Below are 131,483 nucleotides of genomic sequence, written 5' to 3' on the forward strand. Positions count from 1 at the left end.
TTTCCAATTCACCTCATAACCCCTGAGGATGCTCACCATAGATGTGGGCGAAACATCAGGAGATAATGCTTCTGGAACATGGCCATGGTTATGAATAATAGCAGATCTTAAGAATATGTTATAGTGACTACCCCAAGCACATCTGTAGGGATCACAGAAATCTCTGAAGAGAGTTGAGCCCTATTGAAGCCCTTCATTATTGGTTTGAGCCCAATTTTAACAAGATCCATTTGAGAAACATGGTTTAGTGGTTTAAGCATTGCAGGGTGACCACCCTGGCAAGGAAACACAGTATGCCCTTGGGCAAGCCACATACTTTTGATCTTAGACCCGGCATGGGCAAGCTTTTTGGACTTCAGCTCCCACAATTCCTAACAGCCTACCAATCAGAATCCCTGACCATTGGTCAAGGAAGATGAGGCCTCTGGAAGTCTTGGAGGACTCGAGCTTGGAAGTCACTCATCCCAAGTTTGATTCCCAATGATCTTCAATGACACTCTAGTCCTCAAGTTGTTTTGGGCTTCAGCTCCCATCATCCTTGGTCATTGGCCAAAGCAGCTGAGGCTTCTGCGAGCTGAAGTACAAAACCCTTCCAATTATTGGGAATCACTGATCTAAAGTTTGATTCCCAGCAATGATTCCCAATCTAACTTTCCATATTTTGGGCATCAGTTCCCAGAAGCTTCAACTTATTTGGTCATTTATTTTGGGAGCTGAAGCCCAAAACACCTGGAAGTGTGGACCTTGGGAATTACTGCTGTGCAGTTTGACTCCCAATAAATCTCTAGTCCTCCAGGTGTTTTTGGTTCCCAGAATCTTTGACCATTGGCCAAGGCAGCTGAGGCTTATGAGATTTGGAGTCCAAAACCCCTGGAGGGAGGGCTGAAGTGTGGAGGCTGCTGTGAGTTTTCTGGACTGGGTTGTTGTATGTTTTCCAGGCTGTATGGCCATGTTTTAGAAGTATTCTCTCCTGATGTTTTGCCCACATCTATGGCAGGCATCCTCAGAGGTTGTGAGTCACCAAAATATCACGATACAGTAGAGTCTCACTTATCCAAGCCTCTGGATTATCCAAGCCATTTTTGTAGTCAATGTTCTCAATATATCGTGATATTTTGGTGCTAAATTCGTAAATACAGTAATTACAACATAACATTACTGCATATTGAACTACTTTTTTCTGTCAAATTTGTTGTATAACATGATGTTTTCGTGCTGAATTTGTAAAATCATAACCTAATATGATGTTTCCTTAATCCCTCCTTATTATCCAAGATATTTGCTTATCCAAGCTTCTGCCTGCCTGTTTATGTTGGATAAGTGAGACTCTACTGTACTGTATTTACGAATTTTGCACCAAAATATCACAATATATTGAAAACATTGACTACAAAAATGCATTGGAAAATCCAGAACCTTGGATAAGTGAGACTCTAATGTATTATTATTATTATTTTATTATGACACAGCAAATAAGATAGACATGCTGGATTTCGTATCACAAAATCACAAGTCGAACACTTCCCAAGTGTCTAGGACTGTGTGATGTATTTTCGGATGATGCGTGCAGATCCCAGTAGGATGGCCTTTTGCAGTTGTTGTTGTTGTTATTATTATTATTATTATTAAAATCAGGTCACTAAATTGAGAGCAACACTCAGAAAACTGGGGAATTCCAGACAGGAAACAATCAGGGCCAGCTAACACCTCCCAACAAAGGATTTCCCCCATGCAGGAAGCAGCCAGGCGTTGAAGCGGCAAGGCTTTTCGATGTTAATCAAGGTGGCTAATTGCAACATTCACACTTGCCTCCAACAGATAGACAAGGACATTCCACAGATATATATATATATATACAGTAGAGTCTCACTTATCCAAGCTAAACGGGCCAGCAGAAGCTTGGATAAGTGAATATCTTGGATAATAAGGAGGGATTAAGGAAAGGCCTATTAAACATCAAATTAGGTTATGATTTTACAAATTAAGCACCAAAACATCATGTTAGACAACAAATTTGACAGAAAAAGTAGTTCAATACGCATTAATGTTATGTAGTAATTACGGTATTTACGAATTTAGCACCAAAATATCACGATGTATTGAAAACATTGACTACAAAAATGGCTTGGATAATCCAGAGGCTTGGATAAGCGAGGCTTGGATAAGTGAGACTCTACTGTGTGTGTGTGTGTGTATATATATAATAATAATAATAATAATAATAATAATAATAATAATAAAACTTTATTTATACCCCGCCACTATCTCCCCAACGGGGACTCGGGGCGGCTAACATGGGGCCACGCCCAGAGCAATACAATATAATAACATATAAAAACAACATATCATAACATAATTAAAAGCAATACAATAGATTATAATAGACATTACATCAAGAAATCCCAAAAAAAAACCAACAGTTAAACAAGGGCAGGCCGCATGGACACAAGGATAAAACTCGGAGTGAGGGGTACTCCATTGTGGGCACAAGAAAGTAGGGCAGTCTAGAAAATAAATGCTGAGGGGGGAGTAACACAGACATATATAGCAAATATATATACACATACATACATATACACAGCCCACTTGCCTAGTTTCCAACAGAGCTCACGACCTCTGAGGATGCCTGTCATAGGTGTGGGCGAAACGTCAGGAGAGAATGCTTCTGGAGCATGGCGACAGCAGCAACGCGGCGCTTTGCTGTCTCCGTGGGCGCGCCCCCTGGTGGCGGCGGGGGGCGTCCGCCTCGCCTTGCGCCTGGCCGGCTTCCCTCTGGCGCCCCCTGCCGCCCAGGCGCAGTCTCCCTCCTCCGCCCAGAAGAGCGGCGCTGCTGCCGCGGCTGCGGCTGGGAAGCGGGGTGGGGTTGGCCAGGCCGAGCCTCTTCCTGCCGCCGCGTCGCGCTCCCCTTCCCCTTCCTCCCGGGCGCCGGGCCTCCATGGATTTCCCTGGGCCATGGCCGTGCCCACGGAGAGCCCTCCCGACGTGGCCTCGGCGTCCAGCTCCTCGCTCTTCCGCCTCCGGCACCTCCGCCTCGGGCTGCACCTCCGCCCCGAAGCCCGGGCTCTGGCCGGCTGCTTGGTGCTGGAGCTGTGCGCCAGGGAGGAAGGCGGCGGCGACGAGGAGGACGACGAGGAGGAGGAGGAGGAGGAGAGGACGAAGCCCGACCCGCTCCGGGCCCTGGTCCTGGACACTCACCCCGCCTTGAGGGTGGCCTCGGTGGGCTTCAGGCCTTCCCCGGTGGGCGAGAAGCGCTGCGGGTTCCTCTTCCCCTCCGCAGAGGCCCCCAAGGCGGACCCCAGCTCGCCCCCAGCCCCTTCCCACTCCCCAAGTCGGGGGGGCGCCATGGGGGACCCGCACCCCCGTGGCACCCTCGATGTGCTCTCCGCCTTGGCCTCAGGACCCTTGGCCGAGACCACCTCGAACTCCGACCCCTTGACCCCCCAAAGGGCGCTCTTGGACCCCCACGCCCAACATTCCTCGCCGACCCTTTCTTCCACGCGCTCGGATTGTCCGAGCTGCCCCTCCTCGGACCCCCGATCCTTCCACGACCCCTGCAAGGCTGTGTCGGACCCCCATTCTTCTTCTGGTCAAGCTTGCCCCTTGGGTGACCACCACACCACCTTGGCCTCTTCCTCCGACCACCCCAATTGCCCCAAATGCTCCTCTGGACTTTCCGATGCCCACCATGCCGCCTTGTCCTTCTCCGACCACCCCAGTTGTCCCAACTGCTCTTCAGGACCCTCCGATGCCCACCACGTCGCCTTGTCCTCCTCCAACCACCCCAGTTGTCCCGACTTCTCAGGGCCCTCCGATGCCCACCACACCGCCTTGTTCTCCTCCTCCGCCCACCCCAGTTGTCCCAACTTCTCCTCAGGACCCTCCAATGCCCACCACGTCGCCCTGTCCTCCTCTGCTCACCCCAGTTGCCCCAACTTCTCCTCGGGACCCTCTGATGCCCACCACACCGCCTTGGCCTCCTCCTCTGCCCACAACAACTGTCCCGACTGTCTTCACGACGACAACCCCGCCGTAGACCTCAAGGCCTTCCCGTTCTCGGATTGCTCCCTCTTCTCCGAGGCGCCCCCTCCGCCCGTGCCCACCTTCCCGGACCCCCCGGCGCTGTCCTCCTCCCCGCCTCCTCGCCCGCTCTTCTTCAGGGTGGACCCCTTCACCGACTACGGCTCGGCGCTCACCATCTCGTTGCCTTCTTCACTGGAGCCGCACCAGCCCTTCCAGGTCATCATACGCTACACCACCATCGATGCGCCAGCTGTAAGTTGACATGTTGAGTATGCCTCTACATATAGTTGTGGTTCCCAACCTTTGGGCCTCCAGGTGTTGTGGACTTCAACTCCCAGAAATCCCAGCTCTTAGGACCTGTGGGAGCTGAAGGCCACCAAAACACCTTGAAGCCCAGAGGTTGGAAACCACTGACATACAAGCATGGTCTAACTTTGGTCCTCCCTCCAGGTGGACTTCCAACTCCCAAAATTCCTGGTAAGGCTCTTGAGTATAGTGTCTAGACCGGGCATCTGCCAACTTTAGACCTTCCTCCAGGTGTTTTGGACTTCCAACTTTCATAATTCCTAACAACTGGTAAGGCTGTTGAGTATAGTGTCTAGACCGGGCATGGGCCAACTTTGGACCTTTCTCCAGGTGTTTTGGACTTCCAACTCCCACAATTCCTAATAACTGATAAGGCTGTTGAGTATAGTGTCTAGACCGGGCATGGGCCAACTTTGGATCCTTCTCCAGGTGTTTTGGATTTCCAACTCCCACAATTCCTAACAACTGGTAAAGCTGTTGAGTATAGAGAGCCCAGCCTCTTTGGTGACATGTCGGTGGTGGGCATGGACCTTTGCTTTCAGATCTGCTATGTGATGGTGGCCCGGGTAGGGGGCATTGAGACCATCGCCAAGGAATACAGAGACCGCTGCACCCCGTCATGTGCCTTTGGACCTAAGAATCGTTCAGTTGGCATGGGCCAACTTTGGACCTCTAGGTGTTTTGGAATTCCAACTTCCATCATTCCTAATAGCCGGTAGGCCCTTTAGTATAGTGTTTAGGCCATGCATGGGCCAACTTTGGACTTCCCTCCAGGTGTTTTGGACTTCCAACTTGCATAATTCCTAACAGGCGGTAGGCTCTTGAGTACGGTATCTAGACCAGGCATGGGCCAACTTTGGACCTCCAGCTGTTTTGGACTTCCAACTTGCATAATTCCTAACAGGCGGTAGGCTCTTGAGTACAGTATCTAGACCAGTCATGGGCCAACTTTGGACCTCCAGCTGTTTCGGATTTCCAACTTGCATAATTCCTAACAGGTGGTAGCCTCTTGAGTACAGTATCTAGACCAGACATGGGACAACTTTGGACCTCCAGCTGTTTTGGACTTCCAACTTCTATAATTCCTAACAGCCAGTAGGCTCTTGAGTAAAGTGTCTAGACCAGGCGTGGGCCAACTTTGGAGCTCCTTCCAGGTGTTTTGGACTTCCATAATTCCTAACAGCCAGTAGGCTCTTCAGTATATTGTCTAGACCAGGCATGGGCCAACTTGGGACCTTCCTCCAGGTGTTTTGGCTTCAACTCCCACAGTTCCTAACAGGAATTGTGGGAGTTGAAGTCCAAAACACCTGGAGGGAGGGCCCAAGTTGGCCCATGCCTGGTGTATGGCCATAATTATAGCATTTGCGAGTTTCATACAACCGTGTCAATAATACCTACGGCCCATCATGTTTCCCAATATGGCCTGATTTCCAGATGGTCTTTGGATAAACAGACGCCTTCTTGTTCTGCAAAGTAATGATTCAGTTTTGGTTCAGTTCGGTGCCTGGAGCTCTTTTCTTCAAACGGAATAACAGATGAAAGTTGTCTCGTCCTTAAAGCCTCTTCCACAGCTCAAAGAAAACTGGCTATTCTTTTGCAACAAACACTATTTGTGTTACATGTTTTTGATGGTGGTGGTGGTGGCCGACATGCTAATGCTGCTGGTCGTGGTGGTGATGATGTTGAGTGGAGTATTATTAATATTATAATATTTATTTATACCCCGCTTTATCTCTCCTGCAGGAGACTCAAAGTGGCTTGTATTGTTTTTGAGTATGGAAGAACAGGCTCCTGACACAAGGAGCTTATGGTCTAAAACACATAGTGAAACAGCTAAGGAATATGCGGGAAATAGATGAACATGTAAAGGAATGCAAGAACACATGTGTTGATTTTGCACCTAGTGTCCCTCCAGTTAACCATTTATGTTTACATGTTTCAACTTTTTCAGATTTGGTTATTTGCAGTTTAGATTAATACCGTAATCTGCATAATCAGGGAAGCCTCATCCTGGGCTTCTGTGCATGTTCACTTGCACAGGTGGAAGCACCTCGATGGTTTATTTATTGTGTCAGAAGCGAATTGAGAGACAGTTATAATGTATTTAAAAACACATTAAAACTTGGCATTAAGCTAAATGTCCTTTGACCAGAAGCTGGCCACTTGGAGTGCCTCTGGTGTTGCTATAAGAAGATCCTCCATTGTGCATGTGGCAAGGCTCAGGTTGCATTGCAGTATGTGGTCTGTGGTTTGCTCTTCTCCACGCTCGCATGTCGTGGACTCCACTTTGTAGCCTCATTTCTTAAGGTTGGTTGTGCACCTCGTGGTCCGAGAGTGCAGGCTGTTCAGTGCCTTCCAAGTCATGCAGTCTTCTGTGTGCCCAGGAGGGAGTTTCTCATCCGGTATCAGCCACTGATTGAGTTTCTGGGTTTTCTCCTGCCACTTTTGGACTCTCGCTTGCTGAGGTATTCCTGCAAGTATCTCTAGATTTTAGGAAGCTATTTCTTGATTTAAAGCATTGGCATGCTGGCTGATATCCGGACAGAGGCTGCTACTTCCCGACAGATGTCGGGTAGTTCAGTATTAGCTAAACAGTATAATTTCTCCAGCGATGTTGGGCATAGACATCCTGTGATGATGCATCATGTCTCATTGAGAGCCATATCCACTATTCCACACTGGGCATGTGTACTCAGCAGCAGAGTAGTCAAGCGCAAGGGCAGATGTCTTCACTGTGTCTGGTTGTGATTCCCAGTTAGTGCCAGTCAGTTTTTGTACGATATTATTTCTAGCACCCACTTTTTTTGCTTGATATTCAAGCAGTGCTTCTTATAAGAGTACAGTCCAGGGTAACTTCCAGGTATGTTGGTGTGCTGCGATGCTCCAGTGGGATTCCTTCCCAGATAATCCCCAGAACCCGAGATTGCATGTCTGGTCTTAAGATGAGAACCTGGATGATGAAGTACTATATATACTCAAGTATAAGTCTAGTTTTTCAGTCCTCTTTTTAAGACTGAAAAAGCCCCCCTCGGCTTATACTCGGGTGAGGGTCTTGGTTGGCTTATATTTGGGTCAGCTTATACTCGAGAATATATGGTACATTTATTATTTTTCTCTATTATTATTGGTATTATTACATTTATTATTTTTCTATATTATTGTTGCTACTATTACATTTATTTTACTCTATTTTTATTATTATTAATGCATTTATTATTTCACTCTGATCTTATTATTATTATTATTGCATTTATTATTTAACTCTATTTATTATTACATGTATTGTTTTCCTGTATCTATTATTATTATTATTACGTGTATTATTTTAGTCTATTATTATTAAAAGGATACATAAGCACATTTACATTGAAGAAGATGAGAATAATTATTTGATCAGAGTTGGACAGTCTTATCGTACATTTGAGATTTATGTAAATATTCAAAAACATTTAACATACTGATGCTTCAATTCATGTAATTTTATTGGTATCTATTTTTATTTCTGAAATTTACCACTCTCAGCTTATACTGGAGTCAATGTTTTCCCAGTTTTTTTGTGGTAAAATTAGGTGTCTCGGCTTGTATTCGGGTCGGCTGATACTCAAGTGTATACGATATGTTGATCAAGCCAAACATAATCATATGGCAACCTCTACATAAGTTGAAAGGAACCAACCCATTTGGGCCCTTCCACACAGCCATATAACCCAGAATATCAAGGGAGATAATCCACAATATATACTTTGAATTGGATTATCTGAGTCCACACTGCCATATAATCTAATTCAATGTGGATTTTGCACAGCTGTGTGGAAGGGGCCTTAGAAACCCTTTTTGAGCTTGTAGATTCTGCTAGATAAAGCACACAACTATGCTATTGTATGTATTGCCTTTCCCCCTTCAGCAATAATTTCTAAACAGGATTAGTGGAAGAATATGCTGTTATCTTCATTGAATATGTTCCGGCTTAGTTGCAGACATAGGTGTAATAGAACATCCACATAGGATTGGATTATTAAGGTCTTATCATTTTCATTGTAGAATGGACTGCAGCACACCCGTTTCTGCTTTGTTAGGTTTATTGTACATTATATCTGGCCTATTTGGGACAAATGATAATAATATAAAATCAATGAACAGGCTGAGTATTCCTTATTCAAAATGCTCAGGACCAGAAGTGTTCTTGAATTTTTTGAATATTTGCATATACTATACATAATGAGATATTATCTTGGAGATGTGACCCAAGTGTAAACAGGAAATTAATTTATGTTTCAAATTGTACACCTTATACACATAGTCTGGAGGGTATTTTAGACACAATAAAATTAACTGCTTTGAGTCTCCTTTGAGATAGAAAGAGCAAGCTATAAGAAGTACTACTACGAGTAGTAAAGGTAAAGGTTTTCCCCTGACATTGTCTAATTGTGTCCAACTCTGGGGATTGGTGCTCATCTCCATTTCTAACCCGAAGAGCCGGCATTGTCCGTAGACACCTCCAAAGTCATGTGGCCAGCATGACTACATGGAGTGCCATTACCTTCCCGCTGGAGCAGTACCTATTGATCTACTCACATTTGCATGTTTTCAAACTGCCAGGTTGGCAGAAGCTGGAGCTAACAGCGGGCGCTCACTCCGCTCCCCAGATTTGAACCGCCGACCTTTCGGTCAGCAAGTTCAGCAGCTCAGTGGTTTAATCCGCTACGCCACCGAGGGCTCCTACTACTACTATTACTTTAAAAATAGTTTTGTGCATGAAGCAAAGTTTGTGTACATCGAACTATCAGAAAGCAAAAATATCCTTATCTCAGCCACCCAATTTTTTAATTATTATTATTTTGGATTCCCGGATGCAGGAAGTTCAACCTGTATATGTTGGTAGAGCAGAAATAAGGTCCACATTCCTTGTGGATGTTTGAAACAAACAAATAATCCTGTGCCTCAGAATAAATTTCACGATCTCACATATGGAGACTCTCTGCTTTACAGTGTACAAAAATGCTCTCCATTCAAAACTGATTTTTCCACAAACCTATGTAATATATGATGATCTCAGGAGTTCAGAAATCAAACTTTGGTTTGTGAAAATAAACCAAACCCACTTAATATGATGAAAGGCATGTGAAAGAAGCTTGAACCCAATTCAGTAGTAAAGGTAGTTTCCCCTTGGCATTAAGTCTAGTCGAGTCTGACTCTGGGGTGTGGTGCTCATCTCCATTTCTAAACCGAAGAGCCGGTGTTGTCCATAGACACCTCCTAGGCCATGTGGCCGGCATGACTGCATAGAGCACTGTTACCTTCCCATCTGAGTGGTACCTATTGATCTACTTACATGTTTTTGAACTGCTAGGTTGGCAGAAGCTGGGGCTAGCTACAGGAGCTCACTCTGCTCCACGGATTCGAACTGCCAACCTTTCAGTCAGCAAGTTCAACTGCGCCACTGCAACCCCAGTTCAATAATGGACAGCATATATATGGATTATACCATATTGTAATGAGTCCAGGAGTAGAAACTTCTCATGTCTTCTACCCAAAATGTTAAAGAAACATAGATTTATGAGTTGTACTTCTCTTACCATTTACAGCCAATTATTGCTTGCATTTCCCTTTCATTTGATTTTTAGGCTATTTTAGTAGGGGAAGTCTTTCCGAAGCAGGTAACATCTCTGTATAGCTATTTTTATAGACATTGACACAAGAAGGATGCTACCTAGTTTTTTATTGCAGAGTTTGCAACTGTGCTCTGAAAAATATACGTAGTAGGATATTAAAAATAGGAAGCACTTGAGATTTTAATTTGAATGAAAATCAGGTTCTCCTGCCTCTGTCTGACGTGAATGTTTCATCGGGCTGCAAAAGGATTTCAACAATTAATAATTAAAAACAAAGGTGTTGTTGTGTGCCTTCAAGTAGTTTGTGATTTATGGCAACCCCGAGGTGTTTTCTTAGCAAGATTTGTTTGGAGCTGAGAAAATAAACCTGCCTTTGGACAGATTCTCTCGCAGTTGGCGGAATGTGATGTCGCCCATCTTTTTCCCTTGTTTGTGTTAACCCAGCAAAGATTTGAAAGCGTTATTGCTGTTTACTTTTTTTTTTAAAGAAACAACAACTCCAGTTTAATTTTCCGAATGACTAACTTGGAATGGAACCCTCTTTGTCTTTGCTGATGTGTTCTTTTCTCGACAAGAGGACAAACCACGCTTGTCCATCATGTTATAAAAAGCGGTGGTGGAATGCCCTTTTCTCTGCGCTCTGCCTTTGGAAAGCTGCCCTTGGCCAGGACAGCTGGAGACCTCTGTGCCATTTCGCTCGAGCTGTTGACTAGGCTCCGGATTAATTTCCTTCTGTTTCTGGACTCCTCCCTGCTGCTCTTCCCAATGACTCAGGCACATGGTTATGCCGGTTTCGTTTCTTCTCATGCTGTTTTTGCAGCAGAGCCAGGATTCCTGGGGGGCAGAAAGAGCTTTTATGGAGAAACTCAACTGTATGGCAACTTAGTTGACACTGCTGAGTTCAGAAGGTTGAATATGGGAAAACTGTACGTCATAAACTATGGCATGTTCTTGGTGGTCTGGGGAGACCAAGTCACCTTGTCTGTCTCCTGAGAAATCTGTATAAAGACCAAGTAGCCACAGTAAGAACAGACCACGGAACAACAGACTGGTTCAAGATTGGGAAAGGAGTACGGACATCAGGGCTGCATACTCTCACCCTCCCTATTCAACTTGTACGTAGAACACATCATGCGACGTGCGGGGCTTGAGGAATCCAAGGCCGGAGTTAAAATTGCTGGAAGAAACATTAACAACCTTAGGTATGCAGATGATACCACTCTGATGGCCGAAAGTGAGGAGGAGCTGAGGAGCCTTATCACCAAGGTGAAAGAAGAAAGTGCAAAAGCTGGTCAAGAAAACCAAGATCATGGCAACTACACCTATTGATAACTGGCAAATAGAGGGAGAAAACGTGGAGGCAGTGACAAACTTTATATTTCTAGGTGCGAAGATCACTGCAGATGCAGACTGCAGCCAGGAAATCAGAAGACGTTTCCTTCTTGGGAGGAGAGCAATGGCCAACCTTGACAAAATAGTGAAGAGCAGAGACATCACACTGGCAACGAAGGTCTGCATACTGAAAGCAATAGTATTCCCCATAGTAACCTATGGATGTGAGAGCTGGACCATAAGGAAGGCTGAGCGAAGGAAGAGAGACGCTTTTGAACTCTGGTGCTGGAGGAAAATCCTGAGAGTGCCTTGGACCTTGGCAAGAAGATCCAACCGGTCCATCCTCTAGGAAATAATGCCCGGCTGCTCACTGGAGGGAAGGAGATGAGAGGCAAAGTTGAAGTATTTTGGCCACATCATGAGAAGACAGGAAAGCTTGGAGAAGATCATGATGCTGGGGAAAATGGAAGGAAAAGAGAAGCCGACCCAGGGCAAGATGGATGGACGGTATCCTTGAAGTGATTGGCTTGACCTTGAAGGAACTGGGGGCGGTGACGGCCGACAGGGAGCTCTGGCCTGGCCTGGTCCATGGGGTCACGAAGAGTCGGAGACGACTAAACGACTGAGCAGCAGCAGTATGTCATGATACCCAGCAGGGTGTAGTACAGCGTTTCTCAACCTGGAATCACTGGGTTGCTGTGAGCTTTCTGGGCTTTATTATTTACAGTAGAGTCTCACTTATCCAAGCCTCGCTTATCCAAGCCTCTGGATTATCCAAGCCATTTTTGTAGTAAATGTTTTCAATATATTGTGATATTTTGGTGCTAAATTCGTAAATACAGTCATTACAACATAACATTACTGCGTATTGAACTACTTTTTTCTGTCAAATTTGTTGTATAACATGATGTTTTGGTGCTTAATTTGTAAAATCATAACCTAATTTGATGTTTAATTGACTTTTTCTTAATCTCTCCTTATTATCCAACATATTCGCTTATCCAATGTTCTGTCGGCCCGTTTACGTTGGATAAGTGAGACTCTACTGTAGTACCTAAATTTCCTATGCAACTATCCTTCAGGTTGCTTAGGTCAGCAACGAGCAGGAGCTATATTTTATTTTTAATTTTAATTTGGATTTCAACTCCCACAATTCCTAAAAGTCCAAAACACCTGGAGGGCCCAGGTTTGCCCATATTTGAGTTAACATGAGCAGTTTTTCTGGTCCATCTGTCTTGTCAAATCATCAATTCAGCGCTACTAAATCAGACAACTGTGACTTACCTAGGACCAATGTCTGCAGGCACAAGGTCCCCTGCCACCAGTGCCACCAGATAAGCAGGGATTGGGTATTCCATATAATCCCTCTTTATTATCCAAGATATTCGCTTATCCAAGCTTCTGCCGGCCCGTTTAGCTTGGATAAGTGAGACTCTACTGTATTTATTTCTATCCCGCTTTTCTCCCGTCGGTGGGATTCAGGGCAGTGTACAACATATAAAAGTCATACAAATAAATCCGACCGCAATACATAATCAGATTAAAACACCATATCCTAATATAAAAAACCAAATTAGCATATCAAATAAAATAATTTTAAAAACTTGCAGCAAGCACCATATTCATAACCTCTGGCCACTGAAGTTATTTGTCAGGTATTATCAAATTATTTATCAGACTGACAGTGCCTATTATCATTCGTCTGTGAAGGCTTTAATTTGCAAACGAAAGGCCAATAAGGAGGGGGCCAATCGTGCCTCATTAGGGAGGGAGTTCCAGATCCACGGGGCCACCATAGAAAATGCTCTCTCTCTCTCTCTCTCTCTCTCTCTCTCTCTCTCTCTCTCTCTCTCTCTCTCGTTCCCACAAACACGTCTGCAATGGTGGTGGGACCAAGAGAAGTGCCTCTCCTGAGGATCTCAGGGCTTGAGAGGGTTGGTAGAAGGAGATATGGTCCCTCAAGTAGACTGTATGGCCAAGTTCCAGAGGTTGTGGATGCCTCTGAGGATGCCTGCCATAGATGTGGGCGAAATGTCAGGAGAGATTGCTTCCGGAACATGGCCATACAGCCCGGAAAACTGACAGCAACCCAATAATATCTTTGCCTGGAAATTGAAACCATCTGGGCAACTCTCTCAGCCTCAGAGGAAGGCAATAACCAACTCTCTCCAAACAAATCTTGCCAGAAAAACCCCATGATAGCTTTGCCATTTGTCAGAAATGACTTGAAGACATAGAACAACAGCAATATGCACACAGGTGTATTGACCTAGTGAGAGAGGACTGTTTGAATTCTGATATTTGACTAACATGCTTTGTTTTGAACTTGGAGATTTCAAAACTTGGGAGAAAGGATTGGTTAGGTGGTGGCCGATGTCCAAATTATCCAAAATAGAATAAAGGTAAAAGCTTTCCCCCGACATTAAGTCTAGTCGTGTCTGACTCTTAGGGTTGATGCTCATCTCCATTTCTAAACCAAAGAGCTGGCGTTGTCCTTAGACACCTCCAAGGTTATGTGGCTGGCATAACTTCATGGAGCACCGTTACCTTCCCGCCGGAGCGGTATCTATTGACCTACTCACATTTAAATGTTTTCGAACTGCTAGGTTGGCAGAAGCTGGGGCTAACAGCGGGAGTTCACCCCGATCCCCAGATTCGAACTGCTGACCTTTTGGGGATCCTTAGAATAGAATAAGAGGAAGAAAACTGTTTGATAAAGAGGTATCTGTTTACAAGATGCTTGAGCTGAACACAACACAAAGATAGGTTTTGGTGAAAACGCAAAGATAAATACTTGAATCAGAAAAATCATTGTAACTATGCAGATACAGTAGAGTCTCACTTATCCAACACTCGCTTATCCAACATTCTGGATTATCCAACACATTTTTGTAGTTAATGTTTTTAATACATCGTGATATTTTGGTGCTAAATTTGTAAATACAGTAATTACTACATAGCATTCCTGCGTATTGAACTACTTTTTCTGTCAAATTCATTGTATAACATGATGTTTTGGTACTTAATTTGTAAAATCATAACCTAATTTGATGTGTAATAGGCTTTTCCTTAATCCCTCCTTATTATCCAACATATTCACTTATCCAACATTCTGCCGGCCCGTTTATGTTGGATAAGTGAGACTGTACTGTATTCACTTTACACTTGGCTTCTTGGTGGAAACAGATTTGCCAAGATTGTGAAGCATCAACGTGATTAGCATCATTGTATCTCTCAAAGAATGTGGAAATTCACTTTATTGTTAAGTGTGATGCTAATGTATCAGGACATCGAAAAGATGCTTGTCTGCGGCATCATGCTAAATAAGCCATTTAACAATAACATGTTATTCGAGTGTTCTTTTGTACATTTGGATGGTTCATGAGCTGAAACTTTTCTGCTGCGAACAATCCTGACATTTGGAATGGCAAAAACAATATTTAAAAAAGGAGTAAATAGAGAATTGCATGTGCCATTTATCCATATTCCCTAGAATCCTACTAGCATGTTATACATGTCTCAGTTCCCATACAAAAGTGGTTGGGCATTTATTTCTAGTATAGAATCACCATATTCAGTTCAATATTGCAAAAACAGAGATAAGCCTATGCTCATATTTGGTCCTATATTGTGCATATTTGTGCTTTGTACATTACACAGTGATGTGCATTGAACATTGGGTGGTGCAGTGTCAGAATTCATTAACAAGGCCGCATGTTTTAACTGCGACACATCTCTGTGTTTATTTACACTTTGTCCCCTGAAGCAAGATCTAGGCCATGATGTCCCAGTGTTAGTCAGTGTAGCCTTCCATCTGAATCTGTGTTCTTGGCTCATTGATGAAAGTGCTTGTTTGTTTGGCTACACTGGGTGTCCAGTCCATTAGGGCACACAGCTGTTTCTTTAGAAATACGTTGTTGTTAAGTGGGGAAATTAAGACTGTTCTAGTAGATTAAGCTCAAAAGCAGCATAACAGTGCGGGTGCCTAGAGGTGCTTCTAGATGGAAAACTCATAATTCTGTTCTCCAAAGATGCTTCTCAGCTATTTGGTATTTTTTGCTTAACAATTTGTGTGTGTGTGTGGAAAGGACTTAGGAGATGGTAAGGAAACAAGGGGCATTTGATGATGTCTGGAATACCCATAATTTTTCATGATGGAGGCTGGGTAATTAATTGGATTAGAAAAGAACCCAGGGTTGATGGTCTACCACTTTCAAATGATGTCTTGATCATCTGGATTTTCCTAATTCTTCTGACCTTCTGAAAGCAGACAAGAAACCCCCAAATCTTTGTGCTCACCTTTGCTATTTCAGAGAATGAAGAGAAGGAGAAAAGTGTTGTAATTCAGCCCTTGACTGTGCCTGCTCCTAATGTCAATGAGGAAGTGGATGATGATTTTTCTGGGCCTGCGAGTCAGCAGGAGATTTTAAGTCCTGAAGCCAAGCAGTCTGTGTTTCCAGCTAGTGAAGGCCACATTCCAGAGAGGGTCCCAGATGCTGATGCAAAGTCTTTCTCTAGAGAATCAAGGTCAGAGGCTGAAAGGAGTTCAAAGGATGAAATCCCAGGTGGAGAGGATAATGAGCTGATAGGTAGGGGATTTACTTATCATAAACTTCGGGCTGCTCAGCAGAATCTTCGAAGGTCACAGTGCTTGTTAGAGAAGAAGACATTATCAGGTAGTCAGGGAAAGCGGCATGATTTCATGGGTATGTTAGAGAGACCAAAGATATTCTCCAGCAGTCTGGTCAACGTTGGTTATTGGGGCAACATCTCTTGTCAAGTCCTAGTCAAGCCTGCTAAGGGAGTTCTAGTTCCATGTCTTCTTTCGTTCATGTTTTATGCTTTCAAGTTTGAAGGATTGTTCCTGGATTTTTGTATTGGACTTTATTCTGCCTTGTGTATCTTGGTTCTTTTGTTCTAGATGCCCTGTTCTGGGTTTTTTTAAACTACTCATGTGTCTTGAATCTTGTGGACTATTTCATACATTTAGATTTTGACTTTTTTTTACTATTTCTGCTGAATTGCTTTTTATATAATCTTCAATAAACTGCTTTGCTGATTTAACCTGGACTGGAGTGTGGTGGTTAAATACAGAGGTCAAAAAGCAGGTCATGAAAGAAGCACTACCGTCCTCTGCTCTTCATGCCAAGCTACAGCAGAGAAGGTCAGTGCTTAATTATGATCTACTTGTCTCTTTCTTTCTTTTCTGAAACAGTAGAGGTGATGAGGAAGATTTGGGGAGTGCTATCAAAGTGTGTCTCTCCAATTTGAGTTGCTGTTTTCCTGGCCACCACCAACACGTGGGGTTCCAGGGTCAGCAATGAGTTCAGGTTCCCTGTGGTGTGAACTTTGTGTTTCTCTTGGTTTTGTTTCCTCACGCATCTCTTCTTCTTCCATCAGATCTGGTGGCTGGATCCTGAGCTGACGTACGGGAACTCTAAGCCCTTTGTCTTCACCCAAGGCCATTCCGTGTGCAACCGCTCCTTCTTCCCCTGCTTTGACACACCGGCGGTCAAATGCACCTACTCTGCTATCGTCAAGGTCAGGACAATTGCTTCCTTAATGTAGAATCATAGATTTATAGAGTTGGAAGAGGCCACAAGGGCCATCCGGTCAAACCCTCAACAGATAGCCAGCCAGCCTCTGCTTAAAAGCCTCCAGAGGCGTGAGGGTGAAAACGGTGTATCTTGGATGTTCATTAACCAGCCTGTATTCTCCTTGATCTATTGAACAGCCCTGACAGCCTATTTGTGTTGTTTTCCAGGCTCCTGCAGGTATGCAGGTTTTGATGAGTGCTACCCAAAGTTCCTATGAAGAACAAGAAGGCATATACCAATTCTATATGGAATACCCAATCCCTGCTTATCTGGTGGCACTGGTGGCAGGGGACCTTGTGCCTGCAGACATTGGTCCTAGGTAAGTCACAGTTGTCTGATTTAGTAGCGCTGAATTGATGATTTGACAAGACAGATGGACCAGAAAAACTGCTCATGTTAACTCAAATATGGGCAAACCTGGGCCCTCCAGGTGTTTTGGACTTTTAGGAATTGTGGGAGTTGAAATCCAAATTAAAATTAAAAATAAAATATAGCCCCTGCTCGTTGCTGACCTAAGCAACCTGAAGGATAGTTGCATAGGAAATTTAGGTACTACAGTAGAGTCTCACTTATCCAACGTAAACGGGCCGACAGAACATTGGATAAGCGAATATGTTGGATAATAAGGAGAGATTAAGAAAAAGCCTATTAAACATCAAATTAGGTTCTGATTTTACAAATTAAGCACCAGAACATCATGTTATACAACAAATTTGACAGAAAAAGTAGTTCAATATGCAGTAATGCTATATAGTAATTACTGTATTTACGAATTTAGCACCAAAATATCACAATATATTGAAAACATTGACTACAAAAATGTGTTGGATAATCCAGAATGTTGGATAAGCGAGTGTTGGATAAGTGAGACTCATAGAATCATAGAATCATAGAATAGTAGAGTTGGAAGAGACCACATGGGCCATCTAGTCCAACCCCCTGCTAAGAAGCAGGAAATCGCATTCAAAGCACCCCCGACAGATGATACTCTACTGTACTTATATGTGGGGGGGGGCTAATTTACAACACCATAAAAATCATCCAGCCGCCGTTGGAATGAGGAAGTTTCCATCGCAGTGTATGATGAAGCAGCTGCTCCCCCTGTGGCTGGAATCGAGCATACCTTCAGGAAGCTGGAGAAGGTTTAAATTGCCTCTGCGTCTGTCTCTGTCTCTGTTCTATGTTATATGGCATTGAATGTTTGCCTTATATGTGTACAATGTGATCCGCCCTGAGTCCCTTTCGGGGTGAGAAGGGTGGAATATAAATACTGTAAATAAAATAAATAAATTTTGTTTTGCAACAGGAGCAAAGTGTGGGCAGAGCCGTGCCTCCTGTCAACAGCAATTGGCAAACTCTCTGGAAGAGTTGAACGCTGGCTCAATGCAGCAGAAAGCCTCTATGGCCCTTACATCTGGGGCAGGTAAGCTTGTGGGGTGGGGGGGGTGCTTTAAATATCAGCTGTTCAGGGTTTGTTTGGAATTCACAAATTCTCAGTGAGTTACCTTCAAGGGTAACGAGCGTGGGGAAAGTGTGATCATGGAAACAGTAATTAGCAGTGCCGTGAGTGACATAACGCCACAACACATGATAACAACAAATTACTTTTCAAATGTTAATAATGGTGTTTGGATTCTGTGAATATCCTTGTTCACATGTGTGTGTTACATTACATATTTAAAGATCTGTATATCTGGAAAATATAGGAATTTTCTGCGTTATCTAGAAAACATAGGAATATTTTGCAAAATCATAGTGCAGACATAGCAGGCCATGTCTTGTATATCACAAACTGAGGGAAATTAGTTCATTGGTTCTGATTGCAAGATAATTTGTTTGTTTAATTAACTTTTCAGAAAAATGGAAGCTAGTATACCAGTTTCCTAGCATTAGATTACTAGACTATTTGGGCTAGAAATAATAGAGCAAAATGGAGATATCAAATGCACATTAATTGCTTAAGGATTGGTGGGGGAGCTGTGGAAACAGTAAGGCATGTATAACAGGAATTTACTTTAATTTTGTGGGCCACATGAGAGCCCAAATTCAGTCCCCTTAGCTCAATATTGGGGTCCCAAATAATTTGGCAACCATAGAAGTTTTCTGAATATCACTTAGAAACTATTTTAGACCTTGACACAGATGTGTTGTGCAGTGTTTACAGTGGACTCTGCAGAAAATGCTTCAGCTGTACTTCATTCAAAGGAAAATCAGCCTGTTTATCAAGCCTTGCAAATGCTGATTTATTATCAGTTAATATTTAGTGTTTATATCTATTTTGTATCCCTATATACCTAGGGTCATATAAAGATTTATTGGGCTAAAAGAGATCACAAGAGGAAACATTTTAAGAAGCCCTTCCTTAGAACCTGGATGGACAACTAAGGCTAGCCAGCTGTTCTTTGGACATGAACTTCCACCATTCGTAGCCAGCATAGCTAGCGGCATTCAGAAAACATCTGGAGAGCCATAGACGCCCATTTCTACCATAGAATCTCAGGCCCCTTACCAAAAGAGCAAGGCACTTAATTCACTGTACATCCCAAAGAGACCAGATGAATGTCAGTGGCTGTGTGATTGAGCTAGAACAGTTCCATATTGTTGCTTGTAATGCTCAGACATAAAGTACCCTTCCTCTTCTCTGAAATCTTGTCGCACCTCAGGATAGCTCCACCTTACTATATACACCATACTGCACACAGGTTAAAGTCTTTTCAGTTTATTAGAAAATAGAAGATAAAAAGCTCTTAAAAACAAAAGTAAAGTTCCAAAAGTTCATTACAAAATAAAGCCTTAGAGAATAATTCAAGAAATCACAAGGAATAAACAAAGTCCCATTAGAGCATGACAAAGTCCCAGGAACATGAACACATAGACTGCAAGATAATCCAGGAAAACGATAGCTTGCTTCTTGGTTGAACGAAAGTTGTTTTGAAAAAGGTTTGTCTCCAAACATATTGCTTTAATACCCGTTGCAAAACATGAAAGCATTTCTCTGGCCTCTAACCTCCCTCTTGTTTGCGATTCTCACACTCCTCTGAACCCTGAATTCCATACAGTCAGCTTGATCTAAGGAGCCCGTTTCATCAAGGTCAGCCTGTTCGTTAGTTTGCTGAGCCTCGTTATCATACTGAGAACTGTCTTCCTTTTCTAAGTCAATTTGCACCTGGCTAGTTTCAGTATCATCAACGTCATTCCTTGCTGTGGGAAAATGAACTTGCACTCCCTGTTCCTCATCTTCTACAACAGGGACATTTCGAGCCTGACTTTGAACCTGAATCCCATTATCCTCATCAGAGTCAATCTGAGGTTCCAGCTGTCACACCTCAGAATAGTTCACCTTGCTATAGACACCAATCACACATGGGAGATTGTCTTTTGTAGTTTTATTGAGCAAAAGCAGATATAAATCAAAGCAGGCAGTAAAAAAAGTCAATAGAAATCCAATAGTTCGTAAGCCATAATAATCCACAAGTCCATTATCCAAAACAGTAAACGTTAGATCCCAAAGAACAAAGGCACAAGGTTTCAAAGATCCAGGAACAGAAATCTTCTCTAGGCATGAAGCAGAAAACATCCACACAGATGAAGCGAGAATTTGCTTTGACAAAATTCTATTCCCCAACACACACTTTTAAAAGCACCCTAGAAAGGCATTTCTCTTTCCTGTGGAGGTCTCTCGCTTACTCGCCAATCTCACACTCCTACAAGGGTGAACTCCTTTCCATAACAGCCGGTCCGCCCTAGATAATTCAAGGTCTTCATTATCTAGCTTGAGACATCTTTTGCTCATTAATTCCCATGGGAATGTCATGCAGGCCGTTATCTATGGTCTGTGGGGTCAACAGTTCATTCTGCTTAAGCTGCAGTTCTCGAGCCTCTGAATCAGCCTGTATGATTCCCATGCCATCCTCCTGAAATTCATCCTGCATCCCCTCATCTAGCTCTTGTATCTGAAACCCAGAATCCCCTTCTTCATCCTCACTCTGGCTATGCTGTGGCTGAGTCACAACACCAGCTGAGTCACAACAAATCTCTCCTTTTGCATATGCTTTTAGCATTAGGGCTCCATTTTCCTAACAACGGGGTTGGTTCTCTCTCCTTCCCTTCCGCCCCTCCCAGGTACGACATCGTTTTCCTTCCCCCCTCGTTCCCGATGGTCGCCATGGAGAACCCATGCCTGACCTTCATTATCTCTTCCATCCTGGAGAGCGATGAGTTCCTCATCATTGACGTCATCCACGAAGTGGCCCACAGCTGGTTTGGCAACGCGGTCACCAACGCCACCTGGGAGGAGATGTGGCTGAGCGAGGGGCTGGCCACTTACGCTCAGCGCCGGATCACCACTGAGACATATGGTGAGCTGCTTGCTTTCTCTTAGGGTGAGCAGGGCTTTTGGGACCCCCCAACTCTTCCGGCCATTGCCTAGGACACTCAAGTACTTACCATATATACTTGAGTATAAGCCAAGTTTTTCAGCCCTCATACTGAAATGAGAGTCCTAGCTGGCTTATATTCAGGCCAGCTTATACTCGAATATATATATTATTTTTCTCTGTTGTTATTGTTATTATTACCTTTATTATTTTACTCTGTTATTATTTGAAAGAAACATAAGCACATTTACATTGAAGAAGGTTAGAATAACGATTTAAGCAGAGTTGGACAGTCTTGTCTTAAATTTAAATTATATGTAAATATTCAAAAACATTTAAACTACTGATGCCTTAATTAATTTAATTTCATTGGTATCTATTTTTATTTTTTTATTTTTGAAATTTATCAGTAGCTGCTGTATTTCCCACTCTCAGCTTATACTCGAGTCAGTTTTTTGTGGTAAATTAGGTGCCTCGGCTTATATTCGGGTTGGCCTATACTTGAGTATATACGGTATATATTTAATGTAATGAGAGAACTTATTCTAGCAAGTGAAATGCATTCTTAATTGAGTTCAAGTTGTGCCCATTTGCAAGACACTAGATAGCTACATAGCTGCAGTTCTGATGTTGATCTATACCAGACACAGGCAGACTTCAGCCCTCCAGGTGTTTTGGACTCCAACTCCCACAATTCCTAACAAAACACCTGGAGGGCCGAAGTTTGTCTACGCCTGATCTGAAGTTTGCCCATACCTGATCTAAAGAGGTGCATTTATGTTTGGACAGGTGCTGCTTTTACCTGCCTAGAGACTGCCTTCCGCCTTGATGCCCTCCACAGACAAATGAAGCTCCTTGGTGAGGACAACCCTGTTAGCAAACTTCAGGTTAAGCTGGAGCCAGGTACATCTGGGATTGGACAATGTTTTGCTTTTATAAAACAGGAGCCAGAGTAGTTCTGGCCGACAGTGTCAGAACCTTTTCATCTTTTATTGTAGTCTCTTTTCTCTCTTCCTGAACACATTTTGGCCAGTTCCACTGAATAAACTTAACGTCTCAGTCTTCTCTTCTCCAACCTACACATATTTATTTACATCATTTATTTATTTATTTACATCATTTCTACCCCGCCCTTCTCACCCGTAGGGACTCAGGGCGGCTCAGGGACATACCTTTCTCATAAGCTTTAGATTCCAGAGTCTTGATCATCTTGGTTGTCTTTCTCTGAACACGTTCCAGCTTGTCCGTATCCTTCATGAATTGGAAACAGTATTCCTGGTGAGGTCTAACCAAAGCAGGAGAGAATGGCACTGCTTTTCCCTTGATCTGGACACTTTATTTATTTATTTACAGTATTTATATTCCGCCCTTCTCACCCCGAAGGGGACTCAGGGCGGATCATATTGTATACATATAAGGCAAACATTCAATGCCATATACACATGGAACAAAAACAGAGACAGACGCGGAGGCAATTTAACCTTCTCCTGAGGGGATGTTCAATTCTGGCCACAGGGGGGAGCAGCTGCTTCATCATCCACTGTGACAGCACTTCCTCATTCCAACGTCGTAAATTAGTTACATTTGCCTCCCCACTTTATAAGTGGTACCTTATTTCCTACTTGATAGATGCAACTATCTTTCGGGTTGCTAGGTCAGCAACGAGCAGGGGCTATTTTTTATTTTTTAATTGACGGGTGCTCACCCCGCCACGGACTGGCCTCGAACTCATGACTTCACGGTCAGAGTGATTTATTGCAGCAGGCTGCTCACCAGCCTGCACCACAGCCCTATTCCTAATGATGAAATGATGGGTTTTTTTGGCCTCTGCTTCATACTGTTGACTTTTGTTTAGATGTAGAATTTTACGTTTATACCTGTTGTGGTTTGTTTTGATAATTTTTTTGTAGCGCTGCAATCGGTCAGGTCTGTGACCTCATCCAGCACAGGCTGTAACTCTATAGGGCAGAACAGGGTATAGGGTTACAGCCTGTGCTGGACGGGGTCCCACTCTCCCTGAAGGCACAGGTCTGCAGTTTGGGGGTGAACCTGGACTCATCACTAACCCTGGAATCCCAGTTGTCGGTGGTGGCTAGGAGCGCCTTTGCACAGTTAAAACTGGTGCGCCAGCTGTACCTATACTTTGAGATGCCTGACTTGACCATGGTAGTCCACGCCTTGGTCGCATCCCATCCCATTTGAACTACTGCAATGCTCTCTATGTGGGGCTGCCTTTGAAGATAGTTCAGAAGCTTCAACTAGTTCAGAGATCGGCAGCCAGGCTACTAACTCCCATATTATGGCAGCTCCAGTGGTTGCCAGCTGTTCCTGGGCTAAATACAAAGTGCTGATCATTACCTATAAAACCCTAAATGGTTCAGGTCCAGGCTATTTGTCCAACCGCATCTCCCTATACATAAAGACGACATCGTGTGCTGCGGTCAGACTAGGTGGCCCTGCTCTCAGTCCCACACATGTCTCAAGTGCAAATGGTGGGAATTTATTTATTTATTATTTATTTCCATCATTTCTATCCCGCCCTTCTCACCCGAAGGGACTTGGGGCGGCTCACAATCTGGCAAAAATCAATGCCAATATACAATACAAAAAGATAAAACATAAGCAATTGAAACAATTAGATAATTTAACAAAATACAATAAATATATTTAAAACCATACATTATAAAATACTTGAGCCCATTCGTCCACAAGACCTTGTACATAAACCTTAATCCGGACTGAGTTGAGCCAACAGAATTCACTCATCAAACGCCTGCTCATAAAACCAAGTCTTTACTTTTTTCCTAAAACTCAGAAGGGATGGGAACGAGATGGTAGGCCTCTGTGATTGCTCCCGTCTCTAGAACTCCCTTCTCAAGAAATAAAAATGGCCTCTATCCTTTTTTCCTTCAAAAAACGTTTGAAAACGCACTTATGCACTTAAGCGTATGGAGAGGAGGAGGACTAGCTCACCTCAAATCAATTTTACCGGAATGCTGGCTAATTCATTTGTATTTTATGGATGCTATGTATTTTAAAGCACAACTGATGATAGGCTATTGGACATTCCATAATCTGTTGCTAAACATAACTAATTGTATAAGTTATTGGAACATAACTGCACACAGTGAATGGGCACATATCCTTTTGGCAAATGTGAATCTCCATGAATATGTGGAGACCACCTTGGAAAACCACTAGTCAAGAAGAGCATGACCTTGTTAGAAGTCAACTCTTTGAACAAGTGATATTCACAAGCATTAATGTAATAGCACACAGGTAATTTCAGCAGTTAAACTGAAGAACCATGTGTTTAGATTGCCAAAGACAAAGACATGCCACTACAAAAATATATTTGGTTAGCAGAGAATGATTGTTTCTTTGCAGTTGAAGTTGCCCCAAATATATACACTCCCTTTTATACCTCTTAGTTAAAATATGCACTAGGAGATAAAAACAAAGTCTTTGAAAAATTTCATAACTTGTATTAATTCACCATACAGGCACATTCCTAAATAAAGTTCAATTACAAATAGGATGTAGCTTCTTCTCTCTGTATTGAGAACACAGGGTTTCAGTCTTAATCAATAGTCCATAGTCTTTAGTATAATAATAATAATAATAATAATAATAATAATAATAATAATAATAATAATAATAATAATAATAATTGCACAGACAGACTACAAACAGAGGCACAACTATGTGGCCCAAATGATTCATTGGAACCTATGCCTCAAGTATCACCTCCCTGCAGTTAAGAACTGGTGGGATCACAAACCTGCAAAGGTTGTGGAAAATGAACACGCAAAGATACTGTGGGACTTCCGAATTCAGACTGACAAAGTTCTGGAACACAACACACCAGACATCACAGTTGTGGAAAAGAACTGTTGCCATCCCAGGTGACAGTCGCATTGAAGAAAAACAACAGGAAAAACTCAGCCGCTATCAGGACCTCAAGATTGAACTCCAAAGACTCTGGTAGATACCAGTGCAGGTGGTCCCGGTGGTGATGGGCACACTGGGTGCCGTGCCAAAAGATCTCAGCCGGCATTTGGAAACAATAGACATTGACAAAATTACGATCTGCCAACTGCAAAAGGCCACCTTACTGGGATCTGCACGCATCATCCGAAAATACATCACACAGTCCTAGACACTTGGGAAGTGTTCGACTTGTGATTTTGTGAAACGAAATCCAGCATATCTATCTTGTTTGCTGTGTCATACAACGTCGTTGTGTCAATAATAATAATAATAATAATAATAATAACAACAACAACAACAACTTTATTTTTATACCCCGCCTCTATCTCCCCAAAAGGGACTCAGGGCGGCTTACATGGGGCCAAGCCCGAATAAAAACAGTAGCAGTATAAAATACAGCAATAGACAAAAACATGCACAATTAAAAAAAAATTTAAACATTAGCCAATAAAAAACAAGAACTAATAAAAACATGGATTAAAACTGAGAGATTGTAAAAGTAGACTGGGTAAGGTGCACCATATAAATATTGTATAGTTGTACTCACTAAAGTCCATAAGCAAATATTGAAGTCTCTAAATTGACTTCTCTCTGAAGTCCAAACAACAAGGTCTAAAAAGATACTTAATACAAAACGGAGTCTTGAGTCTGCACATGCTCAGTATAATCACATGTCTATGGTTCCTCCCACACCAAAGAGTCAAATCAACATACACATAGAATACAGGTTATCAAATGTATACATTAACAAATAAATAGTGAGTGGATTGGGAGGTTTCTATTTCCAGCATAGGCACTTCCTATGCATTTCAGTTGTCTAATTGTCCAGGGCACATGCTCTTAATAGTAATTTTTATGTAATTGGTGTAATTTATATTTTATTTGAGTATTTGTATACTTCCTTATTTTATTTAATTTTTTATATTTGTTGTAAGTTCATTGATGTTATTTTGCGTTTCCTGTATTTTTTGATGTGTTTGAATTTGTTTATGGCATTGAATGTTTGCCTTTTTATATGTAAACTGCCCTAAGTCCCCTTGGAGAGGGTGGACGGTCTATAAATAATGTTTTATTTTTATTATTAAGGTCATTTTAAAGTCTAATCCTGTTCTCTGAGTTATTAGCTACTCTCATTCCAAATTTGGTGTTATCTGCAGATTTGACAAGTGTGATTTTTATTCCATTATCTTAAGTCATTGATAAAGTCATTGATAAAGACGTTGAACAACACCAAGTCCGGGGCTGAACCTGTGGAGCCAAACTAGCCACTTCTTTCCAGGATGGAGAGCAACAATTGATATGCACTTCATGGATTTTTATCCAGAATCCAGGGAGGAGAACAGAAGTTAGTTCCCAACCCATTGTAGGCTATAAACAACGATGACCTGCTTTGTGTATTCTTGGCTTCGAGCGCCATATGCACTTCATTGTGCAGTTAAAAAAATGAAGAAGTTTACTGTCGCTGAGACAAACAGCTAGTTTTTGTTACGCATAACCTTACCAATTTTGGAAAGGCGTAATCTTTTGGAAAACCAGAATCTCCATAGCCATTTGGAAGCGTGACCCTTTTTGAAGATCAATTGGCATAATCATAACCTTTTTGTAAAGTATGTTCTTTAGAAGTGTTATTTCAGTTGCCCAAAAGCACATCTACTCTCTTATAAAATATATTGCTTTTAAATCATGCTCTCAAGAGACCAAAAAATAAGTAGTCTTTGTTAAAAGTTAGCATAGTTGATTTACTTACAAAACTTCATACATTCAGCATACAGGTACATTGTTTATTGGTGCAAAGTTTAAACAGTCTGTTCTTCAAGCACTCTGTTTCAATCTCTTCTCTGTTGCATACAGACTAACACTCTCTTCTGATACATACTGTACTCAACTGACTTCTAATGCATTCTGACTACTTCTGCAATATAATTAACTCAACTACATACTTTACAGACTGACTGACCGCATATTGACTGCTATATAGTATACTCAATTGTATTGACTTCTAAAATGGAGTCTCAGTCTGAATAGTCCCAGATCTGGGTCACATGGTCTGTAGTCCCTCCCACAACATCAAACAACATAGAGTTAAGGGAAAACTGCATACCAATATATACACACAATATAGTAAGCAATCTCAATTACATGCATAACAAATAACTAGTATAGCAGGGTTGGATAAGGTTGCTATTTCCAACAACCAATACCTTGTTGTTGTTTCCCTCTCCTCCAGGTGTGAATCCTAGCAATCTGATGAACCTCTTCACGTATGAGAAAGGTTACTGCTTTGTTTACTACCTGTCTCAGCTCTGCGGAGACCCAATGCGCTTTGATGCCTTCCTCCGAGTTAGTAATTTGGGTTTCATGGCTGGGTTGTATCCACCTTTGTGTGTCTATAATGAGACCCTTACCTGTGTGCACTTTAGCTGAGATATCTAGCAAGAGAGGCAGCTCCAGAAAGCAAGGGCCTCAGAGTTTGTGTTTGTCAGGAGTCAGACTTCCTTGGTTCTTTGTATATTTGATCTAAGCCATTGTAGAAATATTTGGTGGCACAGTGTGTTAAAGCGCTGAGCTGCTGAACTTGTAGACCAAAAGGTCCTAGGTTCAAATCCCGGGAGTGGAATGAGCACCCACTGTTAGCCCCAGCTCCTGCCAACCTAGAAGTTCGAAAACATGCCAATGTGAGTAGATCAATAGGTACTGCTCCGGCGGGAAGGTAACGGCGCTCCATGCAGTCATGCCAGTGGCCACATGACCTTGGAGGTGTCTATGGACAATGCCGGCTCTTCGACTTAGAAATGGAGATGAGCACCAACCCCCAGAGTTGGTCACGACTGGATTTAACGTCAGGGGAAACCTTTACCTTATAGTAGTGTAGAGTGCATAGTAACTAGTGCTATATATGAGTTTACGGTAGGAAGAAAGAAAATAGTATTCTCTGGTAAGGTTAAGAAAGTTAAACTCGATAAGACAAAATAAAGTTATCCAACTTTGGTAGAAGAGTCCCTAATGTTGACTCTCATGCGGAGAGAGGCCTTGTGATGCTCCCTTCTCAAACAATGGGGAAAAAAGCACTAAAGACTTTTGGGAAGAAGAAGAAAGTGGCCTCTCCATACAAGGAGTAAGCAAAACATCTTGAGTTGCATAGATTTAAGAAACAAAAGTGAAGAACAAGACAGGAGGCATGCACCACAGGGTTCCCTCTGTTCCTCGTTGCTCTATATGCAAGTGTTCATGTTTACCTAAAATCTGTAGAATATGTGACTATGCGTCTTAACCACCCACCCAACTTGACTCCTGGAAGTGTATTGTATTTTATTTATTTATGTATTTAGCATGGCATATTAAAGGCCTGAGATGCATAGCATATTTCAAAAGAGATCTTGTGACAAATATGAGTGGCCCTTGGCCTCTCTCTCTCTCTGTATATACATATTCATTCAAGTCACCTCATGAATTTCATAGGGCTTTCTAAGGCTAATAGTAATAATAATAATAATAATAATAATAATAATAATAATAATAATAATAATAATAATAATAAAACAACAACTCGGGGCGGCTTACATGGGGCAAAGCCCAAACAACATAATTGGATAAAAACAACATACATACAACTCACAATATAACAAATAAAACAAAATACAATATAAAACAGAGGTATTATAAGAATTGGAGCCTCCGGTGGCTCAGTGTGTTAAAGCGCAGAGCTGATGAACTTGCAGACCGAAAGGTCCCAGGTTCAAATCTGGGGAGTGGAGTGAGCGGCCGCTGTTAGCCCCAGCTCCTGCCAACCTAGCAGTTCGAAAACCTGCCAATGTGAGTAGATCAATAGGTACCGCTCCGGCGGGAAAGTAAGGGCGCTTCATGCAGTCATGCCAGCCACATGACCTTGGAAGTGTCTACGGACAACGCCAGCTCTTCGGCTTAGAAATGGAGATGAGCACCAACCTCCAGAGTCAGACATGACTGGACTTAACATCAGGGAAAACCTTTACCTTTACCTATTACAATAATTAATAAATACATACTTGTGAGCCCATGAGATGTCAAACTCCTGAAGATGATTAAAATCCTATCAAGTCATGGAAATCTGCTATATAACTGTGGGCATGGAGGTCACCCTCTCTCAGCTTCAGATGAAGGCAATGGCAAATCTCTGGATTAATGTTGTTTAAAAAGCCCTGCAATAGGATAGCCTAGGAATGGCTTGACAGCCGTAGCAGCGGCAACAACAACAAACATTCGAAGAGCCACATGATTCATGCCCTTGCCCTAGAGGCTGTAGTTGGCATTTTGTGTATTTTTAAAAAAAATACAGTAGAGTCGCTTATCTGACATAAACGGGCTGGCAGAACGTCGGATAAACAAAAATGTTTGTCCTACTGTTACCTGTCCGATGCCCTAGTTGTTGGCTACCTTCTCCATCGTCTCTCCTTTGTCCAGTCTCTTGATTGCCTCAAATTTCTGTTCCATTGATACAATGACCTTTCTCCTTTTCATTGCCATACTTGCAACTGCACAGCAACACACAGCAAACCGTTTCACGTACTACATATAATGTAGGGATGTCAGATTAAAGTGTTGGATAAGATGGGATGTCGGATAAGTGAGACTCTACTGTACATATTAAGGGTCCCAAACTAAAGCCGGTGGGTCGGGTGTGGCCCTCCAAGGTCGTTTCCCTGGCCCCTGTCCTAAACTTTAGACTTAGGATTGACCTAAGTCTACTTGGTCTTTGAAGGTCTCTTTGCTTACTTATGGCCTTATGAGATCATCCAGATGGTCTTTGAAGGTCTCTTTGCTTAGCTACAGCCTTATGAGACCATCTAGTTGGCTTTTGGAGGTCACTTTCCTTACCTATGGTCCTATGATACAATCTAGATGGTCTTTGAGGGTCCCTTTCCTTATCTATGATCTTCTGATGGCCTGATGAGATCATCTGGATGGTTTTTGGAGGTCTCTTTGCTTACCTATGGTCTTATGAGATCGTCTAGATAAGAGGTCCCCAAACTAAGGCCCATGGGCCGGATGCGGCCCTCCAAGGTCATTGACCTGGCCCCTGCCCTAAACTTTAGACTTAGGGTTGACCTGGTCTTTGGAGGTCTCTTTGCTTATCTATGGTCTTATGAGATCATCTAGATGGCTTTTGGAGGTCACTTTCCTTACTCATAGGAATGAGACTGTCTAGATGGCATTTGAGGGTCCCTTTCCTTACCTATGGTCTTATGAAACCATCTAGATGGTCTTTGGAGGTCTCTTTGCTTACCTATGGTCTTATAAGACCATCTAGATGGTCTTTGGAAGTCTCTTTGCTTACCTATGGTCTTATAAGACTATCTAGATGGTCTTTGGAGGTCTCTTTGCTTACCTATGGTCTTATGAGATCGTCTAGATAAGAGGTCCCCAAACTAAGGCCCATGGGCCGGATGCGGCCCTCCAAGTTCATTGACCTGGCCTCTGTCCTAAACTTTAGACTTCGGGTTGACCTAAGTCTGAAATGACTTGAAGGCACACAACAACAACAATCCTAATTTTGGACTATTTCATCATAGTCCGCCCCCCAACAGTCTGAGGGACTGTGAATTGGCCCTCCACTTAAAAAGTTTGAGGACCCCTGGTACATATAATAGTTCCAAGGTTTGCTTGTGAGTATGTGCCTGTGGTCCGTAGAGGAACATGTGATGCTCCTAGATCTGCTCCAATTCCCTTTTCTGCAGAACTCTTTCAGGGAGGTTGACCTTCAATTTTTGCATTTTTCATTGACATCCAGCCCACTGCTTCTCTAAATGGCTGTCTGCATCAGGTTTCCAGGAAAGAAGGAAACAGTTGTAGTCAATAGGCACACATAAAACGTTAGTACCTACCACATCAAAAAAGAGAAATGCTGTTCCCCCCACATCAGATAACCTGAGAAGCACCGCTCTGGCCTTGTTGCCTCCCTGCCACCTTTGCTTTACTGCCGATTCCCCATTATTGCTCTCCCTCCCTGATAATTGAATGTTTTGCCTGTTTTTTTCTTTAACGTTTTCCAAGTCCTTCACACATTCTCTTGCCTCCCTTTCAGGCCTATATCGAGAAGTACAAGTTCACGAGCGTTGTGGCCCAGGACCTCTTGGATTCTTTCCTGGCTTACTTCCCAGAACTGAAAGAACAATGCATTGATAGCAAAACAGGTGGGGCAAAAATTAAATAAAAAGGAAACTATTTATGTTGTCGAAGGCTTTCATGGCCAGAATCACTGGGTTGCTGTGAATCAGGACAGTAAATAAAGAACAACATTCAAAAAATAGGGAATTCCAGACAAGAAACAATCAGGAGCAGCTAACACCTTCCAACAAAGGATTCCCTGAGGAAAGAAGCAGCCAGGCTTTGAATCTGCAAGGCTATTCAATGCTAATCAAGGTGATTAATTGCAACATCCACACTTGCCTCAAACAGACAAGAGTTCTTTTCTCCATGCTGGACATTTCACGGATATATAGACCCCACTTTCCTAGTTTCCAACAGACCTCAGAACCTCTGAGGATGCTTGCCATAGATGTAGGCGAAACGTCAGGAGAGAATGCTTCAGGAACATGGCCAGACAACCTGGAAAACTCACAGCAACTCAGGAAACTATGTATTTTAAAATCATTTAAATATTTTTAATAATTTTGTGCATGAAACAAAGTTTGGTTACATTGAATCCAGTCCAGCACCCTGCAAGAAATGTCCAGTTGAAGCACCTCAAAAGATGGCCATCCAGACTCTGCTTTAAAATATCTAGGGAAGGAAATTCTATCACGCTTTGAGGCAATAAGTTTCACTGCTGAACAGCTCTTACTATCAGGAGACTCTTCCTAATGGAATCATTTCCCAGTAATTTGAATTGCTCAATACTCCAGATGCTCTGGTAAGATTCAGGATAGGTAAAAACAAACTTTTATTGTTGCAGATAATGCATGTCAGATAAAAGAGTGGATAGACAAAATAAAGTTACTGTATATACTTGACTATAAGCCTAGTTTTTCAGCCCTTTTTAGGACTAAAAAAGCCCCTCTCGGCTTATACTCGGGTGAGGGTCCTGGTTGGCTTATATTTGGGTCAGCTTATACTCCAGAATATATGGTACATTTATTATTTTTCTGTATTATTATTGGTATTATTATATTTATTATTTTTCTCTATTATTATTGCTATTATTACATTTATTATTTTTCTCTATTATTATTGCTATTATTACATTTATTATTTTTCTCTATTATTATTGGTATTATTACATTTATTATTTTACTGTATTATTATTACATTTATTATTGTACTCTATCATTGTTGCTACTATTACATTTATTTTATTCTATTATACTATTATTATTAATACATTTATTATTTCACTCTGATCTTATTATTTTTATTACATTTACTATTCTACTCTATTTATTATTACATGTATTATTTTCCTGTATTTATTATTATTATTACATGTATTATTTTACTCTATTATTATTAAAAGGATACATAAGCACATTTACATTGAAGAAGATGGGAATAATGATTTAATCAGAGTTGGACAGTCTTATCTTAAATTTGAACTTTATGTAAATATTCAAAAACATTTAACCTACTGATGCCACACTTAATGTAATTTTATTGGTATCTATTTTTATTTCTGAAATTTACCACTCTCGGCTTATGCTTGAGTCAATGATTTCCCAGTTTCTTTGTGGTAAAATTAGATGCCTTGGCTTATATTCGGGTCAGCTTATATTTGAGTATATACGGTACCTAACTTTGGTAGAAGAGTCCCTAAGGCTGACTTTCCATATTTGGAGCAGAGAAGCCTCATGATGCTCCCTTTTCAAACAAAACGTAATAAAGCACTAAAACACTTTTGGGAAGAAGGGTAAGTGACCTCTGTATGCAGGCAGAAATCAAAACACTTCGTGTAATAATGATCTAAGAAACAGAGGTGAAATACAAGGCAGCAGGCCTGCACCACAAGATTCTCTCTGTCCCTAATTGCTCCGTATACAGATGTTGATGCCTTTTCACTTTAACAAGTCTTCCCACTTTGGAATGGAAAAAGAATCCCATTTGATCCATGTTGGTCTGTCTCTTGCAGGGCTCGAGTTCGAACGTTGGCTCAATGCAACAGGCCCTCCTTTAATCGAACCAGACTTATCTCAGGGATCCAGTCTGACCAGCCCCGTGGAGACCCTCTTCAGCCTCTGGACCACGGAGCCTCTGGATGCGGTGTCTGCGGCAAACAGTGTCAACATTACCGAGTGGCAGACGTTCCAGACAGTGCTTTTCCTGGACAGGCTTCTGGATGGGTCACCGCTGCCTCACGGTGAGTTTTGCAGAGTGGACAGGAGACACAATACAGATTTAGCTCAGCTTGAAAATAAGGAGAAGGGATGGAGGATGGACTGAAACTATAACTGACCAGACAGAAGTACTGAAATCTCCATTAATCATCATTAATAATGGAAATAATCTCAATAAGTGTTGCACCCCAAGGCAGCGTGAACACTGGAAACTAGACAGAGACCGATAATCATATAATATCTTTATTAAAGCAAATACAAATTCAGGAATGCATAAGCAGAAGGGATGAGTGGGAAATGGTCCTCTGTGGAAAGGTATGAATAAGTCCAAAAAGATGAAGGAAAATGTCCAATATTATTGTCCAAAGTCCAAAACCGAAACACACTCAAACTGTTGGGAAGTTTGAGCGGGGAACAACAAGGAAGCAAGGCTGAATAACAAGGTCCCAAGTCACTAGGAGATTATGGATATCAAAGCAGGAACAAGACGAAGCAAAGATCAAACTTGATTCAGGAACAAGGCAAGGAAGTGAATTTACTCTGGTTTAAATCGGGAGTCGCGGCTTGGCTTGGCCGCCAGAAACAGGAGGCTTGGCTTGGTGAAATCAGGGAACTGGAGTCGGTGAAGTGTTCTCAGGAAAACGCTACGTTGACACCACACATTGCAGTGCAAGGCACTTTTATGGAACGAAGATTAGATCCCAACGAAGGGAGACCAAACTCCCCAAAGGTTCCCAAGGGAATCTTCTTATCCACAATCCCCTCGAGATGCCAAACGGTTACTCCTTCTAAGCCCTTATTTTTCTGATCTCTGGCGATGCAGAAACTCCCTTCAGTTGAAGGGCACATTCTCTGGGGAACTCTGGACATCTGGTTCAGCCAGGGGAGTAACATCTCCAGTATCTCTCCCAATTAAGGAAACATCTGAACGAGTAACATCTCCAGTATCTCTCCCAATTAAGGAAGCATCTGAACTATCAACAGCTGGCAGCTGTAACTGAAAGGAGCTGGGAGAACTGGGCAAAAGGTCAGAATAAGCTTCATCCTGGTCAAAGTTCATTTCTGGATCAGGTTCAGAAGCCAAAGGTGACTGGGGTATGACAATAAGGCAGCAGGAAAAGAGGAAGACTGCATTGCAGATGAATACACTCTTTCAGGGAAGCCATGCCTGAGTCTACAGGATCCGAGCAGGGCTGTTGATAACACTGTGTAACAAAATTTGGAAAAAAAAAACTGTTTTTGAAAGGTAATAGGAATGAGTTGGCAGGAAACATCGAGGGAAAACGAACTCTTTTACTTATGTGATCTACTGGGAAAATCGTTCAATACTGTTTTACAACAGTTGGAGACACTGAACAAGAAAATTGACCATCTTTTCAAAGGAATTTCCCTAATGGTGAAGAATCCTTCTCCTATAGACATTATACAAACTGTACCAACCAGCTTTATTAATATTAATGAGGAATTAAATGCTCTGGAAAGCCAGGGAAGAAAAAAGCTAGAGGAGCAGAAGGAAGGCAATAGGTCAGGCTTGGAAGGGGCCAGGGATGGGGTGGAGTCTTTATCTGGGGAAGAGAGTCAGAGTCAGGGGAGGGACGGCCGGAAGGAAACTAATAGAGTCTCTCAGAGGACAAACAACACGCTGTCCCCAGAACTGTTTGGACACTCCCTGGACACTTACTGTGATGACCCATGGGCCTTGTAGTCCTGCTCAGGACATTGTAATTCCTGATGAAGATGAAAACTTGGGTTTTTTACCTTCCCAGTCTGAACTGGATTCCTCTCAGCCAGATCTTTCCCAGGCAGATCTGGGAACCTTGCACCTGCAAGAAAGTTGTCTCCCAGAAGTATGTCAAACAAGCCCAGAGCCTACTTCTCCCGTATTCTTGCGCCGGGAGTTTTGTAAACAACAGAGAAGTTTGGATTCAGCTTCGCGCAGGAGTGCGAGGATTGCAGCTAAGAATGTGGCCAATTAAGACTGCTTCTCGTGAGAATCTTTGGGGAGTCTCACATCTGGTCTCAGAGTTAGCTTTCAGTTCTGATTCCCAGAGAACTGCTTCGGCGGGAAGCTAGACTCTATTTAGGTGTTTTACCCGCGTAGTAACTTCGCGGAGTCAATTCGTCAGCCTACGGAGCGAGTTGTGTCTGGACAGCGCGCTCCGGTTCAAGCCTCGCTCCTGCTCAAGCCTTGCCTTGCTATCCAGCCTTCGCCTTGCTTCCCAGCCTTTGTTTATCTACGGACTTTGCCTTGTTTCCCAGGATCAATCCTTGCCTTGTTCCACGGATTTATCAAGTTATTCCACGGACCTTGTTCTTGTTCTTAGTTACCTTGTTCCACGTTCAAGCCTTGTTTCAAGTATCAAGTTATTTCCTAGCCTCGCTCAAGTTTCATGGACTAAAGGACCTTGTCATCTCCCCTCACTTTGCTTGGCAAAGTGAGTGTTTCGGTTATTGGATTACAACTTTGGACCTTAATATTTCTTATTGGACATTGCTTTTTTGGACTAATTCTGACCTTTCCTGAAAGGTCTAATTCTGGACTATTTTCTACACTTGTTTTTATTAACTTTATATATTCCTACAATAAAGATATTAGATAGATTCTGGCCTCTGTGTATGGTTATTGGTGCTCTGCAGCCTGGGTCGTGACAGTTTGACTCCGCCGCCCTAAGCACCAATTAACCTCGGCCAGAATGTCTACCGGAGTCGTACCTGGGCCGAGCGGCCAGCCGATTACCTACACCATCGACAAGGAAGAGGTGGACCGAATCCGTGATAAGCTCAATGCACAGGATGGAGAAATAAGGGGTTTGAAGGAACGCGGAGTTCGTCTTCCGGCCATGGCGTTGCCAACCAAGTTTACTGGAGAAGCTTCTAAGGTTCATGTCTTCCGTCGCCAATGTCAAGCTTATCTGGAGGCCCGTGCTGCCGAGTTTCCCCAAGAAGACATCAAAGTGGCATGGGTTTACAGTCTTCTAGACGGGCCAGCGGCCAGCTGGGCGACGGCACTGTTCGACCAAGCCTCTCCACACCTAAGATCAGCGCAACACTTCTTGGACCACCTCAAGGAGACTTGGGGAATCGAGGACAATTTGGAGGCAGCCGGTCACAAACTCCGTCGCCTTTTCCAAGGAGACAGACCTATGTCTCAGTATATAGCCGAGTTCCGAGTGCTGGCCCACAACACCGGCTGGAACGATGTAGCCCTCAGGGGACAATTCCGGGAGGGTCTCAACATTGAAATGCTGGAAGAAATCTCCAAGGTGGATCCTCCCCAGACCCTCGAGGCACTCATTGATCAATGTTTACGGGCTGAAGTCATGATTGCCAACAGGAAACAGTGGGTTCGAGGCCAGGGCAGTAGAGCCGGGGCAAAACCCCCCGCTCCCGCCAGCGTTCAGCCACGTCCGGTGTGGAGACCCCCACCGCCAACCCCATACCCCAGAGGAGGCGAGGAGGTGCCGATGCAGTTGGGCAATGTGCGTCCCAGACTAGATGCCGCCGAGAAGGCCCGTCGTCAACGCTTAAACCTCTGCTGGTACTGCGGGAACGGGGGCCACTTCGCCAGAGAGTGCCCAGCCAAAGGGAAGCCTGCCGCCCGTCTTGCGGCGGCGTCCTCCACGGAGACGAAGGCGTCTGAGCCGACTGGCACACAGCCGGCGGGGGAAGCCAACGACCGGGTGTAGAGAGGCTCGCCAACCCGGTCAAAAAATCCATCCAAGAGCCGCCAACCGGGGTCCTGTTCCTTCTCGTGGTCACATTATGGTCAGCAAAAAGGGGACCCGTCATGATCCATGCCATGATAGACTCTGGAGCTACCAACAATTTCATCGATAGAGAGTATGCCGACTCTCTGGGATTACAATATCATGATTTCAAGAATGCCCGTGTGGTGCAAGCCATAGACGGCCGTCCCCTCAAGACGGGCCCCGTAAGTCAGTGGTCGGAACCCACCAGGATGTGGATAAGGGAACATATGGAAGAGATTTCCTTCTTTGTTACCGAGGTCCCCCATTTCCCTGTGATTTTGGGAATTCCATGGCTGACTCTCCACGACCCTAACATCTCCTGGTCCAACAGAGAACTGCAGTTTGCTTCACCGTACTGCCAAAACCATTGCCTCGTAGCCAAGGTATGCCATGCCACAGACACCGAGCCCATCATCACCTTGCCAAAGAAGTACTCCGAGTATTGGGATGTATTCAATGAGAAAGAAGCCGAAAAATTACCCCCACATAGACCTTATGACTGTGCCATTGACTTGGTGGAGGGGGCCCCGATCCCGCGAGGGCATCTCTACTCCCTGACTGAACCAGAGCAAGAAGCTCTCAGGGAATTCCTAGAGACAAACCTTCGCAAGGGATTCATCAGACCCTCTCAATCCCCAGCCGCCTCCCCAGTGATGTTTGTGAAGAAGAAGTCAGGGGAACTACGCTTGGTGGTGGACTACAGAGCATTGAACAATATCACCAAGCGGAACAGCTATCCCCTGCCTTTAATCTCGGATCTACTGGATCGGCTTCGAGGAGCCAAGGTTTACACCAAGCTGGATCTTCGGGGGGCTTACAACTTAGTTCGCATCAGGGAAGGGGACGAGTGGAAGACCGCCTTCCAGACCAAATTCGGATTATTTGAGTCCCGAGTTATGAATTTCGGTTTATGCGGAGCCCCCGCAACGTTCCAGCATTTTGTCAATGACATTTTTCAGGACTATCTAGACAGGTTCTTGATAATCTACCTGGACGATTTTTTGGTGTTTTCCAGATCACAATCAGAACATGAGAACCACGTCAAAATGGTGTTACAACGATTGCGGGATCATGGACTTTATGCCAAGCTGGAAAAATGCGCTTTTGATCTACAAGAGGTAGATTTCCTTGGTTACCGCATCTCGCCTCTAGGGCTTTCCATGGATCCAGCCAAAGTTTCAGCAGTATTGGAATGGCGGGCGCCAACTAACAAGAAAGAGGTGCAGCGTTTCTTGGGGTTCGCGAACTACTACCGCAAGTTCATTCCAGATTTTGCCCGCTGGTCCGACCCCATCACTAGCTGCATCCGTGGAAAGCAGCCTTTCCGCTGGACTGATCAAGCAGAGAAAGGGTTCCAGCAACTAAAGAAACTATTCACCTCCCAGCCAATTCTACAGCACCCAAATCCTGGAACCCCTTTTGTGGTGCAAGCGGACGCCTCTGATGTGGCAATTGGGGCTGTACTCTTACAACCGGTGGGAGATCACCTCCACCCCTGTGCCTTTTATTCTCGTCAACTAACCACACCAGAGAGGAATTACACCATTTGGGAAAAAGAACTACTGGCCATAAAGGCAGCCTTTGAAACTTGGAGACATTGGCTAGAAGGGGCCAAATTTCCCATTGAAGTCCACACTGATCATCGTAATCTAGAACATCTAAGAACTGCCCGCAAACTAAATCAGAGGCAGCAACGTTGGGCTTTATTCTTTGAACGTTTCAACTTCCAGATCCATTATGTGACCCCAGCCCAAACCAAGCAAGCAGACGCCCTGTCACGTAAACCGGAATACGCTGCAGGACGCAAGGAGACCTTTGAATCCCAACTGCTACAACCTGAGAACTTTGCCACGCTCACGGTGGGGAACACCAAATCCATTCCCATTGGTTCAACTTCCCCTACTCCAGGACCCATCTGTGCTCAAGAAATCAGGGCTAGTCAGCAAGCAGATGCCTGGGCGCAGGACCAACTTCGCCAAGGTCTGCATTTCCCCTTTTCGCTTAAAGATGGGCTGCTCTGCTATAGAAATCATGTTTATATCCCACCCGGACCGGGCAGGGAAAAAGCGCTTCGTCTGTGTCATGACTGCAAACCAGCAGGACACTTCGGACTATTTAAAACTATGCATTTGATCCTAAGGGATTTTTGGTGGCCCAAGATCCGCAAGGATGTGGAAAAATATGTCAACACCTGCCCAGTATGCCAGCGCTCCAAGATACGAAGGGAGAAGCCCTCAGGGCTTTTACACCCCCTTCCTACCCCATCTCGCCCATGGGAAATAATTTCCGCGGATTTCATCACTGACCTACCACCTTCCTGTGGATTCACCACGATCTTAGTGGTGGTGGACCTATTCACCAAGTTAGCCCATTTCATTCCCTGCGAAGGCCTCCCCACGGCCAAGGAAACTGCGGATCTATTTCTTCAACATGTTTTCAGACTACATGGATTGCCCAAGAGTTTAGTCACAGACCGTGGATCTCAATTCACCTCTCGTTTTTGGAAGGCACTACAAAAACTATTGGGCATAGACTCTCGCTTATCTTCAGCTCATCATCCCCAAACAGATGGGCAAACGGAGCGCACCAATGCCACTTTGGAGCAGTATCTTCGCTGTTATGTAAACTATCAACAGGACAATTGGGCTTCTCTGTTACCACTGTCTGAGTTTGCCTACAACAATGGAGTTCAAGCTTCTACAAAAGAAACGCCGTTCTTTGCAAACTACGGCTTCCATCCACGTTTCTTTCCCCCTGTCATTGAAACTTCAGAGGTTCCCGCAGCAGAGGATTGGCTGCAGGAACTCACAGCGGTGCAACAACTTTTGCTCCAGCAACTGGACCAAGCCAAGGAGGACTATAAACGCCACGCTGACAAACATCGCCAGCCGGGCCCTGAAATCAAGGTAGGAGATCGGGTTTTCCTGTCCACTCGCTTTCTGCCCTCCCACCGCCCTTACCGGAAGTTAGATGCCCGTTTCATTGGTCCCTATCCAGTGGTGGCGCAATTAAACCCCGTGACTTTCAAACTCCAACTTCCGCGTTCAATGCGCATTCACCCAGTGTTTCACCGTTCCCTGCTCCTTCCGGCGGATGGTGTGCGACCTGATACAGACCTACCGGCCCCCCCTCCTGTTTTGATGAATGGGGAGGAGGAGTTCGAGGTTGAGGACATTTTGGATTCTCACTTTCACCGCCGCCGCCTACAATATCTCATTGACTGGGTGGGTTTTGGCCCTGAGGAACGCTCTTGGGAAGACGCCTCCACAGTCCATGCTCCTGATCTAACCCGTCGCTTTCATCAGACCTATCCCACCAAACCGCGACCTCGCGCCTCGGGGAGAGGGCCCCAGTTTGGGAGGGGCCTTGAGGAGGGGGATAGTGTGATGACCCATGGGCCTTGTAGTCCTGCTCAGGACATTGTAATTCCTGATGAAGATGAAAACTTGGGTTTTTTACCTTCCCAGTCTGAACTGGATTCCTCTCAGCCAGATCTTTCCCAGGCAGATCTGGGAACCTTGCACCTGCAAGAAAGTTGTCTCCCAGAAGTATGTCAAACAAGCCCAGAGCCTACTTCTCCCGTATTCTTGCGCCGGGAGTTTTGTAAACAACAGAGAAGTTTGGATTCAGCTTCGCGCAGGAGTGCGAGGATTGCAGCTAAGAATGTGGCCAATTAAGACTGCTTCTCGTGAGAATCTTTGGGGAGTCTCACATCTGGTCTCAGAGTTAGCTTTCGGTTCTGATTCCCAGAGAACTGCTTCGGCGGGAAGCTAGACTCTATTTAGGTGTTTTACCCGCGTAGTAACTTCGCGGAGTCAATTCGTCAGCCTACGGAGCGAGTTGTGTCTGGACAGCGCGCTCCGGTTCAAGCCTCGCTCCTGCTCAAGCCTTGCCTTGCTATCCAGCCTTCGCCTTGCTTCCCAGCCTTTGTTTATCTACGGACTTTGCCTTGTTTCCCAGGATCAATCCTTGCCTTGTTCCACGGATTTATCAAGTTATTCCACGGACCTTGTTCTTGTTCTTAGTTACCTTGTTCCACGTTCAAGCCTTGTTTCAAGTATCAAGTTATTTCCTAGCCTCGCTCAAGTTTCATGGACTAAAGGACCTTGTCATCTCCCCTCACTTTGCTTGGCAAAGTGAGTGTTTCGGTTATTGGATTACAACTTTGGACCTTAATATTTCTTATTGGACATTGCTTTTTTGGACTAATTCTGACCTTTCCTGAAAGGTCTAATTCTGGACTATTTTCTACACTTGTTTTTATTAACTTTATATATTCCTACAATAAAGATATTAGATAGATTCTGGCCTCTGTGTATGGTTATTGGTGCTCTGCAGCCTGGGTCGTGACACTTACTGCAATTCCCAACATCTGTTGCGAACTAATAAGGTGGCAGTGGAAGTGCAAGACTCACTATTGAACAGAGGAAGATGGACATCTAAGCGAGCGGTCCGGACATCTCTCTCACAAATTCTATCTTTAAGCTGGTCGAAAGTGAAGATCAAGACTATCGACTGGCTTCGTAGAGACTATCAGTCCTGGAACCGCTCCATTTGTCTTCTCATTGGATTGGAAGACAGAACGCTGATGGAGGAATTGTTTTTGTATAGGCCCAAACTACAACAGTGGGGCATTACTCTCAGGAGGGTACTAGTAGACCCATTGATTCGCCCCCTGGACATCAGGCGGAATCTTGGTAGACAAGATCCCCCAGTTTTAGGCCATGTCTATGTTACCTCTCAGTCCCGTTCTCAGACTTCATTAGTGCCTAGCCCCCTTCCCACGCTAGATGATGATCTGTTAGATGACTCCTTTCCTCCTACACCAGCGGAGATAGGCCCCTCCTTTAAACAACCAAGTATTGCTGGTGATCTTCTATCTCAGGACAGCTGACTATCCCCTTCAATGGGCAACCTCAATCAGTCATCTCTCCAGGGGGAAGAGGGTTTCCACGGGCAGGGTCTCATTGAGGTGGTTTGGGGGAGAAGGAAGAACGGTCACTTTCGACCCAGGGAGAAGCGCAACAGAGTTTTTGCGACCCTGGAGAGGAATAGGTGTGGTAGTCTTCAGGACAGACCTCCCAGCCTTAAGGTCCTGCTTTTGAACGCCAGATCCGTCAACGGTAAAACAGCTGTTATCCAGGATTTGATCCTGGATGAGGGGGCGGATCTGGCATGCATCACCGAGACGTGGTTGGACGAGCAGGGTGGTGTGAATCTCACTCAGCTGTGCCCACCAGGTTTCGGGGTGCATCAGCAGGCCAGGGCTGGGGGGCGGGGAGGAGGAGTCGCGGTGATTGCTCGGCAGTCCATCGCCCTGATCAGATGCGCGGTTCCGCAGTCTCCGAGGTTTGAGTGTGTCTTCCTGAGGGTGGGAGCCCGAGACAGCTTGGGGATTCTGCTGGTGTACCGTCCACCCCGCGACCCAGCAGTCTCTCTGTCCGAGCTAGCAGAAGTGGTCTCCAATTCGGCCCTGGTCTCCCAACAACTCATAGTTTTGGGGGACTTTAATATTCATGCCGAGACCACTTTGTCAGGTGCAGCTCAGGATTTCATGGTTGCCATGACGACCATGGGGCTGACTCAAGTTATATCTGGGCCCACACATCAGGCGGGACACACGCTGGACCTCGTCTTCATTGTGGACGGTGGGACAGTCAGAGTGGAAGAGCAAAATATTCTTCCATTGTCACGGTCTGACCATCATCTGATCTGTTTGAGTTTCGCCGTGTCTTCTAACCTCCGCAGGGGTGGTGGACCCATTAAGATGGTCCGCCCCAGGAGGCTGATGGATCCGGATGGACTCCTGAGGTCTCTTGGGGATCTTCCTGTTCTGGAGACTGGCAATCCTGTTGATGTCCTGGCTGATTGTTATAACAGCCAGTTGGCAAGGGCACTTGACACGATCGCTCCCGAACGTCCCCTTTCGCTGCGTAGAGTCATGTCGACTCCTTGGTTCACTGAGGAGTTGGCCGTGATGAAGCGTGCGAGGAGGGGACTAGAGTGCATCTGGAGGAAATCTCGGGATGTGTCTGACCAAGCACGGGCTAAAGCCGCTATTAAGGCTTACTCCGTGGCTCTGCGAGCAGTCAGGAAAGCTTTCACGACTGCCCGCATAGCGTCTGCGGCCAACAGGCCATCGGAGTTGTTCCGAGTTGTTGGGGAGCTCCTGCGGCCTCCTGAGACCCAGGGGCTTCCTGATGACTTGGCAACTCGGTGCAGCGATTTCGCGCACCATTTTGCAGGCAAAGTTGCTCAGATACGCCGTGAGTTGGACTCCAGCTTAATTGTAGTTCCAGCGGAGGTAACCGAGGCACCTGTCTGTCCGATTTTGTGGGATTCTTTCTGGCTTGTTCTTCCGGATGACGTGGAGGGGATTCTTGGGTCTGTGAGGGCGACCACTTGTGCTCTGGATCCTTGTCCCTCTTGGCTGGTTAAGCAGGCCAAAGAGGGGTTGTTGGATTGGTTTGTGGCTATAATAAATGCCTCCCTGGGTCAGGGGTCATTTCCATCTTGTTTTAAGCAAGCGGTGGTAAAACCGTTACTAAAAAAGACCTCGCTAGACCCATCTGTATGTAACAACTACAGACCAATTTCCAACCTCCCGTTTTTGGGCAAGGTTCTGGAGCGGGTGGTGGCCACGCAGCTCCAGGAGTTCCTCGATGACACTGATTTTCTGGACCGCTCGCAGTCTGGCTTCAGGCCTGGGCACAGCACTGAGACGGCTTTGGTCGCCTTGGTGGATGACCTCTGCAGGGAACTGGACAGGGGGAGTGTGACCCTGCTGGTTCTCCTGGACATCTCTGCGGCTTTCGATACCATCGACCATGGTATCCTTCTGGGGAGGCTCTCCGGGATGGGACTCGGTGGCACTGTTTTGCAGTGGCTCCAGTCCTTCCTGGAGGGCCGTTCCCAGATGGTGAAGCTGGGGGACACCTGCTCGGACCCCTGGCCTTTGACCTGTGGGGTCCCGCAAGGGTCTATTTTATCCCCCATGCTTTTTAACATCTACATGAAACCGCTGGGAGAGGTCATCCGGAGTTTTGGAGGGTGTTGCCATCTCTACGCAGATGACACACAAATCCACTACTCGTTCCCACCTGACTCCAAGGAAGCCCCTCGGGTGCTGAACCAGTGCCTGGCCGCTGTGGCGGACTGGATGAGGAGAAACAAGCTGAGGATCAATCCTGACAAGACAGAGGCCCTCCTGGTCAGTCGCTCGTCGGATCGGGGTATTGGGTGGCAACCTGTGCTGGACGGGGTTGCACTCCCCCTGAAATCACAGGTCCGCAGTTTGGGGGTCCTCCTGGATTCAGCGCTGACGCTTGAAGCGCAGGTGTCGGCGGTGGCCGGGAGGGCTTTTGCACAACTCAAACTTGTGCGCCAACTGCAACCATACCTCGTGAAGTCTGACTTGACCACGGTGGTGCATGCCTTAGTTACCTCTAGACTGGACTACTGTAATGCGCTCTACGTGGGGCTTCCCTTGAAGACGGCCCGGAAGTTACAGCTGGTCCAACGTTCGGCCACCAGACTAATAACGGGGGCGAGTTACAGGGAGAGATCTACTCCCCTGTTTAAGGAGCTCCACTGGCTGCCGTTCATCTTCCGGTCCCAATTCAAGGTGCAGACCATCATTTATAAAGCCCTAAACGGTTTGGGACCCGCCTACCTTCGTGACCGTATCTCCTACCATAAACCTGCCCGACCTCTCCGATCATCAGGGGAGGCCCTCCTGTCGCCACTACCTATATCTCAGGCTCGCCTTGTAGGAACAAGGGAGAGGGCCTTTTCTGCGGTGGCCCCTCGCTTGTGGAACTCATTGCCCATTGAAATCAGGCAAGCCCCCACCCTTTTAGCCTTCAGGAAAGATTTAAAAACATGGCTCTTCCGGTGTGCTTTCGGAGAGTAAATGTTCTATGCTACTCCCCCCCCGATATTTATCCTCTAGACTGGTTCACTATCTGATGTCCCGTCCCTCGAGGTTTTATTCTGATCCCTTTCTCACCCAGAGTTTTCATTTTTAATCTAGTTTTTAAATGTAGTATTCATGCGGCCCGCTCGTGTTATATTGCTGTTTTGATCTTATGTTGTACTGTTTATTTTATGTAATGTATTATTTAATTGTATTATGTTATGGTTTATTGTATTGTCTTGGGCATGGCCCCATGTAAGCCGCCCCGAGTCCCCATTGGGGAGATGGTGGCGGGGTATAAATAAAGTTTTATTATTATTATTTATTATTCCTGATTTGAACGTGTTATTTCCTGTTTAATTGTGGGGTACTTACTTTGTTAGTAGTTGTTATACTCCAGAAACTTCATTTTTGCGGCTGCCACAAACTATGTTGAATTGGTTGAGACTCTATGAGATGTTCATTGAAAAACTATAGCAAAATGTGCTGCAGGGTGTCCTGCAGAAACAAAGTTTTTGCAGTTTTATAAACTTTTTCCGTGTTTTTACGATAGAACCAATTAGGAAATGAGATTTATAACCCAAGTACAAAATTTGTGTCATGTAGTGTAATACAAGGTATTTCAAAAAGGTGGACCTGATTTGAAATTGCTTTATTTCTGCAACCATGAATGAAACTCTTACCACTTGAAATGGTGGGGCATAAAGTTTCAAATGATTGCTTCTAGATGTCTTTCCCAGCATACAAACAGCACCTCGCCTCAGTAATTCACAAGATGGAAACACCACAACATACGGTCTAAAGAGTTATTTTCCATTTGCAGAATTATTTTTTAGATTGGTTTCTGGTTCAAAATGGTTAGGATCACCTGATAACTTGATCGCTCATTAAACCACCTGCAATTTTGGGACTAACTCTCAACCTCCTAATGTGTGCTTTTCAGAGGTGATATCAAAGCTCTCCGAATGCTATTCGGCCCACCTGGACAGCATGAACGCAGAGATTCGCATCCGCTGGCTGCAGATCATTGTCCGCAACGACTACTACCCTGACCTTCACAAAGTCCGGCGCTTCTTGGAAAACCAGGTATTAATTGATGGGTCATACAAAAAAGTTCTGTATTGCTTAGGGCATGTGGTGCAGGACAGGAAGATGTTTCCTGCAACAAATCCAGAAACAATGACTTCCTGGCCAAGTTTGTGCTGGGTGGTAATTTGTCAACATTGTCCATTTGGAATTGTTGGACCTTCTGATTAAATACAAGCCACTGAGATGTTAGAACATAGTTTTTGAACATAGTTTGGGTATATTGGTTGATGCTTGAAGGCCTTCAATTATAATCCATAACATTTGGAGGGACCAAGTTTGGCAAAGCTTGCATTGTCTTGACCTCGAAATGAACCATCGGTGTTACATTTGCTCCTTGAGCTTCTTATTCTAGTTGGAACAATGGCAAAGTAAGATGAATTGTCTACATATTTTCAATAATTGAATTGTTTAATTTATATCCTGCCTTTTTCTTAGTATGAGACTCAAGTTGGCTTAGCACTAGACTAAAACAAAATAAAGCTAAAAACATAATGAAAAACATCAAAACACAATTAAACAAAATACCACATTAAAACACCGTTAATACTAACGGTGTTAATTCTGTTGATTCTTAGAATCGGTCCCCATGTGAATCCGAGTCCCCTCGGGGAGATGGAAGAGGATTATCAATAATAATAATAATAATAATAATAATAATAATAATAATAATAATAATGCAAACTTATTTTATAATATAGCATTGAAGACAAAAAATATGATACCCTCTCCTTGAAAAGACTCTTGAAACTAAGATTTTTCCCCCAGTTAGTTCATTCCTGATGATGTGGACTGTAGATACTGAAAGCTAACTAACTTTAAAAGTGCCATCCACCAAAAGTGGATTCTGTCATCACTTTTGATGCTAAAATAAATGGACATGTTTCTTTGAGTACTGCAATACTCTTACTCTTTGCAACATTACTTTGAGGCCTCTGCACCAGAGGGCAATGTAGAGAAGGGAAACAACCATGCTACAGACCAGAGCACTATATTAATGCAGATAATTAGCATTTTGGAGTGCTCAGAATGCTTCACATACACAACTGTGCTGTAACCCTGCAATGGTGAGGCATTTTGGGTGTTGCAGTCCAGCCACCTTGGAGGGCTTTGTGATTCTACCCTGCACTGTATCTGTGCATTTCAATTTTTTTGCCTAAGTGTAGTACTGTACATTTCTCCTTGTTGAAATCCATCTTGCTAGACTTCCTGAACTTCCTGAACCTGGAGCCAGGCTGTGGCGCAGGCTGGTGAGCAGCCTGCTGCAATAAATCACTCTGACCATGAGGTCATGAGTTCGAGGCCAGCCTGTGGCGGGGTGAGCACCCGTCAATTAAAAATAAAAAATAGCGCCTGCTTGTTGCTGACCTAGCAACCGAAAGATAGTTGCATCTATCAAGTAGGAAATATGATACCACTTATAAAGTGGGGAGGCAAATTTAACTAATTTACGACGTTGGAATGAGGAAGTGCCGTCACAGTGGATAATGAAGCAGCTGCTCCCCCTGTGGCCAGAATCAAACATTCCCTCAGGAGAAAGTTAAATTGCCGCTGCGTCTGTTGTAGTTGGGCCAAGGGGCAGTTCTGGAGGAAAAGGGATAATGGTGAGCAGGTGTCTGATGAGGAACAGCAAGTAAAGCGGATTCGGGAAATACTTTTCCCTGTTGGCTTGCTTTTGGGGTTTTGAACACGGATTGGCTTTAGGACTATGGCATCGCTTGCGCTCACTACTGGTGAGCATTTTGACTCTTCTTTGGCCCTTTGTGTTGCAACAGGGCGTGACTCTAGTTTCAGTGAACGTTGATTGGTGTTAAGTTGGATTATCCAGCTAGATAATCCAGATTATTTTCTGTTTTGGTTTTTTGCTGCTTTTTTGCTACAAGGACATTTGCTTTTGTTGGAAACACTGAATTTAAGTGTTTCCAAGTTCGAATTATCATTTAATAAACATTTGTTAACTTTTCTTATTATGTTGCTCTTTAAGAGAAGAGTGAGTTCTGACAGTGTCTGTCTCTGTCTCGGGTCTATGTGTATATGGGCATTGAATGTTTGCCCTGTATGTATATAATGTGATCCGCCCTGAGTCCCCTTCAGGGTGAGAAAGAAGGGCGGAATATAAATACCCGGGCTGTGGTGCAGGTGGGAGAGCAAGCCAGCTGCAACCAGCTGCAATGAATCACTCTGACCAGGAGGTCATGAGTTCGAGGCCCGCTCGGAGCCTATGTTTGTCTTGTCTTTGTTCTATGTTAAAAGGCATTGAATGTTTGCCTATATGTGTAATGTGATCCGCCCTGAGTCCTCTTCGGGGTGAGAAGGGCGGAATATAAATGCTGTAAAATAACTAAATAAATAAATACTGTAAATAAATAAATAAATAAATAACATGTTGTGCTCTGTCATTTTTGTTTATTGTTATTCTTCTTCCTTCCCTTCTCATTGTTTTCTCCGCTTGCTCCGTTACAGATGTCCCGGATGTACACGATCCCATTGTACGAGGACCTCTGCACTGGCACCTTGAAGTCCTTTGCCTTAGAAGTTTTCTATCAGACCCAGAACCAGCTGCACCCCAACTTGCGGAAAACCATCCAGCAGATCTTGACGCAGGGCTTGAACCCGCTCCTTGCCATGGACACGACGGCGGTTACCGCAGAGGCCCTGGCGGCTGGGTACGAGGACAGGTCCCCGGAAGCCGTGCACAGTGCCATGTCTCTCAGGGATGTCAACGTGTCTGCTTAGCGCACCAGCTCATGCCGGGCATTTGAAGCTGGAAGGCAGGCAGGCGGAAAGGAAGGAGGCCATATGAAGAAAGCACTGCTCCCCCTTCGTGCCACAGCTGCCACGGCGGGAGGACCGGATTCCACGATCTCCGCTCCCGCCTCCAGCCCCACCCCAGACGTGCCTTCAGGTGCCTGACGTATTGGCACAGCCAGATATCAGGGATATATCTCCTTTAAGCTGCAAGCGGGAGCTGTTTTGGGATGGATCTTCTTACTTGATGTATCATGAATGTGAATTCCAGGGTCTCCGTTGCAAGCAGGAAAAAAAAGAATAACAGTTTTGTTTCAGGCATCGCTTGACCTCCAGGCCGAGAGAGAAAGAGAAAGTCGCCTCCGGGTGCATGTTGTTGTCGAGTTAGTAAGGAGAAGAGATGATCGGGATCATGGACATTTGAAAGTCAGGCAGGGATTCGCAAAGAAGATGGTCTTTTAAAAAAATTGAAAGAAAAATGACAATGGGAGGAAACTATTCCCCTTTGTGCTCTTTACTGTGCGATTCAGGAATTGGAGGATCTGGAGGAATCAAGAACTTCTTTTGAGTTTTAGGTGTCAAAGGTTGGGAGACTTGGGCAGGGATCCAACAGCCTCCTGCCTTTCCGTTCTGCCTGGCCTTTCTCTTTTGTGAGATGATTAATATGCAAACATTGATCAATTGCATTAATTTTAGGGGAATTTTTCTCCAGCGCTGTTGCAAATCTTAAGCCTCAGCCTTCATCCGTGTCTGTGATGTGGCTCTGAAAACAGGTGGAGAGATACGTGACCTTGTTTCTTTCAAATCTATACATGGGCTGCATCAGAACCCATCCACCCATATACATTTTGGGGTGTGCTGTTGTTCAATGTGTGCACAATGTACAAAAGGCCAGCGCGAGATCATGTCCTGGTGGATGCACTGGGACCAAAGATCATGCTGAATGAGTTCCCAGTGTTGGGTGCAACACTAAATTACATTAATTTTTTCATTTAGAAATGTCTGCTTGAGGCCCAGGAAAGCTTGTGTCTTACCAAAGACATTTTTGGCAAGCCTTTCTCCACATGATAACATGACTGTTGGATCTTAGAGGCAGCTTCTTCCAAGCCAAATGTGGGGTCAAAGCTATGTTGCTTTTTTTTAAAACCCACACTGCTGTTCACCAAAACCTTACTGATTCTTAGGCAGGCAGGCAGACACAAACAAAACTCACTATGCAATGTCTTTCTCATACAGAGGAGTTAACTTAGTTCGTATCCATCAGAAAAGAGTGGAGAGTTAGCCCTGCACCGGTCAGCTGAGCAACATGATAGAGGCTCAGATTTTCATGATGTGGGAATGGCTGGGTTTTTAATTTTTCATTGGAAAGGGAAGTTTGGGATAATAATCAGAGCCGATGATTGAACAAAATAGGAGCCTTTTTTAAACAACCAGGAGAGTGCTGGATATATTCAACACCTTCGAAGGGCATGGACCATGTGGGAACACGGATTAGTTTACATCCTTTTGACCTTCGGGAGATGTGTGCGCCGGAGGGCTGCTTTACTCTTTATGGTAGATGGGTAGACGAATGCATGCAGCAGTAATCTGTGAATTGAAGAGTCTTTTACCCTAGTAGTGCCCTTAGTGGCTTGGCACCAACGAATATCTCCATGGCATGTGTCCGTTGCATAATCGGACGCATGCAATTCTGCTGCCATGGCTTTTACTCGACTGCTGCTCCCGGCATATGTGGACGTTGCTTGTCATTCTTGTCACCTTCGTATTGAAGAACTACTTTGGGTGGTGTTACCCAAAGTTGGTGGAGAGCAGTCATGTCATGACATGGTTGGCAGGGATGGAGAACCGAAGGCTGAGGTCCACCTTTTAAAAAGCCGTTTACAACCCCGCGCGAGAGGAGCTACTTGCCATTAACCTTATTTCTCCCCATCCCCTTGTTGTTGATTATTTATTTTTGTTGTGTGTATGTTTGCCAACATCAGATAAAAAAATAATGGGATTAAAGCAATAAAGAAACAGGGACTCTGAAAGATGCTTCATAGGTTGTGAAATACTTTGCAATTTCAGGAAACTTTCTTTTCACTTCCACAGAGATTCACTTGACCTAAAGAGCAGGGCATATGGTGGGGAATCTTCCCCGTCTCAAAAGCATATATATATATATATATATATATCTCACAGAATTACCTCCCACTTGTAAGATGCCAAACAGTTGGCCGTTCCTGGTACGCAGCACCACACTTCCAGCCGGCAAAGACCAGCAGCCACTACGTTTGCCCTCCTGCTGCCTTAGGCCTCCCGTTTTTACTCTGTTTTAATTTTTTTTTCCGGGAGAATGTATGTAACCTTGATGGAACTTCCTTTTACATGTACATTGATGCCTTACAATAACATCACTGATAATTTGTCGAATTAAACTAAACTCTGTGACTTTCAAAGCATTGTGGTTTGCTGCTCTACTTTTCTGCCGTGTACTTTCCACACACGTCTTTCAACACGGCACCGAAAGTTTTAGAAAGTTTTATGGGGTAGCCAGAATCGATAAGTAATATATTCCTGGAACAGCGACAAGTGCCTGCCCACAAGGAGAGAGTCAGTTGACTCTAAATGTGTTTAAGGAGGAAATGTACATATGTAGAGTGGTTGAGAGTTGGCTTGGAAACAATGCATGTGAAAGGGATCTAGGAATTTTAGTAGCTGTGCATGAGTGTGATGCAGCAGCAAAAAAAAGCCAATGCAATTCTAGGCTGCATTAATAGCATAATGTCTAAATCGAAGGAAGTAATAGTCCCACTTCAGTTCTGCTTTGGTCAGACCTCAATAATAATAATAATAATAATAATAATAATAATAATAATAATAATAATAACAACAACAACAACAACAACAACAATATACTTTATTTATAGTCTGCCCTTCTCCCCATGGGGACTCCATGACTGCTTGGAGCATCTTTATGCCTTTCCCGCTGAAGCGGTACCTATTTATATCTACTCATATTTGCATGTGTTCAAACTGCTAGGTTGGTAGGAGCTAGGGCTAACAGTAGGAGCTCACCCTGTCCCACAGATTCGAACTGCCAACCTTCAGGTCAGCAGTTCAGCACAAGGGTTTAACCCATTGTGCCACTTTGGCCACCCTAGTATCTGGGATACTATGTCCAGTTTTACGCACTACAATTCAGGGGGGGATATGGACATCTTGGAAAGTGTCCGGAGAAGGGCAACTAACATGGTCAAAGGTCTGGATGCCAAGCCCTAAGAGGAGTAGCTTATGGGCTCGGGCTGTGGCGCAGGCGGGAGAGCAAGCCAGCTGTAATCAGCTGCAGTGAATCACTCTGATCAGGAGGTCATGAGTTCGAGGCCCACTCGGAGCCTATGTTTGTCTTGTCTTTGTTCTATGTTAAAAGCCATTGAATGTTTGCCTATATGTGTAATGTGATCCACCCTGAGTCCCTTTCGGGGTGAGAAGGGCGGAATATAAATGCTGTAAATAAATAAATAAATTATGGAACTAGATAGATAGAAATGTTACAATTAAAATTTTAATCACACAAGTCAGAAAATTCTGAGTTCCATGGCAACCTTAATCTTGCTTCCTTTTGTCTCTGTATTACCATAGGGTTAGTTTTGTACCTGTGCACATGAGGGAAAGTACATCACCAGTTACAGATCTCCAACCCCAATCTTCATACTCAATTGACTTCATGCACATTGTTTTCCAGGTAACACACACCTTTGCAAACCATGACAATATACATGGCATTCAATGCCATTATTAGACATAAAACATACACAGACAATAGAGGCAATTTAACATTTTCCAGCTTATGGAACTGGGTATATGGAAATGGGTATGTTGAGCATGGAGAAGAGAAGGTTGAGAGGACATGAGACCTTGTTTACATATTTGGAAGGAGATCCTATTGCACAAGGAAGAGGCTCTTCTGTTGCTCTGCAGACTAGGACACAGTGCCATCGATTCACCAGCTAAACATTACCCTATTTCCCCGAAAATAAGACTGTGTCTTATATTAATTTTTGCTTCCAAAGATGTGCTAGGTCTTATTTTCAGGGGATGTCTTATTTTTCCATGCAGAAGAATTCACATTTATTGTTGAACAAAAAAATAACATTTATTATATACTGGCCAGTAGCTGTCATCAAAAACCAGCATAACCAGACAAACTGTGAATCCTATCAAGAATTTCTTGTTACTACAGTAGAGTCTCACTTATCCAACATAAACGGACCGGCAGAATGTTGGATAAGCAAATATGTTGGATAATAAGGAGGGATTGAGGAAAAGCCTATTAAACATCAAATTAGGTTATGATTTTACAAATTAAGCACAAAAACATGTTTAACAAATTTGACAAAAAAGTAGTTCAATACACAGTAATGCTATGTAGTAATTACAGTATTTATGAATTTAGCACCAAAATATCATGATGTATTGAAAACATTGACTACAAAAATGCGTTGGATAATCCAGAATGTTGGATAAGCGAGTCTTGGATAAGTGAGACTCTACTGTACCATTATTTACATGTACAGCAATCTATGGTACGTACATTTACCGATCCTGCATGCTCTGGTGTTCTGTTTGGCGGGCATGCTTCCAAAGAAAAACTTTGCTAGGTCTTACTTTCGGGGGAGGCCTTATATTTGGCAATTTAGCAAAACCTCTACTAGGTCTTATTTTCTGGGGATGTCTTATTTTCGGGGAAACAGGAAAAACATCTTCAAAGTAAGAGCATTTAAGTGGATGGCCATCATTTGGGAGTGCATCCAACCGGTGTCAAGTGCATTTTGCAATTATCTTGACTGTTTCCTATTGCTTCCACCCATTGTTACACACAGTTTTTGCCAAACGCATGCAATGTTTTTTCCTTCCCATTCAGAGCCATGCTGCCTCTTTAAACTCAAAAAGGGAGGGAGCAAGGAGCAAGCTCAACCCACTCCCCAAGGCATGCTGGGATGTGTAGTCTTTCCTCTCCTGCAATGGAATATGGGAGAGCCTTGGCTCCTCCCCGAAGCCTTGGCATGATGGGAGTGTTAGTTTTCTGGGCACAAAGGCGGCGTCCCGGTTTGCACCTTCTTTCTCCCTTTTTGCAAATGCACAGCCCAGATGTGGCTGCGTGAAGCTGTGGCTGGAAGGGATGGAGCCTTGGCTGCACTTGTGGTGAAAGGTTGGACCCATGGAGAAGGGGAAAGGGGGGCTTTGGGGTCGCCTTTGGGGCCAAGGGTGGGGTGGAGGGGCTTGCCGTGGTGCATGCATGCTCCCTTCCTTGCATGCATGCATGCATGGATCCTTGCCATTTGGCACGCATGCATTCCTGCAATTCTGCATTTCTGGGTTTGCAAAAAAGGTGGGAGATCCAATAGTAAGAATGCAAAGGAAGCTTTTGTTTGCTTGGAGAGGGATGGGAGGAGGATTTTGTAGGATTTGTTTGGAGTCCCTGTTTGGAAAAACTAGGTGTCTTTGGGCATTTGGTCAGTGAGACCAGATTTTTTCCAAATTCATCACATGGAAGTGATGATAATAATAGAGAAGGTGCTCAATTTGGGTCCTGCTCAATGATGCTATCCAATTAGAGTTGTAGTTTCACAGGGTCTTTAACCTTCTCTGCCAAAAGGTGCTGGTGCTTCACTAAACTTTTTTAATTTTAATATTTTAATATGTGCATTTATAGAATTTTTACAATACAGTAGAGTCTCACTTATCCAACATTCTGGATTATCCAACACATTTTTGTAGTCAATGATTTCAAAACATCGTGATATTTTAATAATAATAATAATAATTTTATTTTTATACCCCGCCACCATCTCCCCAGAGGGACTAGGGTCGGCTCACAGATATAAAACAAGCATACAGTGGTATCAAATACAAAAAACACACAAATAAAATTAAAAGGCATAAAATAAAATCATAAAATATAAATAAAATATTTTAGTGCTAAATTCGTAAATACAGTAATTACAACATAGCATTACTGCACATTGAACTACTTTTTCTGTCAAATTTGTTGTATAACATGATGTTTTGGTACTTAATTTGTAAAATCATAGCCTAATTTGATGTTTAATAGGCTTTTCCTTAATCCCTCCTTATTATCCAACATATTCACTTATCCAACGTTCTGCCAGCCCGTTTCTGTTGGATAAGTGAGACTCTACTGTATTTATGTGTTTTGATTATGCTGTAACCTGCTTCGAGCCATGAAGAGAGGTGGGTTAAAAATATAATAATAATAATAATAAAACTACAACCCCCCAGGATTCCATCGCATTGAGCCACAGCAAAGTGGAGTCAAACTGTGTTAATTCTACAGTGTAGATGCAGCTTCTGGGACGGCCACTGATGTGCTTCTGAAGGTGTTGGGACAGAGCAATATATAACAATATATCCCCAGCAATATATAACAATATAACTCCAGTAATATATGACAATATATCTCCAGCAATATATGACAAAATATCTCCAGCAATATATGACAAAATATCCCCAGCAATATATGACAATATATCCCCAGCAATATATGACAATATATCCCCAACAGTATATGGCAATATATCTCCAGCAATATATGACAATATATCCCCAACAATATATGACAATATATCCCCAGCAATATATGACAATATATCTCCAGCAATATATGACAATATATATAACAATATATCCCCAGCAATATATAACAATATATCCCCAGCAATATATAACAATATATCCCCAGCAATATATAACAATATATATCTCCAACAGTATATGGCAATATATCCCCAGCAATATATAACAATATATCCCCAGCAATATATGACAATATATCCCCAGCAATATATGACAATATATCCCCAGCAATATATGACAATATATCCCCAGCAATATATGACAATATATCTCCAACAATATATGACAATATGTCCCCAGTAATATATGACAATATATCTCCAGCAATATATAACAATATATAACAATATATATAACAATATATATAACAATATATCCCCGGCAATATATGACAATATATCTCCAACAATATATGACAATATGTCCCCAGTAATATATGACAATATATCTCCAGCAATATATAACAATATATAACAATATATATAACAATATATATAACAATATATCCCCGGCAATATATGACAATATATCCCCGGCAATATATGACAATATATCCCCAGCAATATATGACAATATATCCCCAACAATATATGACAATATATCCCCAGCAATATATTACAATATATCCCCAGCAATATATGACAATGTATCTCCAGCAATATATTACAATATATTTCCAACAATATATGACAATATATCCCCAGCAATATATGACAATATATTCCCGGCAATATATGACAATATATCCCCGGCAATATATAACATATATCCCCAGTAATATATAATAATATGTCTCCAGTAACATATGACAATATATCTCCAGTAATATATGACAATGTATCCCTAGTAATATATAACAATATATCCCCAGCAATATATAACAATATATCCCCAGTAATATATAACAATATATCCCCAGCAATATATTTGAAAAGCATAGGCTTGCTCATATATGAGAATATGGCACTTCAAATAGCCTGGACCTGAACCCTATAAGGCTTAGAGAGGATTAATCCAGCGCTTTCTGCTTAGGGGATTCAAAAGCTACAAGATTAAACCATCCTATTACTTTTAGGGAAGTATTTCTTAGCATTTCGTAGTCAAAGGGAGAGAGAACAAGATAAACAGGCAGTGCCATTTTATATGCTTCCACTAAACGCAGGATTTTATCTCTTAATATTTTAGCTATTCCACTGCCAGGTTTATAACAATAGTTGGCAAGCATCCTTTTGTTTTTAAAGAGTTGTCATTCCTCTCTCCATTCTGCCCTATTCGTTTAATTTCTTAAGGCTGCTCACAGAATAATACATAGTACAGTACAGCTAAAAATAATGGTAATAATAATAATAATAATAATAATTCAAAAAGATTTAAAGAATCCAAGTTAATTCTACAGTATAGATCAGGCATGGGCCAACTTGGGCCCTCCAGATGTTTTGGACTTCAACTCCCACAATTCCTAACAACCCTACCGGCTGTTAGGAATTGTGGGAGTTGAAGTCCAAAACACCTGGAGGGCCCAAGTTGGCCCATGCCTGGTGTAGATGCACCTTGATTATAAATATATCTATCTTATCTTGCTTTCCAGATTCTCTATGAGACAGCTGTGATGCCTGAAGAAGACTGCTGTTTAAAGTGATGAAGAAAAGAACAGACATGGTATTATATTATTACACTAGCTTTGCCCGGCCACGCGTTGCTGTGGCTTAAGGGAATCCTTTGTTGGCCAGGTGGAATAGCAGTGAATAGCCTTGCAGTCTCAAAGCCTGGCTGTTTTCTGGAGTAGCTGGAGCTTTTTATTGTATGAACATGGATTGTAGAGGCATGGATGAGGGGTTGTGCTGCCAAGTTTAGTGTTCCTGGGATGTGTAGTTTTGTTGTTTAGTCCTAGGCCGAAATTTCATTACCCTTTTATATATATATATATATATATATATATATATATATATATATATATATACATATACATATACATACATACACACACACACACACACACACACACACACACACACACACACACACTAGCTGTGCCCGGCCACACGTTGCTGTGGTGTTGTCTGGTGGTGTTGGTGAGAAATTGTTGAGGTAGTGGTGGTATTGAATGTCTGTTGTATGGTTGTCTTTATGTTTAGTATGCACACTGAAGTGGATTATATGGCAGTGTGGAGTCAAGATAATCCAGTTCAAAGCAGATAATATAAGATTATAAATGGGTTATATAGCTGTGTGGAAGGGCCTTGAGTCTACACTGCCATATAATCCAGTTCAAATCTGATAATCTGTAGAAGAGGCCTAAGTGAGGCCTAACTGTGCCTGTCCCCTGGGCTGAGTAGGTTGCTTAGGAGACCAAGTGGGTGGAGCTTAGCCTTCAAACTGGCAGCAATTGGATAAAAACTATTATTCCTCTTCCTCTAATTAGGACTTTATTTTTCTTTTCTTTTTTGTTGTATCAACCTAGAGCCGTGAATGATGGATTGTGTTGTCAAATTTCGAGGTTGGGGGGCCTGTAGTTTTGTTGTTTTGTCCGCTGCCCTGATGCCATCACTCTTTTATATATATAGATATAGGCCAGCACATACGTTGCTGTTTCAAATGTTAGACCTGTTTCTGGATATATTTGACCTGCTGATTCCAAAAAATGACATCAGCTTTCCCTTGACAGCTGTCATTTTTGAGATGCACAACATACAGTGACATCTTGGCTATGGGACCAAGCCTTTGGGCATTAAGAAATACAAGGAATGATCAGAGATTATATGCAGTTGATATTTGATATTTGGAATGGCCTTGGATTATGATTATGATTTTTGGATTATGTGATTTTAATGCTTATATTAATATGTTTTTATGATCTAATTGCTAGTTATATGTTATTGTTGTTTTATGTTAGGTTTCATATGTATGTGAGGTATTAATTTTGCCCTAAATATGTTGGAAACCGCTTTGAGTCTTCTGCTGGGGTGAGAAATAACAACACTAACAACAACTTTATTTGTATACCGCCTTATCTCCCTGAAGGGACTTAGGACAGTTTCCAACATAAAAGGTAAACATTCAATTGCCAGAAAGAAAGCCATACAGATAATACAAAATAAACACATTCAACAATATAACACAACCTAATGTAACTTAACAAACAAAATAACAACAGCTAAAAGCATCATAAAATGCCAAAATCCTGTTAAATACACTAAAAATAAAAATATTAAAAACCCATTTCATTGTAGCTCCATTAGTAGAGTACAGTAGAGTCTCACTTATCCAATATAAACGGGCCGGCAGAACGTTGGATAAGCGAATATGTTGGATAATAAGGGAGGGATTAAGGAAAAGCCTATTAAACATCAATTTAGGTTATGATTTTACAAATTAAGCAGCAAAACATCATGTTATACTACAAATTTGACAGAAAAAGTAGTTCAATAGGCAGTAATGCTATGTAATAATTACTGTATTTACGAATTTAGCACCAAAATATCACGATGTATTTGAAACATTGACTACAAAAATGTGTTCGATAATCCAGAACGTTGGATAAGTGAGTGTTGGATAAGTGAGACTCTACTGTATATGGAAAAGTGGTATACAAGTGAAATAAAGAAAATAAATCTTCCAGTTTCCATCTGATTTGCCCATAGGAAACCCATGATAACCATATCTAAGAAATGTTGTTCTCTCTAGTTTTCCAGGATGCTTCTATGGTCAACTCCTGGGCATTGATAGGTTCTCCTGTGCAGTTCTATGGTATTCAAAATTCTTCCTTTGTAACTGAAACACTGCTGTCAATGAGCTCATGCCATAAGCAGACCTACTCTGTGTTTGTGTATATAATAATTATAATTTAATAGCAATGATGGTAGTTCCTGCAATATTACTTTTGTTCCACTCCTACCTCTCTTAATATGTTTTTCAGGCTTAAATCAAGAGTGCTGCAGTTTTTGGAAGTATCTGCAGATACTTGGCCGTTTTGTAGAAGATGCTGGGAGACAGGGTACCGACGGATCTCGCGGGAGACCTTTACAAGGACCTCTCGTTTCCGGCCAACGATGACTCTCTCTTTTTTAACTACTCGACTCCGTTGGCTCATTTCAGAGGAGAGATTTGTTGGCTGAGACCTCAGGTTGGTTTCTCACTGATGTCTTCTTTGGGTGGCTTCCCAGTATGGTCCAAGGAGCATCACACACACACATATATATACATATAGCATAAATGCATTTCCCAGTGTTCAAGGGAGGCTGGACTGCATTATCACTACTTTGGTTGGAGCCAAAACTCTATAAACTCTAAGAGGTTCTTGCTGGTTTCTTCTTGTTCTTCAATCACTTCCTGAATGTCCAGTGCTCCTGATGCAGCTAATATCTTGTGTGTTTTGTGAACTGTTGAATAATATTGCTTGGAAACAGAGCATGTGGGTGCATCTACATTGTAAAATTAATGCAGTTTAATAAATACTGTATATACTCGAGTATAAGCCTAGTTTTTCAGCCCTTTTTTATGACTGAATAAGCCCCCCTCAGCTTATACTCGGGTGAGGATCCTGGTTGGCTTCTATTTGGGTCAGCTTATACTTGAGAATATATGGTACATTTATTATTTTTCTCTATTATTATTGGTATTATTACATTTATTATTTTACTCTATTATTATTACATTTATTTTTGTACTCTCTTTTGCTACTGTACATTTATTTTACTCTATTTTTATTATTTTTATTACAGTAGAGTCTCACTTATCCAACACTCGCTTATCCAATGTTCTGGATTATCCAACGCATTTTTGTAGACGATGTTTTCAAAACATCAGGATATTTTGGTACTAAATTCGTAAATACAGTAATTACTGCATAGCATTACTGCGTATTGAACTACTTTTTCTGTCAAATTTGTTGTATAACATGATGTCTTGGTGCTTAATTTGTAAAATCATAACCTAATTTGATGTTTAATAGGTTTTTCCTTAATCCCTCCTTATTATCCAACATATTCGCTTATCCAACGTTCTGCCGGCCCATTTATGTTGGATAAGTGAGACTACTGTATGAATACATTTATTATTTCACTCTGATCTTATTATTATTACATTTATTATTCTACTCTATTATTATTACATGTATTATTTCCCTGTATTTATTATTATTATTATTATTATTATTATTATTATTATTATTATTATTATTACATGTATTATTTTGCTCTATAATAATAATAATAATAAGAAGAAGAAGAAGAAGAAGAAGAAGAAGAAGTTTATTTTTATATCCCACCCCATGTCCCCAAAGGGACTTGGGACGGCTCACATGGGGCCAAGCCCAACAACATACAATAAAATGCAGCAGTATAAAATACACAATACACAACTTTAACTGTTGTGGCTCAGTATTATGGAATTTCTAGACTTGTAGCTCTCACACTAGAAGCAACTTGCAGTTTCTCAAGTAGCTCCTGACACAAAAAAAAAAAAAGTTTGATAAGAGCCTTCTCTGCCAAGGAGGGCTGGTGCCTCACCAAAATACAACTCCTAGGATTACATAGTATTCAGCTGTGGCAATTAAAGTGGTGTCAAACTGGATTAATTCTACAGTGTAGATGCATCCTAGGTGTTGTTGAACTGTGATTTTTAAAACATTCAGATTCTAGTTTGCTTTTTTCTGTAGCCATCACATTGTTTCCTTTGTTAAACTTACCTTCTTCCTTTTCCCTGCTAGGAGATATGCTCTCTACCTCGCTTATTTTCAGACAATCATTATGAGTGGCAGGTCAAGCAAGGGATGCTGGGAGATTGCTGGTTCCTCTGCGCTTGTGCAGCCTTGCAGAAGAGTAAATACCTTTTAGCCAAGGTATGGGCATTTTTATTGGGTTAGAGCCATATGGTCATCCGTGTCAGGATCAGAAATGCATTGTATGTTTTGGTGGAGCAACATCCCCATTGTGCTATTGTGACAATATAATAGAAGGTACATTATAAAGAATACTGTTTCAACAGTGTAGTGCACCAGCTAAAAAAGCCAATGTGACTCTAGGCTGCATCCATAGGATGATGATGATGATGATGATGATGATAATAATAATAATAATTTATTATTAACTCAGCTGCTATCAGGACCTCAAGATTGAACTTCAAAGACTCTGGCAGAAACCAGTGCAGGTGGTCCCGGTGGTGATGGGCACATTGGGTGCCGTGCCAAAAGATCTCAGCCGGCATTTGGAAACAATAAACATTGACAAAATTACGATCTGTCAGTTGCAAAAGGCCACCCTACTGGGATCTGCACGCATCATCTGAAAGTCCTAGACACTTGGGAAGTGTTCAACTTGTGATTTTGTGATACAAAACCCACCATATCTGTCTTGTTTGCTGTGTCATAATAAAATAATAATAATAATAATTTTTTTTCCTATCCTGCCTCCATCTCCCCACAGGGATTCCCCACAGCCCGAAAACAAATAAATTGAAGTAAAAACATATAGAAACAGCATCTTCGACTAAATAAAACACATTAAAATCAGATAATACAATACAATAGCAATACAGTGGCAATAAAACCCAATTTAAAACATGGAATAATGACCTAAGACCACAATTTAGGAGAATGGAGTAAAATGGGAGGGCAGTCTAACCGGAAGTGCAGTGATATATTTTATGATGCCATTTGGGGGTGAAGAGGACAAAGTGCTCAAACATTCTCAAGTTCTCACCTGGAATAACCCTGTGTTCAGTTTTGGGCAGGACAGTTCAAGAAGGAGATGGATAAGCCAGAATGTGTCCAGAGAAGGGCACCCAACATGAACAAAGGTTGGAAACCAAGCCCTATGAGGAGCGGCTGAAGGAGCAGGAGGTGTTTAGCTTGGAGGAAAGTCTGAGAGGGGACATAATATTTGAAAGATCACATTGTGCAGGAGGAAACTTTATTTTCTCTGCTCTGGAGGCTAAAACATGGAGCAATAGATTCAAATGGCAGGGAAGAAGATTCCACCTAAACATTAGGAAGAACTTCCTGATGGTGAAAGTTGTTTGATAGTGAGATAAGTTGCCTTGGAGCATGGTAGAGTCTCAATCTCTGTATGTTTTTAAGCAAGTGCTGGATGGTCATCTGTCAAGGGTGCTTTGATTGTGTGTTCCTGCATGGCAGTTGGTTGGATGGTATGGCCTCTTTCAACAACGTGATTGTAAGATGAATCCTATTCAAGAGAAAACTGGGCTATCAATCAATCAAATAAATAAATAAATATGTGATTGCTATTCTGATCCTGTCTGTTTATGCTGACTTCTTGGCCCCATCCTCTGTTTTCCGCAGGTGATCCCTCCTGGTCAGCCTGGATGGAGAGATGAGAAATACCGAGGCTGTTTCACTTGTCGCATCTGGCAGTTTGGACACTGGGTGGAGGTCACCATAGACGACCGCCTGCCTTGCTTGGGAGGGAAACTCTGCTTCTCCCAGTGCCAGATGGAGGATGTGTTTTGGCTCCCGCTGCTGGAAAAAGCTTATGCCAAGTAAGTGAAGTGCGGCTGTGCCTTAACATATAGCATCTGTAATGAGATAGTGGACCTTATTGCATGAACCCACGTCCACTTCAGTCGTGTTTATCAATGATGGTGGGTACATTCCTAATATCATGCCTCCCTTCACTTATGCAGTGGCACTGCTTTGCCAGTTTGTGGTCCTGTGATCATACTTCACATATCCTTGTAGCCCCCCTTCCCACACTACCACTATTTGGGAAAGGGAGACAGACATATTGAGATTATCAAGCAGGAGGGGAAGAGAAGTGAAATCTCATCCTCTATCACTTTATTGCCTACACAGAACTGGAAGGGACCCAATGCACTGTGGTAGGTGATCTGTTGATGGGTAAAACTCATCAATAATTCCCAAGTCCATGCTCTTGTCACATGCCTTTGTGCAGTGTTTCCTTTCTGGTCTCCATCAATAGCTAAGGACAGGATAGACATGGGGAAGAGGTAGACTGACAGTTGGATGCTCACAGTGTCATGCAATGGGGTCTATCATCAAAGGTAACAATACAGCTGCAATGCAGATTTACCTGCCTTGTGCAATAAAGTCCAGCATCTAATAAGGAATTGTTCTTTAATTTTTGTTCTCCTCACCCTCTCTAGGGCTTAAATATTATTATATATAATATAATAATTATATTATATAATTATAATTATATAATATTGTGGCTGTGGCGCAGGCTGTTGAGCAGCTGCAATAAATCACTCTGACCATGAGGTCATGAGTTCGAGGCCAGCCCGTGGCGGGGTGAGCACCCGTCAATTAAAAATAAAAAATAGCCCCTGCTCGTTGCTGACAATTTGAATTGACGACTGACAAGAGCAGTATGGAAGTCATTAACGCTGTTTTGACAAAACATGCTTCAAGCAGATCAGTTAATGCCATCAACAACCTTGCTTAGGTTCTCTAGACCAAGGCTTCTTAAACTTTACCCCTCAGGACTCCCAGGTATATAGGTGTACAAAATAGGTATACAAACCAAAGATTTACTGATAATAAATCAGCATTTACAAGACTTGCTATATAAGCTGACTCTTCCTTTTTATGAAGTACAGCTGAAGCATCTTCTGTAGAGTCTGCTGTAAACACTGCACAGCAGATTCATGTAAATCTCTAAAACAGCCAATATATGGCATTCAGATAATTATGTTTGCTGTTGCAAATATTGTTGGGACCCCAACATTGAGATAAGGGGGCCGGGAGCCACATTTTAAGTGATCTAGATTCAGGGCTGTGGCTTCCTTCATTGAGTCAACTTCTCTTCTTACCTCCTTCCACTGTATCTAGGATTTTAGTCTTTCTTAATGAGTTATGATCTATCCTGATGTACAACAGCCTCCATTGAGTCATTTTTCCTTCTAGGGAGTGTTCAGGGTTGATTTGCTCTCAAATCCATTATTGGTCATTTTGGCCACCCATGGCCTCCATAGAACTCTTCCTCCAACACCACATTTCAAATGGCTTGACTTTGTTCCTCTCCAGCTTTTGTAACTGTCCACAGAAAGTAGAGATACAATAGTATGGTTGATTCTGTCTTAAAGTTATTTGCTTCTGACAATTTTATTTTTGGTTTCAATTTTAGGGTACATGGCTCTTATGAGCAACTCTGGGCCGGCCAAGTTGCAGATGCTCTTGTGGATCTCACCGGAGGCTTAGCAGAAAGGTGGACCCTAAAAGACCCCGGCCGAAGCACAGAGAGGGAGAGGGCAGGCAAGGTCTTGGAGAAATCTGTCTTTAGGAGACTGATGAACCTCAAGGAGAAATGTGTTATGAGCTGCTCGGTCTTCAGCTCACGGCAAGGTAAGCAGAGATTTCTCCAGAGCTTCATCTGATCTTGCTTTTGGGCCAGATGAAAAGGTTTCTAGGTCGTCCAAATGGTGAGAACATTGTCCACAGATAAAGCTGCTCATCTTCAACCTTCTTAAAGGCTTGTTTCTGCTGGAAAGGTGCTTCCGGGTCATTAAGAGTTTGAAGACCTTTTAGTTCATTCCTCTGCCATGCAGCACTCCCCAAAGATCTCCATCCAGCTCCTATTTAAGAACCTTCAAAGTTTACTACCCTCTGAAACAGTGTATTCATTATAGTCAAGACGTTCTACCTAGTATTTACTGGAAACTCTTGTAATTTGGATTCACCTTCTTTACTCATTTGATTCTATTCATGGACCTGGTGGAATGGTGTATTAGTCACCCTCTGCTGTGCAGAACAATTTGATGTTCCGGTTTTTAAGTAACTATAGTAGAGTCTCACTTATCCAAGCTAAACGGGATGGCAGAAGCTTGGATAAGCGAATATCATGGATAATAAGGAAAGATTAAGGAAAAGCCTATTAAACATCAAATTAGGTTATGATTTTACAAATTAAGCATCAAAACATCATGTTATACAACAAATTTGACAGAAAAAGTAGTTCAATACGCAGTAATGTTACGTTGTAATTACTGTATTTACAAATTTAGCACCAAAATATCACGATATATTGAAAACATTGACTACAAAAATGGCTTGGATAATCCAAAGGCTTGGATAAGTGAGGCTTGGATAAGTGAGACTCTACTGTATTATGTTTTTTTTAATCTTGTATTGCATTGTTTTTAAATCTCATTGTTTTAGTTGATTGTGTGCATTGTATGCTATGTTATTGCCATATCCTCATTGTAAGCTGCCCCGAGTCCCTGTGGGGAAATGGTGGCGGAGTATAAATAAAATTATTATTATTATTATTATTATTATTATTATTATTATTATTATTATTATTATTATTATCATCATCTTCTGGTCTAGTCTGTGAAGCAGCAGAAGGCTTGTTTTCCACACCTCTGTCCTCTTCTGAATTTGGCCCAGTCCCTTTCTTTTTAGTTGTGACCTTGCATCATTGAAAGTAGTCCACGTTTTCTGGTGAATGAAGCAGGGAGAAGATTCCCCCAACACTTTGTTCAGAGAGAGGGGTATGTAGAGAATGGAAATGACAAGCACAGTCAGACCTCCACTTTGTCAGATTTGGTTATTCACAGATTTATTCAAATAGTCTTATCGAGGAATCTCTTAAGTCACCTTTGCTGGAAACTACCCATAGTGTGGTGCTGGAGGTCCTGGTGGAAGCCATTCTTTATATATGTGGATGGAACTGAATACTGGATTATGTCCTTGCTTTTTCTTTGTGCCAGGGACTAGCGAATTGGGGGAGTTCCACGCCTTCATTGTGGTCGACATGCAAGACCTCTCCAAAGTGTCCAGGAAAGATGTAATCCTGCTGAGGATACGCAACCCTTGGGGAAGACGCTGTTGGAAAGGGCCGTGGAGGGAAGGGTGAGTCCTCTGTTTTTTCGGAGACAGCTCCCTTGGGAAGTACCCTCTCAAACGATCTATCTGATTGTTAGGTGTTCCTCTTTGGTTGCACCAGATTTCATTTGAATACCCTACTTGTTTTAGGTAGCTTTGAAGGAGCCTAAATGCTGATTGATCTTGGAAGTTAAGCAGCGTTGGTCATAGTTAGTACTTGGATGGTAGACCCCAACAAACACCAGCTGCTGTAGCTTATATTTCAGAGGAAGGAACTGTCAAATCCACCTCTGAATATTCCTTGGCTTAAAAAACCCCATGAAATTCATGGGATTGCTATAAGATTAATGGGGTTGACATAAGTTGACAGGCAACTTAAAGGCAAATACTGTCAGTCCTCCATTGATTTACTTTTATCCACGAACTCAACCAGTCACGACTTTAAAAAAATGTACAGTATTGGACCTTTTAACGCCTTGGATGATTGTTTAATATTTTAATTATATCTATTTTAAATCATGACTTGTTTAATTTGTTTTTAAATGCATTCTTTGATGTCTCAACTGTTGATTTTATGATATTATATGACTGTATTGGGTTTGCCCCTGTGTGAGCTGCTCTGAGTCTCCATTGGGGAGATGGAGGCGGCATACAAAAATAAAATAATAGTTATTATTATTACAGTAGAGTCTTACTTATCCAACCTTCACTTATTCAACCTTCACGTATCCAATGTGCTGTATTATCCAGTGCAGTCTGCCTTTTAGTAGTCAATGTTTTCAATACATTGCAATGTTTGGTGCTAAATTCGTAAATACAGTAATTACTACATAACATTACTGTGTATTGAACTGATTTTTTCTGTCAAGTTGCTTTAAAACATGATGTTTTGGTGCTTAATTTGTTAAATGTAATTTAATAGGCTTTTCCTTAATCTCTTCTTATTATCCAACATTTTGCTTATCCAACGTTCTGCCGGCCCGTTTATGTTGGATAAGTGAGACTCTACTGTGTTTGAAAAAAAATCTCCAAAGTGATTTGGCATTTTAATATGCCCTTGTATATAATAGGATTTGAACATCCACCAATTTTGGTATCAGTGGGGGGCTGGAACCAAACCCAAGTGGATACTGAGGACCCACCGTATACACATATGCACACAAAAGAGCTATCCAACTTGTTGAATGTGTTTGGGAAAATGAAATTGGGCAACTTGGCTCTCCTTTAAAACTAGATTAAGACCTGGAGTAGATTAATTGTTCCGCTAACCTGGAACTGTGAAGCAGGCTGTTCCAGGTTATATTGCTTACTGTTTAAGATTGTGGTTATTCCTGTTGTATTATGGAAACCAGGAACTGCTTATGAGAGGTGGTACTAAAGATCTACTTAAACAAATGTATAAAAACTGCACAAACTACTTTTGGTGGTGAAATATCCCATGGAGTTGATGCCTGTTGGTTTGCATTTTGCCATTTTCCAGTTTGGAAGCAGGGACATGTCCTCCTGTGCTTGGAACAAACATCACAGCTGGGACTCATGTGGTTATTAGACTACAACTCCCAGTGTTCCTCACCATTGCATATGTTGGCAAGTCCTGATGGGATCTGTAATCCAGAGAGCTTTGGTGTGTGGCATGATTCCCACTTCTTTGTGAAATGTGCAGAACTTTTAAAGTAGGAAGTACAATAATTTATTATTATATTGGGATGTTTTTCTACTCCAGAAAAAAAAACACTCCAGAGAAGCCCCTGATGGCGCAGCGGGTTAAACCGTTGAGCTGCTGAATTTGCTGACTGAAAGGTCGGTGGTTTGAATCTGGGAAGCAGAGTGATCTCCTACTATTAGCCCCAGCTTCTGCCAACCTCGCAGTTCAAAAACATGCAGATGTGAATAGATCAATGGGTACTGCTTCTGCGGGAAGGTAACGGCGCTCCATGCAGTCGTGCTGGCCACAAGACCTAGGAGGTGTCTACGGACAACGCCGGCTCTTTGGCTTAGAAATGGAGAGGAGCATCAACCCCCAGAGTCGGACTCAACTAGACTTAATGTCAGGGGAAAAACTTTACCTTTTTTACCTTCTACTCCAGAGGACCTGGGTGGAGCCAACTGGATCCGGTGGTTGCTGCGGAGCTGTTGTCTCAGATACAGGAAGGAGAATTCTGGGTAGAAGAGGAGGAATTTTTTGCAGAATTTGACGAAATCATAACCGGGTACCCCATTACGGAAGAGGGGCAGCTGCAGAGCCTTTACACAGGTATGATGCAGAACAGGTATAGGCAGGCATGTAGCCGGGGGGGGGGGGGGGGGGCTTGAGGGGCTTCAGCCCCCTCCCTCGAAATTCTCAGGCTGGTCTGCGAGAAGGCCTTACATTTATTATTTAAACTGTTATGTTTATTCATATTATTGTCACACCTCAGGTTAGCTTCACCTTGCTAAATACACCAGGCTGCACACAGGTTGAAGTCTTTTGTAGTTTATTAAGAAATAGGAAATAAATAGTTCTTCAAGAGCAAAAGTAAAGTTCCAAAAGATTTTTGCAAAACAAAGCTATAAAGAATAATCCAATAAACCATCAGGCATAAAACAAGGTCCCATTAATGCATGACAGAGTCCCATGAACATGAACACACAAAGGCTGCAAGATAATCCAGGAAAACACAAGCTTGCTTCTTGGCTCGAACGAGAAGTTGCTTTGACAAAGATTTCTCTCTCAGCACACTCTTTTAATACCCCTTGCATAGCATGAAAGCATTTCTTTGGCCTCTGACCTCCCTCTTGTTTGCTATTCTAACACTTCTGCGAACCCTGAATTCCAAACGGCCAGCTCGATCTAAAGATTCCATTTCGTCAAGGCCAGACAGCTCGTTAGCATTAGCGTCTGTCTGTATATTATCAGACTGGGATCTGTCCTCCCTTCCTGAGTCAATTTGCACCAATATGTATATGTATTGAGTGTTTTTATGATGTGTAAACCACTATGAGTCCTTATAGGAGATGGAGCGGTATATAAATAAAGTCTTGTTGTTGTTGTTTGTTTTGGACCTTAGCTCCCACAATTCCTAACAGCCTGCCTGTGTTTCCTTCTTTCCCAACAGACAGGGTGCTGAGCCACACTCAGAAGCTGTATGGCTCTTGGGTGAGAGGACAGTCAGCAGGCGGCTGCCGGAACAACAGCACCTTCCCGACCAACCCCAAGTTCTGGCTGAGGGTCTGTGAGCAGAGCGAGGTGTGCATTGCTCTCCTGCAGAAGCACCGCAAGCACAGCACCGACTGGGCAGGTCGAATTCGGAACTGGCCCCGTTTAGTGGAAGCGGAACCGCCCGTGGCTGATGGCATCCGAGGGAAGAATTACCACGCGGTGGGGCTGCACCTATGGAAGGTAATTGGAGGGTTAGCTGGGTACAGGGGGGTTTTGAGTGTTGTAGTCCCCCCAAAATAACCTTCTGCACTCTACTGCAGGCTTTTCATGGTTCCCATTGGGATAGGTGGGAAAGGAAACATTGTAATAGCCTTACCTTGACATAACATCCATGACCCTCTCCTAACGATTTTGTAAAATTAGAACTATTTCTATATTGAGATGTACTGAATCATATTGATATTTTCCCCTGTTTCTCTCCTCTCTCTAGGTTGAAAAGAAGCAGTTTAACCTCCCAAAGACCCTCTCCATGCCCCCGATTTCAGGCACCGTTTGCCATTCCTACAACCGGGAAGTGCACCTTCATTGTGACCTCTCTCCTGGGTATTACCTTGTTGTCCCAAGCACCTTCCTCAATGATGCCGAAGGAAACTTCCTCCTTCGGGTCTTCGCCAGCGGACGAATCTCACTCAGGTGTGTCCTTTGAAGGGAGGTGGGGACATTTGTAGTAGTTGTTGATGTCAGTGAAGCAAAGTGTCCGCTTTGGATTCTCGTCTGAACTTTAAGAATTCCAACCAAAGTGTTGCACACAAAAAAATCAGATTGTTATGTGTGCATCATCATGTCATTTCTGACTTATAGAAACCCTAAAGTAAACCTATCACAGAGTTTTCTTAGCAAGCTACCTTGAAAGGGGATTGCCGTTGCCTTCTTCTGAAAGCCCAAGTTTCTTTGTGAGGGAATTTGAAGCTTCTTCTAAAGTTCAGACTTAAACCTGGAGTAGATTCACCATAACGTTGATGTGAAACTTTCCTGGGACCAGGTTTTGGAGAAGAGAAAGACCTGATTGAATTGCTACATTCATATGTCATAGAAGGTGCCATCAGTATGGATGAAGTTTGATAATGCAGTCTGTCACACCTCAGAATAGATCACCTTGCTATAGACACCTAGTCACACACAGGAGAAAGTCTTTTGTAGTTTTATTGAGCAAAAGCAGATATAAATCAAAGCAGGCAGTAAAAAAGTCAATAGAAATCCAATAGTTCATGAGCCATAATAATCCACAAGTCCATAAACCAAAACAGTAAATGATAGATCCCAAAGAACGAAGGCCCAAAGGTTTCAAAGATTCAGGAACAATAATCTTTTCTTAAGCATGAAGCAGGAACATCCACATAGATGAAGCGAGAATTTGCTTTGACAAAAATCCATCTCCAAACACACACTTTTAAAAGCACCCCAGAAATGCATTTCTCTTTCCTGCAGAGGCCTCTCTCTTCCCTGCCAATCTTACACTCCTACGAGGCTGAACTCCCTTCCATAACAACCAGTCCGCCCTAGATAAGGATGGCGCCCCGTCAAGGTCCTCGTTATCTTGCACCTGAACCTGGGCTAAAGACACCGGGGATTGAGACATCTCTTGCTCATTAATTCCCATGGGAATGTCATTCTGGCTGTTATCTATGGCTTGTGGGGTCAACAGTTCATTCTGCTCAAGCTGTATTTCTCGAGCCTCTGAATCAGCCTGTATCTCATTCCCATGCCATCATCCTGAAATTCATCCTGCATCCCATCATCTGGCTCATCTGGCTCTTGTATCTGAAACCCAGAATCCCCTTCTTCATCCTCACTCTGGCTATGCTGTGGCTGAGTCACAACACAGTCAGCCTTCTGTAATATAAAAAAATCTCTTTTTCTTCTTCTCTTTTGTTTCTTCCTCTGCACCCTTTTCTCTTTCCTTCCAATAGCGAGATAAAGCTGCCTTCACCTGACAACGCTATTCGCGAGGAGCTCCCAGGAGGCGAGTGGGAGACGGCCCGGATGGAGGGACGTTGGAGGAAAGGGCAGAGCGCGGGCGGGAGCAGGAACTTCCCTTCCTTCCACAGCAACCCCCGCCTGCCTCTCTCGGTCCCTCCGGGCGCCGGGCAGAGGGGCATCCACGTCGCCCTCCGCCAGCACTGCCCAGACAACAAGTGCCACCCGATTGGGTTTCATATCTTCCAGGTCAGTGGCTGTGGGTCAGGCATAGCACACTTGGCCCTCCAGGTGATTTGAACTTCAATACCCACAATTCCTAACAGCTCGTAATTGTGGGTGTTGAAGTCCAAAACACCCGGAGGGCCGAAGTTTGCCCATGCCTGGGATATAGTAATAAGTAGGGCTGTTTTTATGGAGCTCCTGGTGGCGCAGCAGGTTAAGGCGTTGAGCTGCTGAATTTGCTGACTGAAAGGTCAGCAGGTTTGAATAATAATAATAATAATAATAATAATAATAATAATAATAATAATAAATGTTGCCATCCCAGGTGACAGTCGCATTGACGAAAAACAACAGGAAAAACTCAGCCGCTATCAGGACCTCAAGATCGAACTGCAAAGACTCTGGCAGAGACCAGTGCAGGTGGTCCTGGTGGTGATGGGCACATTGGGTGCCATGCTAAAAGATCTCATCCGGCATTTGGAAACAATAGACATTGACAAAATCACAATCTGCCAACTGCAAAAGGCCACCCGACTGGGGTCTGCGCGCATCATCCGAAAATACATCACATAGTCCTAGACACTTGGGATTTTGTGATTTTGTGATACGAAATCCAGCATATCTATCTTGTTTGCTGTGTCATACAATAAAATAATAATAAGTTTATTTGTATCCCGCTACCATCTCCCCCGAAGGGGACTCGGGGCGGCTCACAGAAATATCAGATACAAAACAATAACAATGTACAATACATCAACAAAAAATAACATGCACCAGTAATAGCATTTACATATTAACTAGAAAATTAAAAAACACTTATTAAAAACATAGAATTAAAAACAGTGAGGCTGTAATAGTATATCAGCAAAGTGCGCACTATAAGAATCCAGGGAGTGGAGTGAGCTCCCGCTATTAGCCCCAGCTTATGTCAACTTAGCAGTTCGAAAACATGCAAATGTGGGTAGATCAATAGGTACTGCTCTGGCGGGAAGGTAACGGCGCTCCATGCAGTCATGCCAGCCACATGACCTTGGAGGTGTCTACGGACAACGCCGGCTCTTTGGCTTAGAAATGGAGATGAGCACCAACCCCCAGAGTTGGACACGACTGGACTTAATAACAGGGGAAACCTTTACCTTTACCTTTGGCCTGTTTTTAATGGTAACTCTCAAGCAACCAGAAACTGTTTATCTGGAACCAACCAATCCCCATGAGTGCTGGTTAACAGAGAGTCTACTGTAGGGTTCACTATTATGTGCAGTTTTGTGGATCCACATGAAGTCTGGGAATGCATCATTATTATTATTATTATATGACACAGCAAACTAGATAGATATGCTGGATTTCGTATCACAAAATCACAAGTCGAACACTTCCCAAGTGTTTAGGACTGTGTGATGTATTTTCGGATGATGCGTGCAGACCCCAGTAGGGTGGCCTTTTGCAGTTGGCAGATCGTGATTTTGTCAATGTCTATTGTTTCCTAATGCCGGCTGAGATCTTTTGGGTATTATTATTAATACCCTGCTTTATCTCTTCTGAAAAGAGCTCTGTATCTCCTGATGATGATGATTATGATGATGATGATGTGTTGTCAAAGGCTTTCATGGCCGGGATCACAGGGTTGTATGGTTTCTGGGCTGTATGGCCATGTTCCAGAAGCATTCTCTCCTGACGTTTCACCCACATCCGTGGGAAGCATCCTCAGAGGAATATACCTCACAATCTCTAAGGATGCCTGCCATAGATGTGGGAAAACATCAGGAGAGAATACTTCTGGAACATGGCCATACAGCCCGGAAAACACACAACAACAACAACAACAACAACAACAACAACAAAATAATAATAATAAACTGTACTACCCACCTCTCCTTGTAGCTTGAGGCAGAGGTGAGAGGAGGGGTTGTTTTGTAATAGACCCTTTTGCAGTAAGCAATTAATAGCCTAAAGTGTCTTGAGGGACATAAAACAAACCACAATTAATACAAAGCATGGTTGGCAAAACAGCTTAAACTAGAGGTTTTGGATCACATTTTTTTTAGTCCCAACCTAAGCAGGGTTTGCGGGCTGCATGAGGTTTATGCTGTGACTGGACTTAGACATAAAACTGGTTTGATATCAGGAAAATATAAATGGGAAACATTCTTATCACCTCTGATGGTTTGCAGGTTCCCACTGACAACAACAATGTCAAAATGCCTTCAGCAGCCTTCTTGCACTTGGAGCCTGTTGTTAGTGGTGTGCCTCACAGCTACTCGCAAGAAGTCAGCCAGTTTTGCCGACTGCCTTCGGGAAATTATGCCATCGTTCCCTCAACGTACCTGCCCGATACCGAAGGCACCTTCACCGTTATTGTAGCAACCAAAATAGAAAGGTAAAGCTATTCATCAGCAAAGCTAGGATTTAAGTACCCATTGTTTCTTGTTTTATTTGCTTACTTGCTTACTCACTTATTTAGAGCTTTTAATATATCATATCTTGACCCACCAAGGTTCCCAAAGCAATATACAATTCACATGAACACTTAAAACTGTTTAAACGTTTCTTTAAATGTCATACTATGACTTTTCACCTGTCTCTGTTCTATAGATAGAAAGGGACAAAATTAAAACCCATCCCATGTCTTTTGCAGTAATATGATGATAATAATAATAATATTAATAATAATAATAATAATAATAATAATAATAATAATAATAATAATAGCAATAATGATAATGTTTTGTGTGTGCTTTTCACATAGGAAAAGCATTCGAAGCAAGGAGACTTTGGGTCAAAGATTGCAAGAGGTGAGTACTGGGTTTAATCATGTATTTATTTTATTTATTGACAGTATTTATATTCCGCCCTTCTCACCCCAAAGGGGACTCAGGGCAGATTACAATGCACATATACCGTATATACTCAAGTATAAGCCGACCCAAATATAAGCCGAGGCACCTAATTTTACCACCAAAAAACTGGGAAAACATTGACTCCAGTATAAGCCGAGGGTGGTAAATTTCAGAAGTAAAAATAGATACCAATAAAAATACATTAATTCAGGCATCAGTAGGTTAAATGTTTTTGAATTTACATAAAGCTCAAATTTAAGATAAGACTGTCCAACTCTGATCAAATCATTATTCTCATCTTCAACGTAAATGTGCTTATGTATCCTTTTAATAATAATAGAGTAAAATAATACATGTAATAATAAATAGAGTAAAATAATAAATGCAATAATAATAATAATAAGATCAGAGTGAAATAATAAATGTATTAATAATAATAATAAAAATAGAGTAAAATAAATGTAATAGTAGCAACAATAATAGAGTAAAATAATAAATGTAATAATACCAATAATAATAGAGAAAAAGAATAAATGTACCATATATTCTCGAGTATAAGCTGACCCAAATATAAGCCAACCAGGACCCTCACCCAAATATAAGCCGAGGGGGGCTTTTTTAGTCCTAAAAAAAGGGCTGAAAAAGTAGGCTTATACTGCAGTATATACAGTACATAGCAAACATTCAGTGCCATTATCAGACATACAACATATACAGACAGACAGACAGACATAGAGGCTATTTAACATTTTTCCAGGTAATACGTGAATTTGGGATTTAATTTTTGTGAAATGCATAATTTGAGAAAACTAGTTGGTATTGGGCACCTAACATGGTGGGAGAAGAAATGACTACTTGAAGAAATTTCTTTGTAATCCTTTGTAATTTGCTGGAAGATAATTCAAACACACTTTATGGGACATCATAATTTGTGTGACCCTACTGCTTACATCCTCTTCATAGTCCCAAATGATGAATTCATAATGATGCCAGTACATTGTTGATTTGGCTGTATTAATGCAAACATTATTTTAAAAAAATAGTGATTTCTATTCATTCCTTCTCACCTCTGTTATTTGTTTCTACGGTGCCCTCGGTTTTGCTTCTGATTTGATAAATAAATCTCTATTATTGTATGTTCTTATGGCTGGTCTTCTAAAATTTATATAGAAATAATGCCCATGAATACACGTATTTTGTTAGCTGGAATATACCTGTTGTTGTGTTAGAAAGTCCCTCCCAAATGTATCATAAGGACTAGATTCTGGTTCCAATGTTACCAAATTAAAGAATGTTATAAAGAAGTTAAATAATAATAATAATAATAATAATAATAATAATAATAATAATAATAAACTTTATTTATACCCCGCCACCATCTCCCCAACGGGGACTCGGGGCGGCTTACATGGGGCCATGCCCAGAACAATACAACATAACAAAATATAATAGAACAACAAATCATAGCACATTAAACAACACAATAAAAGAAAATATACACTACATTAAACAAGATCAAAAGAACAATAAAACCAAGGGCGGGCCACATGAACACTAGGTTAAAACTTGGGGTAAGAAAGGAAGTAGGAGTAAAAACCACAGAGGACAGGGTCATAAAGTGGCGGTGCAATCTGGAGGACAAATATTGAAGGAGAGCAGCAAAAGGGATGTATGTAGTGATTACTCTCCAAATAAAGTAAAGGGCTTTATGGTTAAAGAGAATATTTGGGATAAAATAATGAAAAAGAAACAAAAAACAATAAAAATATTATATAATCAGGTACTAGAGTGGGATACAGAAACAGAACTGATTAAACCCTGCATGATACAATGGGCCAAAGACCTCGACAGGACAATTAAACTTGAGGAATGTGAAAATATGTGGAACAAAAAAATAAAATACACTGCTTCCTCCAGGTCAATATTAAAATGAAACCAGAATACTTCTGACATCAAACTAGACAAAAACCAAGAGAAATTGTTCTTTTATCTAACCACAGCTGGTAGAATTATCATAGCCAAAAAATAGAGACAAAGAGAAATACCAAATAGATGTGAATGGACTACTGAAGTACTTGAGATTATGCAAATGGACATTCTGACAGAAAGAATAGAATTAGGACATAAAATAACAGACTGGTCAAGAGTCAAGGACTTCCTAGAGAAACAAGGAACACCATTAATTATAGAATCTATATGAGAAGTCAGTAAGATAATAATACTTATAAACATAAAAGACAGAAGGTGGAAACTATATAAGATGAATATGAAACATGCCTGAAAGGAATGAATTGGAAGGCAAACACTTTTTAAAATATGGGGAGCTGCGCATGCGTCAACGAGAGTAGACGTGCCTAATTGCTCTCCTAACTATAAAGGCAATTAAAGCCTCAAAAAGCCCATAAAGGGTCATAAATCTCTCCTTAACTGGAGTCCGGATCAAAGGAGAAAAGAGAGAAGGCTGGGAGGTCACAATCAAAGGTGACTGAAGCCATAAATCTCAGAATCCAAACAGAAGTTCGGACAACTGTGAGTATGGCGGACAGAAAGGAGAAGGAAGGGGAGGAAGAAAAATTGAACAAAATTATAGCTACATTGGAACATCTTAAATTAAACATGGAGATTTTAAGACAGGGAAATGAGCAGACAAGAGAGCAAATCACACAAATTAATAGCAAACTCGGGCTGATAGAGAATAAAGTGGAAGAATGCCAAGAAAAGTTTAAGGAGGCAGCAGCGGAGATCAGAAGACAAAAAGGTGAATTAATCACTCTGAGAGACATTAATAGAAAACTTCTAGATAAAGTTGCTGACCTCGAGGACAGATCCCGAAGAGCCAATCTGCGTTTGAGAGCAGCAGGAGAGAGTCTTCAGATAAAGGAGAATCTGAAGGGAGTTATAACTGAATGGCTTACAACAAATGCTCAAGTCCCATCGCAAGGAATCGAGAGGATACATTGGGCTTTCAGAGGAGGCAGGAAACCCAAGGATATTTTGATACGGTTCACAAGGGAGGCTGAAAGGGACATTGTTTATCGAAAATTGAGGAAAATGAAGAACCTGACCTTGGCTGGCAGTAAAGTATGGCCACTCCTGGATTTATCTTCAGAGACATTGGGAAAGAGAGCAGAAATGAGGGAAATTACAGGAACTTTGGAAAGGAAAGGACAACGTTATACCTGGGCTTTTCCAGCCACCCTAATTGTATATAAAGACAATAAATTATATAAAGCTTCCGACTTGGAAAGTGGGAGGAAAATGCTTAAACAGTTAAAACTGGATACAGATGGAAAAGAAACAGATGGTCTGGAGGAGGAATCAGATAAGACCAAGGACAAGCCGACTGGACAAGAAGCATCGAGGGAGCTGGAGACTGCAGAGAGAGGCGGACCAACAGAGACAGACTTACTTCAGAGTCTATTTGCAATGGGAGATCCAAAGGACAGGGAAGAAAAGAGAACTTTAAGGAATTTGAAGGACCTGGATTTAGAACAAATTAAATCTATAGAAAAACAATTAAGAGATCTTAAAAAACAGAAAATTAGAGAGGAGAATAGAAGAATTGAAACGAGATCTTGTACAGAGACTTAAGAATGAACAGCCTAACATTTGTGGAATAATGAAATTTGGACAAATGGGGTTAAAGGGGTAAAAGATGATGCAGGAGGGGAGAGCAGTGGATGGCAACGCAGTCACCGGTGGGAGGGAGTCTGGGAATGGAAGAGAACAAAGGGAAAACTCTTTCAGGTCTCCCTCTGATGGCAGGAGGGAGAGGTCTGGACTCTGGGGGGCATGGGAGGATGGGAAGACAAGCAGACAGGGGAAAGAAACTACAGGAGGGTAAATGCAAATAATACCTGGTTATGGGTGAAGTAGTAATAATGTCTCATAATGTTAATGGTTTATCAACTCCACAAAGAAGGGCAAAAGTTATGAAAATGGTAAAGGATTATAAAGTTGGCATTCTGCTTTTACAAGAATGTCATAAGAGAAAGGACCATACTCCATTATTTAATGATAGGATTTGGGGACAGGTGTATGAATCGAGAGGTTCAAATAGAGCACGGGGTGTGGCAATTTTAATTAAAAATACAATAGACTTCCAAGTGGAAATGGTAAAAAGGGATTCAGATGGGAGATGGGTAATGATTAAAGGGAAAATTGAAAAAATTAGAATCACTTTAGTGTGTATATATGCCCCAAACAAAAATCAAAAAAAGTATTTAAAAAAGCTATTTGGGGAAATTGATAAGTTTGCACAAGGAGAAGTGTATTGTGCAGGAGATTATAACCTGGAATTGGTAACAACAAGGCAAAATAGTAATAGAAAGTTAAATATAAGGGAATACAACATGAATGATTTATTAGAAGGGGAACCAGAGAATAATAGATGGACATATTACTCGGGAAGACATGACACATATAGCAAAATAGATTATATTCTGGGGAAAAATACAAACCAATCAGTGATTCTAGAAGCAAAAACACTTCCAATACATTTATCGGATCATGCACCATTAAGAGTAAAAGTAAAATTAGAAATAGAAAGAAAAGAAAGAACCTGGAGATATAACACAGTTTTAAACAGTAGAGAGGAAGAATATGAAACAATTAGGAAAGAAATAAATAAGTATTTTGAGACCAATGACAATGGACAAGTAACTAAAGATATAATTTGGGATGCAAGTAAGGCAGTGATAAGGGGTCACTGTATAAGTTTAGAGGTAAATCTTAGAAGAAGATGGAGGAATGAACAGGATAAGAGAATAAAAGAAATAGAAACCCTGCAAGACAAACATAAAAGGACTAAGGATAGACAGATTTGGAGAGAGCTAAAGGAGAAAAAAAACCAATTAGAAGCATTTGAGGAAAGGAATATAATAAATAAATATCTATACGTTAAAAGCTATTCCCAAAGTTGGAATATAAAATCAATGAAGAGGATGGCTTACTATTTGAAAAAGAAAAAAGAAAAAACATGGATAAAGAGATTGAAAGACGAAAATGGGAAAGAACAAGAGGAGCAAAGTAAGATTAGGGAGATAATGGCAAAATATTATAAAAATCTATATAAGGAAGAGAGGGTAATGCAAGGGAACTTAAATATCAGAGAAAAAATTGCAGAGGAAGACAGAGAGTTATTAAACCAACCAATAACACAAGAGGAAACAATAAGGGCAATTAAAGGGTTAAAGGGAGGCAAGTCACCAGGGCCAGATGGATTTCCAGCAGAATATTATAAAGCATTTATGGAAGAGTTGGCACCACACCTAACAGAATTGTTCAATGAAATATACACTAAGCAAAAAGTCCCCCTAACATGGAAAGTATCAGAAATTATAACTATACCCAAAAAGGGGAGAGATTTAACACAACCAGGGTCATACAGACCCATTAGTCTATGCAATCAAGATTATAAAATATTTACAAAAATTTTAGCAAAAAGATTGGAAACAATAATGCCAAAAATAATCAAAGAGGATCAATATGGATTTGTGAAGGGAAGAAAAATTGGGGATCCAATAAAAAATGTAGTAATTGCAATGAATCATGCAAATTCGAATAAGAAAAAAATGGGAATTCTCAAATTGGATGTTTACAAAGCATTTGATAAAGTCAATCACAATTATCTGTTAAGATTATGTCAACAGTTGAATATGGGGGAAAACTTTTGCAAAACACTGCAACAATTGTACAGCAACTGTAAAGCAAAAATAAGGGTGAATAATGGAAGGACAGGAGAGATACCAATTTTAAATGGTACAAAACAAGGTTGTCCATTATCCCCCACTTTATTTGTAATAGCGATAGAAATGCTAGCTGAAAGTATCAGGAATAGCACCAATTGGACAGGGTACAAAATAGAAAAGGAAGGAGGACAAAAGGAAGAAATAAGGCTTAATTTCTTTGCCGATGATGCAATGATTATTACAAGTCAACCGTTAATTATGGTAAAAGATATTATTAAAAAACTGGAAGAATTTAAAAATATATCAGGACTATTCGTTAATATTAAAAAGTCAGAGATACTATGTCTTAATACCCCACCAAGGGAACAACTGGAGATTAGGAAAATATCAGGGTTAAGATTAGGATTAAAGAAGCTGAAATACTTAGGAGTATGGATATATAAAAACCCAAAGAGTATAGTCAAGGGGAATTATAAACAAAAATGGAAGGTAATAGAGAAACAGTTTAAGAATTGGGAAGGAAAAACATTAACAAGAGTGGACAGAATAAGGGCACTAAAAATGTTTATAATACCAAAATTGACATATTTATTTCAAACATTACCGAACACAGTAGATAGGAAGACACTAAAGACATGGGACAGGAGAATAAGAAAATGGGCAGTCGGAGGAAAAAGGCCCAGAATAAGGGACAAATGGTTAAATGCAAAAGAGGAAGAGGGAGGCTGGGGGATTCCAAGTTTAGAAGTCTATCATGATGCGTTTCAAATCCAAAGATTATTGGAAATACAGTATACTAAAAAAAAATGGGCAAATATGGAGAAGATAATAAATAATACTAAAGAAAAAGAAATAATATTTAGGGAATGGAGTAGGAGAGAAGAAGCAGAATTTAAGGAACCTTTTAAAGGAACAATAAAAGTGTGGAAAAAAAGAAAGAAGAAGCTAAGTCCAGGCAATGAGAATAAGATGGCAACTATATGGCAAATTAATTACAATAACAACGAAATTATAGGCAGAACATTGAGATCAATTGAAAGTAGAGGGAAAAGGTTAGTGGAGGATTTGTACACAATAGATGGAGACCCTGTAGAACAAAAAGAAATTCAGAATTGGATAGGATCAGGGAATTGGATTCAAAGCTGGGCTATAAGACAGGAAATTTTTAGATTGAGAGAAAAAATTAGAGAACAGGACAGTCCATTTGAGAAGGCGATTAGGAAATGTTTGAGAGAGGAAAAGAAGGTGGCAGGAGATCTGTATGAACAAATTATAACGGTAAAAGAAGAAATAGTAGAGGAAATTTTCCAAACATGGAGAATGGACATGGAAATTGATAGGGAAGATATACAAAGGGAAATAAGTAATATAGCAAAAGAAAAGTACAATGTATTAAGGGAAGCAAGAAGGAAAATGTTACAAAAATGGTACAGAACTCCTGCACAACTTTCACGGTTTTTACCAGGGATGAAAGATAGGTGTTGGCACGGTTGTGAACAAAGAGGGGTGTTCAATCATATGATATGGGAGTGCGATCGGGTGCAAGAATACTGGAGAATGATTGAAGGAGAAATCAATAGAATGCTAAATCTACAAATAGTAATAGTTAATAGAAATGTACTACATGCAAGGATAACAGAAGTGAAGAATATACAAAAAGAAAAAATGATTGACAAATTAATAGCATGTGCACAAATTGTTTTAGTGAGCGGTTGGAAAGATAAAACAAAATGGACTCTGACGAATTGGTATAAGTATATAATTGATATGTTAAATGTAGAAATCACAAATTGCAAATGGAATAATATAGATAAAATTGAAAATATTGCAATAATCAAGGGGATGTGGGAACCAGTTAAGAACTATTTAGAGAATGTACTAAGATGTGGAGTGGAAAAATTAAGATTGAGATTGATATTTCAAATGTAACTTCTGTAGTTTGTTGTATAAAGTGTATGTACAAGGGGGGAGGGTGGGAGGGTGGGAGTGGGATAAGATGACAAAACAACAATAAAAAAATTTAAAAAAAAAAACACTTTTTAAAATATATATTTTTTTTCTTTTTTTTTTGCCTCTCCTAAAGAAATTTTTTTTCTTCTTTTTTCCCTTTCACCATTTTTTTCCTCATTCTGTCTTTCCTATACCCACCATTGTTCTCACTCTTTCTATGTATAGAAACACTTAATAAAACATTAAAAAACGGATAGTATCAGGATCATAAAAAAGGACTAGATTTTTAACTTATTTGTAAGAGCTCAAGTTCTCTGGACTTCTTGGCATCCAACAAAACCCTGTGTCACAATCCTGACCCAGATTTCTTCTTTTTATGACTTCAACGTTCTGAATTTTTCCCCTTTCTCATTCAATATATAAAATTGTATTTGAATGGCTTTTCATGGCTTTGGTTTTGTTCCCACCTCATTTCTGCAGATCTCCTTTAAAGCTGTGATGAAAGTGTAGCATGGGATTCCTGCATCCAGTGTTGGAGGAAACACCACCAGGAAGAAGAAATGGCCAAGCTGATTTCTCTTTGAAATTAAACAATGCAAAGTAACGTCAAGCCCTGTCAATTTCTTGGGCACAGTAGCATCTCTCTTTCAACTTTTTCATAAAAACAGACTCATATGCCCCCTGATTTTTTTTTAATGACATGTCCATTTGAACTTCAGCCGGTGTTGAGGTCGCTTGCTGTTGTGTTTCCATGGACTTTGCTCTGTGTGCTTCTCTATCCCCATCCCCGTCTCACCTGCCTTTCAGTGGAAGAATAACGTGGTTCCTGTGCCGTGTTCAAATCATTGTCTGTTTGCCGTTGGTAATCCTTTCCCTCTCTTTTTCTATGTGTGTGGTGTGTGTTCATAGTGAAAAACCACTTGTGGTTCACAAGGAAACTCAAGAAAGTGATGATAGGGAAAAGGAGACTCGAGAGAAGAAGGGAACGTTATTATTACAAGAAGGATTTGTGTTATAGCTGGATTTGTTTTGGTTTTTCTTCATGAGATTCTTTTAGGCCTGGTCAGATCTTGATGCCATGAGGAGAGACGGGTAAGAAATAAAATTATTGTTATTATTATTATTATTGTTATATTATTATTATTATTATTATTATTGATTTTTTTCACAAATAGCTCTCAAAAACATGCAGCCCATTTTTAAAAATAGTTACTTGGGGATTCTGGGAGTTGTAGTCCAAGTTACATCCTACTTGCCTAGTACAGTAGAGTCTCACTTATCCAACATAAACGGGCCGGCAGAATGTTGGATAAGCGAGTATGTTGGATAATAAGGAGGCATTAAGGAAAAGCCTATTAAACATCAAATTAGGTTATGATTTTCCAAATGAAGCACCAAAACATCATGGTAGACAACCAATTTGGCAGAAAAAGTAGTTCAATATGCAGTAATGCTATGTGGTAATTACTGTGTTTATGAATTTAGCACCAAAATATCACGATATATTGAAAACATTGACTACAAAAATGCGTTGGATAATCCAGAACGTTGGATAAGCGAGTGTTGGATAAGTGAGACTCTACTGTACTTGACAACCCCCTTTTCCAGGTCTGTGGAGAAAATATATACATGAGACTTAAGTCTTTGGGTCTGGACCATGAATGTTTTTTCCATGTTAAGCCTCTTTCCATTTTCAGTATCCTTGGGTCCTTCAGGCTGAGCTATTTTGATGATGAAGAAGTGGTTGTGGGGAGGAAGGAAAGGGCTTGGGACTATCCATCTCTATCTGGCGTCTTACATCTTAGTGATGTGGTGAAAATCCTCTTGGTTTCATTTCCACCTTTTAAAGGAGCTATCCAAGGTGTGGAACTTGTTTTGTGGCCAAGGATCAGCACCTTGGATAGCTCCATTAAGGCCTGATGTTGAGCCCATACCGGAGCCACTAAACTATTCAAGAACCTTGAATAGCTCCATTAAAGTCTGGCATGAAACTATAGAAGAATGACTAAACAGATTCAGGACCTTGGATAGCTCCAAATTCTGGCATCAAACTCACACTAGAGTTAATAAACAGTTACAGAACCTTGGATAGCTCCATCAAAAACTGGCATGAAACCCACCATGGAGTCACTAAGCAGCTTCAGAACCTTAGATTGCTCCATCAAATCTGATATTGAACCAACTCTGGAATCACTAAACAGTTCCAGTACCTTGAGTAGATCCATTCAAGAAAGTACTGTATATACTCGAGTATAAGCCGACCCGAATATAAGCCGAGGCATCTCATTTTACCATAGAAAAACTGGGAAAACATTGACTCTAGTATAAGCAGAGCGTGGTAAATTTCAGAAATAAAAATAGATACCAATAAAATTTCATTAATTGAGGCATCAGTAGGTTCAGTGTTTTTGAATATTTACATAAAGCTCAAATTTAAGATAAGACTATCCAACTCTGATCAAATCATTGATATTACTATTATTGCATTTATTATTTACTCTATTTATTATTACATGTATTATTTTCCTGTATTTATTATTATTACATGTATTATTTTACTCTATTATTATTTAAAGGATACATAAGCACATTTGCAATGAAGAAGATGAGAATAATTCACTCTGATCTTATTATTATTGCATTTATTATTTTACTCTATTTATTTTTACATGTATTATATTCCTGTATTTATTATTATTATTATTATTACATGTATTATTTTACTCTATTATTATTTAAAGGATACATAAGCACATTTACATTGAAGAAGATGAGAATAATTCACTCTGATCTTATTATTATTGCATTTATTATTTTACTCTATTTATTATTACATGTATTATAATCCTGTATTTATTATTATTATTACATGTATTATTTTACTCTATTATTATTTAAAGGATACATAAGCACATTTACATTGAAGAAGTTGAGAACAGAGTGAAATAATAAATGTATTAATAATAATAAAAATAGAGTAAAATAAATGTAGTAGTAGCATCAATAATAGAGAAAAATAATAAATGTAATAATACCAATAATAATAGAGAAAAATAATAAATTTACCCTATTTTCTCGAGTATAAGCTGACCCAAATATAAGCCAACCAGGACCCTCGCCCGAGTAGAAGGCCCCATATGTCCTTGTTCTTCCGATGCTGAATTTCCCACTCTTTTGCACTTTGGCCTTCAGGACTTTTCTTGAATCTATCATGTCAGCCAGGTAGGCTCGAGTGCTAACAGCAAAGCCATCATCATTAATCCTATACAATGCTAGTTACCTGTGTAGGTAATATCCGTTATGGTCTTCCCCCAACTTGGATGTAATATTTATTTAACTTATTAAGTGAATGTAATTTATTAAATTAAGTAATGAAGCTTGTTTCTAAAGATGGAAATTACAAAAGGTACAAATGGTGATCAGATTAAGCGGGCAAGTATTATTTAAAGATACTATTGGGCGGGGAGTTATTCCTCCTCGGTGTGCAGGAATCTGCTTCAAGTTGGCCTTGTCTGTTTTCCCTTTGTTTTTCCTTATAAAGCATTTTTTTAAGTGCAATTTCGAAATATTTTATTTTTTTTAACTCGGCAAGGTGGTGGTTGAAATGTTTTTGAGAAAAAAATAAAATGTTCAGTGGCATCTTGTAAGCACAATATATTTGGTTATGTGATCTTTTTTGCATTATTATAATTATTAGTGCATCATTATCATTGTTATTGTGTGTGTGTGTGTGTGTATATATACAGTAGAGTCTCACTTATCCAACATTTGCTTATCCAACGTTCTGGATCATCCAACGCATTTTTGTACTCAATATTTTCAATACATCATGATATTTTGGTGCTAAATTCGTAAATACAGTAATTACTACGTAGCATTACCATGTATTGAACTACTTTTTCTGTCAAATCTGTTTTATAACATGATGTTTTGGTACTTAATTTGTAAAATCATAACCTAATTTGATGTTTAATAGGCTTTTCCTTAATCCCACCTTATTATCCAAGATATTCGCTTATCCAAGCTTCTGCCGGCCCGTTTAACTTAGATAAGTGAGACTCTACTGTATATATATATATACACATACACATATACACACAAACATACATAGGGTTGGTATATATGTGGAATATTTTCAAGTTATGGATAGTAGAATCTGTGAATGCAGAATCTGGATAGTATTATTTAGACCTATAATTTCCAAATGTTGCCATTTTCAGCTTGTTGCCATCCCAAACTACCATATCTTTTTTCACTTTTAAGGTTAACACATATATTATGACACGAGTTTCTGAAGATTGTAGGTACTTAAGATAAACTCATCTATTGTAACACATATTATCTATATATATAAAAGAGTGATGGAATCAGGGCACCGGACAAAACAGCAAAACTACAGGCTCCTCAACCTCGAAATTTGACAACACAACCCATCATCCACGCCTCTAGGTTGATCCACAAAAAAGAAAAGAAAAATAAAGTCCTAATTAGAGGGAGAGCAATAATTGTTACATCCTAATCATTTTTCCTAATTGCAGCATTCATACTTGCCTCCAACAGACAAAAAAAAAAACCAATCAGAAATATTGTATATTCACAACCTTTAGGAAATAATATCTCCTGATGGCGCAGCGTGTTAAAGCACTGAGCTGCTGAACTTCTGGACCGAAAGGCCGCAGGTTTGAACTGGGGGAGCAGAGAGAGCCCCCACTGTTAGCCCCAGCTTCTGCCAACCCAGAAGTTCAAAAACATACAAATGTGAGTGCATCAATAGGTACTGCTCCGGTGGGAAGGTAACGCCGCCCCATGCAGTCATCCCACATGACCTTGGAGGAGTCTACGGACAACGCCGGCTCTTCGGCTTAGAAATGGAGATGAGCACCAACCCCCAGAGTCAGGGGAAAACGTTTACCCTTTACCTTAACTACCACCAATTCCTCAATACTTTATTTCCCATACCACCATACTTCGCCACAGCAACGCGTGGCCGGGCACAGCTAGTGTAATTATAATAACCATAACAGTGATACGTATGCATCAAATGCGCATGCAATGTATCCACACAATACTTAAAATATTTAAAAATTAAGTATTAAGCTACTTAATTGGATAGGGGAAAAAAAGAGTCCACACAAAGGGTGCAACCACACTGTAGAACCAATGCAGTTTGATATCAGTTTAACTGCCATGACTCAATGCTATGGAATCCTAGGAGTTACAGCATGGAAAAGCACCAGCATCCTTTGGCAGAGAAGATGAAAGACCCTGCAAAACTATAACTCTCAACATTCCATAGCATTGAGCCAGACCGTTAAATTGCATTAATTCTACAGTGTAGATCCAGGTGGGCAGAGTCCTGCCCTTGCGAATAGGCTCAGGCAAAAGCAAAACACTGCAGCTTCTAGCTTATTTGTTAATCCTCATTGATAGGTTTTGCCATCTTGATCACATTTTGACATTGTTTAGCCACATTGTGTCCCAATTTTCATCTATAAAAAATTGGATGGTGGAGCTCAGCTCAGCATTCTTGATTCCTCTTCTTTCTAGGCAGCTTCCCAGAGTATTTGAGTTGTTTTGGGTCTCGATCAAAAGAAAAAAAGGGGGAAATTACTATTATTATTATTATTATTATTATTATTATTATTATTATTATTATTATTATTATATTGTATGACACAGCAAACAAGATAGATATGCTGGATTTCGTATCACAAAATCACAAGTCGAACACTTCCCAAGTGTCTAGGACTGTGTGATGTATTATTATTATTACTTTATTATGACACAGCAAACAAGATAGATATGCTGGATTTCGTATCATAAAATCACAAGTCGAACACTTCCCAAGTGTCTAGGACTGTGTGATGTATTTTCGGATGATGCGTGCAGATCCCAGTAGGGTGGCCTTTTGCAGCTGGCAGATCGTAATTTTGTCAATGTCTATTGTTTCTAAATGCCGGCTGAGATCTTTTGGCACGGCACCCATATTATTATTATTATTATTATTATTATTATTATTATTATTATTATTATTATTCCGTCTGTCAGTCTGAATTTGGACTTCTGAATTCAGACTGACAAGAGTTTTGGAGCACAATACTCCTGACCTCACAATCGTGGAGGATCTTCAATGTGGCAATCCCAGGCGACAGCAGAATTGATGAGAAGCAACTGGAAAAGTTGACACGATATGAGGATTTAAAGATCGAACTGCAAAGACTCTGGCACAAGCCAGTAATGGTGGTCCCAGTGGTGATTGGCACATTGGGTGCAGTGCCTAAAGACCTTGGCCTGCACTTGAAAATAATCAGGGCTGACAAAATTAACATCTGTCATTTGCAAAAGGCAACCCTACTCGAATCTGCACGTATTATTTGCTGATACATCACACAGTCCTAGGCACTTGGGAAGTGTTTGATGTGTGATCCAATACAATAGCCAGCAGAGTGATCTTGTTTGCTGTGTACTAATCATGTTGTGTATCTAATAATAATAATAATCATAATAATAATAATAATGAAATCCAGCATGTCTATCTTGTTTGCTGTGTCATAATATAATAATAATAATAATAATAATAACAATAATAATAACAATAACAATAATAATAATAATAATAATACCTGGCTCTGGCTCACGAATGGGACACTGAAGAATGAGACAGAAGGCCTGGTTCTTGCAGCCCAGGAGCAAGCCATCAGGACAAAGGCAATTCAGGCCAAGATCGAAAAATCAGCTGATGACCCAAAATGTAGACTGCAATGAAGCTGATAAAACTATTGATCATATCCTCAGCTGTTGTAAGAAAATCGCACAGACAGACTACAAACAGAGGCACAACTATGTGGCCCAAATGATTCATTGGAACTTATGCTTCAAGTACCACCTCCCAGCAGAAAAGAACTGGTGGGATCACAAACCTGCAAAAGTATTGGAGAATGAGCACGCAAAGATACTGTGGGACTTCCGAATCCAGACTGACAAAGTTCTGGAACACAACACACCAGACATCACAGATGTGGAAAAGAAAAAGGTTTGGATCATTGATGTCTCCATACCAGGTGACAGTTGGATTGATGAAAAACAACAGGAAAAACTCAGCCGCTATCAGGACCTCAAGATCGAACTTCAAAGACTCTGGCAGAAACCAGTGCAGGTGGTCCCGGTGGTGATGGGCACACTGGGTGTCGTGCCAAAAGATCTCAGCCGGCATTTGGAAACAATAGACATTGACAAAATTACAATCTACTGGGATCTGTGCGCATCATCCGAAAATACATCATACAGTCCTAGACACTTGGGAAGTGTTCAACTTGCGATTTTGTGATATGAAATCCAGCATATCTATCTTGTTTGCTGTGTCATACAATGTTGTTGTGTCAATAATAATAATAATAATAATAATAATAATAATAATAGATGTTTGTGCCACTAGTCACGGGACCATGTGTCCAAGGCATGAAACTCCAATGTGTTCAAAACCTCTACACTTGTCCTAATGCACTGGTCCCAGTTGCATCTTAAAGAGAGGTAGGTTAACGTGGAATTGCATGAAACTCAAACGGGAGTGGGTGCCGTGTACCTCCCAGGATATACTCGAAACTGACTTCCTTCGTTCCCTTTGGCAGCTGGAACTTGAAAGTGCGGACCAAGTTAGTGAAGAATAGGAAGAGCTCAATCTGGGCTAGTGGTTCTCCTACACACGTTCGGCGGCCTGCAAGGAGAAGCAGGAGAGCAGAGTTATTGCGTAGAAGGAGCTTATCAGATGTTTCGAACCAATATCAATTCACAATTTACCTTGAAAAGTCATGCAATGGTATTTTGCCATGGATTTATCCAATCAAAAAGCAAATACAGTAGACTTTTAGTTAATTGGAGCTCAAGGAACCAGAACTCTTGAGCAACTAGCAAAGAAATTTTTAAAAATACTTTCTCCACATACAGTAGAGTCTCACTTATCCAAGCTAAACGGGCCGGCAGAAGCTTGGATAAGCGAATATCTTGGATAATAAGGAGGGATTGAGGAAAAGCCTATTAAATATCAAATTAGGTTATGATTTTACAAATGAAGCACCAAAACATCATGTTATACAACAAATTTGACAGAAACAGTAGTTCAATACGCAGTAATGTTATGTAGTAATTACTGTATTTACGAATTTAGCACCAAAATATCACGATGTATTGAAAACATTGACTACAAAAATGGCTTGGATTATCCAGAGGCTTGGATAAGCGAGGCTTGGATAAGTGAGACTCTACTGTATAGAAAAACTGTTACATTGGGTTAAATATGACTTTATTTGTCATAATTTGCTTTTAATGACTGTATTCCAATATTAATATCAAGTCAATACAAAGTCTGTAATAAGAGGATTAGTATTATTTAGGCCTATTTTTAATAGTAATTCTCAAGCAACCAGAAACTACGTTTATCCAGCATCTATCAATGACCATAGGTGATGGTTAATTAATAATATTAATTATATATGATATATTACATGTAATATTAATAATAATATTACAATATATATAGTATAATATACAGTAGAGTCTCACTTATCCAACATTCGCTTATCCAACGTATATCCAAGATATACATACTGTACTATTGTTTTATGAACTTGTTTTAATTTTTGGGAAAAAATATTAAATAAAAATAGTATATAAAAAGGGAATAAATTTGGATAAGTGAGACTCTACTGTAGTAATTTATTTTCAGTATTTTGCTATCCTAATAATATAATATTGTATGTACATTTAATTTGTAAGCTGCTCTGAGTCCCTTTCGGGGTGAGAAGGGCGGGATATAAATATATTAAATAATAATAATAATAATAATAATAATAATAATAATAATAATAATGATTTAGTACAATACAGTAATTTAATGCTTATATGGTGCTATGCTAATAATATATTGTATGTTCATTTGATTTGTAAGCCGCTCTTGAGTTCCCTTCGGGGTGAGAAGAGCGGGATATAAATGTAGTAAATAAATAAAAAATGGTTAACTGAGAGTCTATTATATATGCAAAACTACATATAGTACTAGGAAAATGAACACGCCAAAATGTGAATAATGTAAAAGTAGCATTCAAAAACGCATTGTGTTTGGAAAAGTGAGTGCAAATATGTCATTAAAAGACATTATCCAATTTGGGACAAGGACTGGTGTTTTAGGGCCCTTCCGCACAGCCATATAACCCAGGATATCAAGGCTGATAATCCACAATATCGGCTTTGAACTGGGTTATCTGAGTCCACACTGCCATATAATCCAGATTTTATGCACATTGTGTGAAATGGGCCCTAATCTATTGTAGGAATAAATCCCAAAACCATTGATCTGATGAAGTGACCACCAGCCTGCAATAACTTATGCTAAGCAAAATTTGTATTAGGAGATATGTTCACACACACACACACACACAAATACATTAATTTTCCTACTAATATTGAAAAATGTAAGTTTGGAGACTAAAAACATTTTGAAATTTGGAACAAACCAAATGCATCATTGGAAAAATGAAAACCAGAGAGGAATGATCAATCTCTATTGGACTCCCAGTTTTTCAATGTAGGTCAATCATTTTGCAATATCTGTATTTGTACATAGTGAGACATCTTGGAGATGTCACCAAAGTCTAAACATGTTCTTCATTTATGCTTAATGTTCACCTTGATCTCATAGCCTGAAGGTAAATATTTTTGTGCATAAAACAAAATTTGTGTGCACTGAACCATTTGAAAGCCATTGTGCCACCATCTCATATGGATAATTTCAGTTTCTGAAGTATTTCGGCACTCTGGTTAAAGGATGCTCAACCTGTTAATGCCACAGATTTCTAAACTCTTCACAGTTTGCATTTTGGGAGAAAGAATGGTATGAGTTCATACCTGTTGAAAAGGGTAGGAAAGCTCTGTTGCTGACAAAGTTGTCCTCTGAATCGAGGAAATGCCCTGGGTTGAATTTCCAAGGAGTTTCCCAGAAATTGGGGTCATACAGCACAGAGTGATTGTTGGGAAGGACCAACGTTCCCTGCAAGTGGAGAAAATAAGTAGAATTAACTTTGTTTGTTGTCAAGGCCGTTGACAAAAATGCTTTGGAGAAGTTCCTTTTGTTAGATAACTTCTAGAATCCCTCGTCCACCATGGTTGGGATGTTCCAGGAGTTACAGTCCCTCAAATTGACTCATTTAGGCTCCGATGATATGCAAAGAGATGTGTGTGTTTCAAAAGACAATAAGAACAAAAGCAAGTGCTTGTAGCACATACAAACAAAACCACATGACGGTAACGGAATGACTGTTCTAACCAGGAAGTATGTGCTTTTTTTTCAAAGGTTCAAAAGGTAAATTAGTACAGAGTTTTGGCCTGGTGGTTTGAATGAAAAGTAATGCCTCCACCTTCGTAACTCCTCAACAGATGGCAGTCCTGGTCTGCGGGAGGTACTGGCTTGTTCAGTAGACTCTCCTCTACAGTTCCATTTGGCAGGAAGCCTTAGCATCAAACGGTTGTGTTGTTAAAGTGCGAAGTATGGAACCCTGCGCAGACAGGGAAGCCTTAGCATTGAACGGTTGTGTTGTTAAAGTGCGAAGTATGGAAACCTGCGCAGACGGGGAAGCCTTAGCATTGAATGGTTGTGTTGTTAAAGTGTGAAGTATGGAACCCTGCGCAGACGGTCGGTCAATGCGACTTAAGCAACGTGCAGTCATTGAATTCTTGACAGTAGAAGGTATCACCCCAAAGGAGATTCATCAGAGAATGCAAGCTGTTGATGTGAGTCCTATGCATCGTTGGGCGAGTAAGTTTGAAGATGTTGAAGTGGGAACATCTGACTTGCATGACAAACAAAGAGTTGGATGTCCTGTGACAGCAACCACCGAGTTTCACAAGCAAAAGGTGGACAGATTGATTCAGGACGATCGTCGTATCACTCAGAGAGAAATTTCAAGCATAATCAGCATTTCACAAGAACGTGTGGGTCACAGTATTGCTTTGCTTGGCTATCAGAAGATCTGTGCACAATGGGGACTGAGACGCCGGTTGCAGAAACAGAGTGTCGACTTCTGTGACAGCTTCAGAAAACCCTCGTTTTGATTGATGCAGCAAAAAAGAAGGGGCCAAATGTCCCCTCTTGTGATTATACATAACTATACAAACATTTTATATGCTTAAACCTATTTTTTATATTTTATTAGAAATCTTAAAGACAAGTCATGATGGTGTCACACCCTCAAAGGGTGTCCTCTGTCGAGGCGGGATAGGTGCATGATTTATAGTTTCCACAATCACGCCTTCCCTGGAAACTCTGCACACTGGACTGAATTCCTCAGAGGCAAGCCCAAAATAAACACAAACAGCAGAGTGCTTATCTGCAGAATGGAACTGCACCATCTGACCTTGTGCTGCTTGCTCACTCTTGAGAAAACTCTGATTCAGCTTTCATCCAAACTCGGAAGGCTTTTAATTTTCACACGTTGCTCTATATACAGATATACACACTCAGATCAGGATCCCTTGATCCCCAATCAGTCAATGGCATATACAGAGATATACTCATGATGTAGGGAAACAGATACACAAGCAAGAGATATCGGCAACAGACGTACAGTAAGAGAGTTCACATGGAAAGGGAAAGAACAATTATTTCCTGCCTTCCTTTATAAACACTGCTTGCTCGTCATCAGCCAGGGACAAAAATGAATGATGCAACACTTGTCAGGAATCTCACATGGTCATGGCTCAGCCATTTCAGCATGACTGTTCTGTCACGCGCTGGGCCTATAGCTATTGTCTTTGTATAGGATGTATACTTTATGCCCAGCGGGAAGCCAGGGTGCCTCAAAGAGAGTTTCTTGAGGATTTTCCTGAAAAATATAGTCCTTTGAGTCTTTAATGAGATAACAAAATATTTATTATTGAAGAAATAATAAATCTTCAAGGAGTGAAATAACACTTCAAGGTTTCCTTAATAAACTGTTGGCCTTTTCAGTCTTGCCCCCAGGGGACAGACAATTGGCTTTGGATAACTGTGCTTTCTCTATAAGAAGAAACCCCCCTTATAACCTCTCCTAGGCTGTCTATTATATGGACCTAGCTGATGTGGGACCCACTACTGATTCCAAATGCATCTGGGTATTGAGTGGACCTACCAACCAAGGCTTGCAGATGTTTCAGCTGGGGTTCCGTGGATCTGTGGTGCTGTTCCCTCTCTGAGGTTTCTTTGGAAACTTTAGGGCTATTTCCCTCAGGAACTGTGAGGCCGAGAGGCTGTGCACTCTTAGCCAGAACCTTTGGGACCTTTCCTCTGGAATTTCTGTTTCTGATTCCTCAGATGTTCTATATCCCCGGATGTTCTTGAGATATGAAGCTTTTCTACAGGACGAGCTGGTCTACGTCCTATAGCTTACCTTCCTTAAGCGAGACTGACTTAAAAATGGCTTCTTCCCTCCCAGAGCCCTGAACAAGGGGTGGAACCAAACTTAATGCTGATGGACAGGCGGTCTGTCCTATGACTGCAAACATTAGCAGAAAGAAAATAAAGTTGGAGCTTCTGGTACAGCCGTACCAGCACAATGACCCTTAGGTAACATATCACCACCCACTTAATCATTCTGCAAGTGTATGATCACATGTCCATTAGAAGTGTATTTTACACAATAGGATTACTGCCCATGCATTCCTGTCGAGGAGACTCCGATAGTGTGGTAGGTTAAACCCTTGTGCTGGCAGGACTGATGACTTGAAGGTTGGATTGCTGACCTTAAGGTTGTCAGTTCGAATCTAACCCGGGGAGAGCATGGATGAGCTCCCTCTGTCAGCTCCAGCTCCCCATGCGGGGACATGAGGGAAGCCTCCCACAAGGATGGTAAAAACATCAAAACAACTGGGCGTTCCCTGGGCAACGTCCTTGCAGATGGCCAATTCTCTCACACCAGAAGCAACTTGCAGTTTCTTAAGTCATTCCTTGACACACACACAAAATCATGTCTAACAATGCATCCTCTATCTAACATCCCCATGTGCCGATTGCGCTCCCTAGTGATCCCACTGCACTGTGCTGTGGGAGATATTGTACCTTTGGGATGGGGAAGCCCAGCACAGTGATATCCTTCGAGCACGTCCTCAAGGGTCCAACGCCAGTTGTGTTGCTGAACCGCAGGATCTCATGAAGCACAGCATTGGTGTAGGGCAGTTTAATCCGGTCCTCATAAGTGATGGTGTGAGAAGGTCCCAGGAGAGCATTGATTTCCTTGTAGCTCTTTTCTACTGACAAATAACTGGATTAATATATAGCAGCAGAAGCTTGCTTCTTCCTCTTTCTCCTTGCAGTTCCCTGTGTTTTAAACAACGCTTTTAACATCTACGCACTTTATGATCATGGGCATGTATCACGTCCTCCAGAAGGAAATTTAAGGCTCTGTATTTGTAGAATGGGTGAAGTAGACTATACTTACTACATTATTTACCTTTTCCAGCTTTATCAAACCTCCTTACAGGGTGAGGGCAGATATTTGGAACTATGCTGGCTGCTATCGGACTGTGGTTTAAATGTCACATGTAACACTGCTAATGTGTTGTCAAAGGCTTTCATGGCCGGGATCACAGGGTTGTTGTATGTTTTCCGGGCTGTATGGCCATGTTCCAGAAGCATTCTCTCCTGACGTTTCGCCCACATCTATGGCAGGCATCCTCAGAGGTTGTGAAGTATGGAGAAACTAAGCAAGGAAGGTTTATATATATATCTGTGGAAAGTCCAGGGTGAGAGAAGAACTCTTGTCAGCTGGAGGCCAGTGTGAATGTTGTAGTTAATCACCTAAATTAGCATTGAATAGCTATTCAATATATATATAAACCTTCCTTGCACTAGAGGAAGACTCTGTGTCTTCAAACATAGGCCATTTGGACTGAGGCTGAGGATTGCTCTGGCATTCACAGCCATTGAGAAAGAGGGACCTGGAAAAGCTTCTCAGCTGCAGAGCTCCTTGGACTCAAGACAACCAGAGACTGTAATGTATATTTTCCTTTACCCCTTTGAAAATTCCAGCTTATTGCCTTAAAGGGATAACCTTTTGAAACAATAAAACCAGTTTTGAGATATCTACAGTGTTTTGATCCTTGGGAGTTCCAGCTTCCCTAAAGGAGGGCAAGAAGCAATCCCCTGGGGAAAGATGTCACGTCCATGCCTCTTTCGCTAAGAGTTATAGCCCCAGGCGTGACGGCACAGTAGTGCTATAAGGACCAGTTGGGACTAACAATAGGATTTAGATCAAGTATGGGCAAACTTTGGCCCTCCAGCTGGTAGGCTGTTAGGAATTGTGGGAGTTGAAGGCCAAAGTTTGCCCATGCCTGATTTAGATCCACATCTGTATCAGGCCAGGGTGAATTGTTTTGGGTTAATGAACACATAAACGTTGTTAAAACCCTCTTCATGTGCATTTACCCACCTTGAACATCTGGGCAGTTCAACAGGTAGCAGAATGCCCAACAAAAGGTGGTAGCCATGGTGTCCATTCCTCCAAGCAACAGGTCGACAGCTGTTTGGACTAAGTTATCTTCATTGAAAGTGGATGTTGGGTCATTTTTGGTCTGAAATCAGAATGCATTTGGAAATAAAGAAAACAGCATAGATTTCATTATTTATTTACAGTATTTACAGTATTTATATTCCGCCCTTCTCACCCCGAAGGGGACTCAGGGCGGATTACAATGAACACATATATGGCAAACATTCAATGCCAACAGACAAACAACATATATAGACAGACACAGAGGCATTTAACATTTTTTTCCAGCTTCACGATTCCGGCCACAGGGGGAGCTGTTGCTTCACTGTCCACTGGTGGCTGTACTTCCTCATTCTTTTCCTTGTGTTTTGCTGGCAGTTTTATGATGTTGTAAATTAGTTAAATTAGCCTCCCGCATAAAGCGTACCTAAATTTCTCTAATTGACAGATGCAACTGTCTTTCGGGGCTTCATAGGTCAACAGCAAGCCGGGCTGTTAAATGGTCTGGGGCTTAACCCGACCCGGGCTTCGAACTCATGACCTCTCAGTCAGTAGTGATTTATTACAGCTGGTTACTAGCCAGCTGCACCACAGCCTGCCCTAAAACAACAAAAATATTGTGAAAACAACAAAAATATTCATAGCTGAAGAAAAATGTCCCTATGCCCAATTGGCGAAAAATAATAATTGGTCCCTGGGAATCCTGAAGACTACAAAAATAACCCCATCCTGATATCTAAAGAAAAGGAAGCTTAAAGAGGGTGGGGCTTGCTCTTACCTTTGCCATTTGACCCAGGTAGAAATCAACGAAATCATGGGGTTCATCACCTTCCTTCCATCTTTCCGTGTGGCTTTGGATCTCTTCCTTCACTAGATTGTGTATGAAGTCATTGTATTCCAAGACTTCTTGATAAAGTCCTTTCAGGTGATTCATAACTCCTGGGAGAGCGTCATACATCTGTAGGTGATAAAACAAATGGGAGACAAAGGGGAGAGGACCCATAACTTCATTTTGGAGCTTTGTGAGAAAACTTCACTATACTGGGAATTAATGGTTGGGCTTTTTTTTTTTTTTACAGAACAGTATCTCAAGTATTAATTCTGTAAAAGCAAAACAGGCCAAAAAATCAAATAAATGAATATATCTGAAGTGGTCTTAGCCAATGCACGTTTATTTCTAAGCCGAAGAGCCGGCGTCGTCCGTAGACACCTCTAAGGTCATGTGGCCTGCATGACAGCATGGAGTGCCATTGCCTTCCCGCCGGAGTGGTACCTATCAATCTACTCACATTGGCATGTTTTCAAACTGCTAGGTTGGCAGAAGCTGGAGCTAACAGTGGGCGCTCACTCCGCTCCCGGGATTTGAACCTGGGACCTTTCGGTCTGCAAGTTCAGAAGCTTCAGTGCTATAGAGTCCCAAAATTTCTATTATGACTGATTTCCCAAGATCTCAGTTAAACAACACTTTAAAATATCATTTAATTGAACTTTGCTTTAACTATAGGTAAAGGTTTTTCCTGACATTAAGTCTAGTCTTGTCCAACTTGGGGGGTTGGTGCTCATCTCGATTTCTAAGCCAAAGAGCCGGCATTGTCCGTAGACGCCTCTAAGGTCATGTGGCTGGCATGACTGTATGGAGCGCCGTTATCTTCCTGCCAGAGTGGTACCTATTGATCTACTCACATTTTCATGTTTTCCTACTGCTAGGTTGGCAGAAGCTGGGACTAATAGCAGGAGCTCACCCCTCTCCCTGGATTCAATCTGCTGACCTTTTGGTCGGCAAGTTCAACAGTTCAGCGGTTTAACCCACTGTGCCACTGAGGGCTCCTGCTCTAACTATACACGTTGGAAATTGAATCAAGAAACTTTGACCACTTTAGCAAGTTATATCTTATTTTTCAATGAGTGATTCTGATTAGTACATGGAAGAGAGACTACACACCAAGTAAGGATATGAATGAATTCTGCCTGAAACCTTGACAAACTGCTCAAGTCATACAGGGCTGAAGTGCATAAAATTGAGCATGATGTCAAGAATGTAGGCTGGGAATAATTTTGTCCTACTCCCATAATACCAAAACTTGGAGTGACTCAAAGATGTGGAAAGATGGGAGAATCCAGACTAAGAAAAGGAAGAAAATCCATATAGAGTGCATAGTTTGCAGGTGTAGTGGTGGCCTTCAGTTTGGGCAATTTAAAAAATAAGGGTGATTATAGGCCAATGATGGGCAACCTTTTGCACTTGGTGTGTCAAAATTCACCAAAAAACCTAGCATGACTTGGGTGGTGTGTCGCTTCAAGAAAAAAAAAAAAAACAATTTCACAATATGTATAGTTTAAATAACAAAAATGTATAATTGTAATATATAACTGTATTTAATAAATCAAAAACTATTTACTACCATTATTTCCATGTACAACAATCTATGATACCTCTTGCAATTTCCACGCTGATTTCTCTCTATTCTAGTTTCAATGTAGTCATGAATAATGAATAATATAAAAATAATATAAGGTAATAATATGATAATATACTGCAATAATGATAGAATAATAATAGAATGATATAATATATATATATAAATGTAATGTGCATAATTCCCGTGGAGTAAACAACAAAACCACTGGACCAAATCACACCAAATTTGGCCACAAAAGACATAGTCATCCAATCAATCTGCATGCGGCAGCGTGTCAGCAAAAACAGCTAGGTGTGTCAGTGCTGACACGCGTGTCATAGGTTGGCCATCACTGTTATAGGCAGTCCCCCAAGTTACAAACAAGACAGGTTATGTAGGTTTGTTCTTCAGTCGACTTTGTATGTAAGTCAGAAAAAGTACATTTATAAAGTTTAACTCCAGACATGGATAGCATAGGGGAAGGATTAGCACTCCTGTGGTGTTTGTTTTGCTGTCTGTGTGCCCCTGTTCAGGAGATTTCACTTTAGATTTAAAAAAATGTGACTTGTTGTGGAAACAAGAATAGTAATAAAGCTTCCGTTGAGCCATCTTTCCCCCATGTTAACTCTTTCAGGACTGAATTTCTCTTCTGAAGGGTAGATTTCCTTCACTTCCTGTTGTCTCATCCCTGTTTTTAATTATGAGTCGTTTGACTGGATTATGGCCTGAATAGATTATTGGATTATTATGTATATCTTTAAGTCTTGTGGTTAGTGTATTTGAAACAAGATATATATCAATCTGTGATAGGGATTTGTGGCTCTCAGAGAAAAATGTGCATTTGCGGGCATTTCCATGTTTAGTTCTCTAATCCTAGGCTGATTGGTTTTCCATTTTTCAGACAGGATGCTCTTATCCATGTACTCCTCAGGAACTTAGCTTCCAAAATCAGATGTACTCTGATGTGTTCAGGGTGATATGGTGATTTTAGGAATGTCTTTGGTCTGATTCAGTGTGGCTTCTTACAGGTTACTATGACAGTAACACATGGAAACCAAGAAAAAGGTAACTTGGCTACGTCCTTGATTTGTTTAAATGGAAATCTCAGAACACAAGGAAACTTACCCTGCCCCAGAAAGTAAATGGCGTGTAAACTACCAGAGAGCCAGCTTTTATCAATTTGTTGAAAGACTCGTCCTCATAGAGAAAGCGATGACCGAACAAAAAAGAGCATATGACATTACCCACAGCACGGACAATTTGGGTTCTGGGTTCAAAGGCCCTTCCTGTAAATACAAAAAAGTATTAATTACGACAAGTTGGCAATATTATGCAACAAGAACAAGAAGAATTTGCAAGAGCCATATGGGTCTACTGCTATCAATCATTGGAGCTTTTTATCCCAAGTATGTTTTGTCCATCAAAGCTTCTTGAACTATGATGTATCCTTTGGTTGATCTTCAGTCTTCATGTCTGGCTGGGTTTTTCAATTCTGCCTCTTGGTTTGCCCTGTGGTCCTAACTGTTCCATTGGTTCTCAGGCCCAAAACATCTCACATCATTGCTTAAACCTCTCCCAGTATTTAGCAAAGTTGTGTCTTAAGTTGATTAAGATGTAGTCCTGCCCTCAAGCATCAGGTGAGAAGGCTGGATATGTTAAGGGAGGATTAAAGGAGGACATGATAGCCATGCTTAATTAAAGGAGGACATGATAGCCATGCTTAAACATTTGAAAGCATATTGTATTGAAGATGAAGCAAACTTGTTTTCAGTGGCTCCAAAAACAGAGACATGGAGCAATAGGTTTGTCCTCATGCAGGATTTCAGCCATGCTTGCTGTTAGGAAATGAAACCTAACCAACTGGGACATGGATAGGTTTCTGGAAAGAACGCACAACGCCTTGGACAAAAACAACTTTAGTTGAGTATGTTCACCTAAATAGCTGATACTGAATACTGGCCGTAACAAAGAAATACTAAATTTTCCTAGTGACTGTATATATTCGAGTATAAGTCTAGTTTTTCAGTCCTTTTTTTTAAGACTGAAAAAGCCTCCCTCAGCTTATACTCAGGTGAGGGTCCTGGTTGGCTTATATTTGGGTCAGCTTATACTCGAGAATATATGGTACATTTATTATTTTTCTCTATTATTATTGGTATTATTACATTTATTATTTTTCTCTATTATTGTTGCTACTACAGTAGAGTCTCACTTATCCAACATAAACAGGCCGGCAGAACGTTGGATAAGCAAATATGTTGGATAATAAGGAGGGATTAAGGAAACGCCTATTAAACATCAAATTAGGTTATGATTTTACAAATTAAGCACCAAAACATCATGTTATACAACAAATTTGACATAAAAAGTAGTTCAACACATGGTAATGCTATGTAGTAATTATTGTATTACGAATTTAGTACCAAAATATCGTGATGTATAGAAAACATTGTCTACAAAAATGCATTGGATAATCCAGAACGTTGGATAAGCGAGTGTTGGATAAGTGAGACTCTACTGTATTACATTTATTTTATTCTATTTTTATTATTAATACATTTATTATTTCACTCTGATCTTATTATTATTATTGCATTTATTATTTTACTCTATTTATTATTACATGTATTATTTTCCTATATTTATTATTATTATTATTATTATTATTACATGTATTATTTTGCTCTATTATTATTAAAAGGATACATAAGCACATTTACATTGAGGAAGATGAGAATAATGATTTGATCAGAGTTGGACAATCTTATCTTAAATTTGAGCTTTATGTAAATATTCAAAAACATTTAACTTACTGATCCCTCAATTAATGTAATTTTATTGGTATCTATTTTTATTTCTGAAATTTACCACCCTCGGCTTATACTGGAGTCAATGTTTTCCCAGTTTTTTTGTGGTAAAATTAGGTGCCTCGGCTTATATTCAGGTCGGCTTATACTCGAGTATATCTATATATAAAAAAGGGTAATGGAATCATGGCAGCGGACAAAACAACTAAACTAAACACCCCACAACCTTGAAAATTGACAGCACAACCTCTCATCCACACCTCTATGTTCATACAACAAAAAGAAAAGAAAAATTAAGTCCTAGCCACAGCAACGCGTGGCTGGGCACAGCTAGTACAATATATGTTTTTACCTTGTTTGCTTGAAAACACTTTCAGAAGATGTTGGGCCTCTTCTTGTATTTGGTCCTCCAACTCCTTTGTTCCCATCCCGAGGTGTCTTAGGACCATCATGACAAAGCGTTTCTGTTGTTTCCAGGTATGTCCACTTGTAAGAAATACACCTGCGGCATCAAGAGAGTGAGAATCAGTGTGGTATAATGGTTTGACTATTGGACCATGGTTCTGGAGACCAGGGTTTGAATATCTGCTTGGCCATGGAAACCCACTGGATGACTCTCTTAGCTCTAGAAGAAGGTAGAGGCAAATCTCCTCTAAACAAATCTCCTCCAAGAAGATCCCATGAGGGTTGCCACAAGTCATAAATGACCTGAAGGCACACAAGAACAATAATCAAGAGAATCCTCATTCCAGGTCAAGACATACATGCCTGTTTCCATTACAGCAACATCTTAACATATGGACTTGCAAGAGTAGTAAAAAGGTAAAGGTTTCCCCTGACGTTAAGTCCAGTCATGTCTGACTCTGGGGGTTGGTGCTCATCTCCATTTCTAAGCCAAAGAGCCGGCGTTGACCGTAGACACCTCCAATGTCATGTGGCCACAGGCATGACTGTATGGAGCGCTGTTACCTTCCCACTGGAGCGGTACCTATTGATCTACTCACATTGGCATGTTTTCGAACTGCAAGAGTATCCTGGTCTAAAACTTGATAGCTCCAGCCCCTCCATCTCAGGGTTGGGAATCATGTGTCACAGAAATGGGGAAAGTCCAACCCATAAGCTACATGGGGCTCCTGACCCCAAAATCATCATCATTATGGTTTGCCATTTTCACCACATTCTGTAGTTGCTTGGCTGCAAGTGTCTGGGTTTTCATCTGTGTAATATTGGAGGGTGTGGGATTGTGATGAAGATTTGCATTTCAACAAGAGACAACTACAGTAGAGTCTCACCAAAGCCCCAAACGGCTTCCTTGCAGCAAGGGAGGATGCCAAGGGCTCGATGAGGAAAGAAGCGGCGAATGATTGGGTTTTTTTTGGGGGGGGGGGCAGAAATACTGCTTGCTTACACTTGGAAATTACCTAGGGCCGGCTCTGCTTTTTTATTGTAGCACTAGCTGTGCCCGGCCACGCGTTGCTGTGGCGAAGTCTGGTGGTATGGGAAATAAAGTATTGAGGAATTGGTGGTAGTTAAGGTAAAGGGTAAAGGTTTTACCTTACATTAAGTCCATTATAAATGGGTTATATAGCTATGTGGAAGGGCCTTGAGTCTACACTGCCATGTAATCCAGTTAAAATCAAATGATCTGTATTTTATAGGCAGTGTGGAGTGAGGCCTAACTGTGCCTGTCTCCTGGGCTGAGTAGGTTGCTAGGAGACCAAGTGGGTCTCCTTTTAACTGGCAGCTATTGGATAAAAACAATTATTCCTCTCCCTCTAATTAGGACTTTATTTTTCTTTTCTTTTTGTTGTATGAACGTAGAGGCATGGATGAGGGGTTGTGCTGCCAAGTTTAGTGTTTCTGGGATGTGTAGTTTTGTTGTTTTGTCCTAGGCCGAAATTTCATTACCCTTTTATATATATAGATTTTTCTTTCTTTCTTCTTTTCTTCTTCTCGTTTTCTCTCCCCCCCCCCCCCCTCTTATTCCACTTGGGTGGGTATTAGGTTTGCTTTGTTGTTGTATAACATGTAGTCTTGTCTTGTCTCTTTACCATTATTTTTGTGCATCACAACTTCAGAAAAGCACAAATAAATATTTTTTTTTAAAAAAAAGAAAGTGAACACACTGCATTCCTAAAATGCAGATATTCTCAAAGTTTATCTTGGAGTTGGCTGATGCTCCTTGCTTGGAAAGAAGGAGGTTTGGTCAGAAGGATTGATGTATATCATATGATACAAATGCTGCAACGAATTAACCCACAGGATTTTTGCTCCCTTGTTCCTCTCCAATTGCTAGGGAGGGTCCGATTCATCTTGTCCATACGCCTGGCCACATCCATGAACATCACGGACCCCGCCGTCAGAGACGCCATTGTGAAGAAGGTGAGATTTTGTGGGTAACAATGCCTTGCAATTAGACCTTCCAGGTGAGGCCTTCCTTGGAGAAAGGAGAGACTTCTGGGGAATGCCTTCATAGAGATCTCTTCCAAGGCATTTTCTTCAATTACAAATCAAATTCCACCCACATCCATGGACCAGGGTGGGAATATTGTGGCCCTTTGAGTGTTTTTGAATCATGAGTCCCAGGAGCTAGAGCCAGAATAGTCCATGGTGAAGAAACCTGGGAGTTGTAGTCCACCCATCTTTGGAGTTATACAACTCCCCATTGGAAACAACTTGATTTCTCCTCTTTTTGATTGCTCATTACAGTCAACTCACTGGGGTTAGGTGCATAGGATTCCCATGAAAATGATACATTGCAAATACAGTAGAGTCTCACTTATCCAAGCCTCGCTTATCCAAGCTTCTGGATAATCCAAGCCATTTTTGTAGTCAATGTTTTCAATATATCGTGATATTTTGGTGCTAAATTCGTAAATACAGTAATTACTATATAGCATTACTGCATATTGAACTACTTTTTCTGTCAAATTTGTTGTATAACATGATGTTTTGGTGCTTAATTTGTAAAATTATAACCTAATTTGATGTTTAATAGGCTTCTCCTTAATCTCTCCTTGTTATCCAACGTACTTATTTATTTATTTATTTATTTATTTATTTATTTATTTATTTATTTACAGTATTTATATTCCGCCCTTCTCACCCCGAAGGGGACTCAGGGCGGATCACATTATATACATATAGGACAAACATTCAATGCCCATAAACACATCGAACCGAGACAGAGACAGACAGACAGACAGACGCAGAGGCAATTTAACCTTCTCCTGAGGGGCTGTTCGATTCTGTCCACAGGGGGGAGCAGCTGCTTCATCATCCACTCTGATGGCACTTCCTCATTCCAATGTCGTAAATTAGTCAAACTTGCCTCCCCACTTTTATAAGTGGTACCTTATTTCCTACTTGATAGATGCAACTATCTTTCGGGTTGCTAGGTCAGCAACAAGCAGGGGCTATATTTTATTTTTAATTGACGGGTGCTCACCCCGCCACGGGCGGGACTCGAACTCATGACCTCATGGTCAGAGTGATTTATTGCAGCAGCTGCTCACCAGCCTGCGCCACAGCTTATCCAACGTTCTGCCGGCCTGTTTATGTTGGATAAGTGAGACTCTACTGTATTTGTCAATTTTCAAACTAAAATCCAGTTTCTCCAACAGGACTACTTTCTATATTTGTCACACAGCTCTGACAAATAGCTCTAAAAAGCACAAATAGTCTAAGAAAAGAGCAATTCTGGTATTTACCTTTTTCTCCCATCAGATCCAAAAAGAGAGGTGTGAGGGCTCTTGCCGAAAGCTCTTCTGAAGAAGTCACCAGTCCTTCTCTCACTGCCTCGTAGCCATTCAACACAACGAGTGGGGTCGTCCCCAACCACAAGGTGTAGATGTTTCCATAGCTCTTTGTTAACTAGAAGAGTGAAAACCCACTGCTTTGATTAAAAAATTGGTTAAAAACAAAAAGAGTAAAGCAGCAGTGACTATTAGTCTTGTAGGTACGGTATATGTAAGCTAAAGTAGAATCTACATTATACTTTCCATATTCCCATTCCAAGTTTTCTTTTGCAAATGGAAATGAATGAAATGAGGCTTACATAATGAAATGAAATATTTTTCAAAATAAAAGTAACCTTCCAAGTTCTACCATTTTGAGTTTTAGCCAAACCAGTTCTCTCCAACCATCCTATGGCGCTTGCAATATTTTCCTTCTGCAATGAATGAGGCAAATTATTTCTTTCATTGTGTTATAGTAACAGTAACTAACGACAACTGACCAGCAAATTTGCTTGGGATGCTTTGTTAGGGGAAGTGGGAACTGAATTAGTTCATGACTTAATTACCGTATATACTTGAGTATAAGCCGACCCGAATATAAGCCGAGGCACCTAATTTTACCACAAAAAAACCTGGGAAAACATTGACTCCAGTATAAGCTGAGGGTGGTAAATTTCAGAAATAAAAATAGATACCAATAAAATTACATTAATTTAGGCATCAGTAGGTTAAATGTTTTTGAATATTTACATAAAGCTCAAATTTAAGATAACTGTCCAACTCTGATCAAATCATTATTCTCATCTTCTTCAATGTAAATGTGCTTATGTATCCTTTTAATAATAATAGAGCAAAATAATACATGTAATAATAAATAAATAAATAAATAAATACAGGAAAATAATACAAGTAAGAATAAATAGAGTGAAATAATAAATGCAATAATAATAATAAGATCAGAATGAAATAATAAATGTAATAATAATAATAATAATAATAATAGAGTAAAATGAATGTAATAGTAGCAACAATAATAGAGAGAAATAATAAATGTAATAATACCAACAATAATAGAGAAAAATAATAAATGTAATAATACCAATAATAATAGAGTAAAATAATACATGTAATAATACCAATAATAATAGAGTAAAATAATACATGTAATAATACCAATAATAATAGAGAAAAATAATAAATGTACCATATATACTCGAGTATAAGCTGACCCAAATATAAGCCAACCAGGACCCTCACCCGAGTATAAGCCGAGGGGGGCTTTTTCAGTCTTAAAAAGAGGGCTCAAAAACTAGACTTATACTAGAGTATATACAGTAAATGCAACCAAGCCATTTCTGTATTCTGGTTGTAAGAGTAGTTTGTGACCAAAATAACTTATTATACTTCATTGGAGGGCAAATAACTAGTTAAAGTTATTTGAAAGGTGTAGAAGGGATTGTACCCCTGGTAGAACTTGGAGAATTATTTTTAAAATCTATGGAATTTTGAGACTTGTAGTTTGATGAGGTTGAGAAGCCTTATCTATATATATAAAAGAGTGATGGCATCAGGGCAGTGGACAAAACAACAAAACTACAAGCCCCACAACCTCGAAATTTGACAACACAACCCATCATTCACGGCTCTAGGTTGATATAACAAAAAGAAAAGAAAAATAAAGTCCTAATTAGAGGGAGAGGAATAATTGTTTTTATCCAATTGCTGCCAGTTAGAGGGCTAAGCTCCACCCACTTGGTCTCCTAGCAATGCACTCAGCCCAGGGGACAGGCACAAGAGTTTGGAGAGACCCCTAAGGGCCATCCAGCCCAACCGTTTCTACTATGCAGCAGGACACAATCCAAGCATTCCCAACACATGGACAACGTATAAATACTATACAATACTACACAGGGACATAGACCCCCTCTACCCTCACCACTTTCACAGTACACAAACAACCAAATGCATACTAAACATAAAGACAACCATACAGCAGACATTCAATACCACCACTACCTCAACAAGTTCTCACCAACACCACCAGACAACGTCACAGCAACGTGTGGCCGGGCACAGCTAGTAGATCTTATAACACTACAACTCCACCGATTCCATAGCATTGAGCCATGACAGTTAAAATGGTGTCAAGCAACATTAATTCAATAGTGTTGATGCAGCCTTAGAAAAGCATTATGATTTCATTAATGAATTAATAACACACCAAATTAGACAGTCCCTCTCCCAGAAGTTATTAAGACATTAATTGTTGCAGCCTCCTTCAAGCGCTTCCAGTCATTACCTGAGCCAAAGTTTCTCGCTTGAGTGAAAAATCCAGTTGCCAAAGATTGCCAATAATTGGAAGAGGAGTCGGTCCAGGTGGAAATCTGTTGCGTGCCCATTGATGCTTCAGAAAATGCACCATTAAGAGGAAGAGGATGGAAAACATTACAAATCCAGCAATCTGAAGCATCTCAGCCTGAATATCTCTTTCACTTGGTCTTGCCTTTTTCCTGGAAAGAAACCCCTAATGATTGCTTGGAGCGGTTATCTTTCCAGTCATCTCTCCAGCACTTTCTCCCCTTTCCCTGTTGTCTTTTATTCTTATTTAAGGGATTTTACCCCCCTGTTTATCCTAATCCCACCTCCTTGTCTCCAAATTCTCAGTGGTTTAGCAGCCACGCAATGAGAATTGCTGGGCAGGTAAAATAATCCGTTCCTTCCTCATAACCAAAATGATGAGTTTTAAAGTCCAAAATGAAATCTGCAACCACATTGAAGATTTATGACTGCTTGACACCATATCAACTGACATGGCTCAATGCCATGTACTGTATATACTCGAGTATAAGCCGACCCGAATATAAGCCGAGGCACCAAAAAACTGGGAAAACATTGATTCCAGTATAAGCCGAGAGTGGTGAATTTCAGAAATACAAACAGATACAGTAGAGTCTCACTTATCCAAGCTAAACGGGCTGGCAGAAGCTTGGATAAGCGAATATCTTGGATAATAAGGAGGGATTAAGGAAAAGCCTATTAAACATCAAATTAAGTTATGATTTTACAAATTAAGCACCAAAACATCATGTTATACAACAAATTTGACAGAAAAATTTGTTCAATACGCAGTAATGTTATGTTGTAATTACTGTATTTACAAATTTAGCACCAAAATATCATGATATATTGAAAACATTGACTACAAAAATGGCTTGGATAATCCAGAAGCTTGGATAAGCAAGGCCTGGATAAGTGAGACTACTGTACCAATAAAATTACATTAATTGAGGCATCAGTAGGTTAAATGTTTTTGAATATTTACATAAAGCTCTAATTGTCCAACTCTGATTAAATCATGATTCTCATCTTCTTCAATGTAAATGTGCTTATGTATCCTTTTAATAATAATAGAGTAAAATAATACGTGTAATAATAATAATAATAATAATAATAATAATAATATACAGGAAAATAATACATGTAGTAATAAATAGAGTAAAATAATAAATATAATAATAATAATAAGATCAGAGTGAAATAATAAATGTATTATTAATAATAAAAATAGAGTAAAATAAATGTAATAGTAGCAACAATAATACAGAAAAATAATAAATGTAATAATACCAATAATAATAGAGAAAAATAATAAATGTACCATATATTATTTTACTCTATTTATTATTACCTGTATTATTTTCCTGTATTATTTATTTAATATTATTATTATTATTACATGTATTATTTTGCTTCCTCTAACAAAACTTTCCGAGCAAATTTGCTTTTCAGTTCCCATTAGTTACTGTTACTGTAAAATAAATACAACAACAAATAATACATTTTACACCTGTGTCAGTAGCGTGATAGAGTTACTATGCATTTTAGATCAAACAAAAACTATTCTGAGGGTTGGTTTCAACATTGTGGATCTTCATTTAAACTTTAGACAAAACACTGGATATGTCCAGAGGAGAGTGACCAACATGATCAAAGTTCTGGAAACCACAAACTAAGATAGTAAGACATAGAGCAATGGATTCAAATTTCAGGAAAGGAGATTCCACCTAAACATTAGGAAAAACTTCCTAAGGGTAAGATCTATTCAGTTGTGGAGAATACTGCCCTTATGTGTAGTGGAACCTCCTTCCTTGGAGGTTTTGAAACAGAGCCTGGAGGACCATCTGTCAGAAGGGCTTGAATTGTGTGTTCCTGCATGGCAGAATGGGGTTGGATTGGCTGGCTCTTGGGATCTCTTCCTACTCTACGAATCTATTTATTTATTTGCAATTTTTGTACTCCACCCTTCTTACCCTGAAGGGGACTCAGGACGGATCACAGAACACTTACACGACAAACATTCAATGCTGTTATACACAGACAAGCCAGACAACAGTACAGATAGAGATATATAGGCATTTTCCATCTTTGGCGTCCTGGAGGTTGTGCTTGATTCTGGCCACAGGGGCTGCTGTTGCTCCATCCTCCATGTCGAAGAGTCCTGTTCACAGACTTCCTCCTTTTTTTTGATCGCCAGCATTTTTCTGGTATTTCCTTATGGTGCCATTAAAATACCTCCCTGCTGAAGCGGTACCTATTTATCTACTCACAGCTGTTTTTGATCTGCCAGGTGGGCAGTGAGCTGGGCGGAAGGTCGGGCGCTCACCCCACGACCTGGGGCCAACGTTTTGACTGGCAAGATTTATTACAGCTGGTGGTTAACTTGCTGTGCTAAAGCTTGGCCCATGGATCCTGTGGAGTGGATTTATTGCCACTGCTAACAAGAAAGTCATGACCAGCCACTTGTTAGTTACAACAAATATCCACCATTCTATCAAGCTTTCTTCTTCCTTCTCCTCTTCTCCTTCAGCTTTCAGTGATCAACATCTGGAATCTATTTATGAATGTGCAATCTGATAGATAGTAATAGAACTACCCACAAGTCACATTGTCCTTAATACCTGGAGAAAGATGGAGGAGATTTCCTTTTCATTCTTTCTTAAAATTGGATTCATTTTTGTTTTCCTATGTCTTAGAACAGTCTGACATTCTGTGTCTTTGTGAACTTCTTACATTTCTTGCACCCAGTGAAACCTGTTGCTGATATTCTTCATCTTATCAATTTTTTGTAAAAAAAAAAAAATATTAAGGGAAAGATGACAATGTGCAGCAGCTATACATGAATCTTAAACTGATTCCAAAACATGCATTCATTCTTTCTGGTATATTTTTCATTGCATTGTCTTTTGACTTCTAATCTCTCATTGTGAATATAATGGTGAATATATCTTCAAGTCGCCTGCAAACGTATGTGACTCCATTAATTCTATGTGATTTTTTGCAGGCAACAAATATTCAGAGGTGGTTTGGCAATTCTTTCCTCTCAAGTATTGCCTTCAACATCAGGCATTAGTTATCCATGTCTATACCCAGGGAAATTACCGTAAGGTTTAGAAAATAGCATTAGAAAAAGATCTCAGAGGTAGGCTGGTTAGTTAGCAAAAAATAGTATGGTTGACTTTTTTTATTACGGTTGAAATGAATAAAGGTGAAATGAGGTAACAGAATTCAAGATGATAGAATTATACATAAGATCCTCAACTATGAAGGGAAATAATTAAGTTTCAAAGTAAGACCTGTCCATTTTATTGTATTTTTTATTTCTATTTACAGTTGAGAAGCTGGACCATGAGGAAAGCCGACAGAAAGAGTATAGTCAGCCCTCCTTATTCACATTTTCTGCATCCATGGATTCAATCATTTATGGTTTGAAAATATTTTTAAAATTTCACAAGTCCATTTATCCCTACTCTGCATCATTTGGCCCTTGTAGATGGTCCGCTGTGCCATCTTCAGTAGGACATCTTTGAAATATTTAAACATGGCTCTCATGGCATTTCTCAATCTTCCCTTCTCCAGACTAAACACATCCAGCTCCCTAAGCCACTCCCTGACCTCCAGATCTTTGATCATGTTGGTTTATTTATTTATTTATTTACAGCTTTTATATTCCGCCCTTCTCACCCCGAAGGGGACTCAGGGCGGATCACATTACACATATTAGGCAAACATTCAATGCCTTTTAACATAGGACAAAGACAACAACATAGCTCTGAGCGGGCCTCGAACTTATGACCTCCTGGTCAGTGATTCATTACAGTTAATTGCACTGGCTTGCTCTTCCGTCTGCACCACAGCCCCGGGCTATTCTCTGGACAACTTCCAGCTTGTCCATATCCATCTTGAATCGTGATGCTTAGAACAGTATTCTAGTTGACCCATGTGATGGATTATCACCTTGTTGTTGTGGTGGTGGTGGTGGTGGTGGTGGTGGTGGGCTTGTGTGTTCCAGTGAACCTGTGGATGAAGCCGTCAGAATCATGTGCTCCCAGGGGGGTCTCCTAGGGGAGCATGGTCACAGGGGAGGAACCAGATCAAACACAACCTAAAGTTCTCAATGGCGGAGGAGCCGGACAATAACATGGTACGTGTTACAGCAGCTGTGCATGCAGGCAAAGGCTGCAACAGATGAGAGGTCATTGGGTTAACCGCATCACTGGATTTGAATCTCTTTCTGTGAAGACTGAGTTTGATCACATGTGCACTGATCTCCACACATAAAAACCAGTTGAAAACCAGTTCACTAATGCCTTGAAAGACCTCTCCAGCTACTACAAAGAGAACCACCTGAAGCCCAACCCTGCCAAGACACAAGTGTGTGCTTTCCACCTACGTAACCGTGAAGCCAACAGGAAACTGAAAGTTACTTGGGAAGGCCAAGAGCTCGAACACTGTTTCCATCCTAAATATCTTGGTGTCACCTTAGATCAAACACTAACATTTAGGAAACACTGCACGAACACCAAGCACAAAGTAGCTGCACGCAACAACATCCTGCAGAAACTGACTGCCAGCTCATGGGGTGCAGACCCACAAGTAATAAGAACATCAGCCCTGGCCTTGTCCTTCTTAACTGCTGAGTACGTCTGTCCTGTCTGGCAAAAGTCTGCCCATGTGAAGCAGATGGACATAGAACTGAACGAAACATGCAGAATAATCACAGGATGTCTCAAACCTACACCTGTTGATAAACTCTACAAGTTAGCTGGCATTGCCCCTCCTGATGTGCGATGGGAAGTTGCTGCTAACGGTGAGAGAAATAAGGTCGAACATTGTGAAAGCCACCCACTGCATGGCTATCAGCCTCCTCCCACCAGACTCAAATCAAGGAAGGGCTTCATGAGAACCACCACTCCTCTTGATGTTCCTCCAGCAACAGCAAGGGTGTCCCTCTGGGCAGCTAAACCAGGCAATTCTAACTGGATGGCCCCCCATGAGGGTGTTCCTCCTGGGGCAAACCAAGAATGGGCAACTTGGAAGTCCCTGAACAGACTCAGAAGCGGAGTGGGCAGATCAAAAGACCACCTGGCAAGATGGCACTACCTGGAGGAATCTTCCACCTTGTGTGACTGTGGAGCAGAACAAACAACTCCGCATATGTATGCTTGCCCACAATGCCCTGCCTCATGCACGGAGGAGGAGTTGTTTAAAGCTACGGACAATGCGGTTGCTGTTGCCCACTTTTGGTCCAAAACTATTTAGCTGTTTGTGATTCCTTTATTTTATCACTTTTAAACTTATTTATTATGCAGTGCTTTTGACACAAAATAATCCACACATAAAACAAATTCACACACAGGCGTCTTCAAAGAAAAAGAAAAGACAACCAAAAAAGCCCTATGGCAATCAGTGAATGGTGACAGGGGCAGGACTGTGAAATCTTCCCTCAAAGAACATATCACCCCTCTATTGAGAAAAGCTCCACTGGCTGCCAATTTGTTTCTGGACCCAATTCAAGGTGCTGGTTTTAACCTATAAAACCCTACACGTCTTTAGTTCAGGCTACTTAAGACACCGTTTCCACTTATACAATCCAGGCAGACAGCTAAGGTCCAGCGGGGAGACCTTGGTATCAACCAAGGCACCTTCTGGGCTCATTTTCGTGGGCAGTCCCCTGGACTATGGAACACACTGCCTGAAGATATGCGATCAATAATAACTTCTATTCCCTGTAACTGTTCCAAGATAGCATGCCCTTAATCAGATATTTAATGGGCTGAGGAAATTCTATCAGGTACTCTGATGAAGACCCAGTGAGTTGCAAATTGATCATTGTCAACTTTCATTGAACTTCATGTCACCTGATCGTACATCCGCTTTTACTTTTTCCCCACAACAAGAGATTTTTAAAACCTCAAGTTCTTTCCATCTTAGATAAGAATACATTTCTGGTCATTAGAACATTCTTCAAAACAAAGTGAAATAAAATCTTCTACATCTGCACTGACCACATTTAATGGGCACATATCTATTCCCCTAATTGAGAATATTATGTTGAATCTGCTGCCATATAAACTTTAAAGATGAGTAATCCTCACTGGAATTTTGTTGGGCAGTTATGAATGCATAACCTAGAGCTAGGTACATGTTCCTGTTTTTTCATGATTCCTATGTAGTCCCTAATTTATGGGATACATGTGTATATGTACATTCAAGTCAACAGTCAAGTCATGGCAACAGTCAAGTTATGGTGTTTTTACCTGTTCCTCAGCACCTGGTTTCTCCGTTATATACTTGAGTATAAGCCGACCCAAATATAAGCCGAGGCACCTAATTTTACCACAAAAAAACTGGGAAAACATTGACTCCAGTATAAGCCGAGGGTAGTAAATTTCAGAAATAAAAATAGATACCAATAAAATTACATTAATTGAGGCATCAGTAGGTTAAATGTTTTTGAATATTTACATAAAGTTCAAATTTAAGATAAGACTGTCCAACTCTGATCAAATCATTTTTCTCATCTTCTTCAATGTAAATGTGCTTATGTATCCTTTTAATAATAATAGAGTAAAATAATACATGTAATAATAATAATAATAATAATAATAATAATAATGGAAAATAATACATGTAGTAATAAATAGAGTAAAATAATAAATGCAATAATAATAATAAGATCAGAGTGAAATAATAAATGTATTATTATTAATAATAAAAATAGAGTAAAATAAATGTAATAGTTGCAATAATAATAGAGAAAAATAATAAATGTACCATATATTCTCGAGTATAAGCTGACCCAAATATAAGCCAACCAGGACTCTCACCTGAGTATAAGCTGAGGGGAACTTTTTCATTCTTAAAATGAGGGCTGAAAAACTAGGCTTATACTCGAGTATATACAGTACTTAAAAATAAAATTAATTAAATGATAAGATGAATGTGTGTGCATGTGCCTTCAATTTGTCTGTCATGTGTGGTGGCCTCATGGATTTCATAGTGTTTTCTTAAGCACGAAATACTCAGAGCTTGTTTTGTTCCTACCCCTGAAATATATCCTGCAGAACCTGGGATTTGTTGGCTATCTCCCATCCATGTATTAACCAGGGGTGACCCTGCTAAGCTTCCAAGAACTGATGGGATCTTGTACTGTTAGGATATTTAGGAAAAAGACAGCATACAAGCCTTTAAAACAGCATCACATGGCATTATAAATTCCATACCAGTTGATTTCTAAAGGCCCAATGGCATAAAAATGACAGAATATCAGCCAGGAGGAATTTCCAACATCTGAAAGTTGATCAACCAATGAGAAGAGTATTCAGATCAAGGGATTGCACAGGATAATCCATAATCCATCCAAGATGTCACATGTCAATCCTTTTGCCAATCCATTTGGACATCTTTGTAAATGAGGATTGCACTATTAAGAAACTAGGGTGGATCACAAATAGACCTCCCATGCAACACAATGCAGCTTCTCATTGCCTACGGTAAAGAATATGTTGCAAATATCCTAAACAGTTGGGTTTAGGTGTATTGGCCTCTCTTCCTTTTAATGATTAGTCATTTGATGTGCAGAACAATACACACCCATGCTTTTAATAACTTTCTCCTACTTCTCTCAAACCTAGTGTGTTAGGGTTTTCCTTTCGTGGTAAATGGAAGTCACACATGAGGTCTCTTCTAGCATATTTTCATTCATGAATTTCTGTAGCCAAGACTGATGTATGAACTTTGGTAACAAGATTTAGTTTGTTTTTTCACCTACATCACAGATTGTATTTTCTGAAGCAATAAAGTTATGTTTGTTGTTGTTTTGTGCCTTCAATGGGTTTCCATGGTCAAACAGGGAATCCTGGTCTCCAGATCATAGTCCATCCAGACCACTACACCACGTTGGGTCTATTTTGTATTTTTGCCTAAATATAAGTTCTCAAGCTGAGCACTAGTGTGGTGTCATGGTTTGAGTGTTATATGTGATCTTTGGGAGATCAAGGTCAACATCTCTGCTCATCCATGGAAAGTCAATGGGTGATTTTGAGGAATTCATACTCCTTCAGCTTTGAGGAATAATATTAATAATAATAATAATAATAATAATAATAATAATAATAATAATAACAACAACATTGCATGGAAAGTTCCTTGACAAAATTGAAGGAAAAGCTGACAAGGAGAAGACCTGGCTCTGGCTCACAAATGGGACCCTGAAGAAGGAGACAGAAGGCCTGATCCCTGCAGCCCAGGAGCAAGCCATCAGGACAAAGGCAATTAAGGCCAAGATCGAAAAATCAGCTGATGAACCAAAATGCAGACTGTGCAAGGAAACCGACGAAACCATTGATCATATCCTCAGCTGCTGTAAGAAAATCACACAGACAGACTACAAACAGAGGCACAACTATGTGGCCCAAATGATTCATTGGAACTTATGCCCCAAGTACCACATCCCAGCAGCAAAGAACTGGTGGGATCACAAACCTGAAAAAGTATTGGAAAATGAGCACACAAAGATACTGTGGGACTTCCGAATCCAGACTGACAAAGTTCTGGAACACAACATACCAGACATCACAGTTGTGGAAAAGAAAAAAGTTTGGATATTGATGTCACCATCCCAGGTGACAGTCGCATTGATGAAAAACAACAAGAAAAACTCAGCGCTATCAGGACCTCAAGATTGAACTTCAAAGACTCTGGCAGAAACCAGTGCAGGTGGTCCCGGTGGTGATGGGCACATTGGGTGCCGTGCCAAAAGATCTCAGCCGGCATTTGGAAACAATAGATGTTGACAAAATTACGATCTGCCAACTGTGAAAGGCCACCCGACTGGGATCTGCGCGCATCATCTGAAAATACATCACACAGTCCTAGACACTTGGGAAGTGTTCGACTTGTGATTTTGTGATACGAAATCCAGCATATCTATCTTGTTTGCTGTGTCATACAATAATAATAATAATAATAATAATAATAATAATAATAATAACAACAACAACAACAACAACAACAACAACAACAACTGTATTCTTGTATCCCACCATCATCTCCTGAAGGGACTCAGGGCTGCTTACACAAGGCATAAGGCAAAGTAAATAATCCCAGTAAAAACCTACGATGGAATTGTCTTAAGGCAGAGTCATCTTAAATGACTTAACAACAATGGAATAAATTTCCAAAACTGTTATTCCTATATATGCGATGTTAACTGAACCTTAGGACTTTATTGCACAAGGCAGGCAAACCAACGTTGGAGCTGGATTTTGGTAGTGGTCCCCGTCACACAATGTTATGCACACCCTAGTGCTGATCTGCCCCTCCCTGCAATTAAACCACCCCTTGCTATTGATGGGAAAAACCCATCAATAGATAACAATCCTGAGTTTCTGTCATCTGAGTTATTGCGATGGGTTTGTTCCAGCAGGCCAGCAGTAAAGTGATATATGAAGTAATATTCTTCTCCTTATCCATTCTCCCTATTGGTATTCCTGAGCTTTTTTTTCCCTGTCTATTTTATATTTTCCAATTCTTTTTGGGTTTTCATTACTGAAATTACAAAATTGTTCTTGTTAAAAAACATTACGGAGCAGTGGAAGTGCAGAAAGGCAGGCTTTACGGAAATCTGATCATGGGACGAAGAATTGTCACATTGGTGCAATTGCACGAATTAAGAAATATGCAATATCAAAGGTGCTCATCCTGTTATGCTTCTGTTGTCTATGATAGCAGAACTGTTTTGGAAGAGCAGCTCCATGCAATAAAGTTCTTAGCCTATTGTATATCAGTATCCCCTCTATATATGGTATATATATTTACATGGTAGACTTTTTGGGTCTCAGAGAGGTTGTCTTTGCACTATTTTGCTCATAACCTTGGACAAGTTTGCATTGTGCCTTGTTTCCTAGGGATTGAACCAAGTTTGTTCCTACATGTGGAAAGGACAAATAAGATCTTAAAATATTTCCCCCCCTTAAGTGAAATTATGAGATTATTTGTATATATTTTCAATACCATGGTTCTATCTTACGGAATCCATGGATTTGTAGTTTGGGGAGACACTAGAGCTCTCTGGTGGAGAATTATAAATGCTCCTCCAAACATTGCTAATCCCAGGATTCCACAGGTTAGAACAGGGGCCCCCAAACTACGGCCCGCGGGCCACATGTGGCCCATCGAAGCCATTTATCCGGCCCCCACGGCACAAAGGCAGGAGGGGGTTGGGCTAATTGGCCCAAGGGGTCTCTTCTAACCATTATTATTATTATTATTATTATTATTATTATTATTATTATTAATATTGTTATTATTGTTATCATTATTGTTGAGCCCCCAGTGACATAGTGGATTAAAGCCTTGTGACTTGAAGGTTGGGTTGCTGATCTGAAAGCTGCCAGGTTCGAATCCCACCCAGGGAGAGCATGGATGAGCTCCCTCTATCAGCTCCAGCTCCATGCGGGGACATGAGAGAAGCCTCCCACAAAGATGATAAAAACATCAAAACATCCGGGCGTCCCCTGGGCAACGTCCTTGCAGATGGCCAATTCTCTCACAGCAGAAGCGACTTGCAGTTTCTCAAGTCGCTCCTGACATGAAAAAAAAGTTATTGTTATTAACATTGAGGCTAGGTGGCCATCTGTCACGGGTGCTTTGCTTGTGCTTTTGGTCCACAAAAACAGAAGGGGTTTGGGATTATTATTATTATTTGAAACACAACAAGATGAGTCCACAGCAGACACTCTGCTGGCTGTTGTATTGGATCACACGTCGGACACTTCCCAAGTGTCTAGGACTGTGTAATGTTGTTGTTGTTGTTGTTGTTGTTATTATTATTATTATTATTATACAAATGCCCATCAACACTAAAACTATGGCAATGTGTGAATGAAAACCTAATGCATATAAACATTATTATTATTATTGTATGACACAGCAAACAAAATAGATATCCTGGAATAATAATAATAATAATAATAATAATAATAATAATAATAATAATAATAATAATTATTATTATTATTATTGCTTGTTGGCCAACTATAGTCCGGCCCTCCAACAGTCTGAGGGATTGTGAACTGGCCCCCAGTTTTAAAAGTTTGGGGACCCCTGGGTTAGAACTATGGTAGTTTAAGTGCAATAATATCATTATAATTCTGTAGTATGAATGGTCCCCTGGAAACAACGGCCCAGGTCTTGACGTGGGTCCAGATCAGAGCAGACCTATTGACACAACGGAATGTATCTACATGTTACTGCAACACTTAAAAATTTATTCAAGAAGTTTACTTTAGATGAGACATCATTTTGAATTGCATTAGTGATTTTTTTTCAGCCATTGATTGTGCCGCCCACTCATATTTAAATTGCAATTTCCTAAGTCCTTAAGCTCCTTTTCACTTTTAATGCTGTTGTCAGGTGTCAGTCAACCTATATTGCTCAAATAGCTTGCATATGGTTTAGCCCAGTTCTTTTTCAGGCTGCCAAGATGAATGCAATCTTCCTTTGAAGGGTATTACCCCACACAGTTTGATGTTATCTGAAAAATTGCCAAGTTGTATCTCTACTTGTGTATCTTTTTGAAAAGCTGCTTGTCAGAACTGGAGTTGGAGGTAATCCAAGATCAACTCTCTTGCTGATTTGTTCCAGTTTGACAAGGATCCATTGATGGGCGTTCTTTGGGTGCATCTATACTGTAGAATGAATGCAGTTCAACATCACTTTAACTGCCATGACTCAATGCTATGGAATCATGAAAGTAGTAACTTTCCAAGATCTTCTCTGCCAAATAGCGCTAGTACCCCATCATACTACAAATTCCATGATTCCATACCACTGAGCAGCATTAAAATGGTGTATAACTGCATTAATTCTACAGTATAGATACACCTGATGACTATGATTCTATGACTGATTGATTAACTAATAATTGGGTCATTATCTATCCCACATTTTCTTGTTTGTATGTGCCTTGAAGTCACATGTTGATTTATGGCAACCTCATTAATTTCATAAAAATTTCCTAGGCAATTCTGGGATCTATTTGGAGCTTTCTGGGTAAATCCCATTTCCCTTTGAGTGACATTAATGGATGTAGAACTTTTGTGGTGAATTTAGCCATGTATCATGGAGACTACTTGCAGGAGCTGAGTGGTGAGCCCACATTTTTTGGCCTGTGTAGACATGGCCTCAAACCCCATCCACCCAAGCACTGTAATCTGGATGAAAAAATGACTCAAGATCAGCCTATATTAGTAGGATTAGTGGAGGAGACTCAGTGAATCAATGGGATTTATATTTTTGCTGATTTCTCATTTGACTATTGATTCAATTGGTCTATCCTCCTTGGGACTAACCAATAGGATTCAAGCATCTAAAAAAAACATACAAAACATAAGATCAAGGTGTATCACACCCATCAGAACTCCCTTCTGCCACACCCAAGTAAAATCTGGTTTGGCCTAGATTGTTGATTGCAGCATTGCACAATTGAGTCAAGAGATGCGAAGCTCTTTTTAAATACGTATGTTATAAATCCAGAATTGATTTAGTATGCCTAAGAAAATGAACATGCTAAATTTCTAGCCTTGTGAGCTACATTTAAGTCATTGGGAGAGGTGGAAGTCATTCTAAGGCCATCCAGTAAGAAGGTAGGTAGGATTATGAATCCAGTTTTCCAACAAGGAGGTTTAAAGCAGATTAAAAACCTGGGCACGTCTTCATCAGGTAGTTTATCCTTCCTGCACTCAGAGCAGCCCCAGATCCAGCATTTCTGTGCTGATTTCTGGGGCATAGTCTAGGTCAGGGGTCCCCAAACTTTTTAAACAGGGGGCCAGTTCATGATCCTTTGGACCATTGGAGGGCTGGACTATAGTTGGCCACCAAACAACAACAACAACAACAACAACAACAAAGAGTGTTGGAAGAGACCCTTTGGGCCATAGAGTCCAATCCCCTTCTGCCTTTGTGCACCAAAAGCATAAGCAAAGCACCCCTGACAGATGACCACCCAGCCTCAATGTTATTAATAATAATAATAGTAATAATGATGAGGGTTGGAAGAGACCCCTAGGGCCAATAATAATAATAATAATAATAATAATAATAATAATAATAAAGAGGGTTGGAAGAGACCCCTTGGGACATTTAGTCCAATCCCCTTCTGCCTTTGTGCACAAAAAGCACAAGCAAAGCACCCCTGACAGATGGCCACCCAGCCTCAATGTTAATAATAATAATAATAATAATAATAATAATAATAATAATAATAATAATAATAAGGGTTGGAAGAGAAGAAGAGACCCCTTGGGTCATTTAGCCCAACCCCCTTCTGCCCTTGTGCCGTGGGGGCCGGATAAATGGATTCAATGGGCCGCATCCGGCCCCCGGGCCTCAGTTTGGGGACCCCTGGTCTAGGTAGCCCAGAACTACATTGAATCATAGTGTAATAGAGTTGGAAGAGACCACATGGTGATAGCGCGGATCCCCCCCCTTTTTCCTGAAATTCATCTGACCTGCAGCGGAGGGTTCCACAAATCCGGATCACCTGCAAAGTGGGAGAATGTTCTGACCGCAACAAATTATTATTATTAAATTCTTTTCATTGCTTTCCCCAACCCTAACATTGTAACTAATCCTTAAATAAAAAGTATCCTTTCCTTTTAATTTGAAATCCTCTCCAGTGGTTTTTTGTATCCTTTTTGACTCCTTTGCATGAAATCCCCCCCCCCTCCTTCCTCCATTAACCTCGCCACGTTCTCCTTGCCATTGGAACGGAGCAATTTAACCCATAACTTTATCAAAAACATTCCCAGCATGCCTATCTTTTATATTTAACACTCTTTGAGGTCCCTGGTTCAAATACAACCAACAGCGCCCGAATGGGTCCAGTTTGAAGCTCCAAATCAGCTGACTGTCAAAAAAACCCGGTTCCGTTTGCCTCTTTCTCCGCAACAGCCGCTTCTCGGCTCTCACGGCTGGCGGGCTGTTTCCAGGGGACTTGGGCTTCTCTCCAAGGCTGCTGGTGGCAGACTGCCATTCCCTGGGAGAGAAATGTAGTTTCCTCAAGGACCAGCCGCGATCCTCCTCCGTTCATCCATTCATCTTCATTTTTATGAATGACCGGACTTCTCATTCATATGTTTGCCGGGCTACCAAGGACTGGAATCAACAGGAATCCCTTCACTTTGTTATTTTCATGAACCTCCTATTGCCTGAACTGCTTATGAACTTTCCATGAATTGCATGCTTATATGTTTATGAAATGTTGGGATCAATTCTTTATTAGCTGATTAACCAAAGGGAACTTGGTCTATGGGTTCCCTGGAAAACCCCCAAACCCACATATTTCCCTTTTATATATAATATATTACAGAAAAAACCTGGGTTCCTTCCTTCGCTTTAAAAACCGGAGGGAATCTGAATCTCCTCCCGGTTCTCAGGAAACCCGCGATATCCCACCCCCCCAGCCTATATTTCCACTCAGAACTCACTCAATTTCGCACCAAGAATCACCCTAATTCATATCTATGTCTAAAATCGCCTAACCTTTAAAAGACAACCAACAGAGATCATTTTTTCCCATTTCTTCTTCAATCATCAGCTGATTGTCAAACCTGCGTTCCTTGCCTAAGGCGCCTCCCGCCGTGCGCTATTAGCGCAGGAAAGGAAAAATAAGCTATAAACGCTAATATTTAGTATATTTTTCTGCAATTTTGGGTGGAAATTGATAAGATATGATTTTCTATATTCCCTAGTATATTTCAATCAAAGAAGGCACAGTCTGAGCTCTAGCTGACCCAGAAATCCCTGCCTTTCCTCACCCTAGATTCTGGGCTTCGCACAAAAGAGGATAAACTGTCACCATGAAATCTTATCTATTTGCATCTGCATGATCCATAGCTAGAGATTGTCACCTTAGATCGGAGCAGCCCCACGGGTGATTGTATCTCATATGGTAATGTTGACCACAATCCCATCCTGGACCCCTGGGGAGCCAAAGGAAGACTCCCCACTGGTCCTGTTTCTGTAATCCCATAGTGTCAATATAAACTGACATCTCCGCCATACCTCAAGGTATTCATGAACTGTGTACGTGCGTAAAGGACCCCGGACATCCCAAATGACCCTATTCAAAAACAGCAATAATCTTAAGATTATCTTGGAAGGCGCTAGCCTCAGGTGGTCGCTTTTGCATAAGATAACTCCAATGATTCATTCACCAGAACCCATTGTCTAGCTGACTCCCACCTTCCCCAACCTGATTGGCCCTGGCAGAGGCGAAGGTTGTCCCTCATTGGCTGAGACGCAGAGCGGGAAGCCTAGCTCCCACCTAGTGTGACACCCTCGACCTATCAGCAGCCAGATGAGCGGAGGGACGGGGCGGGAAGTTCAAATAGACTTCAAACTTGAAAAATATATAAAATGGCTTTATTTCCAACGTATTGTTACATCTTGCATGTTGATCTATCGCTGCTGGATGTCCGTTCAGCTGAATCGCTAAATAAACACTTTGGCAGTTTTTTCCTTCAACTTGGCAGAGTCTTTTCCTTTCGGTCTCAGGTAAATTTATATTCTGCCTCCCTAACAGCTCGCCAAGGCTCGTTCCCTCACAGATCTCCCTCACAGGGCAGATCTGGGCTAATTGCGGTCTCGATAACAATGGGCCATCTAGTTACAAACCTCTGTCATGTAGAAAAAACATTTCTGCTAGGCTGTCACTTTGTCCATGTCTCCGTCGCCTCTCCTAGTTGACCATAGAATTCCATCCAATCTCTTGGCCATCAAGGGTGCCTTTGTTGATATCAGAATGGAGCATCTTTGTTATCAGCAAGATGAATGTGTGATATCTCTCAATTTTTGCTGATCGCAGATGGGTGCCTCATTCTGACATCAGCAGAAGTTCCTGCAATGACCAGGAATGGCAGAGACATGGGCACAATCCTTCTCCTTTTCCCACACTGATGAGTGCAAGGAAAGAGTGATGGTGGTGATATCTGTCTAGAGAACAGATCGGGCTGAATCAGATCTCATCCAGATGTTCAGACTGCCCTGAACCCCAGGATACTCCAGAGTTTCCATGAAAACAGCAGAATATCTCCTGACTTTGCTTAAAGCAGAGCAATGTTTCTCAGGAAGACAATAATCTTTGGCCACGAGTGATTACCCATCTACATGTTCTCAAGAAAACAAAGGTGTTGTCTACAAAGGCCATTTTTTTTGCTTCAATTTGCATTTTAATGGTCTGTATGCACATACTTATCAAATTGATAGCGGCATTACCAGCTATAAGTTTCCCCTATATAAGCTTACTTCTGTATTAAAGGGCAGTCCAGTGATTGCCATATGTACTATACTTTGCATTATTTCTGCCCCCACCTTGAATGCCAATATATGTATGTCCACATTATATACATACACCTTGATAGGGAATTGACCATCCTATTAAGAAAAGCAAAGTGGCTGGTTTGTAAATACTGATAGATGGAAGTGCACTAATACTGATAGGCAATTATCTACACAAAAGCACCATCAAAGGAGAGTAGTGACTGTATTGGCACAAAGGCACCTTCAAAAAATAAAGGTGATTGCACACTGGCAAAATGGAAACAAGTAGCATTTCATGGCAGAAAGTATATAGAAACTCCAATCTACTTGTGCCACCTCCTACTCCAAATCCAATTCCCCGACACCTGGGATACTCACCAGAAGCTGTTGTGTGTCATGAAAACAACAAGTGGCCAATTCATGGTGAGTCTGGTAGATAAGCTTTTGGAGGCCTTTCATGTTGCATAGTTACAGCACTATGGTGCCTCTTTCACTACTGTGGCTGCATCTATGGAAACCTTGAAATCATTCATCAGAAGCATAAGGTGTTCTCCATCTGTTATACCCAATTCTAATTTATTGCAAACTTTGTCATCCTCAATGTGTTAAGTCTTTAGGCTGCAACAATCCGTCCATTATTACATATATTCCAGGACATTGTGACAGTCTGGCATGAAAGATTTCAGTTTTGATGAGCACAAAATATCCAACCAGTTTAAAATCATGCTGCACCTCACCCTGCTTTGCCAAAGTTTAATCTTTCAGAGTTCCTGATAAGACATCTAACTGAGGAATCCTCTGAGGCTGGTTTTACAAATGGTCTTTGATAGGAGAGCATCTCATCTCAGTTAACTGATCAACCCTCTTATGGAGCTGAGGTAATGGATATATGTTGCCAAAGCATTGCATCATGGCAGAAGTGGAGAGAAGAGGAGCAAAGAAATCTGCGGTCATTTTACTTCTAATGTATAGACTTTTATGATGGGAGCTGCCAACATGGAAAGTGTGTGGGAGTTATATATTGAAGACCCAGCCTAAAAGCCAAGGCAGATATCATTTTTGTAGACTTTAGAATTTAATTCCCATCCTTATTTACTCAAATAAGATAATGCATTAAGGTTAGTTATCCTTTTATTTATTGCCACCTGTCTGGTTTCTCTGACAGCTACTTAAGTTGCACAGTTAAGCAGCTGGTAATGTTTATCTCTGTTCATCTGCTTGTTGAAGTCCTTTCTCTGGGGTCACATGAGATGGTGGATGCAGGTGCATTCATACTGTGTTTGTGCACTTCCCATAGGCATATGGTAAGCTACTATGTGGATGAAATGATGGACTTAGATACTATAGACCATTTGCCTGATCCAGCACACAGTGACATCACTAGGGTTCATATCACCTAATGTGGTAACTTATGGTATCAGCCTCATGGACCTTCTGCCTTTCAGACCATGCTACTATCTTGTTGCTAAAACACCAGAAAAATGGACAAAATCAGTGATTCTAAAAAACAGCTGCAACTAAAGCAACAGAACATGCCTGCATTGCATGCAGATGTAAATGCATGAGTCAAAGCATTATTGTATTTGGGTAATAATGTCAGCCCTGATCAGAGAGCAAGCACATTATTTAAAGATTCAAAAAGCCAACACAGAGTTTTAGTCTTGTAGGTGTTTTGATGCAATGCATGTATGCTGGGCTGATAAAATATCTTTTGTAATTCAAACTTCAAGGACATTTTAAAGATAACAATTTTCATTACATAATTAGAAGACACCACACCATTCAGTCCGGCCCCTACCATCTCAACCCCGAAGGAGACTCAGAGTGGCTTCCAAATTGACAATACTTCAATGCCACGTTAACATACGACAAACAAAATACAATATACATTGTGTGTTAAATCGTGAAAATAATAAAACACTAGCATATAAATATATAATCATAAAACACTAGCATATAAATATTGTATCATGTTGTTTATTTTGTCCTTATGTTGTTTGGGCCTTTGCCCCATGTAAGCCGCCCCGAGTCCCCGTGGAGAGATGGTGGCGGGGTATAAATAAAGTTTTTATTATCTTTATTTTATTATGACACAGCAAACAAGATAGATATGCTGGATTTCGTATCACAAAATCACAAGTCGAACACTTCCCAAGTGTCTGGGACTGTGTGATGTATTTTCGGATGATGCGAGCAGATCCCAGTAGGGTGGCCTTTTGCAGTTGGCAGATCGTAATTTTGTCAATGTCTATTGTTTCCAAATGCCGGATGAGATCTTTTGGCACGGCACCCAATGTGCCCATCACCACCGGGACCACCTGCACTGGTTTCTGCCAGAGTCTTTGAAGTTCAATCTTGAGGTCCTGATAGCGGCTGAGTTTTTCCTGTTGTTTTTCGTCAATGCGACTGTCACCTGGGATGGCAACATCAATGATCCAAACCTTTTTCCTTTCCACAACTGTGATGTCTGGTGTGTTGTGTTCCAGATCTTTTGCCAGTCTGGATTTGGAAGTCCCACAGTATCTTTGTGTGCTCATTTTCCAATACTTTTGCAGGTTTGTGATCCCACCAGTTCTTTGCTGCTGGGAGGTGGTACTTGAGGCATAAGTTCCAATGAATCATTTGGGCCACATATAATTGTGCCTCTGTTTGTAGTCTGTCTGTGTGATTTTCTTACAGCAGCTGAGGAGATGATCGATGGTTTCGTCAGCTTCCTTGTACAATCTGCATTTTGGGTCATCAGCTGAGTTTTCTAGCTTGGCCTTAATTGCCTTTGTCCTGATGGCTTGCTCCTGGGCTGCAAGGATCAGGCCTTCTGTCTCCTTCTTCAGGGTCCCATTTGTGTGCCAGAGCCAGATCTTCTCCTTATCAGCCTTTCCTTCAATTTTGTCAAGGAACTTTCCATGCAGTTTTTTGTTGTGCCAGCTGTCAGCCCTAGTTTGTAGTGCGGTTTTCTTGTACTGGTTTTTTGTCTGCTGTGTTTTGAGGAGTTTCTGATTTTTGACTTCAATCAAAGCAGGTTCTTCACTTTGCTTTACATATTCTGCCAGGGCATGTTCTTCTTCTTTGACTGCTTGTTTTACCTGTAAGAGTCCTCTGCCCCCTGATCTTCTAGGCAGATATAGCCGGTCAACATCACTGCGAGGGTGCAGAGAATGATGAATGGTCATGAGTTTTCTTGTTTTTCTGTCCAAATTGTCCAGTTCCACCTGTGTCCAGTTTATGATGCCAGCAGTATATCTTATGACAGGTATGGCCCAGGTGTTTATGGCCTTGATGGTAATAATAATAATAATAATAATAATAATAATAATATAAATACATAAATAAGTTGTTAAAACGTTACACCAATTAGACCAAAAATCATAATCCCGAAGCTGTTCCAATCCCATTGCCATTTACTTTGCCACTGCATATAGTCCTCTGCTTCTCTCCAAATGCTTGGTTCCATAGCCAGGTTTTAACTTGTTTTCAGCCATACGGCTCTTAATATTGTTACATCTACAATCCCTGAATGTGATGGCTGTTTTTCCCTGCACCAGGTCAAGGAAAGCCATGAAACCTCTGGCATGCTCACCTGGATTCAACTTGCAATTTGCCCAGGAGAAGTTCCATAAAGATGAACTCCATAGATAATTGTAAAACAACACCGCAATGTTTTGTTGTGTTTTTGTTGAAATGTTGAGACTGTTGTTTATTGTTTGTTGGAGTAATGTAAATCAAAATAAAAAAACAATTCCACAATTACTATCTATTAATTCTGCTTGACATTTTGTTCAGTTTTGTAATATATTTTATCCTGACAAATGCACAATAATATTGAGATCGGTGTATATGCTACCTATGCACTTATTTCCACTTATGGAAAAGTAGTATTGCATCATATTTCCATCTGTTGAGTCCTTTTAGAATTCAAAGTTAGTTTTATCTGGTGGAGAAAAGGCATGTAATTAGTGATGACTCATGTAGAGGAGGATGTTTAATTTAGAATTAGGAAATAAACCTGTTTTTTTGCAACATTAAATGTTTTGTTGGGTAGGCCTTGGCTGGGAGGAATTTAAATGGATTTGTTTCACTTCATAATGATGCTGTCTGTTACCTTTCTCCCATATTTTGTCCTACTTTTTATTTTTCTTAAGAAAAGAAAGGAGTCTGGATATGGAAGGCTGCATTGACTATTTTAGAATCCCATTCTCAGATAGGCTGCACCTACTCCTTCATTCTCAGGGTGCTTCCAGACTGTGCCAAATCTTGTGAAAAATGGATTAAAGTAACCTGCTCCAGTTCTATTCCCCACCCTCTCCCACAAACCCGGGATTTCTCTTAGGGTGTTATACCCCAAGGCTACAAGAGCACCCTGAAAACCACACTGGAGCCAGGATCAACAGCAAAGCACTTTATTGGGGAATATATATATGCTAGCAAAAGTGTTTGAAGTCAATGGAGAGAATAGTTCATAAGGCAATATCCTTAATTGTCCAAAAGCAAGTCCAATAAAGTCTCTCAATGTTGTAATCCACAATTGGAACTCGTTAGTTCACCAAGAAGTCAGGGTTAGTCCATTAACGTTGTCCAAACAGGATCAGCCCATAAACGTTGTCCAAACAGGATCAGCCAGAAGTGGCCAGAAACAGGAATAAGACGTTGGGAATCCACAAACTGTAATCCACATGGGAAGCAAACACCAAGGAAATAATGGAATCGAGGTTAGCAAGGCAAGTTATACTCAAGAGTCACAAGGCATGAACTCGGCTTGGAAATTTTGAAACAAGGCACAGGAACAAGGCAAGGAGCAAGATACTGGAACATAGAGTCCTCTCCCAAGGATGGCAACGTTGACACCGCAACGAGAACAGGAAGTGAGGCCCTTTTAAGGAGATCTCAAGGCTACCGGGCAATGAGAGTCCGGATGCGCAGAACTTCACATGGGAAAGTTATTCATTAGTGCGCCTGAGAGCCAAGCGCCGACTTAGTCTCACCCCCTCCCTTCGACTCCTGTCCTTCGCAAAAGGTTCCCTCTGATGGAAAGCCACATCCTCCTCTGCCACCACACCATCTGGCAAAACCGACCTTGACTGAACATCGGAATGTTCTCCAATGAACGGATCTTGAGTAAGCACAACTTCGGGCACCTGCAAAGCCATAGGGCTTTGATCCAAATCCTGGAGGGGCCCAAAATCCGAATCAGACTCTGATTCACCCTCCATCTCTTGCGGAAGGGCAGAACCTGATGGCTGAGCTACAACATAGGGGGTGGCTAGGCTACATGTTATCCCAAATGAAATTGGGACAGCATGAAGCCACCCCGAAGCCCCCCAAACTTACTGAAGAGGCCTGTCCCTACAATCATCCTGGTGCAAGAAAATGGCATGTCAGGAGGGGGAAGGGGAAGAAGGAAGATTCTGCATGATCAGGCTCCTCCCTCAAAGGCTCTGGAGTGTCAAAATGACTTGTTGGGAGGTTGTGGGGCCCATTGGAGAAGGAAGGGGGTGCCAGCCTGAAAAACCAGGATTTCAGTAGGAATTGATCCCCAGGATCAAGTGGAAAGATCTGGATCTTGCATTAAGGTCCGTCTCTTACCAGGTGTCTAATTAATCTGAAGTAAACTGGGATAGATTAATTTGGGTTTACCTGAGGCATCATTTGGATGCCTCAGGTAAATCCGTGACAGGTCCTACATTTTGGGCCTGTCTGGAAGGACCCTGAATTAATGAGTGTAGGTTGGATGCTAGATCTGAGGCTGGATCTACACTTCTCCGTATCTCAGCATCTGATCCAAGATTATATTATGTGAACTGGATTATATGAGTCTACACTGCCAGACAATCTGGTTTAAATAGATAATCTGGGACCAGATCCTGGAATATAAAGCAATGTAGATCCAGCATCATATTGATAGGGATATATCTTGGTCTAAAGCAGACATGGGCAAACTGTTTCCCCAAACGTAAGACGTGTGTCATGAACATGGAATAAAAATGATAACAATTAAGAACATCTCTAATGTTTGGGGGGAAAGTGGAGACCTTTCAACCCAGAGTGGAAAAAAGAAGTAAAATATTGTGATGCAAACTTTTAGGAGCAACCAGAAAGAGAGAAAAAGAGAGAGCAAGAAAGAGAGACAGACAGAGAGACAGAGAGAGAGAAACCAACCAACTGACCAACTAACCAACCAACCAACCCTAACCATAACTGGTCATCTTCCCCAATCTGAAAGTTTTGTTTTTAGAGATATTATACTCTCAGGAACGATTAATGTTAATTCCCCCCAAATGTTCCCAATAAACAATAGGAAATGATCAGACTCCCCGTGCAAAGTGGGTACTACATTTTATTATAATGTTTAATGGAATATTTCTTTGACATGAAACACTAGCCACTGAAGGGGGATGAAGTTTATATTTTCGAAACAATCTCAGAAGATCCAACATGGAGTTACGAGGCATTTTATTTATGTTTTACAAGGAGTGCTTTCAGGTTTATTTGGCATTCCTATTCCCAAGGCCCCAACTATCTGTAGTTTCTCTCAGGATTAAGGAGACAGCTGCAGACAATCCATTATAATCCTGTTGTACCAGTTTTAAACATTTGAGCTGCGGCTTCAGCACCAGATTTAAATTTTCCACAAACTATTCTCAGGAGTTCAGTGGTAGGAAATTCACTACCAGCAGAGAAACTTTCTTAAATAACAAAGGCTTGTAAAATTGAGGGTCATAAAAACTTTTAGAAATCCATCATGTACAGGTTTTTATTTTGTAATGTGCATGTGCCAGAAATGGTGGTGCCCATCTGGAGTGGGACAGATTGATTCATAGATATATTTGCTGTTGCCGTTTTATACTTGAATCAAATATTTGGGTTCTGATCATCATGTTATCATCATCATCTCCCTATAACTCTAATAATAATAATAATAACTTTATTCTTGTATGTGTTGTCGAAGGTTTTCATGGCCGGGATCACAGGGTTGTTGTATGTTTTCCAGGCTGTATGGCCATGTTCCAGAAGTATTTTCTCCTGATGTTTCACCCACATCCATGGCAGGCATCCTCAGAGGTTGTGAGGTACCTCACAACCT

General features: G+C 41.1%; 3 protein-coding genes and 1 non-coding gene across 4 annotated transcripts; 3 read left to right on the forward strand and 1 right to left on the reverse strand.

The window, feature by feature from the left end:
• Nucleotides 1–2,585: 2,585 nt before the first annotated feature.
• Nucleotides 2,586–51,472, forward strand: rnpepl1 (arginyl aminopeptidase like 1). Its single transcript, XM_062976869.1, has 11 exons — nucleotides 2,586–4,272; nucleotides 16,671–16,811; nucleotides 17,035–17,186; nucleotides 18,174–18,290; nucleotides 20,990–21,225; nucleotides 22,033–22,146; nucleotides 27,461–27,573; nucleotides 31,295–31,403; nucleotides 33,332–33,559; nucleotides 46,144–46,286; nucleotides 48,750–51,472. The coding sequence occupies exons 1-11, from the start codon at nucleotides 2,623–2,625 to the stop codon at nucleotides 49,020–49,022; spliced, it is 3,276 nt and encodes a 1,091-aa protein (XP_062832939.1). The 5' UTR covers nucleotides 2,586–2,622; the 3' UTR covers nucleotides 49,023–51,472.
• On the forward strand, nucleotides 16,374–16,458 carry mir5432 (microRNA mir-5432). The gene has a single exon (NR_130032.1). It is a non-coding gene; the product is annotated as a microRNA mir-5432 (primary transcript).
• A 2,594-nt stretch (nucleotides 51,473–54,066) lies between the features above and the next one.
• capn10 (calpain 10) lies at nucleotides 54,067–85,939 on the forward strand. The gene is made up of 14 exons (XM_062976877.1): nucleotides 54,067–54,225; nucleotides 57,259–57,329; nucleotides 59,587–59,793; nucleotides 61,378–61,509; nucleotides 62,968–63,164; nucleotides 64,769–64,986; nucleotides 66,354–66,495; nucleotides 68,556–68,722; nucleotides 69,564–69,847; nucleotides 70,098–70,300; nucleotides 71,578–71,833; nucleotides 73,981–74,186; nucleotides 74,556–74,601; nucleotides 82,767–85,939. The coding sequence occupies exons 3-14, from the start codon at nucleotides 59,650–59,652 to the stop codon at nucleotides 82,794–82,796; spliced, it is 2,025 nt and encodes a 674-aa protein (XP_062832947.1). The 5' UTR covers nucleotides 54,067–54,225; nucleotides 57,259–57,329; nucleotides 59,587–59,649; the 3' UTR covers nucleotides 82,797–85,939.
• Nucleotides 85,940–88,277: 2,338 nt separating this feature from the next.
• On the reverse strand, nucleotides 88,278–108,274 carry LOC103279730 (cytochrome P450 2J5). The gene is made up of 9 exons (XM_008116257.3): nucleotides 108,042–108,274; nucleotides 105,716–105,878; nucleotides 102,358–102,507; nucleotides 100,324–100,484; nucleotides 97,578–97,757; nucleotides 96,740–96,881; nucleotides 95,371–95,558; nucleotides 92,187–92,328; nucleotides 88,278–90,000 (listed from the first exon to the last, which is right to left on the reverse strand). The coding sequence occupies exons 1-9, from the start codon at nucleotides 108,210–108,212 to the stop codon at nucleotides 89,822–89,824; spliced, it is 1,476 nt and encodes a 491-aa protein (XP_008114464.3). The 5' UTR covers nucleotides 108,213–108,274; the 3' UTR covers nucleotides 88,278–89,821.
• Between the last annotated feature and the right edge of the window lie 23,209 nt (nucleotides 108,275–131,483).

This window comes from Anolis carolinensis, chromosome 3 (assembly GCF_035594765.1).
Source record: "Anolis carolinensis isolate JA03-04 chromosome 3, rAnoCar3.1.pri, whole genome shotgun sequence".
NCBI lineage: Eukaryota > Metazoa > Chordata > Lepidosauria > Squamata > Dactyloidae > Anolis > Anolis carolinensis.

Excerpts from the sequence above, each read along its gene's own strand:
- rnpepl1 (XM_062976869.1), top strand. The coding sequence starts at position 2,623 with ATGCCTGTCATAGGTGTGGGCGAAACGTCAGGAGAGAATGCTTCTGGA. Across the intron at positions 21,226-22,032 it reads GATCACCACTGAGACATATG|GTGCTGCTTTTACCTGCCTA; the intron begins GTGAGCTGCTTG and ends ATGTTTGGACAG. Across the intron at positions 22,147-27,460 it reads TCAGGTTAAGCTGGAGCCAG|GTGTGAATCCTAGCAATCTG; the intron begins GTACATCTGGGA and ends CCTCTCCTCCAG.
- capn10 (XM_062976877.1), top strand. The coding sequence starts at position 59,650 with ATGCTGGGAGACAGGGTACCGACGGATCTCGCGGGAGACCTTTACAAG. Across the intron at positions 71,834-73,980 it reads TTGGGTTTCATATCTTCCAG|GTTCCCACTGACAACAACAA; the intron begins GTCAGTGGCTGT and ends GATGGTTTGCAG. Across the intron at positions 74,602-82,766 it reads TGGGTCAAAGATTGCAAGAG|ATCTCCTTTAAAGCTGTGAT; the intron begins GTGAGTACTGGG and ends TCATTTCTGCAG.
- LOC103279730 (XM_008116257.3), bottom strand. The coding sequence starts at position 108,212 with ATGCTTCAGATTGCTGGATTTGTAATGTTTTCCATCCTCTTCCTCTTA. Across the intron at positions 97,758-100,323 it reads CATTTACTTTCTGGGGCAGG|ATGTATGACGCTCTCCCAGG; the intron begins GTAAGTTTCCTT and ends TATCACCTACAG. Across the intron at positions 90,001-92,186 it reads TTTCCTACCCTTTTCAACAG|GCCGCCGAACGTGTGTAGGA; the intron begins GTATGAACTCAT and ends TTCTCCTTGCAG.